Source organism: Eptesicus fuscus, chromosome 5 (assembly GCF_027574615.1).
Source record: "Eptesicus fuscus isolate TK198812 chromosome 5, DD_ASM_mEF_20220401, whole genome shotgun sequence".
Classification (NCBI taxonomy): Eukaryota; Metazoa; Chordata; class Mammalia; order Chiroptera; family Vespertilionidae; genus Eptesicus; species Eptesicus fuscus.
Window position 1 is genome coordinate 55,847,181 of NC_072477.1, and position 144,179 is coordinate 55,991,359.

At 45.6% G+C, this 144,179-nt stretch overlaps 1 protein-coding gene and 1 pseudogene across 1 annotated transcript; both read left to right on the top strand.

Moving 5' to 3' along the window:
* The window catches only part of LOC129149040 (40S ribosomal protein SA-like), a 2,782-nt pseudogene extending 2,101 nt beyond the window's left edge, over positions 1-681 (top strand).
* A 64,672-nt stretch (positions 682-65,353) lies between these two features.
* Positions 65,354-99,699, top strand: ONECUT1 (one cut homeobox 1). Its single transcript, XM_008143161.3, has 2 exons — positions 65,354-66,470; positions 99,410-99,699. Exons 1-2 carry the CDS (start codon positions 65,354-65,356, stop codon positions 99,697-99,699), a joined length of 1,407 nt encoding a protein of 468 aa, XP_008141383.1.
* The last annotated feature ends 44,480 nt before the right edge of the window (positions 99,700-144,179 follow it).

Sequence of the window (144,179 nt, forward strand, 5' to 3'; positions counted from 1 at the left end):
GGAGGGTGTCCTCCAATTCTTTGCAACAGAAACCCACTGAGCACCAACGTTGACTTCCACATAGAGCAGTTCACCTACAAAAGTAAGAGTGATGGCATCTACATCATTAATCCAAAGAGAACCTCAAAGAAGCTTCCACAGGCAGCTCGTGCCATTGTTACCGCTGAAAACCCCGCTGGTGTCAGTGTCCTATCCTCCAGGAATACCAGGCAGCCAGCTGTGCTGGAGCTATTGCTGCGCGAGAACCACTCCTATTGCAGGCCGGATGGTTCCTGGAAGCTTCCAGAAGCAGATCCAAGCAGCTTTCCGGGAGCCGCGACCTCCGTGGCTGCTGCTCCTAAGTGGCCACCAGCCCCTCGCAGAGGCGTCTTTCATTACCTGCCTACCCTAGTAACCGAGTCTGCTCTGGCCCGTGTGGACATTGCCATCCGGAGCAGCAACAACAAGGGAGCTCGCTCGCCGGGTCTGAGGTGGCGCACGCGGCCAATGTTCTGCGCTTGTGCGGCCCGCTCTCGCGAGAACACCCACGGGAGGTCCTGGCGCATCTCTCGGCTGCGGGGATGCGGAAGAGACTGAAAAGGAAGAGCAGGCCGCTGCCCGAATGGCTGTTCCCAAGAGGAAATTCCAGCGTGAGTGACTGCTCCGGCTCCCAAATTTACTGCTACTCCACTGAGGCCGTAGCTGGTCTGAGGCGCCAGGGTTCCCCACGGGAGACGGAGCCCGCGGCCTGTTCCGGAGCACTGGTCCTCGCCCCCTCCACACGGGCCACCAACCCGGTAGGAACAACTTCAGTGCTCTTTAGCTAGTCTTCCACAGACACTGACAGAAAAGGGAAGTAACGGTTGGTGGAAAAATAAACCGTTTTCAAAAATAAAAAGTAGCCCTAACCGGTTTGGCTCAGTGGATAGAGCATCGGCCTGCGGACTCAAGGGTCCCAGGTTGGATTCCGGTCAAGGGCATGTGCCAGTAGGGAGTGTGCAGGAGGCAGCTGATCGATGTTTCTCTCTCATCGATGTTTCTAACTCTCTATCCCTCTCCCTCCCTCTCTGTAAAAAATCAATAAAGTATATTTTTAAAATAAATAAGTAAATAAACAGAGCAAGGCCCAAACAGTGGGGGTTTCAGAAGACAAAACCTGGAGGAAGGAAGATGTCTCTGTGGCCCCCCTGCATTGAAAGGCGCTGCTGCAGGAAGCTGTGAGTTGCCTCCACTGGGAGGCTGAGTGCTTCGGTGATCTGCTCATCACATGTGGAGGTGAGTAAATTAGTGCTCAGGTCCCTTCCCACTCTCCTGTTCCATGGTCCTGGAATCTTCTCACTTACACGGCAATGCATTGCACATGAATGAAGGAACTTCAGACATTACATGCCCTGTCCATGGGCGAGGAATGAACTGCTGCGGTCAAGGAGGTAGGAAAGTTTGAGGTAAATAAGTAAATAAATAACCCAGTGGGCCACTTATAACGCCTCTCCAGGCCTCCTGGTGTTTGTTCTCCCTTTACCTTCAGAAAGGCTTCAAGTCAGAAGGTCCACTGGTTGAGGAAGGTCCGCTTTCTTCAGTCTGGCTGGATTTGGCTGTTTGATTGTTTTTCTCAGATATAGAAACTATCTACCTTCTAGGGGGTTGAGAGTGTGAGAGTCTGGCACATAGAAAGCAGCCATTTCTGTCCTGTTCCTCTGTTTAAAAAAAGGAGTCTCAAAGACAACTTGGTTGAATGCTTTTATTCTGAGACTCAGAAAGGTCAACTCGGTATCCCAGGGTTAAACTGATAATTACTATCACAGCTGGGCCTTGAGCATGAATCACCTTGTCCCCTATCCAGTGGTCCTTCTTCCACCAAAAACCATTTTTATCCACTAGGGGTACAAATACCAGTTTCTCCAACAAATCAATGGCATGGAAAGAGAATAGATTAAAAGATTTAAGAGAATCAACTAAATGCACTGGTTGGAACTTGTTTGAATTTTCACTGGGGAAAACAACTAAAAAGACATTTTGGAGACAATTAGCAAAACTGAATATAAACTAGGTATTAGGTAATATTATTTATTGGAATTTTATGGATGTATTAATGGCATCAGGTATATGTAACTTTTTTTAAGTTATTAGTTTGAATGCATTTGTTTGAAATGTTAATAAGTTACAAAAGTGTCTTGAATTTCCTTTAAAAAATACTCCAAAAAAAGGGGCAGGGGGGTAGTCAAGAATGAAATAAGATTGGCAAGTGTTGGTAATTGTTGAAGCCAATGGGTACATGAGGGCTTATTAAGCTACTTACTGTCTGACCTTTGTTTATACTAGAAAAATGTTCATTTTTAAAAGAAAACATACTAATCCATGCTTAAGGCTGAGGAGGTTGAAAATATAACCTTTCCTCTTATCTCCTGTGAAGCAGCTCTGGGGGTGGAGAGGTAGCCTGGAGAGGACCGGTCCTTCACTCACCACCACCACCCCAAATCTCTTCACTGAAGATACCAGGTGGGGGGAAGACCAGGAAATCACATTGTGCTTCATGCATATTTATCCATACATCTTTTAGTAATAGCAAACTGGAAACTTTCCAGCGAAATAAGCCTGTGCTGTGTTTTCCTTTGTTAAAATTTGTAAAATTAAAAAGCCCTTTCACTCTGCCCATGAACAATACTCTGTTTAATGAGATACAGTTTTAGAGCTCATCAGTAGTTTATAGGGCTCATCAGTAGTTTATTCATGTTACCAATTCTCACTCTCCCTTGGTGTTGTGTCTTCCTCTACACACACATACGCACACACACACATATATACACACAGACACACACACACCATGAACCATTAACTGTGCAGGCACTCAGTTTGTTTGCATATTAATCACAAGGAAGGAAACCTACCATTAGATCCAAATGGAAACTTGCTTACAATATGCATTCAGAGTGTGGTTTGGCTTTGAGCTTCAGCTCTTTCCCTGTTAATTCTCTCAAGGGACTTGAGTAAGTTTGGCTTCTATAATTAAAGAAATTGTGTATTTGTGGGAACATTTGAAATAACTTTGAACTTTTGAATCTACTTACCATTGGAGTCTCAATCTAATAGCTTGTAATAGTGAATCCAAGGGCATTCACAGGCCTCTACCCAGTGACTTAATGAAATAGATTAGAGATGGAAGAGAGCAGAGGAGGGGGGAAAAATCCATCAGCACAGTCTTAGAAAATGGCTTTAAATTATCAAGACTACATAAATTACTTTCAATCCAAAAAAAATTTACCTTGATTCCATCACATTAGCTCCTGCCTGGTCTTAACATCCCTGCCTCCTTTTACTGCTGTTATCTCTCATCCATAATTTCTTAACATCAGTGATGCTGTCAGCCATCACAGAGATTCCTTGAAAAGTTAGAAATTTAACAAATATTGTGGCCAATGCAATTGTGGAAGAAACAGGAAAAGAAGCATGACCCTCTGTACCAAGGTTTGGGTTATTTGAAAAAAAAAAACAAAAAAAACATGGAGACCTGAAGTCATGGGATTTGACTCTGGGCCCCCACATACTAAAAGAAAGCATTCATTAATAATTGCAAAGTAACATACCTTCAGCAACCTTATGCCCCTGGAATGCATACCCTATGTGAGTAGGAGTAGGGACCATATCTCGCCCCTTCTTTATGTCTCCCACAAAGCTCAGCACAGTGCTTTGCACCTTGAAGAAGCAATAGTGATTAATAGACATAGAAAAGGAGAGTTTCTCCTAGCAGACTCACACCAGGCACAAGACTCACTGTTGCTAGTACATATGGAAATAAATCCTATTCAAAATTCTATATAAATGCAATGATTTGTAGCCTTAACATTTCATTGATATGAAACTAAAGCATTGATATTTCCAATCTGAAGAAATAAAGGTATTTTAATCCCACTGAATCTTTCAGTTGAAGATAGTATATTAGACTAGAACAGAGACTTTTACTCAAGAGATAGCTCCTCTAGTCTCATTCCATTAGTTATAAAAAGGCTCCATCATTAAATATTTGACTCCCTTGCTAGGAGAGAATTGTAATGAGTGACTGGTTCACACAATTGGCTTAGGGAACCAGACTCATTCGTTGAATCAAAGAAAAAGGATGTCAAGTAAGAAAGAGAAAGTCAAAGAATAACTCTCTGGGTTCATTTTTTTTCTTTCCTTTAGTAGGGCCACTAGCATCTTTCTTTGAAATGAGCTAACACTCAAAAGGTCTACCTGAGTGTTCAAGTGACTTCAAATGGATCTGCAGCATTCATTAAGCACTGACTATATACAAATCCTTCAGCTGTGATTGAAGAACCCACTGTAGACCTGCCCAATGTGGGCTCTGCCTGAGAAGCTATTGTCTCATTAAGAAGACTTAAAACAGAAGAGGCATTTTTTTCAAACTAAAGAAAAAGCGGCATAAAAACTAGTGGAAAATAATAAAATGCAAATGAAATGCCCAAGGACCAGGGAGAGTTGGATTAAAGCCACAATTAAATCAACATAGGCAATAATAAATAATTCCTTCCATTTGTATAATACTCCACAGTTTTCTAAACATTCACACCCACTCCCTCTTTTAATTTTCAAACAATTTTATGAAGTAGGCTTTATCTTCCCCAATTTCTTAATGAGAAAACTGAGTCCCATGTAGTTGATGTGATGTATCCAAGGTCCCTGAGCTAGTAAGTGGCAGAGCTGAGCAGAAAATAATTCAGGGCTCTAATCTGCTGACTTCTGGCCATTGATGTTTCCACTTCACCACATTATCCACTCAACACTATATATCTGTGCAGAGCTTTACTTTACAAAAGTATTTTCACAGATATTTTATCATTTGGTCCTCTCGGCAACCCAGGGAGAGAGGCAGAGCATAAATTCCACAGGAGAGCAAACTAAGATCTTGGTGAGTTTTCCCGCCTCAAGTTACCCAACAGACACTGCCCATGCATCCTGACTCCCAGCACAGGGACTGTTCCCTTACACCTCACTGGGATTTCACCACAGGGGTGAGCAGGAGAAAGGACAAATGCCAACCAGACGTGTACTTTCATTTCTTACTGGATCTGTACCTGTCAGGTAGCATTTAAACCATGAGAGGCCTGAGATAAATATCATCCTGTTCTCTCAGCAGCTTCCTTGCTTTTCAGAGCATCAGGAATGGTGGGGGCTCCTCACATCCCCAAATCACCCTACATCCCTTTGCTTGGATCAAGGCATTGGAGTTGGATGGTGAATTTAAATCATGTCCCCAGTTCCCAGCACTAAGCTGTCTAGCCTGTCAATGGAACTGCCACAGCCTTCCCTATTTTGCATGCCCTCTGTGCGGGAGACTGAGAGAAAGATAACCCCAGGGTGAGCAGGAGAACCACTTTGGGAAATGTATTCCCGCAGCACCTGGGAAGGAGCGGGCTAATTGGCTCCAGAGGCAGCAGTGGCAGCACGGGCAGGTAGGATTGCTCGGTTCTTTATTGACTGGTGCAGTCACTCATTGGGAAACCATGTTCATTAGCTGCGTGTAAAGTTATATTAGAGGAGAGATGCTGGGTTCTGTGCTGAATGACTGAGCACACAATGCACACCTGATGGGAGGTGCATTATGTAAAAGCGTCCCTGAGAGTAATCGAGTTACTTAAGTGGATGTGTTGAGAGTATCTGAGTGGGTGCTGCTATGAGAATGCAAGATCAGGAGGCGTTGAAATGTGAAAGGCCACTCTACCTCAAATGAAGTAAGCCCTCAGCCTTTTGATACCCATTCTCCACATCTCTCTGTAGTTATCATCAGGAAGTAAAGGGTCTTCCCACTTACCCTGTGCTAACTCTTCGGGTACCAGGAGCAAAGGTGGGTAAGCAAGCTCCCAGGATCTGTTTGTCTAGCACACCGCAGAGGAAGGTAGAAAGACCAGCTCTTCTTCCTTCAAATCTTTCTTAGTCTTCTCTGTGACATGAGAAAGCTCATTGGCTAATCCCTAGGCTTTAAAAGATTCCAAGGAATAAATAAAAAAAATGTTTAAGCTACTAGACCAATGGTGCTGCTCACGTCAAAAGTAGCAAAGAAGTCACTGTACTTGCCCCCACGGCTCCCCACCACCACCTTTGGAGGCATAGAAAGGAAAGTCTTATTTAGCATGGATCTTGTGCTAAGACCAAATGAGTATAACAACCCCCACATTTCCATCATTATGGTTCCATAAAGTATTGGTCATCAATCCCCTTCCTTTCTAGTTCACTGCCCTCAGAATCCCCATCCTCTTTTCTTAACCACAGCTTTTCAGGGAGATAGAGACATTCAAACAAAAGCAATTCTCTGACCCTACCCCCACCTATTCTGCGGGACCTACAGACCCCTTCAGTTTCTCCCAAGTCATCCAATAAGCCCTAGAGGCATTTCCTAGGTGCTCCAAAATGAAATTTCTGGGCTACCAGTGTCCCCTACCCCTATCACACTAATAGGGTAATAGGAGTTGTCGCCCATCAGAGCTGGCACCAAAAGTAGCACCTGTGTGCCTCCTGAAGTCTAGGACTCTGGATCCTTCATCCAAATAGAACACAGTTGGGTCTACACTTCCCACTCTAGTCCTGCATATATTCTAGGGAGAACACAGTTTCAGCTCACACCAGGACCCAGCCCACTTTCCATGACTCACAACCACCTACACAATGCAGCCCAGATTCTTCAGCATGGCTTTCAAATCCCATGTCACTCTTCTTCCACGGTATCTCATCTTCTCCCACCCCCTCACACCCATCTCCTTACCCACCCACCCCAGACTATTTGCCTTTCACTAGACATATTTTGAATACTCCCTACCATGGGCCTTTATACTAAAGTTTTCCTGAAACTGACCTTCCCTTCCCTCCACTCACTGCTGCTTTTTGAAATCCAGCCTGTCAACCAGCAAAACCCAGCTCAACACAGTGGCTTTCCTCCTCTCCTGGCGACTAGTTTATATCACAGTCAGTGGTGTGTGTCCCTCCCTAAAGAGTGAGCTCTGGAGGGCAGGGACTACATTGTATTTATCTAAATCCCTGTTATCAATAACATAGTGCTTTGCACATAGTGGGTGATCAATAAGAGATCATTGAATGGAAGAGGTCATAGGCATCTGAAAATGATGTCTGGGGAAAATAAATCATTTACACTTAATTATGAAATCATTTATCCATTTTGTTTCTTTCGCATGGAAGTGCTCTGGGGGAATAGTGACCAGAACTGGCAAGGTTTGATGGACAAGTTTATGATTAGGAAATGCCGAAAGCATGGTCCATGGGACACCCACATGTAAGGGCCTTACCACGAGTGGGAACCATAGGAAATGGAATAAATGGAGAAATGGAGTGAGAGGAAAGAGACAGTCAAAACAAAGGACTCTCTCAGGTCTGACCGCAACCCCAACAACGCATGACAATTGGTATTCTCCAACTTGTTTATTTCAACTTTCTTTCACAGATTTAAGAGAATTGGGGATAATCAAATATTAGAATTACATTTTATAATCAGAAATGGAGGCTCAGATTGCTAAAATGGTTTTCCCAAAGTCACAGCCAATTAGTGGCAACTTCAGAACTAAAACCCAGTTCTCCTCAATTCATGTGCATATTTTTTACTAATATTACAATCTTTTCTTCTCTTCCCATCTTTTTTAAAATATATTTTAATAACTTTAGAGAGAGGAAGGGAGAGGGATAGAGAGATAGAAACATCGATGAAAGAGAAACATCGATCGGTTGCCTCCTGCATCCCTCCTCTCCCCCCGCCCCCACCCCCTAGGGATGGAGCCCACAACCTGGGCATGTGCCTTGACCGGGAATCAAACTGTGATCTCCTGGTTCATAGGCCAATATTCAACTACTGAGCCACACTGGCCTAAGTCTTCCCATTATTTTATCATTTATTTTCATAAGATAAATGGGAATTACATGAAAGGAATAGGAAGTAGCATGAGGAGGCAAAGAAAGAGGCACTAAAAAGGAATATTTATTCATAAATCTTTTTCCTATTTCCAATGGTCCCCGAACATAAGCAATAGAAGGCTTTTGTAAATGTCCTTGTTTTCATGAAAAGGGACAAGAAGACATGGAATTCACAAGTAACTGGGTGTCCAGATTCTGAATGCCAGGCTCCCCTGCTACATACAGGCCCCTAGCCCTCCTTGCTGGAATCTGGGTGGGCCGAGCATGAAAGTGGGAGGCCAGATTCTTGATGTTATTGTCTTTTGCACCTGTCCCCAATCCTGCCAGCTTTCCTCTCTGATTTATTAGCACAAACCCAGCACTCTAAAATTATAATTACTGCATTGAGAGTGTTTTTCCTATCTTTAGGCTGCAGGGGTTTAAGCAGCACATAAACTCTTCTGACACTGAATTATATCCTGCAAAACCAAAACTGTGTACTCTGCAAAACCAGCCTGACAGCTGGATGATCCGATGGGCTGCAGATGTGGGGTGATGCTCACCAGCAACTGTCATGTGAATGATGGCAGTAACCATTTTTAACATAAAGTGCACAATTTACAGCAAGGAAGGCAATCTCATAGATCTTTCTTGATCACCTTAATATGAACTATTTCCTAAGATTTTAAATAAATAAATAAACAAACAAACTAAAATACACCTCCAGATTCTCACCCTTGATCTAGAGAAAAACTACAATTTTTTTTGTGATGTACTAGTATAAAACAGACAAAAAAGGTGAGTTAGACATCATGTTTCTGAATGAAAGAAATGTCAGAGAAATACAGCCTTAAGCATAGGTCCCTCAAGCTCATCCTTCTACCACCCGTTTTTATCACCTTTAAAACCCCAAGTGGACTAATAGCTTCTACTCAGTCTCTGGGCCCCTCCAGGACTCTGAGAAGGCCTTGAGGTGTAGTGACTTAGGACTCATCCCATCTCTGCCCTGGGTTTGCTGAGCCATAATGAAAAATCTCTGTGCCTTGGTCACTACGACTAAAAGAGAGATAACAGACTTCCTGTATTAGTCTGCTAGGGGTACTATAACAAAATTCCGCAGACTGGGTGGCTTAAACATTTTTTTCCCTTCACAGTTCTGGAGGCTACAAGTTCGAGACCAAGGTGTCAGCAGAGTTGATTTCATTCTGACACCTCTCCCCCTGTGTCCTCTGTGTGTGTGTGCTTGCACATCCCTCTGTGTCCAAATTTCCTTTTCTTATAAGGGCACCAGTCAGATTGGATTAGGACCTACCCCAACAGCCTCATTTTAACTTAACCCCCTCTTTAAAGACCTTATCTCTAAATATGATTACATTCTAAGATTCTGGGGGTTAGGACTTCAACAAATAAATGTGGGGGGGGGGAGGACACAATTCATCCCACCACATGCCCACTATGATGTGATGGTAAGAATCAAATGCAATAATGAATACAAAGTAGCTTACATAGGGTCTCTTACACAGTAAATGCAACTAAATTTCATTTATTTCTATTACCTCTTTTTGTAGTATAATTTTGAGCTTTAAATAAAACTCAGTGATCATCATGTTTATTCCCCATTTAGAAAGTTTACAATGTCATTGAAAGCTTTTGGCCAGAATAAAGTTCTAAACACCTTCACATCACTTACAAAACTTTTTAGAACCTGGGTTTGACCTATCTTTCCTACCTGTCACTCCTTCACAAACCTGATGCTCTGTGTTATTCCATTGGTTCTCCAGACATGCTGGCTCCATCACACACATAGATACCTCTTCCCTCCACTACACAGTTAGTGAACTCCTACACATACTTCAAGACCCTCACTAAATTTCACTTCTTTTTAACTCTCACCCTAGGGTATCTTTTTATTGATTTTAGAGAGAGAGTAAAGGAGAGAGAGAAAAAAAAGAAATAAAGAAACATTGATGTGAGAGAAAAATATTGATCAGTTGCAAACCCGAGACCCTTTAGTGCATGGGAGGATGCTCCAACCAACTGAGCCACAACAGCCAGGGCTAAATTTCACTTCTTTTGTGAAATCTTTCTCCTAACCCTGGATCAAAGTCAGTTTCTCTTATAGTTTTGCAACTAAGTCACTTTGCATATACATTTATAATAGCATGTATTGCTTTGTATTTTAACTATTTGTATGACTGCTGTGGCTTATTTACCCTTTTTCACATAGTAGGTTAAATTAGGAAGGCAATATTCTTTACTCATTTTATCAATTCTAATATTAATCTCATCCAAAAATGCTCTCACAGACACACCCAGAAATAATGTTTGAGTAAATATCTGGGCATCCCGTGTTCCAGTCAAGGTACACATAAAATTAACCATTCCACACAGTATTTCCCAAAATTTCTCCTACTTCAAAATGCCTCCCTACAACAGTGTTTCTAAGACACTGGTGGTCCATGGGTCACCTGTCTGAGAATCACCTGAGCTGTTGTCTTAGAGATTCTTATTCAGAGGTCTGGGTTGGACTCAGGCATGAATCACAACTTTCAGGATCATACACCTAAACCTGTGGATAGATCTCAGTATTACTGAAAGTGGAACTCCTCCTGCTTTGACATCATGCATTCTTACCCCAAAAAATTGAACTGAATCAAAACAAGTCTCAAATCTAAGTGGCTATCCATGAATGAAAAATAGTGGTAAATTAATTAAAGTTCACTATAAGGATACAATCAGCCAAATCCAGAATATAGTACATTCTACAGAATGCATGATTTGTTTCTTCAACAAATCAAGGGTATTTTTTTAATTAGTGGAGACAGTCATAGATTAAAGGACACTTAAGAAATATAAAATCCATTGCAATGTATAATGTATAGAAACCACCTTTAAAGAACATTTAGGAGATAATCAGAATATGAATATGGGTTGAGTACTAGCTAATGTTAGGAAATTATTGATAATCTTGTTCTGTGTGATAAGGGCATTGTGAATGCACAGAAGGAATGTCATGTGGCAGAGATGCATATTGAAGTATATGCAGATGAAATTATATGATGACAGATTTTCTTTAAATTACTCCATTAAAAAATAGAAGAGATAGATGGAATAATGTTCTCAAGATATTGATAACTGTTGAAATTGGGTGTTAAGGAAATAGCTTTTGTATACAATTTTCTTGACTATTGTATTGTATTTAAAATTTTACATGATAAAAATATTTAAGAGAAAAGGAAAAAGCACCCCAGGTGATTATACGCATCCTAAATTTCTGCTTTCCAAATAGTGCTAGGGCAAATGTGTCATAAGGAAGCAGAAATCAACTCTAAATTTCAGAACCTTCTAACAATTGGACATATCTGACTCTGGGCATGTTCAGAGAAAGATCAGGAATAAAGAAAGCTGCAGACTTTCTGCCTTATTTTGGAGGCTAGGCAATGACCCATCCAGCCAACAGCTTGTGCCCTCCAATGCAGGTCCTCTAACCACTCCTGGCCACCCTGATCCCTAAGGAGCATAAAGGTTGCCAACTTCCAACCACTTGTCCTCACTCCACATAGTCACTACTGTCCATATTACAGAACCTCTAATCCCCAGCCCAGAGTATGACCAGGACTCTTGGTATCTTTGGTGTGACTTACCAACTACTTTAAATATATTTTATTGATTTTTTTTTTTTACAGAGAGGAAGGGAGAGTGATAGAGAGTTAGAAACATCGATGAGAGAAAAACATCGATCAGCTGCCTCCTGTACACTCTCTACTGGGTATGTGCCCACAACCAAGGTACATGCCCTTGACCGGAATCGAACCTGGGACCCTTCAGTCCACAGGCCCACTGAGCCAAACTAGTTAGGGCCTTACCAACTACTTTAAACTTTTAAAGTGGCTTGTGCCAAACAAAAGCAATGGATCGTTCACCTGAACATCTCTCCAGCTGGCAATTTAAAATATTTGACAGGCCCCTAGCTGGTTTGGCTCAGTGGATAGAGTGTCAGCCTGCAGATCCCATGTCAAGGGCACGTACCTCAGTTGCAAGTTCCTCCAAGGCCCGGGCCCTGGTCAGAGTGCCTGCAGGAGGCAACCAATCGATGTGTTTCTCTCACATAGATATTTCTCTCTGTCTTTCCTTGTCTCTTCCACTCTCTCTAAAAATCAGTGGAGCCCTCACCAGTTTGGCTCAGTGGATAGAGCATCGGCCTGCAGACTGAAGGGTCCCAGGTTTGATTCTGGCTAAGGGCACATGCCTAGGTTGTGGGCTCAATCCCCAGGGAGGGCATGCAGGAGGTGGTAGGAGGCGGCTGATTAGTGATTCTCTCTCATCATTGATGTTTCTATCTCTTTAACCCTCTCCTTTCCTCTCTGAAATCAATAAAAATATATTTTTTTAAAAGAAAAAAAATCAGGGCATATATGGGAGTGGGGTGGGGGGTGGCAATGGTAAGATATGTACACATATAATACCTTAATAAAAAAATTTGTAAAAAAATAAATAAATAAATAAAAATAAAAGAAAAAAATCAATGGAAAAATATCCTCAGGTGAAGATTAAAAAATAATAATAAAATAAAAAAACTTTAAAATAAATAAAAATAAAATATTTGACAGGTCTTACAAATAGCCACTTGCTCAGGTCAAGAAACTATTTATTAGGGTCACATAGAAAATGATATTAATTTCACTTACTGTGCTACATGAATGTATTTGTCCCTGGAGGGCAAGGAGAGGTCTAGGTTTGTTTTCTGGTTTGTTTGGGGGTTTTTTGTCTTTAAGAAAAAGAGAAAGCTATTGTGGGCTAAAAGGAATCTATAATTTTTTTAAGGATGCTATTTTAAGAATCTGTTCGATTTGAATTTGACAAAATCTGGTGTTTATTGTCTAGGTTCCCCATTTCCTAACAGAGAACCACTTGGAATTGTGAGAAATCTCAAATAATGACGAAAAACAAGTAATGTCCATTTGTCACTGTGGAGTTCATGCTGGAGACAAGCTAATGAAGTTGGCTTGCAAAGTGTCATTTATACTTTGCTCTTAAGGTTATCTGGAGCATTTATTTCCCTTCATTTTTTGCCCTTTAAAGATTTTCTAGTACTTCTCCTTGTACAAAAATCACCTTTGCAAGTAGTGGCACAATTGAACATAGAATTCTGCTCCCAGTTTCAACTCAGAATTTCACACACACAATCATTCAATGGCTTTTTCAATCAGCCATGTCCACGATAGCTGCATAGCAAAGGGTGCCACCCCACAACTATTTTTCTTCTGCAAATTAATGGTGTTGCATGTCTCTGTTAAGATAAGTGTGTTTGACTTTTCTATTAAGTTGTATTATCCCAAATGGGTTGTCAGTCAGATTGTCCTAATTAGGAATTCAAAACTCCATGTTCATCAGGGAATCCTATATAATAAAAGCCTAATATGCTAAGTGTCTGGTTGGCCAGTTGGCTGTTCAACCAATCAAAGCGTAATATGCTAATAATATGCTAAGGCTGCTCAACCGCTTGCTATGACATGCACTGACCACCAGGGGACAGATAGTCAATGGGTCGATCAGTTGCTAAGACATGCACTGACCACCAGGGGGAAGATGCTCCAACCAGTAGGTTAGCTTGGTGCTGGGGTCCAGCTGATCAAGACTGAGCGAGACCAGCCAGCACACCCTGGAGCCCTCTCGTGGTCCCTCCCTGGCCCAGTTCATGCACCTGTGGGGTCCCTCGGCCTGGCCTGCACCCTCTCGCAATCCAAGACCCCTCAGGGAATGTCAGAGAGCCAGTTTTGGCCCGATCCTGAAGGCCAAGCCAAGGGACCCCACTGGTATATGAATTCGTGCACCGGGCCTCTAGTAGATTTAGAATGGCTAATGATAATACAAAGCTGCCAACCCTTATTCATAAGAAAAATTAGCTCTGTGATGTCTCAGGAATTCATCTCTTCCTTTCTCCTCCCACAATACTTGCTTTAATGCAGGCCCTCCCTGCATCTGGACTATACAAAAGCCTTCCCTCCTCCATCTCCACTGACTCCTCTCCTCCCCTCTCCTCTCTTCTCTCTCCCAGCCACATACCACAATTACCAGGCCCTTTCTATTACTCCCTGCCTGGATGTCCTTATCCCATATCTGGGCCTTGTTAGAGATCCATCAATTATTTAATGCCTGTTTAAATCTTCCAAGTCTAGAAAACCTCTCACATCTCCCCCAAATAGAATTTATTCCTCCTATGTTCATTCTTTGAACTCTGCATACACCTCTTACAGCACACCTACAGCCTATCCTATCTAATAATAGAGTAACATGTAAATTACCATCACTCCGCTACTCCCACGATTGGGCAGTGGGAGGCTGGGGGGCGGGACTCGGGGTGGCCTATCCGGCCATTGAGAGGCATGGATCCACTGCCACTGAGGGGGGCCTCTCAATGGCCAGATCCGCGGCCGCTGAGGGGGCCTGCCGCGGACACCCAGCTGCGCCTCTCAACGGCAGGGTAGTCAGGTGTCCGCGGCAGCCCCCCTCAGCAGCTGTTGAGAGGCGCAGCAGGGTAGCCCCCCTCAGTGGCCCCTCTCAACAGCAGGGTAGCCCCCCTCAGTGGCCGTGGACCATCAAAAGCGTGGGAGCTGGGTGCCTGTCCACTCAGGCACCAGGCCTTTCAGAAGCCTCCGCCGAGCCTTGTACAGTGCGATTGAAACTTTGTGGCCCATGTACAGTGCATTGAAACTTTGTGGCCCATGCGCAGAAGTTGGACAGGCACCCAGCTCCACCACGAAAAGCGGAAGCGTGTAGGGGACCCTACACGTGCATGATTCAATCATGCACTGGGCCTCTAGTTTTTTTTATAATTGCCCAAGATATATACGTTCTCCTCTACCAGAACATGAGCTCTGGGAGACAGATGCTTGTCTTGTTCATCTTTGCTTCCCAGGCAACACCTATTACCTGGTAGGTACTCCATACATTTTGGGGTTACAGTGAAATGCTAGGCAGCCATTCAAAACAGATTTGAAACTATGAACAAGATACTGTATAGCATTAAGTAAAAAGCAAAGGCAGAAAAGTATTTATACCATGCTGTCATTTATTTAAAATAAAATTAGATATGCATAGAGATATATAGAGATATCTATTGATTCATTGATCTCAGATGATATATCTTTCACAGGACACACACACACACACACACACACACACACACACACACACTTTCTGATAATAGTGGTTGCCCCTGCAGAGGCCACAGATACATAAGTGATACATAAGTTATTGATGGTACAGAGCCTTACTTTCTCTGTGGGCCATTTTATACTATTTGAATTTTATAACCATTGCATATACCTTGTACATATATTACCCACATTACCTATTCAAAGATAATTCAATTAAATTGAAAGTAATAAAATAAATGTTTGATTTTAATTGAAGCTAAACTGAATAGCCCTGAAATTAATAATAGTACTGGCTGGCGTAGTCAAATTACCCACTCCCAACGAGTTCAGCATTCAGAAAGAGAATTTTATTTCTCTAATTATATGGTGATTCAAGGCCAAGTTGAATTCATTAGTTTTAGTAATGGTAATAATAATGAATATGCTTATAAAACTAATAGATCAGACACAATTTTTTATATTGAGAAATCTTATCCAAGAGTGTTTAAATTCTATTGGCTTAGATAATCAGTTTACAATGTGAGCTCTTAGCAATCTTCCCCCACCCCAGGATTATTTTTGGAAAATGTTGCCAAATAGCAAAAGCAGAAACTTTGCAATAAATATGTCATTAAATCTTATACTTATATAAATTATATTAGAGGCTCGGTGCATGAAATTCATGCACTGAGGGTGTCCCTCAGCCCAGCCTGCACCCTCTCCAATCTGGGACCCCTCGGGGGATGTCCGACTGCCGGTTTAGGCCCGATCCCATGGGATCGGCCATCCCTCTCACAATCTGGGACTGCTGGCTCCTAACCACTTGCCTGCCTGCCTGCCTGACAGCCTGACAGCCCCCTAACTGCTCCCCTGCTGGCATGATTGACAACTAACTGCTCCCCTGCCAGCCCGATCACCCCCAACTGCCCTCCCCTGCCAGCCATCTTGTGACAATGTGGGGGAGGCCATCTTGTGATGATGTGGGGGGTGGCCATCTTGTGGCAGCCATCTTGTTATGATGTGGGGTGGCCATCTTGTGACAACATTGGGGTGGCTGTCTTGTGACGATGTGGGGGCAGCCATCTTGTGGTGGCCATCTGTAATGACATGGGGGTGGCCATCTTGTGATGATGTGGGGCACCCGTCTTGTGGTGGCCATCTTGTGACGATGTGGGGGCGGGCATCTTGTGATGACATGGGGGCACCCATCTTGTGACGCGAGGGTATGAGGGTCCATTTGCATATTATCTCTTTATTATATAGGACAGTCGTCAGCAAACCGTGGCTCGCGAGCCACATGCGGCTCTTTGGCCCCTTGAGTGTGGCTCTTCCACAAAATACCACGTGTGGGTGCACACGTACAGTGCAATTGAAACTTTGTGGCCCATGCGCAGAAGTTGGTTTTCGGCCTGGGCGAGTCTATTTTGAAGAAGTGGCATTAGAACACTCAAAGGGCCAAAGAGCCGCATATGGCTCGCAAGCCGTGGTTTGCCGACCACTGATATAGGAGGATTGGTAGATCTTTTCTGGAAATGTATGCATAGGAAGAATAAAAACTGTCCTTAGAGTTCAAGGTATAGCTTTCTCAAGATAATAGCTTAAGAAAGTCCTCCCGGTGAAGAACTGAAACATGGTATTTGTAACTAACAGATTCCCAGACTGGGCTGTGTGGCCAGGTTCGCACAGGTCTGTGGAGAAGGTCATTCCTCTTCTAGTTTCCTCCAGACAGAGGAATTCACTCTATCGTACCAACTCAAAATACACAATTCCCTCTTTATCTACTTCTATTTCCTTTCTTCCCTCATGATCTATTAGCAAATACATGAACATTCAAAAAAGATCAAACAAATTAAAAGAAACCCTTCTACAGTGTGCAAGGATTGCCAGGTGCCTCCTTCAACCTACCTGGTGAAAAGACCCTGCTCTGGACCCCAGGGTTTCATGCTTTCATCATTAGCTTAGCCTCTGGAGCTACAAATGTTACATGTGACTATTAAATTATCCTGCCATCTCTAAGGTCCCTTTTCAAAGAGTCACCTATAATGTATAAGCAGCACTGAAATCTCACTCCTGGAGGCTCTCAGTGGAATGTTGGGGGCAGAACAGAGACCCAAGTGGCAGCGGCACATCCTAAGGGAGGTTAATCAGGGGCAGGGCCTGCGCCCAGAGAAGTACTACTTATTATTAACACATTAGCCCTGCAGGGCACTGTGCCAGTTTTAATAAGCAACCAATCTGGAAACCAACATGCTTACCTATTAAAGATATAGGAACTCTGGAAAAATATCTGCCTATACTCTTAACACCTTATTTCCAGGAGTGCCATTATGAAGAATAACACTTTTTCATAATGGCAAATTCTCAGGCACTGGTAGTCACTATAGTAATCTTAAGTATTATTGCTGATAATAGAATAACTTATTATTTTCCACAACCAGTGTGGTTATTACTAAGTTGTACTACCATAGAGTTTGTGCTAATAATAATAAACTATCACAATATATTTTGTTCATTATATCCCCAGAGATTAGCCTGGGATATGGGAGGTGCCTAATATTTGTTGAATCTAATTGAGTATTATACACAACATGATAGATAATATACTATCTTATTTCCAAGAAAAATAAAGACTTGATTTCTTGAAAAGTGATTTTTGGCCCTAACCAATATGACTCAGTGGTTAAAGCATCAGCCCGCATACCAAAGGGTCAGGAGTTTGATTCCCAGTCAAGGTCATATACCTGGGTTGCAGCTTTGATCCCTGGCCCCAGTAGGGGTGCATGCGGGAGGCAACCAATTGATGTGTCTCTCTCACATCCATGTTTCTCTCCCTCTCCTTCTTCCTCTTCCCCTCCCTCTCTCCTTTCCACTCTCTCTGAAAAGCAATGGAAAAAATATCCTCAGGTGAGAATTAACAACAATAAAGGAAGTGATTTCTGACTCCTGTATGTTTTTATCTGCAGAGATGGGCCACACCAGAAGAAAGATCCTGAGGAGAATGAGGAGGGCTTCTGAGCAGCTAGCTGTACAGGTTAGTGGCTCACCTGCCCCTTCATGCAGGCAGTCATTCCTGAAAAAGCAGGAGGAGCAGTCCTCTCCTTTACACCAGAAACTATAATAATATTTAAGCCTCTGATCCTTCTCTTGAGTGCCCATCTCTCCTCTGTCCTCTGGCCCAGGACAGGCTCTAAATTGCTTATAGAAAGTATTTGGAACCACTTTCCCCAGAATCAGGAAAAGACATTTGCAATACCTTTCAAATTCCAAGTTCAAATTGCATACTGCTAGTTGGCAAGAATATTGGTACAAGCCTTTTGAAGAGCAATTTGGCAATGTACATAGCAAGAACTCTAGAATCATGCATATCATTTGGCCCAATAATTCACCTCTGGAAAGCCAACCTAAGTAAATCATCCAAAATACATAAAATGCTTTCTAGTCAAAGTCATTCAGAGCCTCATCTATAACAGTGAAAATATGAATGCAACCTGAATTTCTAATAATAGCAAAATGTTTTCTTTCACTTATTTCACTCACATGTTGGAACAAAATATGGCCTTAAAAATTATTTATGAAGAGCATGTAACAAGAGGAAATACTTATATTTTGATTATAAGTGGGAAAATATACAAAAATATATGCATATAGGATGATATAAGAATCTATGCATAAAAATAGGGGCTCAATTTCTCTAGGGAAAATACAAATAAAAATTACAATGAGCCTGGCCAGAATGGCTCAGTGGTTGAGCATCAACCTATGAACCAGGAAGTCACAGTTCGATTACCGGTCAGGGTGCCTGCCCAGGTTGCCGACTCGATCCCCAGTGTAGGGCATGCAGGAGGCAGCCAATCAATGATTCTCTCTCATCATTGATGTTCCTATCTCTTTCTCCCTCTCCCTTCCTCTCTAAAATCAATAAAAATAAAATTTTTAATTACAATAAAATACCATTTCACCTCATCAGATCAGCAGAATTTAAAGTCTAATAATACCAAATGTTGGTGAGGCTGTAGAATAATGGAAAGTGTTGCCCTAAGTGTTGATATCTAGTAAAATTGAAGAATTTCTTCTTGGGTATATTTCTAAGATAAATTTTCTACATGTACATAAAGAGACAACCATTAAAAAGTTTACTGTTTATAAAAAATGAACTATGAAAACAACTTATAGTTAATTATTAACATATTCATAAGAGAATTAATGAATGAATGAATGAATGGTAGTCAAGTCACACAAAGAAATACTATATTTACAACAATGAAAATAGAGGAACTAGAACTACATCAACATAGCTAATATTATGTGCCAAATGCTATGCATATAAAAATAATTATGTAAATTTTAAAAACATGTAAAGCAATATTTTACATTACTTGATGGATGCATATAGATAAAAGATGCATCCATCAGGGGAAGAGGCGTGACAGGAAAAGGGCACAGAGAGAGCTTCAATAGTACAAATGCATATTTTCTTTCTTTAAGCAGGATGTTACATAACTGGACGTTAACTGTATTATTTCTTATACTGTTTGGTATATCTTAAATATTTCATAACAATTTAAATCTAATAAACAAAATAAACTGATGAACAAAATGGACCCATACACATAGAAGATGGAACAAACTGAAGAATCTTAGAGGGAAGGCGGGGTTGGAGATGGGGAGATTAACCCGGGAACTTATACGCATAGCCCATGGACACGGACAATAGTGTGGTAAAGTTCTGGGAGGGGTGGGTGTGGGATGGGGCCAGTAGGGAGGAAAGTGGGGAGACATCTTTCAACAATAAAGATAATTTTTTAAATATGATAATTAAATATATGGCACAAAAGAGAAGGGCATTAACTATATCCAAATCATACAATGGCTACCTCTCTGTGTTGGGATAGAGATGAGATTCTTCTTCTCTTCATTTTCAACTATTTTCTAAGCAAGTATAACCTGGCACAAATAAGGAGGCACCAGTCAGAGCCAGGAACTATAGAGATAATGGGCATATAGGAGAGTGTGACCAAAATGATGATGAGAGGGCATTCTTTGTAGATCCCAACTGTTGAGTCTTTCTTCTAAGTAAGCCCTGTGCTCAGTCAGCTCAAATTTACTGGGCCTAGAACACCACAGCCATTTACTGCAGCTCCCAGGAGCTCAATTAGTGGGTTATATATATATTTACTATAGACAGCCTACAATGTACTTGGCACAGTAGAGAAACCTTGTATGGTCTCTTCCCTGTGCCTATCCACCCTAAACTAAAGGCCCAGTACTGGTCACTACCAATCTAACCCAGGTGCCTTTCAAAACTAATCAGGTGGGTCCTGTCCTGAGATAGAACCTAGTAAATCGAGATGTACTTGACTCCACCTAGAGATGTAGTGCATGTAAAGATGCACAAAGGACTCCACCTCATATCACTCTACTCTGGACTCTTTTGCAAACCAAATATAAAGCTCTGGAGCACCAGCTGTTCATCTCCATTGTCATGCATGTTTAGACTTCATCAATTCTACTCAACTGCTTCTTGTCACTTAGGAGCTTACAGAGAGCTCTGAAAATAGCCAGAGAGCCTTTGAAGGACAGAAAGAAAAAATAAAGTGTGTACTTCCAAACTTGCTTGAAAATTAGCTCCCTTATCTATTTGAACAAGGCTTTATGCGGTGCTTACCATGTGTCAGGTACAGTTCTTAGCATTCCACAGATATTATGTGTAGTCCTCCTAACAATCCTATGAGGTGGGCTTGATTAATATTCCATGATATGGATGAGCAAACTGAGGCACAAGATCACATAGCTGCCAGGTAGTGGAACCAAGAATCAGACCTACACCTCCAGGGTCCCCAATCCAAGCTAGTCATCAGTGCTGCTACCGCATGCACACAAACTGTGGGGAATAGGAATAAAAAGCCATGTTCTCTCAACAACCAGAAAGAAGTCAGTCTCCATGGCCCACTGTTTATACTGGAGCCTCATTGCTTCTTATAAGTCCAGAGTTTGCCAACCTGAACCCAATAATATGGCCTGTCCTCACCTCCTATGGAGTGACCAAAGATCATGAGCCTTACCTGTCCTAAAACCATTTACTCACCCCTCCCAGGCACCAGACCCCCACCACTCCACCAATCACCAACATTGGATCAAGTGGTTTATTTGGGGGGAAGGTTGGGCAAGAAGACCAGTTCTCAGTTCAGGGGTTTCCAGTCAATCCCAGAGGAGGAAGGGACTTTTGCTGGGAGATGAAAGTGCTTAATGAATGCAGCTTTTAAGTTGAAAGTCAAAAGAGCAACAAAATACCTGTCTTTGAATTTTTGCCAAAATAGCAAAAGGTTTTTTTACTGAATATACACACATTTTTTATGATGGGTGGGAAACAAGCATTCTCATACACTGTTAGGTTAATCAAAATTTTGGGTAGGGAAGGACATTTTGGTAAATCTGTGTGTTTTTTTAATTTTTAATATGCACACTCTAACCCTGAAATTCAACTGCTAGTAATACACACACAGCATACACACAAGCACACACACACACACACACACACACACAGTTATGAGCTGCAGTGTTGCTTGCAATAGCAAACACAAATCAGAAAAAAAAATCTAAATTTCCATTATTTATTTTATAATTTATAAAATAAATTATAATTAAATAATTACAGCCTATCTATGTAATGGGATACTTCAAAGCCCTGACCCCAAAAAGAAAATTAGGTAGGTCAGGTTGAAATGAAATGAAAATATGTTTAAAATACATTGTCAGAAAAGATGGCGGCGGAGGTGAAAGGCTGATCTGTTGCCTCGCATGGCAGTTTCGGAAATACAACTGAAACATGGACTGGTGAGGGTGGCAACTGCTGCTCGCGTCTCCCCAGACCGGGCAGCTGCTCCTCTCAGTCAGTACTGCAGCCGGGGCCATGGACTCGTGGGCGCCGCAGCGGCTGCTGTGGCGGCGGCCGCGGACTCGGCGCAGCGGCTCTCGGTGAAGGAAGAGACCATCTTTCTACAGGAGGGGCTCACCCGCGCCACCGACCTGGCCGAGCTGCGCACTGAGATCCTCGGGGCCCCGGAGGCCGCCAACACCGATTTGGAGGATTCTTAGGAGTTCTCATCTTACATTCAAGTCCTCTAGCCATTTTGACGGAGGAGAATCAAGAGGACGGCTGGGCTAAACAAAGGAACTGCGAACTGTGCCGCGCGCAGCGGTTTCAGGGGCGCAACTGGAGGACAGAGCGTCTGCAGCCCAGAACTACAGGAGAGATGGCTAAATGGCAGATTTACAGCTAAGAGGGAAGAGGAAACCAGCGAAATCGGAGGGGATGAGGTACGGAGGCGCGTGGGTCGGGCCGGTGGCGGGGGAAAGGGGCTTTTGTTCCAAACCTAGGGGAGATTAGCTCTCCATCACCCTGAAATCCAGCTTCTGGGGACCCGCGGGAGACCCAGATGCCTGCGGGGAGAGGCGGGACTCTTGCGGAGGTGCGCCCAGCAATCAGTGTTTGCTGCGCTAGAGCGCGGAACGAAGGGACTTAGAAACTTGGAAGGCAGAAGGAGCAGACTCGCAGCCATTGCGGCTCGCCGCACCATGGCCTGTTGGCGCCCTGAGACCCCGCCCCACCCTGGGACCCGCCCCGCCCTGAGACCCGCCCTGCCCTGGGACCCGCCCCGCACGTTTTGAAGACCCGCCCCGCAAGTCTTGCAGGTGCACCTACGCTCCAAGCAACGGCTTATGCATGTGGGTGGCCTGCCCTCTGGCAGCGGACCAGATGAACTGCTGTTCTAGTCGGACTGCTCCAGGGCCACTCAGACAGGAGGAGGAAACTACAGTTTTTGCTGTAATCCCTGCTGAGTGCCTAAGGCAGTGGCTGATCTACGCCCCATTGGGGACCCAGAAACGAGGGCATCTGGTGGTCTGTGGGAAATGACACCAGACTTCAACCACGCGCATAAGGGTCACATCCAACAGGCAGATTCAGTGAGCGCCAAAGCCTTGCTGCACCAAGACCCGGCCCATAGGAGTGTCTCCTGCACAGCAACTCTTCCTTTATAGACAAAGAGAGCCCTCCCGGTGGCACCAGCAACAATCAAGACTTAACTATACAAGGGAGGACTGGGATGGAGGCATAGGGCGGAGGCCTCGATGTTGCCTGCCACAACAACTTTGAGGCTGCGACAGGAGAGCGGAGCAGACACCACCCAAGACCACCGTAGGGCTGGCTGAGTGGATGCTCTGCAGCTAGAATAAAAGAGGGGTATGCGGGATGATGCTGATGCAGATGACCCAAGGACCACACTTTGGGAACTGCGGCTCGGGCGACGCAGTGACGACCTGGAGCGTGCTCGGCGCGGTCCCCCCGGCGGTCTCCGGCTGAGGGGGCGGCTCCACTGGCTGCCGAGCAAGGACAGACGGGCCCCTGTGAGACGTGGGGTGGGGGACTCCGCGCTTGCTGGCCTCCGAGTCCTTCAGGAATCTCGGTGCCCCGGGGGCGGCCGGGTGCGCATGCTCGGCGACCGGCCGCCGCTGCGGACCCAGGGGCCGGCACGGCGACGCCGGACCGGCCCGCTGCCACGCACCGGGCGCACCGGAGCTTCGCAGAGCAGCCGCCCGACGAGTTCTGCGGCGGCCGTCCTGGAGCTCTGGCAGGATGGCCGGGGGGGTTGCTGGGGGGGGATTGACCGGCGGGAATTGGGATCGGAAGGACGGGGCCCCGCTGGGACCCGGGTGCGGGCGGGGTTGCACGCCTCTGGGCTCGGGAGTGGTCGCGCGCCTCCGGGTATGGGTGGGGCCTCGCGTCCCTGGGTCTGGGTGGGGCCGCGTGCCCCTGGGTCCAGGTGAGGCCGGATTCCGGGTCCGGGTGAGGCCAAGTGCCCCTGGACCCGGATGACGCTGGGTCCCGTGCCCGGGTGAGGCCAAGGGCCCCTGGGTCTGGGAGAGGCCAAGCGCCCCTGGGTCCGGGTGAGACCATGTGTCCCTGGATCCGGGGGAGGCCTCGTGCACCTAGGTCCAGGTGAGGCCACGTGCCCCTGGGCCTGGGAGAGGCCACGCACCCCTGGGTCCGGGCGAGACCATGTGTCCCTGGATCCGGGTGAGGCCTCGTGCGCCTAGGCCTGGGTGAGGCCACATGCCCCTGGGTCTGGGAGAGGCCAGGCGTCCCTGGATCCGGGTGAGACCATGTGTCCCTGGATCCGGGTGAGGCCTCGTGCACCTAGGCCCGGGTGAGGCCACGTGCCCCTGGGTCTGGGAGAGGCCAAGAGTCCCTGGGTCCGGGTGAGACCATATGTCCCTGGATCTGGGTGAGGCCTCATGCACCTAGGCCCGGGTGAGGCCACGTGCCCCTGGGTCTGGGGGAGGCCAAGCGCGCCTGGGTCCGGGTGAGACCATGTGTCCCTGGATCCGGGGGAGGCCTCGTGCACCTAGGTCCAGGTGAGGCCACGTGCCCCTGGGTCTGAGAGAGGCCACGCACCCCTGGGTCCGGGCGAGACCATGAGTCCCTGGATCCGGGTGAGGCCTCGTGCACCTAGGCCCGGGTGAGGCCACGTGCCCCTGGGTCTGGGAGAGGCCAAGCGTCCCTGGGTCCGGGTGAGACCATGTGTCCCTGGATCCGGGTGAGGCCTCGTACACCTAGGCCCGGGAGAGGCCACGTGACCCTGGGTCTGGGAGAGGCCAAGCATCCCTGGGTCCGGGTGAGACCATGTGTCCCTGGATCCGGGTGAGGCCTCGTGCACCTAGGCCCAGGTGAGGCCACGTGCCCCTGGGTCTGGGAGAGGCCAGGCGTCCCTGGGTCCGGGTGAGACCATGTGTCCCTGGATCCGGGTGAGGCCTCGTGCACCTAGGCCCGGGTGAGGCCACGTGCCCCTGGGGCTGAGAGAGGCCAAGCATCCCTGGGTCCGGGTGAGACCATGTGTCCCTGGATCTGGGTGAGGCCTTGTGCACCTAGGCCCGGGTGAGGCCACGTGCCCCTGGGTCTGGGAGAGGCCAAGCGTCCCTGGGTCCAGGTGAGACCATGTGTCCCTGGATCCGGGTGAGGCCTCATGCACCTAGGCCCGGGTGAGGCCACGTGCCCCTGGGTCTGGGGGAGGCCAAGCGCACCTGGGTCCAGGTGAGACCATGTGTCCCTGGATCCGGGTGAGGCCTCGTGCACCTAGGTCCAGGTGAGGCCACGTGCCCCTGGGTCTGAGAGAGGCCACGCACCCCTGGGTCCGGGCGAGACCATGTGTCCCTGGATCCGGGTGAGGCCTCGTGCACCGAGGCCCGGGTGAGGCCACGTGCCCCTGGGTCTGGGAGAGGCCAAGCGTCCCTGGGTTCGGGTGAGACCATGTGTCCCTGGATCCGGGTGAGGCCTCGTACACCTAGACCCGGGTGAGGCCACGTGCCCCTGGGTCTGGGAGAGGCCAAGCGTCCCTGGGTCCGGGTGTGACCATGTGTCCCTGGATCCGGGTGAGGCCTCGTGCACCTAGGCCCGGGTGAGGCCACGTGCCCCTGGGTCTGGGGGAGGCCAAGCGCACCTGGGTCCGGGTGAGACCATGTGTCCCTGGATCCGGGTGAGGCCTCGTGCACCTAGGCCCGGATGAGGCCACGTGCCCCTGGGTCTGGGAGAGCCCAAGCGTCCCTGGGTCCGGGTGAGACCATGTGTCCCTAGATCCGGGTGAAGCCGTGCCCCTGGGTCCGGCCGAGACCAGACCAGAGGGAGTCGGACCTCCGTTACCACCATTTGTCCACCATCCAGAGCTGAGGGGTCAGTGCTGACATGTACACATAAGGAACTGGTGGACATTGAAATTGGGTCTCAAAAGAACTGTTGGTCCAGAAAGAAACTCACTACAGACTGATCCATCTGCCTGTCAGCATAACTATTATTGCTCGTCTCACATTCAGTTCTCATAAGTATATATCTAGTGACATATGATCTCGCTCATCTAGGGGAAATGATGAACAACATAGACTGAGGAACAAGAACAGAACCAGAAGCAAGGAGGCATCGATCGGACTATCGGGCCTCAGAGGGAGGATAGGGGAGGGTGGGGGGAGAGGGAGAGTTCAACCAAAGGACTTGTATGCATGCATATGAGCCTATCCAACGGTTAAGTTCAACAGGGGGTTGGGGCATGCGTGGGGAGGGGGGGCGATGGGAATGGGGGGATGAGGACAAATATGTGACACCTTAATCAATAAAGAAAATAAAAAATAAAAATAAAATAAAATAAAATACATTGTCAAACAAAGGCTCAGAAGAGTAGGTGTAGTATGCTTCATTTCTGTAAATGTTTTCAAAGCCTTCCTACATAGGGGGAATTCAAAATTGTACAAAAGATCACATGAGAAATTGTTGACAGTGATTCCTAGTGGTGAGGGATATGTAGAGTTTTATTTTTACATTACATACCCTATTTGTTTTGAATTTTAACATATGTAAATATTAGCTTTACTGTTTTCATTTAAAATATATTTCTCTGATTTGTTTAGAAATAAGTAGCTATAATTACATTTTTCAAATACATATGTAGATATCCTATCTAATAAAAGAGTAATCTGCAAATTGACCATCACTCCAACATACAAGATGGCTGCCCCCATGTGGTCAAAGATGGCTGCTCCCAAGTGGACAGAAGATGGCTGCCACAAGATGGCCAGCAGGGGAGGGCAGTTGGGAGGGACCAGGCCTGCAAGGGAGAGCAGTTGAGGGCGATCAAGCCTGCAGGGGAGGGCAGTTAGGGGTGACCAGGCTGGCAGAGGAGGGAAGTTGGGGGCAACCAGGCCTGCAAGGGAGGGCAGTTGTGGGCGATCAACCCAGCAGGGGAGGGCAGTTGGGATGGACCAGGCCTGCAAGGGAGGGCAGTTGGGGGCTATCAAGCCTGCAGGGGATGGCAGTTAGGGGTGATCAGGCCAGCAGAGGAGGGAAGTTGGGGGCAACCAGGCCAGCAGGGAAGGGCAGTTGGGGGGAACCCATGCCTGCAGGGGAGAGCAGTTGGGGGGACCAGACCTGCAGGGGAGGGCAGTTGGGGGACACCAGGCCTGTAGTGGAGGGCAGTTAAGGGTGACCAGGCCTGCAGGGGAGGGAAGTTAGGGGCAATCGGGCTGGCAGGGGAGCAGTTAGGCATCAATCAGGTTGGCAGGGGAGTGGTTAGGGGGTGATCAGGCTGGCAGGCAGAAGCAGTTAGGGGCCATCAGGAAGGCAGGCAGACAAGCAGTTGGGAGCCAGCAGTCCTGGATTGGAGAGGGTGCAGGCTGGGCTGAGGGACACACCCCCCATGCACAAATTTCGTGCACCGGGCCTCTAGTATATGTATATGTATATGTATATGTATATATGCACATATGTAATGTATGCATATTTACTAGTACATATGTGTATGTATATATGTATGTATATAGTATATATTTTGTTACATATAATATATTTGTATATTTTATATTATTTCTATTTTATTATATACTAGCTTTCCCGTTGCAGGAAAATTCCTGCAATGGGATTTCCTGCTGCACTCTACCCCGCCTCCGTTCCTCCCTTGCCGCCCGCCTCGCCTTCTCCTCCGGCCCGCCCGCGTTTCCCTTCGCCCCCGGCCCCGCCTCCGCCCCGCCCTTGCCGCCCGCCTCGCCTTCTCCTCCAGCCCGCCCACGTTTCCCTTCGCCCCCGGCCCCGCCTCCGCCCCGCCCTTGCCGCCCGCCTCGCCTTCTCCTCCGGCCCGCCCGCGTTTCCCTTCGCCCCCGGCCCCGCCTCCGCCCCGCCCTTGCTGCCCGCCTCGCCTTCTCCTCCAGCCCACCCGCGTTTCCCTTCGCCCCCGGCCCCGCCTCCGCCCCGCCCTTGCCGCCCGCCTCGCCTTCTCCTCCGGCCCACCCGCGTTTCCCTTCGCCCCCGGCCCCGCCTCCGCCCCGCCCTTGCCGCCCGCCTCGCCTTCTCCTCCAGCCCGCTCGCATTTCCCTTCACCCCCGGCCCCGCCTCCGCCCCGCCCTTGTCACCGGCCCCGCCTTCTCCTCCAGCCCGCCCGCGTTTCCCTTCGGCCCCGGCCCCGCCTCTGCTCCGCCCTTGCCGCCGGCCCCGCCTTCTCCTCCAGCCCGCCTTCGTTTCCCTTCGCCCATGGCCCTGACTTCGCTCCTCCCTTCTCCTCCCCCCGCCCCCCTGGCTTGCTTGCTTCTTCGAAGCTTTACTCCCCTTTGCAGCTCTTGGCTTCTTTCGACACTGTCTTGATATGCAAATTAACCGCCATCTTTGTTGGGGCAATTTGCATACTCGTCCTGATTGGTTGGTGGGCGTGGCTTGGCTGGTGGGCGTGGCTTAGGTGTAGCGAAGGTGCGGTCAATTTGCATATTTGTCTATTATTAGATTAGATTATCATTTCATATATCATATACTTTACTATTTTTAAATATTATTTACATATATATTTAAACATAGACACACTGGATCTGCATTAATAGAGACATACAAATATTTCTTAGTTAAATTCATTTTATTAAAAATATTCTCAGGCCCTGACCAGTTTGGCTCAGTGGATAGAGCATCAGCCTGCGGACTCAAGGATCCCAGGTTCGATTCCGGTCAAGGGCATGTACCTTGGTTGCGGGCACATCCCCAGTAGGGTGTGTGCAGGAGGCAGCTGATTGATGTTTCTCTCTCATCGATGTTTCTACTCTCTATCCCTCTTCCTTCCTCTCTGTAAAAAATCAATAAAATATATATATTTTTAAATATATATTCTCAGATGTGTCAAAAAATAATGCCCAAAGACAGACTTCATTAATGCTGCTTTCCTATTATTTTTTTAGTATCAGACAAAATTAATTCCTCCCAGAAAGTATTAGATGGGGAAAAGATGGTCATTTTATTTCTAAAGAATAAAATTCACAATAGAAATATTATATCAATTTTTATGTTCTGAACACTATTTCATTGAAATAAGGCCCATAATGGTTAGAAATATAGAAGGAATGACCAACACTTCATAAACATATTTGTCTCCAAGGAGATAAGGGGCAAGTTGGGTATGAGCACCGGCTCAGTTTCCTTGTTAATTTTATTTTATATTGATTAGAGAATCTGGCCAATCTGATGAATAAGGCTAACATAATAGGTATCAAACTTTGCACCCCATAGAAAATAGATCTTTTTTTTTCTTTTTTTTTCCTTTTGAAAGTGTCGTTTTTATTGATTACATTATTACACGATGTCCCCCATTTTCCTCCCTTTGCCCACCTCCACCCAGCCCCTGCCACTCCTCCCCTGGCCTTCACCACACTGTTGTCTTTGTCCATGGCTATGTATATAGAGACATACAAATATTTAACTGCATTATTGTGGATATTAAATAACACTGGCTTTAAAAACTTGAAAATACATTCCTAGCTGACTTGACTCAGTGGATAGAGCATTGGCCTGCAGACCAAAGGGTCCCGGGTTCAATTCCGGTCAAGGGCATGTACCTTGGTTGCAGGCTCCTCCCTGGCCCGTGCCCTGGTCCGAGCTCGTGCAGGAGACAATTAATCGATGTGCTTCTCTCTGTCTTTCCCACTCTCTTCCACTCTCCCTAAAAATCAATGGAAAAATATCCTCTGGTGAGGATTAACAAAACAAAAAAAAAGAAAAGAAAAGAAACTTTGAAAATATAATTCTATTTCTTTTTTTTTAATATATTTTTATTGATTTCAGAGAGAAAGGGAGAGGGAGAGATAGAAACATCAACAATGAGAGCACATCCCCCATGGGGGATCGAACCTGCAATCAGTCATGTGCCCTTGACCGGAATCGAACCCAGGACACTTAAGTCCGCAGGCTGATGCTCTATCCATGAGCTAAACCAACTAGGGATATAATTCTATTTCTTAAACATTCTTTCTACTTCCCTTCTTTCTACCTCTATACATTTTGTTTGTGCTTTTAATTAGAATGATAAAATATTTCTAGTGGATAATATAAAACACAATCTAACTATTACAAATTACAAGTAAATAGTCCAAATTAATCACATCTTAGAATGTTCCCTTTGTCATCTCACAAGATACCTATTACTATGGAAGGCTCTTGAAGAACATGAGCATTCAAAACAACAACTGAACAAGTGGGAGGTCAGTCATAGGAGGAAGAGAGAATATTTAGGCGAGAAGGTGAAAAACTGAAAAGAAAAAGCTAGACAAGAAAACATTTCTGTGTCTGTTGAGAAGATTCATGAGAAGTAAATGTGATTACAAGGGAAGGGGTATTTTTTTGTAACTGATACTTGGCAGGAAGGACATTAAGATATGACAGAGTTTAAATAGACTGGATTTGGAAAGGTAAAATTATAAGGCTGTGAGAAACTCCAAGAGATTCTCCAGGGTCTTGAAAAGAACAGCAGTTATTTGATAATACAAAATACTAAAAACATGTGAGGCAAAATTAAATATAAAAATATAAATCTATACCCTGCATAGCTCAATAAAAGCAATCTTAGCTAAAAGTGGACAAATCAAATGCTTGTCTATTGTATTTCTAAAAATCTCTTGGAATAGGGATCATATGCTTATGCACAAACATATACTCAGAGTGGAGTGAACAATCATTTCAATTTTCCTGGGACTAATGGAATTCCTGGGATGCAGGACTTTCAGTGCTAAAATCAGGACAGTCCCAGGCAAACTGGAAACAAATTGGTCACCCTAACAGAGTTAGCCAAACATAAAATATAAATGACAGGTAGATAGATAGATAATGAATATAGATACCCTTTCCTACAGGTCTCTGAATATGTTGTGGACCATTACCAAATAAATAAATAAATAAATAAATAAATAAATAAATAAATAAATAAATAAGATATTGCTGTGGCTCCTACTAATTTTTTTCCGTTGGATCTAACAGAATTTTATTTCTCTCTTAATTTTTGGCCCAGAGGTTGGCAGAAGATTTGAGGCATGCTAGCTGAGGGGACACCTACCGTCTTCAACAACTGGCTTCCATTTCTTGATATAAAGTGGCTTGTCCAGTTGAATATTTCCTAGTAAGCAGGAAGGAGGAAAGATGAAAGTTAATGAGCTTTTTAAATTTTTTTTCCAAGATGTTACCTGTGTGTTGCACATATTCCTTTTATTCTCAATCTAATTGAGTCTGTGGCCACTTTGCCACAAGGGCAGCTGCAAGGTGCTTTATATTAGGGTTCACTTGACTCAAAATTAAAGGGAGGGGTGAGTTGAATGGAAATGGGCAAATGGAAACTAAGGGATGATTAGTAGTTTCTTTTCCTCTGGGCTCTCAGTATTAATGCATATCATTTCTTTTACACTTCTCTCCAAAAATACAATACAAAGTTGCATTCTGTACAAAGTCTACTGTCTTGGATAATATGCAGTACTCTTTATTGAGTCTGGATATTAGTCTTCAAGATCTGGTGACATATTCTTTATTTTTAAGATTAAGATTTTATTTTTTAGAGCAGTTTTAGCAAAATTGACAGGAAGGTATGGAGATTTCCCATATACTCTCTGTCCCCACACAAGCACAGAATCCCTCATTATCAACATCCCCAACCAGGGGATATATATTTGCTACAATTGACGAACCTACACTGATGCATCATCATCATCCAACATTCATAATTTATATTAGGGTTCACTCTTAGTGGTGCACATGTCATACATTTGTCGAAGCTCACAGAATGTGCACCACTAAGAGTGAACCCTAATATAAATTATGAATGTTGGATGATGATGATGCATCGGTGTATCATACGTAGTAGTTTCACTGCCCTGAAAACTCTGTACTTTGCCTTGTCATCTTTTTCTCCCCCTAACCCCCCATCTTTTTACTGTCCCCACAGTTTGCCTTTTCCAGAATGTCATATAGTTGTAATCATACAGTGCATAGCCTTTTTAAATTGAATTCTTCACTTGGTAATATGCATTTAAGTTTCCCCATGTTTTTTCATAAATAATATTTCATTGTCTGGATATACCATATTTTACTTATCAATTTACCTACTGAAACATATCTTGCTTCCAAATTTTGGGCATTATGAATAAAGCTGTTATAAACATCTGTGTGCAGGTTTTTGTGTGAATGTAAGCTTTCAACTCCTTTGGGTAAATACCAAGGAGCAAAATTGCTGGATCATATGGTAAGAGTATATTTGATTTTGTAAGAAACTGCCAAACTGTCTTCCAAAGTGGCTGTACCATTTTGCATTCCCACCAGCAATGAATGAGAGTTCCTGTTGCTCCACACCTTCGCCAGCATTTGGTTTAGTCAGTGTTCTAGATTTTGATTATTTTTAACTTAGAAGCCCAGTGCACTCGGGGAGAGGGGTCCCACAGCCCAGCCTGTGCCCTTTCACAGTCCAGGACCCCTCGGGGGATGTCTACTGCCAGGGAGCAGGCCTAAGCCGGCAGTTGGACATCCCTCTCGCAGTCTGGGACCCCTTGCTCCTTACTGCCCACCTGTTCACTGCTCCTTACTGCTCAGCTTGCTGCTCCTTAGCACTGCTGCGGGCTCCCACCACTGCGGCTGCGCTCACCAGCCGTGAGCCTGGCTTCTGGCTGAGTGGCACTTCCCCTGTTGGAGCGCTGACCACCAGGGGGCAGCTCCTGCATTGAGCGTCTGCCCCCTGGTGATCAGTGTGTGTCATAGCAACCAGTCATTTTGCTGTTTGGTCTATTTGCATATTAGGCTTTTATTATATAGGATGTATGTAAAGTTATTTTATTGTTGCTTTATTTTGCATTTCCCTAGTGACATATGATGTGGAGTGTATTTTCATATGTTTATTTTCTATTTGTATATCTTCTTTGGGGGAGTGTTTGTTAAAGTCGTTAGCACATTTTTTAAATCAGGTTATTTGTTTTCTTATTGTTGAGGTTTAAGAGTTCTTTATGTTTTTTGGATAACAGCCATTTATCAGATGTGCCTTTTACAAATATTTTCTCCCAGTCTGTGTCTTATCTTCTCGTTCTATTGACATTGCCATTTACAGAGCAGAAGTTTCTAAATGTTAATGAAGTTCAGCGTATCAATTATTTCTTTCATGAATCATGCCTTTGGTGTTATATCTAAAAAAGCATCACCACATGCAAGGTCATCTAGGTTTTTGCTTATGTCATCTTCTAGGAGTCTTATCGGTTTTTGCTTCACACTTATGTCGATGATCCAATTTTGAGTTAATTTTTGTGAAGGATATGAAATCTGAATTCATTTTTTTGCATGTGGGCATACAGTTCTTCCAGTACCATTTGTTGAAAAGACTGTCTTTGCTTCATTGTAATTTTTTTTTTTTTTTGCTTCTTTGCCATGTATCATTGAGTCTACTTATGGGATCTATTTCTGGACTCTATTCTGTTTCAGTGATCTAGTTGTCATTTTTTCACCAATATCACACTGTCTTTATAGTAGGTCTTGAAGTTGAGTACTGTAAATCCTCCAATTTTTTTTGTTGTTATTTTCCTTCAATATTATGTTTGCTATTCTGAGTCTTGTGCCTCTCCATATAGACTTTAAAATCAGTTTGCCATTACCCACAAAATAACTGTGGGATTTTGATTGGGAATTGCATTAACTCTATAGGTCAAGTTGGGAAGAGCTGGTATCTTAACAATATTGAATCGTTCTATCCATGAACATGGAATATCTCTCCATTCATTTAGGGTTTTATTTTATTTCATTCATCAGAGTAGTTTTTCTGCTATAGATCTTATCCATATATTGTTACAATTATATCTAAGTATTTCATTGGGATGGAGCTCCAGTTACTTTAAGAAAAGCAATATACATTCAACTCAGCCACTATTTAAGCCACTTTATATTCTGTTCCTGGAAATGGCATGGTTAGTGAAAATTCTGCATACTCTGCACCTAGAAGAAAACTCTAAGATGCCAGTCAAGGTTATTACAGTTAATTTAAGATCTGTTTCCCTCCAAGATGATAACAGGACAGAGCCGTTTAATTCTATCCTGTTAAACAAGCAAGGCAATTTCTGGGATACGAGAATTACCAGAGTTCATTCACCTATTCAACAAATATTTACTGATCATTTACTTTGTGCTACATTGTTAATATAATGCAACCAAAAAAAAAGTAATATAGGAGTGTCCAAAGCCTTTTCTCTAACTCCACCCTGCCAAAGAAAATACAGTACTATATTTTCCAGCCCAATTTCTCCTCCTCCCCATTCCATAAGTGGAAAGATTGATCTACATAGTGAAGATTTGGGAAGTAAGATGGGAGAGAAGAGCAGCACCAAACAAAACCTAGGAGGAGATTTGAAGTGAGCTATGGAACAAAATGCCCTATAGCAGCTGGGGATTATGAGAGAAGTGGGTGGGAAAGAAAAGATTTTAAGAAATATTTCAGTGGACTATTAAAATACATGTGAATCTCTTCCACATTTTTGCAAAATACAAGTAAAGTATTTGAGCTATCCTGAAATGGCTTTTGGTTACTCAAGGGTGTTTATTTGTCAGACTCCAAGAACGAGCCACATATGTGCTTGCTGTGTAAGGATTACATAATAAACAAATACAATGTGATTCTTATGGAAAACAGAGAAACTGAGTTGTGGACCTTTATTACCAGAGATAAAAATTTTCCCATTTGAAGACCTTGTACCCACTTAAGCGTTCACCTCCATGAGTTCGATAATAACCTCTGCCAAATTATTTCCGTGTTGTAAACAATGTGATCAAATAAAGCAAGTATTACTTGTTTGCATTTTATTGCTGCTTTATATAAAAGACATTCATTCTATCAGCTGATTGAAATCGAAATGTTCTTCAGACCACTGTGGACACATGTGTTTTAGGAGATTAGCTCATCAATTTAAGTACCAAGTCACAAGTACACAGGCATTTCAAATAAATGATTTCTACTCAAATCCAGGGGATGAAGAGAATGAAAATAAGATGATTTGGCTTAGTTAAAATGTAAACTGTGGGCTTTACTGATTTTGTATTGAATTGTCAAATTTTGTGAGAACAATAGACAACAAAAACATTAGCAATATAATGGTGTTTAGAACCACAGCTCACTTCAAATCTCCTCCTAGGTTTTGTTTGATGCTGCTCTTCTCTCTCACCTTACTTCCTAAATCTTTACTATGTAGATCAATCTCCTCTTTTGGAATGTTTCCTTCTAGGTGCAGGGTATGTAGAATTTCTAATTAGCAATATAATGGTGTTTAGAACTGGAAAATATGTGCTACAATGTTTAAAAAACTGTTTACACTTCTTCACATCAGCAAATTAAATACTGCATTGGAGAAAGGCAAGTATGCTCAAATTTTCTACACCATTTGTAATTGTAAGCATAAGAACTTAATAATATCTGCATAAATTCAAAGATGTGCAGGAAAAAAATAGAAATGTAGAGATTGTTTGGTACAAACCCTTCATTTTACAAAGGGAAAAAATTCAGGTCCAGCATAATTAACCTACTTTTTTAAAGCCACACAACTCCAGTACTTAAACCCAGGTCTTTTGACTCAAAATCTATGTCTCAAGATAATGTGCTATAGCTCTAACAATACTTGCAATATATTTTTCTAAATGATTATCTTCATTTGCCTAAGATGTTTTTATTATAAAGGTAATTTCTTCATGATGGAAATTAATTGCTTTTAAGCTGACAGAAAAAGATGGACATATCAAATGAAAGTGCATTTTGTCAAAAATATTTTAGCAGTGTCTAGGAAGACCAACTGATAAAGTGTTGACAGAGGTCTAAAAAGAAATTAAATATTAAGAGGATCTGATAACATGTAAAAAAAATTATAAAGTTAGAATAAGGAAAGCTTTTTGGAAATGCTATAAATCCAAAATGCATAATGAAAAAGATGAATTTGATTACATAAAAATGTAAAAAGACTAATAGTGAAATACTACTTTTTACATATCAGACTAATAAACACCATTAAGTTTAAATAAATATATATTGGAAAGAATATAGGGCAACATATTGTGAACCCTGGGGTGGGGGGCGGGGGGGCAGGTGGAGGGGGAGGAGTAGCACTTACTAAAAAGGGCTCCTAGTGGGGCTAACTGGGCTCAAATTTAAAAAAAAAAAAAAAGAGAGAGAAAAGAAAAGAAATACACAGAGCCTATCAGCTATTTCTGCACAGGGGCCTCTCACATGAACTGCACTTCGTGGAGAAGTCTACTCTGAACTGCCTGCCTTTGCATGGAACTCAAGCCTGTACTGTCTTTCTGCCATCTGAGCCAGACCTTATAAAGGTTTCCTGGAATCCTATTTCAACCAATTGGATAAGGCTTTCCCCGTCCAATCAGAGCTGAGCAGCTCTGACCAATCAGAGTGGCTCTATTCTGGCCAGTCAAAACAGTGTCTGATGGAACAAAGAAACTGTAAGGATTTGGAACACGTATCTGCATGAGGACAGACCAATCAGAGGCCAGGGGCAGAGACTTCTGACCAAAAAACTAAGCTCCCCTCTGGCTCCAGAAGTGCACTTTCTATTTCCATTAAAGACTGAAGACTGCTTCTCCCTGGCGGAGCTGAAACACCTAAGATGTCTCTCCAGAGCAGAGTGGAGCACGTGCTTGAGCAAAGAGGCAGGCCATCTGGAGTGGAGCCCAGGAGAGCTGCCTAGTTGAAGAGGGACCTGCACTCAGGGCCACCTCAGAGCCTTGCTGTTTACACAGCCACTCTGTAGCACTATTGAGCGGTTTGCACTGAATAAAGTTTTCTTCCTCACAACACCCCAAATTGGGGATTCCTGTTGAAGTTGAATTGCCGATGACCATCAACCATCATTTGACAATATTCAGTCATCATTGGTAGAAATATAAACTGAAACAACTTCTTTTCAGTCAAAATTGGAAATAATTCAAATTAAATATTTTCTAACAATACAACAAAACTTTTAACTTTGTAAAGAGCATCTACAGTAAACCTACAGCTAATATCATACTTAATGTTGAAGAACTACGGTAAATCCTTGTTCTCTAAGACCAAAACAAGGCAAAATACAAGTTTATTCATGTTATTATTTACTAATTATCATATTATTTTCCATACGAACAAATGTCTACCTACCTTTGCCCTACTCTGTATATACAATGGAATAATATTCAGTCATGAGGAAGCAGGGAATCCTGCTGTCTCTAACAACTTGGATGGCTCTTGAAGGCATTATGGTAAGTGAAACCAGATAGAAAAAGACAAATCCTGTATGGTATCACATATAGATGGAATCTTGGAGGAAAAAGTCAAACTCATAGAAACAGAGAGTAGGAAAGGGGTTGCAAGGGGCTGGGAGTGGGAGATGGGGAGAAGCTGGCAAAAGTACACAAACTTTCAGCTATAAGATGAATAAGGTCTAATGATCTAATGTATAAAATGGTGACTATAGTTGATAACATTGTGTTATATAATTGCAATTTGTTAAGAGAATTTAAACATCCTCACTAAAAAATATATTAATAAACTAGAGGCCCAGTGCACAAAATTCATGCACAGGTAGGGTCCCTCATCTGGCTGGTGATCAGGGCCGATTGGGCCTTCCAGCTGCTGGCCGGGCCTTCCCTTCTCCAGCTGCCAGCACGCCGCCCCCTGGTGGTCAGCTCATGTCATAGCGAGTGATCGAACTCCTGGTCTCCCAAACTCCCAAGGGGACACTTTGCATATTAGGCTTTTATATATATAGATGTGTGTGGGTGGTGATGAATGTGTCAACTAGATGGAAGGATCCTTTCACAATGTATACATATATCAAATCATCACAATGTGTACTTTATTTTTTTAACATATTTTTATTGATTTCAGAGAGAAAGGGAGAGAGAGAAATATCAATGATGAGAGCGAATCATTGATTGGCTGCCTTCTGCATGCCCCCTACAGTGGATTGAGCCTGCAACCCTGGCATGTACCCTTGACTGGAATCAAATCTGGGACCCTTCAGTCTGCAGGCTGACACTCTATCCACTGAGCCAAACCAGCCAGGGCCACAATGTGTACTTTAAATATCTTATAATTTTGTCAATTGTACCTCATTAAAGCCAGAAAAAATGCAATATTCATTATTTGGAAGACTCGACAAAGTAAAGAAGTCAATTCTTCCCAAGTTGATATACAGGTTTATATCCTTTCGTATGCATTTCCTATCAAAATCCCAGAAAGATCTTATAAGTAAAGACAAGCTTATCTAAAATTTATATGGAAAAACACAGGCCCTAAAATAGAGAAAAACATTCTTGACAAAGAACAATAACATAGGAGGAACTATTCTACCCAACATTAAGACTCCTCATATGGCTACAATACAGTAGGTCCTTGGGTTACATCAGACTCAACGTAAGTCATTTCATGGTTACGTCGCCATCTCCCATCCTATCTAATAAAGAGGGAATATGCTAATTGACCCTCACGTCATCGCAAAGATGGCGGCACCCATAGCCAATAAGGAGGGAATAGGCTAATTGACTGTCCTGCCCTCAAAGATGGTGGCACCCACAGCCAATGAGGGAATATGCTAATCGACTGCCCCGCCCTGAAAAATGGTGGCACCCACAGCCCATAAGGAAGGAATATGCTAATTGACTGCCACGCCCTCAAAGATGGCAGTGCCCACAGCCACAAGATGGCAGCACCCAGTTCACTCAGCCCCCCAGCAGCCCAGGGCCGGCCCAAGGCACAGGCAAGCCTCAGATGGCAGCTGCCCAGCCACCCAGAGCCACCCAAGGCTCAGGTAACGAGGGCCAGCCAAGGCTTGTGCTGCCGGTAGTGGCAGCAGCAGAGGTGTGATAGGGCGTCGCCTTCCCCTGATTACCAGGTCACCTTCCGCCCCTGAGGGCTCCCAGTCTGTGAGAGGGGGCAGGCTGGGCTGAGGGACCCCCTCCTCCAGTGCATGAATTTTCATGCACTGGGCCTCTAGTTTATTTATTAAAAAAAAAAAAAAAACAAGTTCTGTCATTTTGACGTATGTACATATGTGCTTTATGTTTTTTATTATTTATTTACCACAAATAAAGGTCAGGAATTGTTATCTTTCTTTTAATTTTTTTTTTTACTGTTTCACTTCATTACTGCTGTGTATGTGCTCCATGTGAGTGATGTAGGTGCTTATGTAAGTGGGTTCTGACTTACAGCGAAAATCGCTATGTCACGCCATAGGAACAGATCTCTGACGTAACCCGAGGACCTACTGTAATCAAAACAATATGGCATTAGCTGAGGGATAGACACATGGATCAAAGAAATAGAATAAAGAGCTCAGAAATAGACCCAAACAAAATATGACCAACTGTTGTTGTTTTTATTTCTATGTTTGGCATATTTAACTCTGTTTTTTATTTCATTTTGTTTTTAGAGAGAATAGAAGGGAAGAGGAGAGAGAGAGAGAGAGAGAAACATCGATATGGGAGAGACACCCATTAATTGCCTCCCACCTCCAGGGATCGAATCTGCAACCCAGGTACAACCCTTCAGTCCTCAGGCCAGTGCTCTAACCACTGAACAACCAGCCAGAGCTGATTCACTCTGTTTTTGTTGTTTCCAGACACAATATTTGTAGTGACTCTGAGTTTTAAATTTCTAAAATACAAAGGGGGAGGAAAATTATTGTTAGAGTAATAAATTTGACAGTAAAATAGTAGTCAAGTTTTCAGACAAATTTAAATTGGCTAGTTGAAACAAGTGAATATTCTAGAAAAAATAATTGTACTGGACAAAAAGGTGTTCCTAAAGTGTCAACTAAAATTTTTATTGGTACTTCATCTCACGATAAAATTGTGTACCATATAATGAACCTAAAACAGTAATATTATAGTGCAAAAAATTAAAATTTAAAAGCCATCAAGACTACATTATAAAATTTTCAAAAACCTCCTAACATTTAAATCAAAAAAGGAGGGGATAGTAGAGGAATATCATGTAAGGAAAAATATCCTGTAAGTAAATTACATCTAGAAAATTAATACTTTAGAAAATTAATTGTAAGGCTAAAAGCAAGACACCCATGAAAAACACACAAGGTGACAAAACAAGCCAGAGGAAAATCATTTGGGCAAAAATTGAAAAAGGATCCCCAGTAAAATTCATAGAAAATATTCCTTTATTAACTTTTGGTCGAGAATATGTTTGTATATTTTCAGAAAACAACTCCGAGACCATGTGGATTCTAGCAAGAGAGGAATCGACAGGACTACTCCAGCCATGAAGACAGAAGAGAAGCAGTCCAGAGACAGAAGACGCTGATGTGCCTTCCCATACTAGCAGTTAGCAGCTGTGCATCACTGCAGATTGCCCAGGACCAAACCAGACAGAGTCGGACCTGCATTACCACCATTTGTCCACCATCCAGAACTGAAATGTCAGTGCTGACATGTACACATAAGGAACTGTTGGACATTGAAATTGGGTCTCAAAAGAACTGTTGGCCCAGAAAGAAACTCACTATAGACCGATTCATTTGCCTGTCACCATAACCATTATTGCTTGTCTCATTTTCGGTTCTTATAAGTGTATTTCTAATAGCACATGATCTCACTCATCTAGGGGAAATAATGAACAACATAGACTCATGAACAAGAACAGACCCAGAAACAAGGAGGCATGGATCAGACTGTTGGGCCTCGGGGGGAGGGTAGGGAAGGGTGGGGATAAAGGGGGAGATCAACCAAAGGACTTGTGTGCAGACATATGACCCGAATCGGCGGTTAAGGACAACAGGGAGGTGGGGGCATGTGTGGGGAGGGGACGAGGACAAATATGTGATACCTTAATCAATAAAGAAATTAAAAAAAAAATAGATTCAGCATTTTCATGCTTCAGTATTTTGTTTTAGGAGTTTTAGATCAAGTGAGCCTTAAGACACTGGCCATTATAATGTGTACTAGGCACCATGCTCTGTCATAACAATAAAAGTCAGTAGTTTGAAGCCAAATGCTCCAGTGCTAAAATCCTATCTAATAAAAGAGCAATATGCAAATTAACCATCACTCTGCTACACCTACCAGCCACGCCCACCAGCCAATCAAGAGCGAGTATGCAAATTAACCCCAACCAAGATGGCTGCGGCCACTGAGCAAGCAGGAGGGAGGCTTGGGTTTCCCTGGCCATGGAGGAAGCCAAGCTTTCCGCACACCCTGGCCGGCCCAGGCCTCCACGTAAAGCTACAAAGTTTCAATTATAGAAGATAAATAAATAGCAACAGAAATGGCTGCCGCCATGGAGCAAGCAGGAGGCTTGGCTTCACTCCAGGCTACAAAGTTTCAATTATAGAAGATAAATTCCAGATACCAGGGCCTCTGCTTAAGTCACGGCGGGGGGGAGGGGTGTGCCTGGCCTGCAAACCACCACAGGCCCCTCACCCAGGCTGCCCCATGCCCCAAGGGAACCCCAACCCTGATCTGGGACACCCTTTATGGCAAACCAGCCAGCCCCCACCTGTGCACCAGGCCTCTATCCTATCTAATAAAAGAGTAATATGCAAATTGACCATCACTCTAACACACAAGATGGTTGCCCCCATGTGGTCAAAGATCCTGTCCCCATGTGGACACAAAATGGCCACCACAAGATAGCCAGCAAGGGAGGGCAGTTGGGAGGGACCAGGCCTGCAAGGGAGGGCAGTTGTGGGCGATCAGGCCAGCAGCAGAGGGCAATTGGGTGGGACCAGGCCTGCAAGGGAGGGCAGTTGGGGGCGATCAAGCCTGCAGGGGAGGGCAGTTAGGGGTGACCAGGCCTGCAGGGGAGGGCAGTTAGGGGCAAACAGGCTGGCAGGGGAGCAGTTAGGCATCAATCAGGCTGTCAGGGGAGTGGTTAGGGGGTGATCTGGCTGGCAGGCAGAAGCAGTTAGGGGCAATCAGGAAGGCAGGCAGGTGAGCAGTTGAGAGCCAGCAGTCCTGGATTGTGAGAGGGATATCCAACTGCCCATTTAGGCCTGATCCTAGGATCAGGCCTGCAAGGGAGGGCAGTTGCTTAAATTTTATTTCTTATTTACATCATATTGTAAAGTGATGTAAATAAGAAATAAAATTTCTTAGGATCAGGCCTAAACGGGCAGTCGGACATCCTTCGAGGGGTTCCAGATTGGAGAGGGTGCAGGCTGGGCCCCCATGCACGAATTTCATGCACCGGGCCTCTAGTAAAAACAATAACATAAAAAGGCATATGAACACGGACTTCTGCAGATTTGGGGATTTTGCTATTTGTATCAATAAATCTGAATGGAAGAGTGTATATCCCAACAGGGAAAAAAAAATGCTATAAGTTTCAAAGGAGACAGGAATAAATAAATCAAACTCAAGCACAAGAGAAGCCTTTAATTGCATGTCTTGTGGACAAGGTCATTTAGGACAGCTTTTTTTTTTTTTTTTTTTTCAGTAGATGAATAAAACTATCTCCATCACTTTAAGCCCCACCTGGATGCAGGCCTGCCTCGAGAACCAGCCTATGTCCACCTGGGTAAGCAGGCATTTGTGTAGCATGGGTCTGGAAGAGCATTGCTCAAGCCAATCAGAGCCAATACCCCCTTTATTTACAAATATTTTGTTATGTCTCCTTTACTGTTCTAAAGCAAAATTAATAATATAACATACTAGCACATATATTTGATAAGGCTCCAATAGTGATGTAAATAAGAAATAAAATTTAAGCAATTCATCATTTAAAAATAAACATTTCAAAATGTAAATGCTCAAGCATAAGTTCACTAAAGACCTAAGAAAGTAATTGAAATCTTATAACTATCAATAATGAATAAGTTTGGAGTAAGAAATATAAGAAAATCCAAAGCCATTTCATATGAGAGAGATAAATAAGAGGACATATGAATGGGAGGATATAAAATAAAAACTAACGTTAGGATAAATAACAAGAAATCAAAATGTACCTGTATGCCACAAGACAAAAAGTGAACTGACCAATATGTCTTGACAAGTTACAAATGGTCAAAGTGAAGAAAATGAGGAAATTGCTATGATATTTTTTGGATTGATTAATAATGTCAGTACACCCCTGCCAGGATAGCCAGATTTTAGAATCTCCTTTCTTTTTTTAAAAGAAAAATATTTTTATTAATTTCAGAGAGGAAGGGAGAGAGAGATAGAAACATCAGTGATGAGAGAGAATAATTGATCATCTGCCTCCTGCACGTCCCACACGGGGGATTGAGCCACCCAAGCATGTGCCCTGACTGGGAATTGAACTGTGACCTCCTGGTTCATAGGTCGATCAACCACTGAGTCGAAACCGGTTTGGCTCAGTGGATAGAGCGTCAGTCTGCGGACTGAAAGGTCCAGGTTCGATTCCGGTCAAGGGCATGTACATTGTTGCGGGCACATCCCCCGATGGGGGATGTGCAGGAGGCAGCTGGTCAATGTCTCTCTCTCATCGATGTTTCTATCTCTATCCCTTTCCCTTCCTCTCTGTGAAAAATCAATAAAATATATTTTTTTTTTAAAAATGGTGGGACTAGAATCTCCTTTCAAAGTATGTGCAGGTTGTATCACTTAGAAATACATTCAGCTTCTAGTAACACATCTGAAATAAACTTGACTTAAATATGATAAAGGCCTCTTTCTCTTTTATTAAAAAAAAAAAAAATCCAAAGGTACACACTTAAGTGCTGACATCATGGCACCATTATCATCAGGAACCAGGCTCCTTCTACCTTTCTGCTTGCTACACCATCTTTAAAACATAGCTTTTATTCTCAAAAGTCCCTCATAGTTACAAGATGATCACTGCAGCTTCAACCATCACGTCCATGATCCTGACGTCAGGAAAAATAAATGGACAAGGACCAAAGCTTGTACATCCCAACTGATTCAGCCTCCTTTACTTTTCTGGAAGTCTCACCACAACACACCTGCTTACCTCTCTTAGACCACGACCCTTCCTGCATGAGAGATTGGGAGACACAGTTGCATACCTTATTGCTACACCAAAAATATAGCAGTTTAATTACTAAGGAAGAAGGAGTGGAACTTGAGGGGGGATTGAGAGATGTCTAAAGGTGAACTTTTTAGGAAATGTAACATGTGGATTGCTGTATAAGAAAGTGCAGGTTTTAAGTCACTGTCAAAAAGAGACTGAAGCTCCACTTCATTCTTGAAGGCTTTTTGAGTTCCTTTGTGTTTTGTTTGAATGTGATCAACTCACACTGCCACTGAAGACAAGTCCGGGGACAGTGGTTGTCCACCCAAAACGTGCAAATCAACACAGAACAAGAACATAGTCAAAGGCAAAGCTAATGGGGTACTTACTGTAACAGAAGGGAAAATTAACCAAAAGTAATCGTGAACAGAAAAAAAATCACACTTATTCTCCTCAGATAAATTTGATACTATGATTTCTCTGTGATTGAATTAAAAAATTGAGATTTGGAAAATCATTTAATGAATTAGGGTTTATATACACCAAGCATATCAAACTCTCGGCCCACGGGCTGCATGCAGCCTACAATGAATATTTTTGCAGCCCAACCAAAATAACAGTATGTAAGAAACGTTTTTAATAAAAATTTTGTAACTTAATTTTTACAATATCCTGTTATACATAATTATTAATAACGAACTACAACATTCGCTAATGACTGATTACTATCATCGTGTTGCATTCATTTCCTTTACACTCCTTGGGCAGGGGCACCATTTCTCTCCACTAATACTAGCAGTGAATATTTTAACAGCCAATTGCCACATCATTAATCTTGGACTGACTTGTTTGGTGTGTGCAACAGGAAATATTTCGCTTTCGGAGAACAAGAAAAATAGGTTTATTTGCATTATGCTTATTAATTTGTGCAGTTATTCAGTGTCTGGTAAGTTTATGTTCAAGAAAAAATATTAATTTTTATTAAAATATTCTATTATTTTATGTTAATGATTACTCATTTATTTCAGCCCTTTGTATTCAGCATGTCTCTATCAAAACAAACCTATGTTTCTATGAAAATTGAAGCTTGTGTTTTTTTTGTGGCTCTCATAAACTTAAACCTTGTCTATTTGACCCATGTTAGCCTTTGAGTTTGACATGCTTGATATACACCAATAGTATGAATACCAATTTTATTTTTGCTTGCTGTTTTTCTCCTTTTTATACTGGCCTTCCTGTCTCCAATCTCCTCATTCTACCACCAGTTAATTTTCCTTAAGCAATAAATCTGATCATCTCACTCACCTGCTTAAAAACTCCTGTTACTTCCCTGTTGAGTAAATAATAAAATCCAAACCCAACTTGGCAACAAAAGCCCTTTATAGGCCCTAGCTGACTTTCTTCTTGAGCTATATACCCTCACACCTGCTACGATGAACATTCAGACTGTAATACCCTTGCACATATTATTCATTGTCTTTGCTTCTATGTTCTTCCCCCATCCTAATCTTTGTCCGCCCATTCCTATCTACCCTGAGTTTGAGAGGTTGCCTCCTTGGGTAAAGCTTTCAGTGACAAACTCGCTGCCCTGGGCAGCTACCCACACTCTCACAGCTTTCTTCAGATCTCTAAATATCTGTCACTTCCCTCAGATTAGGAACAGGGACCACTTTTTATTTCCTCTTAACTCCAGTGCCCAACAAGGTGCCTGACACACAGTGGGCAGTAGATGGCTAAGCAAACATGAGGTTTTTCATGCTGTAAATCACTTTCCACCATGTTTCTAAGAGCTTCAGGGCAACTCCCCATAGCTTAACGCCAAGAGGCCCATTGTCCTCACTCAGGAGGACCAAGAAGTAGAAAATCAGAGTTTAAGACCACACCAAGCATTTCCATAGAACAAGTTGGTATCTTTAGGAGGTAACACTCTGGGATACATCCCTAGGAGCCATTTGTCAAAAATATTCCCCATGGATGTCTCAAAGCAAAACGATGAGGGCAAGGGGCGCAAAAATGTTTCCCTTCCTCTTCCATGGATCATCACAGATTAGAGGGAGAGAATGAGAGAGGAAGAGCAGAGCAAACAACTGGCATCTGCCCAGACCTCCTACTACTCCCTGCTACGTAGGAAACCATCCAGCCAATTCTTTGCCTCTTTCACATTAATCTTGCTATCTGAGTCTTTCTACTGCTAACCAAAAATAGAAAGGAAAATTTGGTTTGTGCCAAAAGTAAAAATGATGTGATTTTACTAGGATATTTACTTTATCTAGATAAACATCTATCTTGTCAATATTAATGCCTTTATTACAGTAAGTATCCTATATAATAAAAGGCTAATATGCAAATCGACTGAACAGCAGAACGACTGGTTGCTATGACATGCACTGACCACCAGGGGGCAGATGCTCAATGCAGGAGCTGTCCCCTGGTGGTCAGTGCTCCCACAGGGGGAGCACCACTCAGCCAGAAGCCGGACTCATGGCTGGCTAGCGCAGCAGCGGTGGTGGGAGCCTCTCCCGCCTCCGTGGCAATGCTAAGGATGTCCAACTGATGGCTTAGGCCCACTCCAGCAGGCCTAAGCCATCAGTTGGACATCCCCTAAGGGCTCCCAGACTGCGAGAGGGTGCAGTCCAGGCTGAGGGATCCCCCCCACACTCCGAGTGCACAAATTTCGTGCACCAGGCCTCTAGTTATTTATGTTGTGCTTGCAACTAAGAATAATTCAGGGTTCCTACTGTCTCTGTAACCAGAAACATCCAACAAGTCAATTCAGTTTTTTCCTCAAATTTTTTAAAAATATTCTCAGAATAAGATGGCTTATCTTTCCAATGTTATAAATTTAAATTATCTGGAGTTTATTTTCCTTTCTTCAGCTTTTACTCTAATGTTTAGTATCTGAAGATTCTAGCCCCAGAGTTAGATCAGCCTGGAATATTTCCAATTTCTTGAACTCTCAGTTCTGGCCTGATTCCTGCCCCCCTGGGAAATATAATGCTGCTTCTGGAATCTTTCTAAACCACACAAGGACTGTTGTGTAAGGACATTTCAGTGATCTGAGATTATGACTCAGAGCTTTTGAAAGTCAGTTCCAGTATCTGTTCTTACATTGCCTCTTAGTCAGGGTTTAGGCTCCCCAGTTTTCCCCCACTTCCAACAATTGATGAGAAAATAACATTTGCAAATATAATGCTAGATTATAACAAGATAATTTTATAGAAGACTATATATATCCTATATAATAAAGAGCTAATATGCTAATTAGACCAGATGGCAAACTGACCTTCCAGAATGACCAGTGGGCGGGGCCATGGGGCTGCAAGGCAGCTGGGGCCATGAGGCAGCAGGGGCTGTGAGGGCCGAGCCCCTTGCATGAATTTCATGCATCGGGCCTCTAATATATATATATATTTGGGGAAATGAGGGTTAATGAATATTTGGCAGTCATTTGGGATCTAACCCAATATTAACTGAGTATATGCCAAGCAATTTCACATATATTCTCCCATTTAATCTTTAAAGTAACCCTGTGGCATCGACATTAATTATATCCACATTAAAAGAGAAAACTGAGGCTCTGAAGGAGTTAATCCACTCCAAGGATCCCACTGATAGTGAGTGCCACAGAATTTGAACTGAGGTCCTTTGACTCCTGGTTCAGAATTCTTTTCACTGCACCACTCTGTTGAAAAGACTAGTACATCCCATGGTTGAAAACTTGTCACCCATTATCTATGAATCGCTTTTTAAAAATAATTCTTACTAAAATATATTTTATTTTAGTACAATCCCAAAAGATTACTGTGTCTAGAGAAATGGAACTGAGAGGCTACCCCTATTCTTAGGATAGCCTCACTTGAGCAGGAACTGAAAAAGGTGGAATTTGTAGAGACTTCCTAGGCTCCTTTACAAACAGGAATAAACCCCTATCTAATGCAGACTACTCAATGCCCCCCTCCTTTTGGACTAAATGGGGCCCTTTTACAGAGGAAGCTGCTAATATGGCATCAAGCTATTAATGGGAAAAGCATTTACTTTAGATTAAGAACAGTGTAAAGTAGAGAGGGGGCTCTCTATGACTGGCTATTAGGGATGTTAATTAAATATTTATAATGTCTAAATTAGCATAGTGAAAGCTCAATTCATCAATTTGTTCTGGTCTGTTTGTGAGGGGGAAAAATAACTCCAAATGCCCCTGAAGAAAGATGCTTATGTGAGTCAATAGGAAGATGACTGAACAATTTATTATGATTGTGGTAAACTTTTTATTTTGATTTTATTTAAAGGTACTTGTTGCAGCACCTTACTTTAAAGATCATTTACCACAGTCAATATACTAGAGGTCTATGCATTATTCATTGTTATCCAATGAAAAATTTGCTAAGGTGCTTCAATTCTGAATGTCTGATTGATTCATTGATTTGATAGTTACTTCCAAAAAGTAGGGACTAGGTTTAACGTTGAGAACTGGGGCTGGAAGCCAGAAGCCCTGGGTCCTTCTATTACTCACTAGCCTGCTGAAGGACCTAGTTGTCCATGCCTTGAAATGATATCTTGCTTTCAAGCTTCATGGTTAATAATTGAGAGGAATAGTTGGATCTTCTACTGAAAACTGCTATGTGACTGCTTCTCCCTCTGTCTAGTATAGGGAAGCCAAAACTACTACCAACTAAATGTCCACAGCCTGTGGATGCTCAATGAATGTATTTTATGAATTCCATTGGTTAAGAAAAATGTGTTACCTCATTTTATTATGGGAAAATCCCAGAAGGGAAAGACCAACTCTCCAACCTATCTTCAACTGCAGATGAGGCTGACTGCAATGTGACTTTTCATCACCAACACATTTAATGGAGTTGTCTGTAGCTGGATACTCATCACCTCTCATACACATTTGGGCAAATTTAATTATGGGAGGAAAATCTGGAATTTTTTTACAAACCCACTCTTCCCACATTGGCCCATTAGTTCCATAATCATATTTAGTAATGTACTCTTCCCCAAAACTAAAAATGTTTTAAATAAAACTTTTGGTGGGTGGGAAGAGCTCAACCAAAGAATTTGTATGCATATATGCATAACCCACGGAAAGACATTAGGATGGTGAAGACCTAGGGGTGGGGATGGGCTAGAAGAGGTCATGGGGTGGGGGGAAAGAGGGACATGTTATACTTTCAACAATAAAGATTTTTTAAAATATCAAAATAAAACTTTTGCCCTGACCATGTTGCTCAGTGGTTGGAGCACCAGCCATCCACCGAAGGGTCGTGGGTTCAATTTCTGGTCAAAGGCTGATACCTGGGTTGCAGGTTTGATCAGGCCTGGTCAGGCACCTATGGGAAGCAATCCATCAATGTGTCTCTCTCACATCAATATCTCTCTCTCTCTCTCTCTCTCTCTTCTCTCTCTTTTTCTATCTTTCTCTCCCCATCCCTTCCTCCCTTCCATTCTCTGTAAAAATCAATGGGAAAAAATATCCTAGGCTGAGGTTTAACAAAAACAACAACAACAACAATAATAATAATAATAATAAAACTTTTTAAAGACCTTTTTGTTTAGTCTATAATTAACTGTTCTTCTCTTGTTAAGTTTTCTCCTACGGAGAAGTGAACAGAAATATAGTTTTATCCCTCATTATATGGGTACATCTGATCTCCCTTCTCTATCTTTCCTCCTTCCCTAGAGGGAGGGCTGGTATGAAAGGGTTAAAGGTTCTCTGGTCAAAATGACCCAACAGAAGGAGCCCGGCCCTGAGCTGAAATCTAAGTGCTAATGACCGCTGCCCTTCACCCCGCTGCTGTCCACCGGCCAGACCTGCGGCCGGGCGGGGGCCGGGACTGGGAGAGGGCACAATGTTCTGCATTTAACATTTGAACTTCTCCTATCCGAGGCAGCAGGCCGTTTTGTCCTGGGGTCGCTGACCCTGGCTCCCCCATCAGCTGCCCTGAAACCTTAATTGAATGACAGATGGTCATCTTCGGGGGGCGCCAGAAGCTGCTGGCTGCCCGCCGCGCGGGGGGCTGCGGCCCCAGGCCCCAGCGGTCCTGCCCCGGCTCTGCCAGCGAGGGGCGGCGGCGGGGTCTGTGGGCCTCGGCCACGCGCGCAGCCCGCACTGCGAGAGGAAACCAGATCCCAGCGCCTCTGCCAGCCTCCCGGGTCCAGCGCCCGACGCAGGCCTGTGGCTCCGTGTCCCCTGGGCATCCACGAGCCCAGACCGGCCTCGGGCCCTGGTAGGCGGCTGAAGACGGACAAAGCTTCTCGCCTTCTACGCCGGAAGGTCCAGGGTCCAGCATCCTCGGCCCCCGAGCGTCGAGGTCTGAGGCCTGCACGGCCCCCATTTGCCCATCCCCGCCGCACGTCGCCTGCCCCGAGTAGCCCAGAGCGCCTTCGCGGGACCGCCGTTCCCGGCGGGAAGCCTTGGGAGCCTCGTGGTCCCCAGGCTAATGCACGCGCTCTGCGGTCGCAAAAACACCCCACTGTGGGGAGACTTCTGGAGGGTAAAAGGCGCCCCAAAAGGCGCCCGGAGGCATCGCTGCCTCAGCCGCCCGCCAGCACTCTAGCGTCCTATTCTTTAACATAAAAGCTGCGAGCCCTACAATTACTGGGATTACAGAGAGCGGGTATTGATCTGCAGCCCGCATTGTAGAATCATCAAGCAGGCGGGCGAAGGCAGACATCGCCGCCCCCGCCCTTCGCCGCAGCCTAGTCCTGCAAAGCGCTAAAAAAAAAAAAAAAAAAATACCGTTTCTAAATGTTTTATTTCAGACGCACCACCAACACCTGCTGCAAAGAATGACACACACCCCGCCCGAGAGGCCGTACCTCCTCCCCTCCGCCCGTGGGCCTCAGGCCCGAGTCAGCTACGCCGCCACCTTCGACCTTTTGTGTGTGTGTGCGTGTTGGTGGTGGTGGTTTTTTTTTTTTTTCCTTTTTTTTTTTTAATTACTGAGGGAAAATATACACATAAGCAAAAGAAAAAAAGAAAAGCCTCCCGGGCAGGCGCGAGCAGGGGTGAGGAGGGAGGCGAAGGCGGTAATGCAACCCTAATGCACAGATAGCTGACATCAACTTCCGTCAGGCAGCTCCTAGAGATCGAACCTTTCGATTGTAACTGGGACAATTTGCATAGTGATTCCCTTTCAGAGCTTTCCCGGGTCCATAACGAGCCCAGGCAGCTATTCAAATGCAAGTTGCAACCCCAAATGCAAGGCTGGCCTGACCAAAAAGAGCCGTCCGGCGCCGGCGCCTGGGCCAGCGAGACCCACGCTCCGGCTCTCGTCTTTCCCTTTCTCCTTTCTTCTCTTTTTCTTCTCTCGTTCCTGATTTAGCCGGGAGCTGTTTATTTATGGCTGCAAATGTGTGCGAGCAAGAGAGAGGGAGCATTGATCTTTGCTTGGACTTAAAGATGGAGCCGAAGGCGCTGAAGGGAATTTGGGTCTGTGCGTCTGGCTCAGACCCTGGGCGCCGAAGGGGGCTGCTTGGCACAGAGCCCGAGATCGCTCTTCCCTGCGCCCCTCACCTCGCGACCTTGCAGGAATCCGCGGGCCCGGAGGGGCCTGGCTGACCCACCTGCCCCGGGCTGCCGAGAAAGGCTTCACGGAGGGGGCCATCCCGTCCCTGTCTTTAGAATGAGCGCCATAAAAGGTATCACCCGCGACGTGTGCGGATTACTTTCTCTTACTGCGCCTTGAGCGTGGGGGGTCAGGGGCTACAGGTTAGGAGGGGGGAGGGGGCATGAGGGCTTTTGAAATTAGGGTCCCCGTTTGCGGTTTATTTCTCATTTGAAATCATGCAGATTGACTCTCCTTTTCCCTCCCTCCTAGGGGGCAAATCCTCAAACGGAAACCTGACCGCTTGTCACCGATGCAACTTGCCATGAAATCCGCTAATGCGCTGCGACTCGCCCACTGGGGTAAGCCCGTCTCGCAGGCGCAGGCCGGGAGTGGGGGGAGGTGGTCAGCCAGGGCAGGGGCCCCACCAGCCCGGCCACGCTGGCCCACGGCTGAGCTCGTTCCACGCAAACGGGGAGGGAGCAGAGGGCGGAGGGCAGCGGCGGCGTCACAGCCCGAGAGCCCAGCGGGGGCGCCACCCTCCCAGCCTGCATCCCAGCCAGGGCCACTAACAGATCCTCCTTGTCGAGTTCAAAGTAGCAAATGAGGGCAGGGAGGAGGCCTCCCCAACGGGGTGTAAATATCCGGGTGCGCCCAGCGCAGCGGCCGTGGCGAGAACGGGCCCGCGGTTTGCGCGCGGCTCTCCCGCTAAAGCAGCGTGCGGCGCCGCACACACACCTGCGCTCGCGCGAGTTGTACCAGTGGAGCCGGCCACACTCCCTCACCCGGGAAATCCCCCCATTGGAACTTGTCTACACTTTCCTGGGCTGGTTCCCGCTCTCTAAATCTCCCAGGTTGCTGGCTGTCTCTCCGGATCCGCCCAAACATGCTAAAGATGACCACAGTCCGCTGTCCGTGCAGCACTGACCGGTATCGGTGGCACAACCAGATCCTCTGGTCAGACTGACAGAAAGCGGCGGGTGGATTAATGCGTGTCTTTTTTGTTGTTGTTTTTTTAAGTGGTGAGAAAATGTAGGCTTCTTAAGCCTACAGAAACACCCAAACATATTTCCCAATGTTCTTTGCTTATTTGGTTCGGTGCCAGAAGCTATCTGGCTGTAAGCTATTTCGCTGCTCCTGTTTTATGCAGAGCACTCGGGATATTTTCTCATTTTTTAAAGTCTCGGTATCAAAATAAATATGTATAGAATGCTTCTCTGGTGGTTTTACACTCGGTTTCTTAGGGACCAGATCTGTAGGGGAGGGTTTGGGGATTGAATGATGAGGAAAGCAGTACAAATAAACCCAATGCAAATTGGGGGAAAAAATTTGAACTGACTAAATGATTATGAAAGAAGATGAGAGAATTAACTAATCTGGAAAGAGCACGTTTAAGGTCTGAATTTTCTAATGTACTGGCCACACATAACAGATCAAAAGGAATTAAATCTATTTCTTTGCCTGTGTATGCATAACCAAAGAGCACAGGCCCTCCTGAGTGTCTCAGCCAAGTGTACATTTAGAGGCGTTCAAAGGACAATTCAGCTTTAGGATGTTTCCCTTTTTTGTAAACGACAACCAACTAGATGACCTTTAGTTCTGATGAAAAACAATTTAAAATTTATTTATGGCTGTAGGGAAAAAAAAAGAAGAAATTAAAAACCCTGATAGTTAAATTGTCACTGGTTTCTAATGGGTTAATGTTGATGTAAATAACCTACTTGCCTTTGAGCTGGGAGGGAGGCAGGTAGAGGCCTGGTGGCCAGAAGCTGCAGTCTGAGAGTGACAGAGCTTTGTGGGTTTGAGGGGGCACGGGGAGGCTCTGAATCTAGCTTTGGGTTTGTTGCATCCCTCTTGCTCTTAAAACAGTAACTCAAGATGTAAGTAAAAGTGTTTTCATTTTTTATTGATCCTGCTAACATCTTTCATTATCCAGCATGTAGCCACAGCAAATTATTGCTCATTTGATACCGAGAGTTCTATTGACCATCACATTCATTCGAGAGAGAATTCTAACTACTTGGCTGCTCTGTAGTCTGTCAGAGCTGAGGCTGAGGATATTCTCAGCTAAAAACAAAACAAATTGAACCCTCTGCCTCCAGGAATTGATGGAGATGTGTTCATTACATTGGGCCACGTGAACATGCATAGAAATCTGCTTTTTACTCCGCTGGCCTTGCCCCCATTCACGTGAAAGGTCGACCCCTTTGGAAGAGATCTGCCTACTTGGAGAGCTGGGCTTCGTTTGTCTCTTCTAGATTGCTTCTGGCAACTTCTTTCCAGCTCTGGCCTGGGTTTGGGCAACAGAAATGATAACTACACCAGTTTGATAACCACATCAGGTCATTTCTGTAATGATACTTACAGAAATCATTAGACACCCCTTCCCCCATCTCAAATAACCACAAATGATTTTATACTCTCAACATAATTTCCTAAATTAACCCGCCCCCCACCCGAGTCCCCGGGTCATCAGAGAGGGCTACATAGAGGAGGAGGGAGCTCTGAGATCTGCTTCTGTTCTCTCTTGGGTGGGCAATGGGCGGTCAGCGGGAAAGGAGAGACTAGGCGACTCAGGGACTCAGGACCGACCGAGCCAGCAGCAGTGCTGGGAAGAGGCCGGGCCTAGTGAAGCCCTGACCTTTGACCCTCGGACTGAGCTGCTTGGGGCGAAAGGCTAGAGAGGGAGGCCGGTAGGGGGAAGAGGCTGGAGAGAGGGACCGGAGAGGAAGGGAGAGGCCGGGTTTGTTCCCCAGAAAGCTGGTGGCTGGATCTGCCTTTATGCAGAAAGGAGCCTGAGCTGCCCCCTCCCAGAAGCGGGGCCACCCAACGCCCCAGCCCACAGGCTGCCTTCCTCCACCCCAAGGCGACCTCCTCCAGCCGGCCTGTCCGGAACCGCGCGCCCTCGCCGCCTCCCGTCGGCGTCCGGGCAGGTTGCACCGACGCGAGGGTGCTCTGGCCCGGCACCGGCACCGCAAAGACGTGGAGCCGAACGTGGGCGGCTGAGCTGGCGTGGAGGCCTGTCCGATTTTCAAGTAATAAGGGCATCCACGCCCGCTTCTCCTGAAAGTCCTCGGCCCAAGAGAAGGCGTCGGAGGAGCCGTGCCCCGGGGACTCCGTGGAGGAGATGGTTTGTTTGGATTCATTTTCGCAACCACCAGGAGATAAGCCCCCTCCGGTCCAGCATAAAAGGAGGACCCATTCACGTCTTTAACAAGCGAGTCTGAGGCGCGTGAACGGGCGAAATGGCGCCGGTTCCCAACGGGAAGGCGCGCGTAGGGGTTCCGAGGGACCCGGCCCGCTAGTTGTTCCCCTAACGATGCGCGCGAAGCTGTTGGCGCTCGCTCGTGGGCCGCGCGCCGCGAACCCTCGAGCGTTTGGGAGCTACCGTGTTCTAGAACGAGGCGGTGAACGGCGGGGAGCGCGTCCTGCGTTCGCTGGGCTCTCACCGAAGAGCAGCAGTGGAGATGGAGGGTAGACTCTAACTCGGCTTTGGGGGGTGAGGGGGTGCGGGAGGGTAGTTTAAGACGAGATTCACACGGTGCCTGTTTGTTTGGTTTGGTTGGTTGGTTTTCCTTTTTGTTTTTAACATAGATACATAACCCCTGCGTTGGTGTCACCAGCGCGTGCCCCTATACAGCCTTATCCACCGGCCGTCACATTTGGAGAATCCAGCCCACGGAGGTTTCGGAGCCCCTTGATCCCGGTCAAGCATCCGACACGCGCTCAAACGAGGCAGTGCTTCGGAGGATCGAAGACCCAGGGTGGCTGAATGGGGGCCCAGGGGGCCACACCTGCGTGAGCCAGGAAGGCACCCACTAAAGCAGAGTCATCCTGAGAATTCCTTTTGAGAACAAGACCTGCGAGCTGGGAACGTTAAAGATGGGGCTCGGGACAGGCAGCCAGCATTTCTCTGGAAGCAGCAGAACCGAGAACCACCCAGCTGGACCGCGTGGCTGAAGACTGGGGATTAGGAAATGTATTCTGCAACACGCAACAGCGCGCATCTCCTCCCACGGTGGGACGAACTGGGGGGGGGGGGGGGGTAGTGGGGGCATGGAGTGGCCACTGCTTTCCAGCTGCCCTTTCGGCCTCCTCCAGGTTTTGCCAGGCAAATGAAACGAGCAGAACTCGATAGTAAATTATTTTGTTCAGCCTCCTGTCTTTTTATGAAAATAAAAGGCAACACTTTGTCATTTTTAATCATATAAACAGACAATAAACCTAATTTCGATATTGATTTTTTCCCCAGAATCAAGTGATTGTGTACCGTGTCTGTTGTGTCTCCTCTCGGAGGAAGGGCCTCTGCTGGCACATTGTGTAGCTTTATGGCTGTGTCTACATCGGCGCTCCCCTGAAACAGGCACTGTAGTTGATTGTAGACTTTAAAGCTGGGTAGCTGACAGGGGGCTCTTGCTGGGTGGCAGGAGATTTTATTTCTGCCAACTTGTCTAGATAATGGTTTCAACTGGGCCACCTCTGGTGCCCTAGAATAGATGTAAGGCTCGGCAGGTGCTTTTAGGAACTGTGGCCTCAGCGATTCACTTGGTTTAATTTTTTTTTCAGAATAAAGTCAAATAAAAATAAGCCAACTCAAAAATCTTGGTGATGTTGGGTGGGGGGCTGATGGGGAGCCTCAGCGAGAGGGGGACACTCTCGGACACTCTCCCGGTTTCCCCCAACCTGAGCCCCAGGCTCCAGAAAGGGGCCAGACCCTGAGCGGTGGGACGCCCACCGCGGCAAAGGCCCAACAGAGTGGTGTTGGTTACAGTGAAAGGGCCCAGAGGCACCCGTCTCCCTCCACATTCTGGTGTTCATTTGCCTCTTTTTCAAAAGTAAAATCATTTTATATCAATGCCAAATGGAGTTTGCACTTTTTATATGCTACGTCTCAAGGAGCAGAGAGGTCGGCCAGGCCTCCACCTACCTATAGAAGGAAGAGAAGGAGGGAGGGAATGGGGGAGGAGATGTTAGGGGGAAGGGGGAGAGAAGAAGTGGAGAGAAAGAACGGGAGGGAGGAGAAGAGGAAAGAGAAAATAAGAAATGAGAGGGGGAAGAACAAATGGAAGGAGGAAAAGAAAAGGGAAAGGAGAAGTGAAAAGAATGATGAAAGAGATGAAGGGAAAGAAGGAGGAAAAGCAGATTTTAATAAAGAAAATATGTAATATTACCCATCCTTTGGAGGAAAACTGTGATTGATGGCCCTGGTAGACTACCTGGGCCTTTTACTGTGGCTGCAGGCGCCTTCTCCTCCCCCTGAAATGCAGAACAAATGGCAGTCCTAAGCATAAATTAAAAGCCCCCCAACTTCCTACTCCAATCCAAAAGACTAGACTCGGCGACCTGACCTGGAAGTCCCGCGGGCACCCACCCGCTAACCTAGCATCACCTGGCCTCAACTCCTCGCCTGCCTCCTGGGGCCAAGGGTCCTGGCTGCGGGGAGGGGATCAAGCTACTCAGCGCCTGGCGGTGACCCTGGGGCTCTGACCTTTCCGGCTGTCCTCTAGGGTCAGTATTTAACCTTTTGTTCCTCCACCCTACTCCCCCGCCACTCAGTGGCCCTCGGCAAGTGAGAAAAGGAGAGTGGGTCGATATTTGAGACCATCAGGGGAGGGGGTGCGCCTGGGCGGAATTGCAAGTGGGTGCAGCCCAAACCAGCGCGCTCATTTTCTCCGCAGGCGGGGAAACTGAGTCTCAAGGATCCCACACTTGCCAGGCGCTGGCAGGCAAAGCCCAATTAAACCCTGGTAAAGTCCTAACTAAGGCACGAAGGAGAAAAGTGAGCATCTTTCCCAGTTTTTCTGTCCTGCTTAGAGCAGTTTTTCTTCATCCAAAACCCCACCTCCAAAAACCAGCTACCCGTTTACATTTTGGGGCTCCCGAGAACCTGGGCCAGATGGGTGGGAGGCAACAGTGCAGAGCCAGATCTGTGTCCCGCTCAAGCCCCAAGCATTTGACTCCTCTCGGGAGCGGGTGCCAAGAGCATTAGGGAAGCGATGGAGCCAAAGGCTGCAGGGACCGCTGACGGACTCACTCCTCCGCACAGCAAGGACTAGCCTCCAGCTGCCCCATTCCACCAACGTCCAAAAGCCCCACCGCGTCGCCCCCAGGGGCTCTCCCGCAGGGGACTGGGGAAGGCGGCAGCAAACCGGAGGCTGCCCGGGCTGGGGGGAGCGCCCCCCCTCCCTGCCCCCCAGCTCCCAGCCGCTTGGGGTTTTCGCGGTCTCCCCAGCTGGAGCCAGGGCCGCCAGGAGCCGAGCGTTAGGTTCAAATGCATCAAGGCTCTGAAGTCATTTATCCGGTTTCATAAATAATTTTCTTATTACACTTAAGCCCGTGTCCTGCCCCCTTCCCGTTTTTATTGCGGGGTTTCAGCGGCAAAAAGTTTCTAAGTCGGGTGGGCCCTTGTTTTCCTTTCTCCATCATTAACATCATTAATATAAGCTATCAATAACCCTGTCGTTCGAAGCCGAGTTTCACGGTATTGATCCACGCGGCTATTCATCTCTGCCATGCAAGACACGGAATAATTTTCGCATTACAGTAGCTTGGATTTGCTTTTAATTCATATTTAAAGCTGCAACCGGCTCAGTGGAGCGCTCTGCGAAAGACTAGAGGCGCCTAATTAATAATAAGTTAGAAACGAAGGAAGGCACCAGCGAATAAATAATTAATACAGACATCTATGTCTCTTTGAATATTGCTCCTTTAAAAATTTAGACTTACCAGGACCATACTGTAAGTCTGCAATTTATATTGCGGGGATGATTTAAGAAAGCTATTTTTTTTCCTTGAAATACAATACTAAATTATTTACAGTGTTTTGCAAACCTAACTTCCTTCATTAGCCAGCCCCTCTGGTTTGTTTTTTCCAGGTGGAAAACACCAATTTTAAAAAAATAAGAAGAAGAATCATAATAAATTCCCTACAAGAACCGAGGGCTGCAATTAGCTTCAGGCGGCGAAGGTGAGGAGGATTGGCAGGGAGGGTTCCCCAGCTCTGGGCGGGGCTGGGGGCTGCCATATAGGGGTTTTATTGGAGAGGGAACACAAAATCCAAAGTCGCTGAGCAGTGACTTTGGGTACCCACTGGTGCATAAAGGGACAGAATTTAAGGTAAATCCTTGGAATCCTCAAAGGGCTTTGGGGAGAGAGGAGGCTTGGATTTTAAGGGTTCCAGGTTCCCCCCAATGGCAAAAAAAAAATTAAATCAAGATTTTTAGAGAAGGCTATTGAAAGTCAGGACTGAATTCCAGGCGAGCCAGGAGCTCCAGTGGGATAGGAGAAATAACAAAATTCAAGTGGGTAGAAGTGACTGAAAATCTGACGAGGTTTTTGTATGAGAGAGACTAGGATTTGTTTGCAATATTGTTAGCAATATTGATTTTTTTGTTACTTTGGATTAATGTATGTTAAACAGGAAAATACAGACGTTAGTCAAGTACATTGTAATCATCTATTGTTGAGAGCCAAGTCTCTCAGGTGAGTGCCTGAGACCTGGCGCTGGGAGGCAGTTCCAGGGGCCTTTGAGACCCTCCAGGCTCAGGTTGGGGCCCCCGGAGCTCCCCGTGTCCGGCAGTGGTGAAGGGGGAGGGCTTCACCTCCAGCTCATTCTCTCTCCCCGCCTTTAGAGTTGCAGCTGGTATGTATCCAACCCACTACCCAGATGTGTCAGGCTCGGCCTCTCTGCTGGGTTAAATGATGGAAGAAATTGAGGAGTGGAGGTGTTCTTGGCCAAAATTCTCACTGCGCCCACCCATCGTCCCCACAGCCTCCCAGCCCTGCTTCCAGGTCTCTTGGGTCTGACCGCCATCCCTACAACCCTCTTGGGGCTCCCACATCCCAGTCCTGGTGGCCTGAGACCCCGAGGGTGCACAACTAGCGCCTCTACACAAATACGTGCACACACGTAGAGGTGCACCCCCCGCAGCCTGAAAAAAAGGCACGAGGTGGGGAGGGAGACACAGGAGCATCTACTCACGAGCTCCTGGGGCCCTCCCGACCCCTAGATCTTGGGCGCGGGCCCTGGCCCAGAGAAGTGTGCCTCAGAGGTAACACAATCCTCAAACATCGGTCTCCAGGGATTCCACCTTCCGCGGCGAGGCGCGGACTCCTGGCCCAGGCTTCAGGGGTTGGGGGCCAAGGCCACACTCAGCTTTCATCTCAGCCCCAATCCGCGCGCCACGTCACCACACAAATGGGGCAAGACCCTGTGAGGCACGCAGCCCACCGCGCTGGTAAAGGTCTTTTCCCAGCGGAGCGGCACCGAGGCTAAAGGGCAGCACGGGCCACTGAGGTCTTGGGTGGTTCAGGAGGGTGCGAGGGGGTGAGCATCAGACTTAGAGGGCGAGGGTCCCGGGGAAAAGGCTTCTGGGCGCTCGAGGACTCCATGGTCCTGCGTCCTGCGCGGGGAAGGCGCTGGGGCCAAAGGGCAGGCAGGCGCGCTCGCACAGAGCCCCAAGGGTCTCCCCGACCCCCGGAGGCTGTCAGCCACGCGAGTGAAGGGATGAAGAGGCCGAGACAAGCACCGCGGACAGGGCAGGGTGGGCAAGGAAACAAGGGAAAGTGTACTAAGTGTAAAGAGGAAAGGAAAGACGGAAGGAAGGAAGGAGGAGGCGAGGCCCGAAGGAAACAAAAGGCCAGCGGGCCGCGCAGGCCTGGAGGGAGGCGCAGGCAAGGGGTGGGGAGCCCAGAACACCGGCGTTTCATTTTTAAATCATCTAGGTGTCCGCGTGTCAAATAAAGACAAGGGCGGTAACGATTATTCTGTTAAATCTATGGTACTTGACTGCGCAAACACTAATTGATTAGACACCAAAATGATTTGTTTAAAGAGTTTTCCTTCCCAAGTGCAGCTGCTCTCGTCATCCTGCGGGGCTGTGGAGGAGTTTGCGCCGCTGGGCCGCAGAGCCCCAGTGGGCCCCGGGGTGGGGTGGGTGGTGCAACTGGTCCTGTCCGCCGCCGCCGGAGGCTCGGGGCTGGGCTGCAACCCGTGACTTGCGTCCTTCCTTCCTGTCCTACAAGGCCCGGGATGGTGCATCTGGAGACCATCATGAGCCCACTTTGGTCTCCCACCGCCCTCTTTGCTCTGAGTTTCCCCACCTCGGAGTAGACCTGCACCAGCAAGAGGGCCCCTTGCCCTGTCCTCCTAGCCCCGAACCCTGGCACTCTACCCTTGCACCTCCTAACCTACATTCTAGGCACCAGAAGAGGATCCTTAACCACCGCCTCAAACCTGGAAAATCCGTCACTTACCCCACCCCTGGGAGTCCCGACAGACCTCCTTTGCAATGTACTTCAACGATATAAAGATCAAAGAAAGAAAAATCCACTGAAAGTTTTTTTGAGAAAGGCCAACTCCCCCAGAATCCAACTGGCTGAGGAAAGCAGCGTGGGGTTCTGCAGCTGGAGCATCACCAGGGAGCCGTGGACCCCTCCACAATATTAGGACACTCCTCCCTTCAGCGCCTTGAAAAGTCCTCATTGAAATTGGGACCACAAGATCAGATTTAAACCCAAGAGAGCTACTTCTAGTTTATCCGATGGCCCAAGAGGTAAAGTAGCTGGAGATGCTCACAAGGGGTCGGAGTTCCTGGCGGCGTGGTCCAAATCGCAGCGTCAACTGGAGATGGCACCAGCTGTGAAGAGCCCTTCACCAGAGCACCTTCTCTTTGGATTTGGAGAGGGTGTGTAGGCGATAAAACAAAGGAGAGTGCAAAAACACAGTATAAATTATACATATTGTCATGGGCAAAACCCTTAATTTAGGTTAAAGAAGGGAAAAAACTGAACTGATGAATTAAAAACTATATGCTAAATAGAAGATCAAAGATTGATGAAGAGGGCTAAAAATAATTGGTTACCCTTTCCTTGGCCTCCAGAGAGTACGGAGAAGTCATTGATTAGTTTTTTAAATGGTTTTCAATGTGAATCACCAGACCACCCCCTTCTGAATTTCTCGGTGTTCTATTCTAAGCCAACAGCAATTTTCTGAATTAAATTTCTCCAGAGGTGGGAGGAAGACAAGAGAGCCTGGCAGAAAACACCACCAAATCCTTCACTCCGTAGTTATCAAGTTGTGGCCAGTATACTGTTGCCAGACACCAAAGAAATGGTTCCTCGCCAGGAGTTTAATTCTAGACTTGCTTCAAGCATCAGAAACACTGGTGAGTTACCTTCTGAAACTCTGGCCTTGGAGTCAGCCTCTTACTGGAACTTGGCTGGGGGGACCTGCCCTGACTCCCAGGCTTGCTGTTTATGTGGTCAACAAATGGGAAGTAAACATTTGATGTCTCAGAGGGGCTAGAAAACTGGGACGGGGCCATCTGGTAGCTCTCTACTACTCACAAAGAAAGCTAAAGCAGGAGCTTGAAACTGAAGGAAGTTTTCAGAAAAGCTTGTGTGGCCAGCATTTGGAGGAATGGACTTATATTCATTCTCTTTTCTAAGTTTAATGGGGTCACCTGGCAAACTCTAGCCTCCACATGGGAAAGATTTTACCTGTCCAATCACCATCATCACCACCACCCCAATATTTACAAAATAAGCAGTCTGAAATCCTTGTTTCCACACTGAAAATATTACCAGCAACAAGCATCTAGTTAATAGTCTTATTTCCCTTTTTCTTAAATATATACATGCATGTAATTTTGTGATGATGATTGACACTATTTATTTTTATTTTTATTTTTTTAGTTCTCTGTAACTACTCAAAATCTAACCAGTTGCCAATAAGCCCTCCTCTCAAACTTCTTGGCTGTCATAAAGAATCCTGTAGCATACTATACTACACTTGACCAACCAAGTAGTTTCAAGGAACTTCTCCTTGGGTTTTAATTGTTTCATTCCCCCATAGTGCACCTGATGGGTGCCAGGTATTCTGCTGAGCACTGGAAGGGGGAAGGGAGGAGAGAGACAAAATGACAAAAAGCTTTCTCAGCAGTTGGCAATCTGTCTAGCCTCTCTCTCTCTCTCTCTCATCTTAATCTGGCCTAAGGGAATCCACCCCTTTCCTTAATAGAGGAAATTTTCCCAAGAAGTCAAACAGGAAAACCATGGTTAAATATAATGGCATGAAAATAGCCAAGAAAGATTAGGGAGATTTTCAAACCAAAGTAAGTCCTGCACACATATTAGCTCAACATATATAATGCTTGTCTAAATCTTTCCTTTGACTTCTCCTCTAGGGACCAGCACTGAACCAGTCCCCCTTTTCACAAAGGGAGTAGGGGAGTTTTGCTCGCCTGATCTCAGCCCTCTTCAGGTAGCCTCTAGGGGCTCAGCCAGACGCTTCCTGAGAAGGAGCGTTTCCAGGATCAAGTCCCTAATTAGATACACAAAGAGAAAACCATGAACAATTTGTGCACTTGGTGGTGTTTACTTCTTTCTTTTAACAAACTGCCTTTTGGGAAAAGACTTGTCATACAGTCAAGTCAATAATTTCCAATGGATTAAAATATGGGGGCATGGGGAGACAATAGTTGACTAGTAGCTCAAAAGCTGCCTGCTACTTTAACCCATTGTCTGCTCTCATATGAGACCCACACACTCTATGCTATGACAAAAAAGAACAGAAGCAATAAGGAAACAAGAATGCAGCTTCCCACTAACATATTATGAGCCACTAGGCAGAAAATATACTTTATGCTTGTTTCTCTGAATAGATAAATCTAGATAAAAGTTTAAATAGAGTAATTTTGTTTTCTGAGTTCCTTTATGTCAGTGTATTTTCCCCAAAGGTCTTTTTCTCTCTGGGACCTTAAATTCCTAAATGTTCACTGTGCAAGTAGATGCTAAATCCATTGAAGTAGATTCCCATTTCCAGGGCCTCCAAAGGCATTGTTTGGACAAGATAGGAGTGTCTCTGGTGACCAAATCAGCCAGATTAACCAATTCCAGGACATGACCACTTTCAAGGAAGTCAGGTTGACTGACTGTACCCACCAGTCTTGACCTACCTGGATCATGATGTCCTGGTGGTGGCAGGAACTTAGGCAAACAGATGGGCCTGCTCATGCCTTAGCTGGTGGAAAATTCCCCCAAGGGTGGTCCTGCCCCAGCTTTTGCCTAAGGGAACCAGTCACCTCTGCTACTTCCATCCCAGCCCTGATGTCTCCTGGGGTCTGGGAGCATTTTCAGTAGAAACACCCCTGGTGGGCTCTGACCGGGTATCCCAGTAAAGGGAAGTACAATCTGAGTTTGGACCAGTGCCGGCCACACACACTTTATTCCATATCCGGGCCCAGATACCCAAGGCTTTGAGAGGCAGGCCCCCATTGTGACCACCCTTCGCCCCGGGCTGAGGCTTGGCGCTGACCCGGCCGTAACTGCCAAGAGCCTGACAATGGGCACATCTGTCCTTTCTCTGAGGGATGAAAGCACCTAAGCGGACACGGCTCTGCCTTTTGTTACAGATTTTTTTTTTTCCCTTTCCTTTGTAAATGAAAGAAAGCCGCGGCATGTGGCGGCCGGGTGTACATCCCACACTGGGGGCCTCCCCACGCGTCCCCACCAGGCCCAAGGACCAAGTTCGTTTCCAGATCGGAGCGTGATTGTGAGGAGCGGACAATTACGCCCCGAAGCTGAATTGATTTTCAAATCTGGAGGCTTCTCACGCGGACGGGAAGAGGGCGTCCCTACGGGCCAAGCAGAGACCGGAGCGCCGGGTGCACCCTGCGGGTATCAGTCCTCCCCGCAAGCAGTGGCTTCTGGGTGCCTTCCCGGGAGGGCCAAGAAGAAGTCACAGGAACGGCCTAAGCCTCGGCGGCCCACCAGCACCCAGAGGTTAACATGGGAACCCAGCAGGGCACTCCCCGCCCCCAACACACACACACACACACACACACACACACACACACACACACACACACACACGTGTCTTCGGAAGCAGACGCGCCGACTTAATTGTCCGCTGAGCCAGAGAAGGAACCAGCCGGCAGGAGACAGCCAGGTATGGCCCGGGCTGGGACTCTGGGCACCGAGCGCTCCTCTCCCACATCGTGGAAGAGGAGAGAGGGGTGGGCAGAGGATTATCAAGGAGGTCCGAGATTTCGGGGTCAACCGCCACAGAGCTGACCGAGGCCTTTAAGATATTTGTTCCCTGCGGATGGGGAAAACGTGGACTCCCAGAAGCCCTCCGGAAAGTACACCTTAGTGGGCCAGGGTGGAAGGAGTGGTGACGGCCTCAGCGTCCCGGGCAAACTGCGCCGGGAGGCAGCAGCTGGAGAGAGCGCCCGCGGCTCTTCAGCGCACCCCCCGGTAGGAAAGCCCAGCAAGTGCAGCCGGGGGCGGGGAGGGGAGCCCACCGGAGCCTGGGAGCCGAGAGGGGCGCGAGTCTCCCAGGGTTGTGGTGGCGGCCCAGGTCGCCCTGTATACTGGGCCTTCCCACGTGCGCGCCGCAAATCCGGCCACTCGGCGCCACCGGTGAGGCGCAGGACCCCCTCCGACATTTGTAAGGGGACGTCACGGGCCGCGCGCGCCGGGGCCCAGGGGGCGGGGCCGAGCCGCGCGCCTGCGCGCTGCGCCCAGCGGGCGTGAGGGCGGGCCGCGGCGGTGGCGGCGGCGGCGGCGGCGGCACCGCGGCCACAGAGTCTGCAACAGTAACCCAGCCATGGCTCGAGCTGGCCAGCGGCGCGGGCAGGCAGCAGCCGCGGAAGGCGCGCGGGCTGCGTCAGGGGAGCCGGGGACCTCACAATTCTAAGAAAGAGAGGGGCGAGAGGGGGCCAGGGGCGAGGGGGCTGGGGACACAGCGCTCACCCAACGGTGAAGATCCTTTTTGAAAATTAATATTAAAAAAAAGAGAGAGAGAGAGAGAACGCAGAGGAAAAGGTGGGGGCAAGAGGGAAGGCGATACATACAGAGAGGTAGACAGAGCCCCACAGCGAGAGGAAAAGGAAGGAAGCAAGGAAGGCAACAGTCGCCGGCAGCCGATGTGAAGACCGGACTCCGTGCGCCCTTCGCCGCCGCTGTCCGGCCTCATCGATGTTGTGTCCGCCGCCCGCTCGCCCGGATCACGATGAATGCGCAGCTGACCATGGAGGCGATCGGCGAGCTGCACGGGGTGAGCCATGAGCCAGTGCCCGCCCCTGCCGACCTGCTGGGTGGCAGTCCCCACGCGCGAAGCTCCGTGGCGCACCGCGGTAGCCACCTGCCCCCCGCGCACCCGCGCTCCATGGGCATGGCGTCCCTGCTGGACGGCGGCGGCGGCGGCGGCGGCAGCGATTACCACCACCACCACCGGGCCCCTGAGCACAGCCTGGCCGGCCCCCTGCACCCCACGATGACCATGGCCTGCGAGACTCCCCCAGGTATGAGCATGCCCACCACCTACACCACCCTAACCCCTCTGCAGCCGCTGCCGCCCATCTCCACCGTCTCGGACAAGTTTCCCCACCATCACCACCACCACCACCACCATCACCACCACCACCCGCACCACCACCAGCGCCTGGCGGGCAACGTGAGCGGTAGCTTCACGCTCATGCGGGACGAGCGAGGGCTGGCCTCCATGAATAACCTCTATACCCCCTACCACAAGGACGTGGCCGGCATGGGCCAGAGCCTCTCGCCCCTCTCTGGTTCCGGTCTGGGCAGCATCCACAACTCCCAGCAAGGGCTCCCCCACTATGCTCACCCTGGCGCCGCCATGCCCACCGACAAGATGCTCACCCCCAACGGCTTCGAAGCCCACCACCCGGCCATGCTCGGCCGTCACGGGGAGCAGCACCTCACGCCCACCTCGGCCGGCATGGTCCCCATCAACGGCCTCCCTCCGCACCACCCCCACGCCCACCTGAACGCCCAGGGCCACGGGCAGCTCCTGGGCACAGCTCGGGAGCCCAACCCTTCCGTGACCGGTGCGCAGGTCAGCAATGGAAGTAATTCAGGACAAATGGAAGAGATCAATACCAAAGAGGTGGCACAGCGTATCACCACCGAGCTCAAGCGCTACAGCATCCCACAGGCCATCTTCGCTCAGAGGGTGCTCTGCCGCTCCCAGGGGACCCTCTCGGACCTGCTGCGCAACCCCAAACCTTGGAGCAAACTCAAGTCTGGCCGGGAGACATTCCGGAGGATGTGGAAGTGGCTGCAGGAGCCGGAGTTCCAACGCATGTCTGCGCTCCGCTTAGCAGGTGAGCGGGTCGAGGAGTTGGGCGAGCGGGGGGATCGAAGGAATGGGGACGCCTAGGGACCGAAGGAGGGTGGGAAGAAGAGAGGACTGGGCCTCTTCACCCCTCCTCCTCTTCCCGAGGTGGGGTCCTTGGGCCTGGAAGAGCCAGTACGGGGCTCCGGGCAGCAGACCGCCTCCTCCAGGACTCAGTGCGTTGGGCTGTGGAAGGCTCTGAGAGCTGAGCGGCGCGGTCTCTGCGACTGCGGGGCGCATTTGTGCTGGGAGACAGCGCGGGAAACCCGCACTGCCCGCGGCGGAGAAAAATCCCCACACCTGGGGAGACCCCGTCTGTGCGTCGCTTGTCGGTTGAACACTGGGGCTGGGGCTGCCTGCCAATGTTGATCTGAACTCGCTGCGGTAACCCCCCTTCCCGCACTAACTCTGTCGGGGCGGGAGGGGGCCGCAGTCAGAGTTAGGGCAAAAGGTTCCAAAGCCGCGAGCCGGTGGCTGTAGGGCGCGGAGTCAAGGGTTGGCGCGCGCTTGCCGCGGGCCGTGGAAGGAAGAGGGAGACCCACGGCGCGGGGGTCCTGGTCAGCCCAGAGACAGCTTCGCTGCTTACTCGCTTAGGGACTCCTCGTTTTCATTTTATTCCTTTGCATGATTTTTTCGTCTAAATCCCAATGCAGGGAAGGGTGGGGGTGTGGAAATGGCCCCCCGAGTCTGCGAGCAAAGGTCTCCCGGACCCGAAACCCCGAAGCTTTTCGGAGTTGAGCGGGAAGGTCTCGGCGGCGCGGCACAGACGCGGTGCCTCGCTCCCCTCGCCTCTTTCGGCCAAGGTGAGGACGCGGCTCTGGCGGGCGGACAGCCGAGGGGACGGTGAACCCAGCCTGAATGGCACAGAGGGTTCCGTGCGGCTTCTGAGACCTCCGAGGGCGGAGGACACGAGGGGAAGTAGAGCCAGGGGTAGCCGTGGGCGGACTCGGTTTGATGAGACCCGGGCTGAGCTGAGTAACTCCTGGGTTCATCTCCCCCAACCCCCCCAATTTTAGCCCCGGCGCCATGGCCTGAGCCCTGGCGAAGGGAAAGGTAAAAGCCGATATGCGGGTTTGTTAATTAACTGATCGTTCTCCATTAATTCGTCCCTGGAGAACGAGAGACAGTCAATCCGCTCAAAGCCGAGGGCACTGAGCAGTTTCACGGACTAAAATCAAAGCCGGAGGCCAGAGCCCCCTCCCCCACCCCGTGCGGGCCAATGGGAAGCTAGAGGGAGGCAGGTGCTGGCGCGCCCGCGAGCCCGCGACTCCAGCCGGCGGGCGACCCAAGGCAATCTTCGGGTCTGGGCGCTTCTGGCCTCCCCTCCCCAGCGACGCGCTGGCCGAGCCTCAGCCCCGCGCTCGTTCGCTCCAAGCAAAGACCCCACGCAGGGAAGGCAGGGGTGGGGAGACAGGAAGGAAGAGGTTGAGTGGGTGCCCTCTAGGCTTCCGCGATTCCGCTCGCTAGCCTCGTGTGCTGCCGCCGTATCGCCCTCTCCCGCCCCTCCACTACCCCTGCGGGCCGACTGAGACCCGAGAGCCGCTGAAGTTGCAGAGAGGGTGGGGAAACGGCTACTCCTCCCCCGGCCTGCTCCACGAATGCGGGCGCCTAAGGTGATCAGAGCCTGTTCACACGCCTGCGCCAGACTCCAGCCGGGCTTCGAGACCTTTTACGCGGGCAGTACCCGCACAGGCCGGCGGAGGTGGGGGTGGAGGGTTGGAGGAAACGGAGGGGTGCCCCCAGGGAACCCGTCCCCCGCCCGCCACCCCGTGTAGGCGCTTGCTCGGGGACTTCAATGACCCTTTCTCCCTCATTGCCTCCTGTTGCCACCTGGAAGGACAGACTCTCAGGTTCTGTTCAGAGACGACCCCCCTAGCCCTGGAAACCGGGTCTTGGGCCCTGCCCTGCGTGAGCGCCCTCTGAGCTCCATGCCTGAGCGCCCCAGAGCTGTGTAGGGGAAGCCCGAATACTGCGACCCGCACATGGGAGGCGCGGGCAGCGCGCTGGCTGAGGCTCATGGAACCGAGGAGGCTATCGAGTGGGCGCCTGCCTGGTATCCAGCAGCCTGTGCCGCGTCATTCTCCGCGCCAGGCATATGGTCTTTTGGGGGGGGGGGCGGGGGTGGAGACTCTGGTAGGACACACGTTTGAACCCCTAATCCCAAACGGACTCGGCATCCTAAGACCCGCATGGAACGTTGACCCTTTCATTTCCCTTTCTTTAGCTTAATTAAAGGGGTGGGGAGGGCTGGGGTAAGGTCTGGTGCGGAGGGAACCGGGAGCAATACCATTTTGCTGCAAAAGCCACGATCTACTTTTAAGTCACTGAAGAATTATGAGGCGTTCTGTTAGCGTTGTTATTTATAAGAAATAAAAGGCCGTTTCCTGAACCCTCTCCATGAGTTCGACTGGGCTTTGCAGGAGACTTAAAACGGATTTCAAGGCATGTCGGTTGCAGCTGTGCAACATTGTTGCCTCCTCCCCACCACCACTTCCCAGGCACCCAGAAGCTCCTTGCAGCTGTGCTCGCTGTTGCACTCAAAGACCTGTCAACCTAGTCCCTACCCCACGCGAGGCTGGGGCCCACCGTGATCGGTTCCAACGGTGGCAGGAGAGTGGTTTCTCTGTGCCCCTCCCTGCACCCTAGGCTCCGCGCAGTTGGTGAGAGTCAAGCCCTCCACACGTGGCAACGTGTTTGGGGAGGTGCCTTCTCCTTAGGAAATTACATCTGCTGGTGGAAGACGGGAGGCAGACAGGAGGAAATTCTCACCAAATTAACTACCTTTTAAAAATCAATATATGTTCCCTCAATGCAATACTTGCTGCTGCCCCATTAAAGTGCAGCACAACCAGATTCGCGCCGCTCCTCGTCCCAGGTGGGGGTGGGAGGTCTTGGCTGCGCGGGTGGGTGGGTGCCCCGCCTCTGACGTGGGCGCCTATTAAGATGCGAGGAGATTAGTTTCCAATTAAAGATTCCAGAAGGCGTCCACCACACTAGGGGAGCTGCCAGCGCAGGAAGAGGCTGCAAAGCGCACCCGCCAGCTGGCGCAGCACCTGGGACTGGGAGGCGAGGCCTGCGGGCCCAGGGTTCCGGCAGGGGTGTGTGCTGGGCCACTCGCGGACCCTTTGGTACCTGGAGGCAAGGAAACCTCCCAATGCCACGGAGCCGGCTGGGTCTCCGGAACCCGGACTGCGCCCCCTTCCTGTCCAGAATTTGTTCCAGAGTGACTTAGAAAAGGGCCTGGGGGTAGGGGGTGGAGGGGGGGGCGGCGGTCAGGCCAGGAGGTGGCCATGAGAAAGTCTGGCCCGGGCCAACCTGGACTGTGTTTGCCGTAAGTGGCCTTGCGGCCTGGTTGATTGATAACAGGCCCCTGCGCAAGTTCATTTGTTTTTTGTTAATATTTATCCCGGTGGGTGACATTTCAACTGTCCTCGTGCTTCCTGGGGCCACGGGAGCCAAGCAGGAGTGCGGTGCTGGCTCTGGGATCCCCACTTCCCCAGTCCTCAAAGGCTCCGGCCGGCCCGAGCCGGGAGAAAAGCCGGGACTGGGTGTGGGGACGCTGGAACTGGAAGAACGCCTGAGTCCTGAGTCGTAGGGTGGGAAGAGAAGGCGCCCAGTGGATTGGTTCCCTCGCGCCCCAGGTCTCGCTCGCAGTGCAGCTGCTCCCAGCAAGCTGCTGCTCGAACAAAGGGCTGGCGGGGTGCGGCCGGTGGCGGCTGGGCTCGAATCCCGTGAGGAGTGCCTCTTCCGAAGGCCTGGGAGCGCCTCCTCCCAGAGTGGCTGGGGACTGAGCCAGTAGTCAGACGGAGATTACCCCCACCCCACCCCCAGGCCCAATGGTGGCCGGAGACCCCACACAGACCAGCTCAGCAGGAAACCAAAAGGCCTCGCTCTTGGGGACAGTTAGCGGAGGGTTCTAAGTGAGCCTTTCTTGCAGCCCATGTCTGAACCCTCGAGGATATGAGACAAGAGTTTCCTCTTGCTGTCCCCACCAGGGAGCACAAACACCCCGGTGAGGAGAGAAAGGAGTGCGTGGGGTTAGAAAGTGTGCATGTGGTTTGACTAGGGAGTGGGGGGGGGGGACCTGCTTTGGGGGCTTGAGGAGGCCTGACGGTTATTGTGTGGCCACTCAGGTGTCAGCTTATCGAGGATGGCCACCGGAGACAAGTAAACACCGCGGCCTGTTCAAAGGGTGGCCGGCTGTCCTGCCAGCGGTGCAGCCCCGAGCCCCTTGGAAGCACCGGGAGGGTGATTGGGGGGGTTGGCCTGGCCCAGGGCTGCTGTGGTCACTAGAGACCCAGCCCTGCCGTTGCTGCTTTTCAGTCGGCAATTGGGACGGACTGTGCCATCCCATCGCAGGTTGTGTTGTAGCCTCAGAGTGACTAAAAACCCAGGGCGCGACTTTATCTTCAAGCTTCCAGCCGTGGGCGCGCCGCGGGGAGCTGGACTCCCGCGCTCCCTTTGGGCTCACCTCCCCTGGGTAGCGGCCGGGCTGTGCTGCGATAGCGGCGCGCGCCCCCTGCGGGCGGCGGGCCTGGCGCCCAGCAATCCTCCGTGGTTCAACCTGCTACGGAGCTGTCCCAGGAATTTCAAAAACGGTAACTATTTTGAGAGGAAGAGGATGTGGAGGAGGAAGAAAAGAATAGCTAGTGGATCTGTCTTGGTCCCCAGCAATGCTTTACTATTACCCCAGTGATGACACAGAATTGCCACCCCATCCCCCAAAGTACACTAACCTATCCAAACAAGACTCGAGTTTGGATTTTCTAGCGGAATGATACTTTTGCTGGCATGTTTTTATCAGAGAAATTCAGGATCAGAGTAGAGAGGGTGACTCTGGCTGTCGGAAGGAGGTTGGGGCTGAGGGCTGTAGGACCTGGAGGGCGGGTTAGCGGTTCCTTTGTTTTGTTGTTTCCCCTTCCAGCTAACTGATGGAAGTTGGGAGGCTGCTCGGAGGCCTTGAGCTTGAAGGTCTTTGTTTGGTCCCTTGTTGAGTGGGTGAAAGGGCGTCCGCAGGCCCACCGGCTTGGAGCCTTGGTGCAGCGTCAGGACCCTGGACAGGGCCCTGCTGGCATGCTGCCTGGTGGATCCAGTTTCTCATCGCCCTGGAAGGTGGCTGGGATGTCTTTGAAGAGATACAGTGAGAAAAGGAAAACTAACGGCTATTATTCAGACGTTTGTGAGAGATCGTAAGAGCCCGCCAGAAATATACACCATCACAATCAAGTAATCGAAAAGATCAAACCTATTCTCGTCGATCAGGTGGTTGATCTTTACCTCCCTCTCTGGCAGCTTTCTGTGTGCGTCTGAGTGCACACCTGCTTATAAAATCGGAATTCGAGTCCCTATGGGTGTGACAGGGGTTGGATCATTAGGCTAAAACGTTCAATTCAGTCCCTTTGATCCATGCTGGGGAAAATCTATAGTCATCTCTAATCTACGAGGTCTTTAAGGAGGTTGTTACACGGGCTGTTTTGATGTCATCATTTCCACATTTGTGGTGAGTTCAGCTAATCAAACAGACACTGCTACCCAAAGTTCCTAAAAGAAACAGTTCTTACAGAGTATATCGGTAGAATTTATTGTTGATTTCCTTGAAGGAAAGAAAATCCTGAAATCTGATGAAGGTAGGTAATTAGCAGGGAGGATCTTGGTGTCTTGCTCCTCGGAATCCATAGTTAGAAGCCTTGCCCTTCAAGTAACAGTGCTCAGTGGTTTTTGTAAACTACACATATCAGAATAAACACCAACTTAATGTTTAAATTAACCAAGAAGCCTTGTTGGATTGGGTGAGAAATGACTAGTTTCATTGCAGACCCTGTTAAAACAGTAGAATTTCCACTCTTTTAGTAAAATTGAAAAATCCCTTAAGGTAGCAACAGAAAGAGGGTCTTAGTGGAATCATGGTAGTTAGAAGGTAGATTTCGTATAATTCTGGCTAAAAGCATTCAACAAGTATTCATTAAATACTATTTCATTATGTATCTATTTGAATAAGATGAATAAGCACATGTGCGAGGAGAAAAGCTGTATTATTTCCACATGGAAAGAGTTCAGTAACAAGAAAAAGACTTATTTGTAATATGAATAAATTTAGTGAACAATCATAAATTCCTGCCTTCTATCAATATATTTGTACAGGTTTTTACTTTCAACACGCACATGTTAATACCAATGAAGCTTTATTTCCTCCTGAAATGATAGGATTGGGTTAGATGAGCAATCACAAGACAATCTGATTATTTTGATATGAACAAAGATTTGTGTTTTATCACAGGGTCTTGCTATAAAGTGATCACATTATACTCCCCCCAGGAGATATTATATTATCATAAAGTTGGAACAAATTAGCTCCTAGAAATTTTCTTCTCATTTAGGTGAGACAATTTGATAAGACAACAGCTGAACAGAACCAGACCCTGAAGTAAAACCCATCAGATTTTCGTGGCAATTGATAAGGAAGGAGCTTATGTCTGCTGTGCAACTTTCTGTTTGCCAGATATATATGCTAGGCACATAGATGTTCTCATTGAATATTCACTGTCTATTCCAGTGGCCCCCAAATTGTGCTAAGTATTGGAATCACTTAGTGATCTTTAAAAAAAATGATTCCTGGCTACAACCTTAGATAGTCTGTTATAATTGCTATAGGGCATGATCTGGGCATTGGGATTTTTAAGAGTTTGAGGTGATTTCAATGTGCAGCAAAATTTGGGGACCACTAGTTTATGTGCTAGTTACCACAGTCACCCTGTTTCTCTGTACAATGAGATTCAGTAACTTATCTGAGGTAGCACAGCTGGAAATCACTGATGCATGGAACTCAGGTTTCCCAGCCATGGCCCAGAACCCTCTTATCCTCCTCCTTGTGCCTCTATTACTAGTACAAGTCTTCCAGGTCAATGGGCCCAAGTGCAGAAATGTCTGATTCTCTGTCATAAACACCCAATCTAGAAAGTCTCTGCATAATAAAGGTCTTGGAGTTAAAGGGTGTGTCTTCTCTCTGGGACTCTCAAAGAGAGTTACTTATGGAAACTTATTTCCTTTTTACTCAAGACTTATCAGAGAGACTTTCTGTTGCTCTCCTTTGAAGAAGCAGCCAGAGGGAATGTAAGGCAGTAACAGAGCTAGATGTGGAACCCAAGTCTCCCTGTCCATTTGTTCACTTAAACAATTATTGATGGGCAAGACCCATCTCATTAGATGTGTTCTGTGGGTAGGACTGGCCCATTGGGACCCATGCCTGGAGGAGGGCCCAAATGCCCAAACCTCCCATACTTTCAGGCATTGGTCTTCTGATCTGCACTTGCACAGCAATTACATTTCTTGGCTTCACATCAACGCCAGCCTTGCTATTCCAAAGCTTGCCTATTATTCGTATTTTAGGACTCTGCACTAAAAAATAATAAATTGACTAAAACTCTGTATATATGTTGGCAATCATCCAGAGGGCAACTTACAATTTGCATCAAATACTGTATGTTTCCAGTTATCCACGTGTTTCTCATCTCCTTTTGCATATGCCATAGGGCACTCAGAATCGAGTTGCTGAAATCACTGCTTTCGTTTTCACATCTGGTGATGAGCTCATAGTCCCAAAGAGGGATTATCAAAGAAACACAATAAACTATGTGCTTTTCTCTTTCTTTCCTGTTGTCTTCTAAAACAGATCAGTGGGGGGAAATCAAATAAATAAACCAGCGAAGCGCGCCACCTAGTGGCCCCCGTGCTCACTTCAGGTAAAGTGCGTGAGAGGAGTGGCTAACGCGATTCAAGTATTGATGGAGTCACAAAAATCGTTCATTAAGGCAATTTAATCTTTGCTATTAAATGTCCCTTCAATTCATTTGGGGTAATTAAGATGCAGTTAAAGTGATTACATTCTAATTACTTATGCTAGACAAAGACATATTTGTCACACTAATGCGGTTAACTAAGGACTCAGAAAGAAAGTTAACATTTACTTCAAATGATGCAACTGGAAAAATCAGTTCCTCTTTTCATCATTAATCTAGTGAGCTGGGTGATTATGTAATGGCACTACGAGCTCATTAAATAGGGGAAGTGCTGATTAAAATGACTGCTAGGAGGAAAACCTGAACCAGGAGTACCTCCGCACCGTTTGCTCAGCATTCCTCGCCAAGTTACTCGGTGCTCTTTCCCACCCCACAGCAATAAACAGCTCCTGAGATTTTTCCTGATGCTAAAAGAGGGATGGGCTCACAGAAATCTTTTATTGCCAGCCTATAGACATTGTTAAACCAAAAGATATTTTAAAATGGTAAATAAATTCTTGGGGTAGAGATGAGTTAAGGGAAGTGAGTCTGTCTGTCTGCATTGGTGGGTGTGTGGTTCCTGAGTTAAAATGCCCACTGCAGGCTTCCGAACCACATTCCTTCATGCAAACACCCTTGCTATTAAGCAGTCCTTCTCCCCCTCCCTAGTTCCACTTTACTGCTTTTGATGCCTGGAGACAGATTCCTTTGCACAGGATCATGCTCTGTTTAATTATTAGGTGCACTCAGCTGCAAACTGGTCCCTTTTCAGTGTTTTTCTACATTCACATGTAAAGCCATGTGAGATGAGACTAGAAGCCATAATGTGTACATAGTTCCCAGCTTCTTGTGATAGCTTAATTATGGGTGCTCATTAGAGTAGGATGAATTGAAACTTATTTAATTTGACGTTTGCCTTCCTTACAAAATGGCTTCTTAAGTCAGTGCCTAGCATTTCCCTGGGGTGGGGGTAGGGATGGGGGGAGATGATCTAGAAACAAAAATGGTCAGTCAGAAAATTGGGGATTCTTTTCCCCAGGAGATAGGTGTCTTTTAACACTGTTAAATTTGCATATTGAAAACCATAATTGTGGATCTTGCCTTTATCTCATTGAAATTCAGTATTACCCTGTTGACTTCATAAGCAAAGAAGCTAATGTTATCAAATGTATCAGTCAATTAAGTCAAACCACCACCTTTTAAAAATAAATGGGAAGTTATTTGAATATTTAGAGTCATTATTAATTTAATAGAACATGTTATGCCACCTTAGATTACTAAAACAAACAAACATTTTTAAACCCTGGAGTAAAAATCAAGAGCCCTGAAGACAGGTTCTTGCACTAATTAGCTCTGAGAACTTGTCAAGTCCTTGAACCTTTCTGGGCCTCAGTCCCCTTAAATATAGAATGAAGGATTTGGCCTTAGGGTGCTTCCAGGTCTCACATTCTATGATCGATTGCCTTCTATGGTGACTGCACATCCACAGCAAAGTCTGTTTTCTCAGTTCAGTGCTCTGTCCCAAAGTCAGGATTCAACAGGATGTAAGGCCCAGGGCCCATCTCTTGGGCAGAGTCTCAGGACTAGGCTCTCCTGTCAGATGGCCAGGAGGAAACAGTCCATCCCGTCAGGAGAGCTGCCTTCTAGCACAAAAATGCTGCAGTTTGAGATTGCAGTTCCTGTATCCTAATAGTACAAGCTGTTGGCAAGGATATGGATCACCAGGAAGTCATACACTGCTGGTGGGAATGTAAGTTGGCACTGTTACTTCAAAAGATAGTTGTGACATTATCTTATAAACCTGAATCTACCCCTATCCAGAAATTCCAACTCTTTGGTATAGACTCAAAATAAATTTACAGATGTTCCTGGAAATGCGTGCAACACTGTTAGCAACATTGTTCATAAGAAGAAAAAAGGAAAAAAAAAAAGCCCAAATGTTCACTGACAAGAAATGCATAAATAAATTGTGATGGCCCTGGCTGGGTGGCTCAGTTGGTTAGAGCATCATCCCATGCACCATTGTTAGTTCAATTCCTGATCAGGGCACATACCCAGGTTCAAACCTCCATCCAGGGGAGTACAGGAAGGCAACCGATTGATGTTTCTCTTGCACAGCAATGTTTCTCTCCTCCTCTCTCTCTAAAATCAATAAACATAACCTCGGGTGAGGAAAATAAATAAACAAACAGACAAAAATGTCACAAGATATTTAAATAAATAAATAGATAGATAAAATCCTATCTAATAAAGAGGGAATATGCTAATTGACTGCCATGCCCTCACAAGATGGCAGCACCCACAGCCACAAGATGGCAGCATCCAGTCCCCTCAGCCCCGCCTCATCCAGCCTCAGTCCCCAGTCCCCTCAGCCTCGCCTCATCCAGCCTGAGTCCCCCAGTCCCCTCAACCCAGCAGGGGAGGGCAGTTGGGGACAATCATGCCAGCAGGGGAGCAGTTAGGCGTCAATCAGGCCAGCAGGGGAGTGGTTAGGGGGCTATCAGGCTAGCAGGCAAAGTGGTTAGGGGCTATCAGGCAGGCAGGTAGGTGAGCGGTTAGGAGCCAGCAGTCCCGGATTGTGAGAGGGATGTCTGACTGCCAGTTTAGGCCTGATCCGGCCTAAACAACTGTAAACCTACTTTTGCCCATCCCTGTATTTAAGCTATGGAACAATAGGTTATTTCAGAAAAAAGGGTAAAATAAATGATAAAGGGGCAAAAATAAAAGTAATTTTCTCTTAAATTCCCTCAGGGATCAGGCCTAAACTGGCAGTTGGGCATCCCCCAAGGGGTCCCAGATTGGAGAGGGTGCACCAGGCCTCTAGTAAAAAATAAATTGTGATGTATTTATATAATGTAGTAGTATCCTGTGATGAAAATGAATGAGCCACAGTTACACACAACAGCACAGTTGAGTCTTAAGAACAATGTTGCTTTAAAAAAAAAAAAAGACAAGATGAAGATCATACCAGAATAATACCATTTTTACAAACATCAAAAGCAAGCAATGCCAAATAAGTTATTGTTGGGAGATACATAAGTATTGTTTAAAAAACCAAACAAATGAATAATGAATACAAATTCAGGAGCGTGGTTACATCTGGTAGGAGAAAGCCAGGTGATCGGAGGAGAGAACATCCTTATAGGTTCACATGGCAGCTGATGTTCTAGTTCTTTTGTTGAGTGCCGCCGTCACAGATATTTATTTTGTTATTATGCTTCCTATCTTAAGTATATGATGCATATTGTTTTGTAGGCAATACAATAGGTTACTTAATTTTAACACTGGGGAGGAGAAAGATTATTTTTGTCTGGTTCCCCAACCCAAACAAACCCCACAATTATATTCGGCCTATTTTGTACAAATTGAAAGAGGAAATGTCATTAGATATGGAAAGAGGGGACATTCTTTATTCGTCTGAGCAGCTGTTATAGCAGCACTGTGCTTAGTCCTGGGGATGGTGTGTACAGTGGACTAGTCCCTTGCAACTCACAGTCTAGTAGGGAAGAGAGAGAAATCACAATTCATATCCTTCTTCTTGGTCGTTTCTTTGTACTGAGAAGAGGTTCAGGGGATGACGAAGTGACATTTTTGGAGATCTGGAAGATGAGTAGGACTTGGATCAGAAACAAAGCAAGAGGCTTCCAGGCAGAGGGAACAATAGCATGTGTGGAAGCCCTGCCTGAAATCCCTTTGCAGAGTTCTTGGATCTGAATTATCACAGATCTGGAGGCCTGTTCCTTCCCTGGCACAGCTGAGTGGCACAATCCCCTTCCGTCAATAGCAGAAGCCTTCTCCGAGTCTGTGGCTTTCAGTAGTGGTCAAGGGTGGACAGAGGTTTTCATATCCTTCTAGGGGAGCAAATCCGATTGGTGGAGGAGAGGTCAGGGAGAATACATGTTGGTTAAAAAGCCTCCCATATGATTCTAATATAACTCCAAGTTGAGAATTAGAATATTGACATTGGGAATTTAAGAGAAAATGACTTTTATTTTTGCCCCTTTATCATTTATTTTACCCTTTTTTTCTAAAATAACCTATTGTTCCATAGCTTAAATACAGGGATGGGCAAAAGTAGGTTTACAGTTGTTCATAGGGAAAATAATACCATAATTAAATAATAAAACAAGAATAAACTCTTATTCTTTTTTTATTATTTATTAAACCTACTTTTGCCCCACCCTGTATAATATTGTTATTACATAATATATAATGTTATATATCATTATATAATATTTCACTTCTTTTTATCTCTTTTGAGATATAAATTTACTCAAAAATTCAAGATTCCTGTAGGAATAATTGTTTCCATACTCTCCTCAATCTAAAAAATTATCACTGTTCTTTCGGTCCTCCCCACTGAAAGTGTGGTTCCCACACAATAGCACTGGCCTTCTCAGGGAGCTTGCAGAGAAATGCAGACTCTCGGGTTCCATCCCAGACCTACTGAATCTGAATCTGCACCTTGACAAGATCCCCAGGAGATTCATGTGCAAATTCAAGTCTGAGATGCTCCATGGAGGGTCTTATCACATCATCCAAAAGTTCTATTTCCCTTCACTCACCAAAACATTGGCTGGGTGTCTCCTATGGGCCTGGCCTTGGGTGCCTTCTATGTGCCGGATTTTGGTGCCTTCTATGTGCCGGGATTTGGGCTAAGTGCTGGAGCTGAAAAGAGGAACGATGTGTCAAATCCTGGAGGAGATGGCAGGGAGGATGTCGGTTAATAAATATTTACAATGTCTTTGATGAGTGCTATGATTCTGGTAGGAATCAAGTTCTGTGGGAGAAGGAAAGGAAAGTGGAAAGAAGACTTAAAAAGAGACTACAAAGAACCTAGTATGTCAGTGTGGTCTAAAGGATTTGGGCCTATAAGAGTAGGAGCTAAAAGAAGTTGTTTTTCTCGTGGAATGAAGTTTTGAGATTTGTCCTCTTGAAAGCAAGCTTCTGTAGGAGATAATAGGAGAAGAGGCAGTAGCAGGGGACTAGCTGTGAGGGTCTGATTATATGCCATTGCCAACACAAGTGGAGAAAATGAGTGGGCAGAATTTGAGGGACATTTCTAAAGTAAAATCCAGAAGACGTTGTGGAGAGTGAAAAAGAAAGAGGAACTGACCCCTGTGGTTCTTTCTTGGGAAGCTGGGTGCTTGGGTACATCTTTAGCCATAGAATGGCTGTGGTAATGTAAATATAAAGTTATAACATTCCAGAATAGTCCACACTCTCAATCTGTCACCTCTGCACAGATTCGATATGTAAATTCAATTGTCTATGCCTCACAGAATATGTTACTTAATGATGTTAGTATGATGCTAATGAGGTAAAGATTGTAGACTCAGCTCTTGAGGTCTGGTTTTCACTGCCCAGTGCTGGTGGGCAGTGATGGACCCTCTGATTCTAGCCAACTGCCTGCTGTTGGGCATACAATAACCATGAAGAACCAGGGTAAAGGTTAGTCCCAATCCATTCCTGCTGGTAGAGAAACAGAAGTAGTCTCCAGTAACTGTGGGTCAGGAGTCTTCTGTCTATAAGTGAAGACAACAGGAGAGAAGATATAAGCACAGGCATGTTGGAGGGACAGACAAGTGTTGGCAAGTCTTGGTTTTCGTCACTTTCAGGTCACTTTGGGATGGCCCAAAGTCAAGCATCTTCTCATACAAAAGAAAATTTTGCTTTATTCTAGTTGTTTTCATAGTTGTTCACAAACCTCAATTTTTAAAAATTGTTTTTAATTGAAAGATATTTATTTTGGGGCACTCCATTTTTTTAAAGTTAAACAGCATAAAAAGGTATACAGAGAGAAAAATGTATTCCTCCAAACCAATTCCCTAGTTATGCAGTCCCCTTCCCTAGAAACAATTCCTGTTAGCATTTTCTTTTGTATTCTTCAGAGATAGGGCTTTTCAAGTGTGTAAGCATGTGTGTGTGTGTGTGTGTGTGTGTGTGTGTGTGTCCATATTAAAAAAAAAAATTAAGGGCCTCTTCCATCTCCCAGACAATAACACTCTGGGGAAAATAGTGAATGCCTCTTGCTTCCTCTTGCAAAATTTTGCTCTTTTGACTGACAGTTGCCTTCCTGGAAATATGTATACATGCCTGACAAGGTGCTACTCACTGCTTAACTGAGCATTGAAATGAAAGGATTAGCACAGGGTGAACACCCTTCTGGGTATGTTGAAAATTGTCTCATAAAAGAGCTTAATCCAGCTCTTTTATGAAAGTCAACTCAATATACCAAAGTGGTCCAAAACTTAAGCTTATAAAAATATTAGAGGCCTGGTGCACGAATTCATGTACCAGTGGGGTCCCTCGGCCTGGCCTGTGGGATCACTGAAACTGGCTCTCTGACATCCTCTGAGGGGTCCTGGATTGCAAGAGAGTGCAGGCCAGGCCAAGGGACCCCACTGGTGCATGATCGGGGCCAGGGAGGGATGTGAGAGGTTGGCCAGCCAGGGAGGGACTGCGGAGGGCTCCAGGATGTGTCTGGCCCATCTTGCTCAGTCCCGATCCGCATCGGCCAGACCCCAGCAGCAAGCTAACCTACCAGTCAGAGTCTGCCCCCTGGTGGTCAGTGCATGTCATAGCAAGCGATTGAGCAGCCTTAGCATAACATTAGCATATTACACTTTGATTGGTTGAACAGACGACTGGACACTTAGCATATTAGGCTTTTATTATATAGGATATTCTATCTACAACCCAGCTTCCCTATTTTAAAGTAATTCAATACCCAGACACAACTACTATGTCACTTTAGGGCCTTCAACACAAGGGTGAAGGTTTTTTCCAATGAGTGAATTATTGTACTGTGTATATATAATGTTGGATGCTGCTTTTGTCATGACATAGCCCTTCTAAATTTTTTTACCATTTTTGCACACTTACCATGTCCAATATCTTGTATCTTAATTTTAAATTTTACTTCAATGCTTTTTAAAAAGTAACTTATTCGTGTAACAGTATAATATACTAATCAAGAAAAAAGAAGACAAGCCCTAGCTGGCTTGGCTCAGTGGATAGAGTGTCGGCCTGTGGACTGAAGGGTGCCAGGTTTGATTTCAGTCATGGCACATGCCCAGGTTGTGGGCTTGATCCCCCAATGATCTCTCATCATTGATGTTTCTCTCTCTCTCTTCTTCTCTCTAAAATCAATAAAAATATATATTTTTTAAAAAGAGAAAAAGAAAACAAGAATCACTCATAACACCCCCACATCCCCCTTTTGTTGTGAATATCCTTCTAATCTTTCTTCAATGAGATGATGCATACATATTATTTTGTAACATTTAAATTAAAAAATTCCATGTTATTAAATTTATGGTGGAATATTTGAAAATACATAAAAGAATAATGGAGCCCCTGGCTGGTTTTGCTCAGTGGTTGGAGCATTGGCCTGCAGACTGAAGGGTCACATGTTAGAGTCATGGTCAAGGTCACGTGCCTCGGTTGCAGGCTCAATCCGTGGCCCTGGCTGGGCCAGTGCAGTAGGCAACCAATTGATGTGTCTCTCACATCGATGTTTCTCTCTTCTCTCCCCCTCCCTCCCATTTTCTCCAAAAAAGGAAGACGAAGAAGAAGAATGGAGATAATAAAAATCCCTGGTAATTCCACCATCCCTGCCCACTCCCAAATACCTAATAAGTAGCATCCATTAATTCAACATATATGTAGAGATAGAGTTTCACAATTTGGAAGACAGCAGAGCGCTCCATGTCAGAAAATCTGTCCATTTTCTGTTTTATAGCTATGCTATAATTTAATCAATCCCTTATTTTGGGCTCTTAGGTTGGCCCATAAATTGATTGGGTAAACATAAATTTGTATGACTTTATAGTATTTTAGTATCATGATTTACACAATCTCTCCAACAACTTTCCCCATCATTGGAGATTTCAGTGATTTCAGGATTTTGGTTTTGTTTTGTTTTTGCTCTTACTAATGTCAGCAATATTATACATAAAACTTTACTGAAATATTACTTTCCTCTTTGAAAGCTAATTTTTCTCTAATTATTGAAGTAATATGTGCTCAGTGTAGAACTTTGGAAGATATGAAACATTATAAACACTACAACAGAATCAATTTCATAACCCAAAGATCATGCCTGCTTATATGTTGGTTTGTTTCCTTTCAGCTTTTTAAAAGTACGTAAATAAATTACATTTTTTAATTTTCACAAAATTGAGCTCATAGAGAATTTACAACTGAACATATCTTGATGTCATTAAAATTTTAAAATTTTTTAATTGATTTAGAGAGAGAGAGAGAGAGGAAGGGAGAGAGAAATATCGATGTGTTTTTCCACTTATTTATGCAGTCATTGGTTGACTCTTGTATGTGCCCTGATGGGAATCAAACACACAACCTTTGGTGTATCAGGATGACGCTCTAATCAACTGAGCTACCCAGCCAGGTCAATGTCATTAAATATTATTTAAAAACATGATTTTAAATAATTTTATTTGAAAATTATTCCAAAGTTTTCAATGGTATAAAAATAAAATAGTAAAAGAACATCCACATATTCTTTGACCAATTGTTAACATTTTGCCCTATTTGCTTTATCATTGGCTTGTTCACATTCTCTCTCTCTCTCTCTCTCTCTCTCTCTCTCTCTCTCTCTCTCTCTTCCTGAATTTCTATAGGCACCAGTGGAGGGTAAATTACAAACATCATGCCCCTTATTCTTAAGTACTTGAGTCTATTTCCAAGGATAGGGACATTCCCTTCGGTAACCACTGTTTACTTTTGTCAGTGGACCCTGTAAAGTCTTCCATGGCATTGTTATCCTCCATTCAGTGAAATATTAGTTTGTCATAGATCTTCCTTTTTCTTTAATCTGAAACATTTCCACAGCCTTTCTTTACCTTTTATAGCATTGACATGTTTGAAGAATACAATCTCTACTTTTTAAAAAAAGATACTTCTCATTTTGTGTTTATCTGATGTTTCCTCAGTTAGATTGAGGTGTTTCTTACCCAGAAAGCTGCATGGTGAGGTGTGTCCTTCCCCAGGGATCTCATTTGGAGGCCCATGAAGTCTGTCTATTCCTTATTTACTGGAGAGTTCATTTTGATCATCCAGTCATGGTGTTGTCTACTTTCTCTGCTGTATAATCACTGGGGCTTCCCCCACCCTCTGCCCCCCGTCCCTTACAACTAATAAGCAATCTTTGGGGATACTCTTTAAAACCATGCAAATCTCCTCCTCATCATCAAAATTCCCCATTGGTTTAGCATCTATTGATTCTTGCCTGATCTAGTCTTTATCAGAATGGTTTCAAAATGATTTTCCATCTCCAATACTCCTGCCCATTTAACAGTCAGCTCTCATCTTTCTACTGTGAGCAAGAGTCCCCTCCCTTCTCATTTACATATCCATTTATCATTGGTGTAGACTCATGCATTCCTTTTCCCCCAGTGGTTTATAATTCATTACTATACTTCACTATTTCAGTGCTCTAGTTGTCCCAGATTTAATCCAGCTTCTGTGTTTTTCCAACTTTTTTTTTTTTTTTTTTTACTTTCTGGCATTATAACAAGATATTTCAAGCTCATCTGTTGCACCAGCCCTAGAATTTGCCCCTTCTTTGATGAGCCCTGGTTTATTTTGGTGGGATATGGTATTAGAGACAAGAAGATCAGGACCACTAGGTGTGCACAGGGCTTCTAGTGTGACTTTGTTTTTTGGCCCTCTCAGACAAATCAGGAAAAATAAGCATGTATATGTACACACACACACACACACACACACACATGTTCATACACACTGATACATACATAATGCACATGTGCACATAAATATGCTTATGCACATATTTTATTTTTTAATTTTTTATATTTTTATTGATTTTAGAGAGGGAGGAAGGGAGAGAGAGATAGAAACATCAATGATAAGAGAGAATAATTGATTGGCTGCCTCCTGCATGCCCCCTACTGGGGATTGAGCCCAAAACCTGGTCATATGCCCTTGACCGGAATCGAACCTGGGACCTTTCAGTCTGCAGGCTGACGCTCTATCCACTGAGCCAAACTGGCTAGGGCTTATGCATGTATTTTAAAAATCATGAGTTCACACCAGTACCTCCACATTCCATTGCTATATATCCCCATAGGATTTTTTCTTGCCTTCCCCCATTCCATATTTATATGCTGCTTCCTCCATAATGAGAATCTGGCACCCAATAACATCTCTCTCTCTCTCTCTCTCTCTCTCTCTCTCTCTCTCTCTCTCTCTCTCTCTCTCTCTCTCTCTCTTTCTCTGTGTGTGTTATAACATGCATTTACTCATTTACTCAATTAAATAATACATCTAAAATACTTTCAAAATTGCTTAGCCCATACCCATAAAATAAACAAACCTGCTAAAATATTTTTAGATAGAACTCATCTGCAGTTCTTCCCACACATATACATCCAGGCCTCACTTGGGGCTTTGTTAGAAATCCTACTGACTCAGAGACTCTGGCATAGAACCCAGGAATCTGTTTTCACAAGCCCTTGAAGTGATTCTAATGCAGGCTAAAGTTTGAGAAGCACAGCCTGAAATATGCAGCATGGCTTTATGATATAGATATATGCGTGTACCCATGTGCCCACGTATTACTATGTAACATAATACTTTCAACATATTCGAAATTTAACACACAAAACAGGGCCAGTGCAGATTAATAGGGGTTCTGTAGTCACAGCATGGGTGCAAGGGTGTAGATGTGAAAGTAAACAGACCCTCCAGTCTTTGTTTCTCCTCCAGGTGCCAGCCAAGAGGAAGGGGGAGGGGGTGGGGGAGGAAGTGCTCTTACTGGGATCGGGGTGCTCTCCTGTTCCACAGCCCCCACACCTCCCTGTAGACATGTGCAGCAAACTGTAGATGGAGGAAGCTCTGTTAGTGTTGAAAAACTCACAGCCATTAATCTGACCCTTTCCCCCTGTTCTCACCCAACTTCCTCTCTCCTCAGAATCAGAACAAAACCCTCTGCCTCCAGCATTGAACCCCATGGACTCTTCCGCTTGCGGGCCCACCCCAGCCCCCACACATCCACTTTTGCTCTGCAGGCTGTCTATGACAGTCACTGGAGCTGCGTTTGACAGGGAACGTTTCATTGTGGAGAGAGGGCGGAGAGTTACCTGGACCTTCCCCAACTCCACCAAGCAGCCTTTTGTAGGCCTGAAATCAGAGCCATTACCTGGTAGATTCCCTGGCCATTCCTAAAATTCTGATTCAATCCATCTGCATTTTTGACAAGTGTGGGGCGTGATTCTTTGGATCTTGGCAAGTTTTGAAATATTAGCCTAGGAGCAAATGGCTCTCCAACTTTATCGGCCCTCTAAATGGCCTGAGTGGGAAGCTTGTTAAAGTGAGTGTGTGTTTGGGAATCCCACTATCTGGGAGTCTAATTCAGTAGCAATGCGAGGGTGTTCTGTGCATTTTGACCTCTGGACCCTGGTTACTCAGAGGGGGGTGCTGGACCAGCAGCTGGGCAATACTTGGGAGCCCTACCCAGACCTGCTGAATCAGAATCTTCATCTTAACAAGATCCCCAAGGGGTTCCAGTTTTTGAAAGTTCAAGTTTGAGAAGCACTGATTTAGAGTTGAGGTTCTCAGCTTTGAATATGTGTTTGGATCAATTGGGGAGCTTTAAAAAATCTCAGAGGATTCCAATTCATAGACACGGATGAGAACTGTGAGGGTCCCTCCAGCCTCTCCCACTGCAGATTTCAGGCCAGCCGTGAAGTCCGGGGGAAGGAATGACACCCTCACCCATGGATCCAGGGCACCAATTCAAAAATTCCAATGACATGACAGTCACTAAAAGAAGAAGAAACAAATGGTATGTCATTTCATCTTATCTATACTAGTAAAGCATTCTTTACCTATGTCCTTCATCCCTTAAACTTAAATTTCCCCAAAACTATTTCCCTGAGGGTCATCTTATTAATTTATTGTATGGTTTCCACCACACAGCCTCTGTGTGGTTATTTGCTGACATTATCCATAAGTTGGATCCTTATCAATTCTATATTTGACTAAGGTATATATATGGACCAATCACCACCCAGAGTTAGCAAGGACAGACACAGATAGCATCCACCTGCCTCCTGGGACCCAGTGACCCCCGACCTGGGCACCTCATCTGGGAGGAGCTGGTGGCCCTTATTCCAAGCTCATTTAAATGCCCCAGCCCAAATTCAGCCCCTCTGAACCTTCAGCTTTCTTTATACGGTCTCAGCCCCTTTCACTGCCTTGTCAATAACAATTCAGAAATATCCCCCAGAGTGCCATAAAATAACTTCAAAATAATTATCCAAAATAATAAGGATTAAGGAAAACGTGTACTGCATTCTATATATACATTTTCAAAATATACTATAAAGACTTGTGTCTTGGGTGTCTCCATTTTCTATGGGGCCACATCCAGCTTCTTTATGCAGCAAGGATGCTGAATATGCCAAAGAAATAATCCATGGAATACTCTTATGGATCTTACGGTCTAGTGAGAGAGATGGGTAGGTAAGTAACTAATTATCCAGGGGCTCTATGAGCACAGGAGAGAGCAGCTCTGGATGGGAGAGGAGATAGAGAAGGCTTAGCAGAAAATGAGATGCTTAAGCTGGGTCTTGATTACATAGGGAACTTTTCACGTGGAAAAGAAAGAGAAGGAAGGACATCTCAGTGGGGGTGAACAACTTGAGCAAAGGAAGGGGGTCGTGAAAGTTCACATGTATTAAGGCCTGACTTCTGAGTGGTGTGGATCGCTGGGGTAGTGGCTGGGCAGTAGTGGGAAATGAGATGGGGAAGGTTGTTGGAGTCAGTGTCAAGATCCTTGAAGATCATGGTTTTCCTCTCAAGGGCTGTCCTCTCAAGCTCCTGGGAGACCCTTGTAAGGCTAGTTGTGTAATACATGTCATTGGGAGAATAGCATTTACAATTGGACTCTACAGACAACTTCCCAGAAATGCAAACCGCTAATCTGAAATTACTTGTGGAAAATGTCTGCTGAGAGTGCAAAATCAAAATGGTAGGTTATTTTGGAAGGAATTCCATTTTATAACTTTTAATTGCCTATTATAAGGTATTCTACACAGCTATTAATTAAACAAGTTGGATCATGAAACTAAGACTTACAATTCATAGTAGGCTTATATGAGAAAATAGTGCACAATAAGCATGTAATTCATCGGGTGTGTCATTTGTTTTGTCTTCTAGAATCAACATCATAACTAGGGCATCAATATCATATATTTCTAATTATTGGGGTCCAAACTGTTGAGGGTCTCTTCAAGATGAGGGATACTGATGTAATAAAATTCCAATGGATCAGTCATTAACTGGAGTTTAGGAATTTAAAAATCAGAATGTTTTGCCCTAGCTGGTTTGGATCAGTGGATAGAGCTTCAGCCCATGGATTGAAGGGTCCCAGTTCTGATTTGAGCAAGCGCATATACCTCAGTTGCAGGTTCGATTCCTGGCACTGGTCGGGGTGCATGTGGAAGGCAACCAATCGATGTGTCTCTCTCACATGGATGTTTCTCTCTGTCTCTCCCCCTCCCTTCTACTCTTTCTAAAAATCAATGAAAAAATATCCTTGGGTGAGGACAACAACAACAAAAAATCAGAATTTCTGAGCTAATCTTTCAGAAAAGTCACATGACCTTTTGTTACTGACTAGACAAGCAGGTGCAAGACAGCAGCTTCTCTTCACACTGGTTCCTTTGAAGCTGCAGTGCAGGGAAAGAGCTTTGTGGAGGGAAGGGTCAGGTGGTGGGTGTCTCTTCCTGTCAGCATCAAAAAACTTGAACCTGTGCTGCGGAGAATGTATGCATGCGAGCATGAATGGCCAGCAAGACAACAATACAAGTATCATAGGAGCATGAAAATGCATTCATTCATTGAGGAGTTCCGACTCACCTATCTGTCTCAGGAGTAGCCTGTACACTGAACAAAAGAGAGAAGACCGCCCTGGTCAGTGTGGCTCAGTGGTTGGAGCTTAGGCCTGGAGCACTGAAGGGCCGCAGGTTCCATTCCAGATCAAGGGCATGTACCTACCTGGGTTGCAGGTTCTGTTCTTGGTCCTGGTCTGAGTGCTTGCAGCAGGCAACCAGTCAGTGTGTCTCTCTCACCTCTCCCTTTCTCTCTCTCACCTCTCTCTCCCTTTCTCTCCCTCTCCCTCCCTCTCTCTCTCTCTCTCTCTCTCTCTCTCTCTCTCTCTCTCTCTCTCTCTCCCCCCCCCCTCCTCTTTCCCTCCCTCTTGCTTTCCCTCCCTTGTACTCTATCTAAAAATCAATGGAAAAAATATCCTCAGGTGAGGATTAACAAAACAAAAGAGAAAGAAGACAAGGTTTGTGAGAACTAAAATATCTGGAATCACAGGAAAAGGGCTGTTTGAGGGGCCACACAAAGTGAAAGCTGATACTGCAAGTCCTCCAATAAAGTAGTTTCATTATGATGTCGATGAGATGCTAGGAACCTAACTCCTATTTATAGCAATTATATTATGGTAAAATTGGCTTCATTATAAGTCGTTTCACTTAAAGTCAAAGAACCTGTGGGTGAAGTTCAGTGAGGACTTATGTATGACTCTCTGATTTCCCCCCAACCTGTGCTGAGGAACATCTGGGCCACACCTGGTCTCCTCCAATACCATCCCTAGGCCCCACCCACACTGGCTGTAATCCCAGCTCCACCACTTACTGTAAGGGTAACCTTGGACCAGTCTCTTCATCTCTGAGCCTCATTTGTGAACTAGAGATAATGGGTTCGGACCTCCCATAGTTGCTGTGAGGCTCGGGAAGGTACTAACATCACACATGGCCTTAGCGCAGGGAAAGCAGCCTTAAGTTTTGGTTGATCGTGTTCCACCGTCCCAGGCCCGGCAGCCTCTGCCCTCCTGTGATCACAGGTGCCAATGGATTCCCCTCTCCTGGGCTCCAGCTATGGAGCTTTACCTGGAGAAGAGAGGCTGATGGAACTATTTTATTTGCTGACTCTAGAAGGACTCCAGGCAGCAGACGCTTGGGGAGACAGGACTCTGTTCTGGACAGCTAGCTCTGTTAAAAAAGCAAATAGGTGGCCCGGCGGGTGTGGCTCCGCGATTGAGCATCAACCTCTGAACCAGGAGGTCACTGATTCGATTCCTGGTCAGGGTACATGCCCGGGTTGCAGGCTGTCATCATTGATGTTTTTGTCCCTCTCTCCTTCTCCCTCCCTCTCTCTGAAATCAATAAAAACACATTTGGAGCGGGGGGTGGGGGGGGAGGATCAAATAGCTGGAGTGGTGACAGGTTTGGGTGACTTTTCCCGCCTGAATTTGATGGAGCAGACATGTCCTGGCTTTAGCCTGCTCCCCACCACCTTTCCTTCTCCTTTGAGGCAGCAGTTCCTTCAGCTTCCTCCCAAAGCCGATATCCATATGGGGACAGCTGTCCATGCTCCTCTGCTGTCCTACTGAAACTGGACTCACTCCCGCCCCTTTCCCGGGCCAGCGTGAGTGAGCCGTCCCCTACACTGTCCGACCGACTTCCCTCTCAGCTCCGTGCAGCCCGCTTTCCTGGATGGGCGACTGCAGAGACGCAGGTCTGACTGACAAGCATCCTGTGCCTGCAGGCCACCTGCTCCTGCTCTGCACACCGTGGCTGTGGGTTCCCTGGACTCCCTTCACCTGCTGCCCCTGCCCTCTTCCCCGTCCTGCGCAAAGGTTGCACGATGCATCCACCATGCCGACATTTCCTCCAGGGCACAGTGGATTTGGAGGTCCCCCACTAACCAGCTGTGTTCCCATAGGCAAGGGACCTGCCCTCTCTTATATGGTTTCTTCATCTATAGAAAAAGAAATAACACCCATTTCTACCTCACTTGAGGGGTAGGTTTAACAGAAGAGTTTTAAGTAAAGCAAGATTCAGGGATGGGTTACTGTGCTCATTCCTGACTGTGAATGTCTGCTCTTTTCGGGTTTTGTTAGGCCTTTCGTGTGCATGCCCAGAAGAATTTCCGTCGGTGCTTTGGCTGCCCACACACTCACAGACGTGAGCAAAGCCAGCATGCGGCCAGCAGGCGGTGTTGGCTTTGTCTCCTCTGCTGGCATCTCAGCCTCCAGACAATCTGCACAGAGTCTGCTTCCCGTGCAGGGGCCGCCCTCGCCATATCCATTAGTCTTGCTGGAGTTGCTTTTCAAATTGTACATTGTGCTGTGCCCTCTGAATTGGCCACTTAATAGCTCCCTCATTCCCAAAACTATTAGGAGCCCAATCTTATAAAATTATGCCCAGTACAGCAAAATAACTCAAGGTAGATCAGATAACATTATGACCCTGGACTCCCGGAGTCCGAGCTCTAATCCTGCAGCTGTCCTGGCCCACCCTCTGGCTCTGTGTTCCCCACCGGGTGTGTACTGGCCTGGGAGATGGGCTCAGGGGCAGACCGGCCACGCTCACTTCCACTGTTCCCCCTTTACGTCTCTTTCGACCCCTACCTGACTTACTGAAATCTGTCTTATTTGCATGCTTGCTCCTCCATATATATTGTCCTGTAGAGTTTACTTTGAAAAGCAGCTTCAAGAGAGGGTGTTTGGGGACTCAACAGACATGCCATTCATTTGGCTCCATTTCCATCTTATTCTATCAGATACCACAGCTTCTAGAAGCGTGCTGACCACTGATTGTCCCTTGTCTGGATGTGCATCCACATCCCTCCCTCGTGTAACTAACATACGCTAGAGTTCTCTAAAGGACCTTTATAAATTATGTCTAAGAATAACTCAATTTACGAAGTCCAATTTCCTGATTATACTGCTTACTAAGCACAGAGGTCTTGTCCCCCACTCGACCTCATCTGAAGGTGCTCTGCCCCACAGGCCTCTGCGCCCAGTCCCAACCCATCTCTGCCCGCCAGGAGGGAGATAGCGTCAGTGGTACCTGGATCATCTGACAAAAGAGGGGCGTGGACTGGAAGGGTGGCCCAGCCATCCCTAGAATGGATAGTGCACCCCTCACACTTCAGGGGCCCGTTTAGGACACAAAACCAATAGTCCCGGGGAGTCTGCACCACCTGCTACTTCCCTTGGAGTTGGAAGTGTTTACACACATCTGGTCATATTGAGTCCAATCCCTTCATTCACAAGGAAGGAAGCTGGACTCCGTTTGGTTAAGGGGTTTAATCTAGTCCTTCAGCTAATTAATGACAGAGCCAGAACCCAGAGTATCTGACAACCAGCGCAGAAGCTTCCTCCCTCAGAGACCGGGAGTGTGGGGAGTGCTCCGACCACGCCCGGACCCTCAGTGCACTTGTCGTGAGTGCATGCGGAAGCATCACAGCTCCGCTGCCCCAAGGAGACAGCCGCCCTCTGAGCCACGGCTCCATCCTCTGTGAGGCAGCCAGCGCAGGGACAAACACGTTAAAGAAATTGTCCTACAATTTTAATAAAGCAGTAGAAACTCGCCAAACATACAAATTAACTATTGTTTAATGGCTCAGAGGCCTGTGGGGCAGAGCACTGCTTCACTGTTTGCAGGGTCTGTTTGCGTGGACTTGTAAATGTTTTCATCTATAAAGCTCAAAAGCTCAGAAAGCGAAAGCAACTGTGAGGAGTGTGAGTTTATGTTTTATCACCGTCATGCAGATGGAGGTGGATCTGGATTCTTTGCAGGACTGGCTGATGTCCCTGCAGAGCCAGTACCTGCTCTTTTTGAGAAGCCGTAAGGATGGAGAAGATGCAGTGGAAACGTAAACGTTGTGGGTATATTTTTTAAAGACAGACTACAGTTACCTTGGAAATTTTTTTAAAATCCTCACCCGAGGATATGTTTATTGATTTTAGAGAGGGGACGGGAGAGAGAAACATGGATCGGTTGCCTGCTTACTGTATGTGCCTGACCAGGGGTCAAACCCGCAACCTAGGTATGTGCCCTGCTCAGGAATGGAATCCACAGCCAACTGAGCCACCTGGTCAGGGCTACCTAGGAAACTTTTTAATAGACTTTGGAAACCAGGAGACACTGCAACCATGCATTCATCGACTCACAGGGCTTTCATGCCTGCAGGGGACTTAGAGCACAGCCTGTTCGTTTAAAGGATGCCAAGAAAGAGACCAAGTGATGCATCCAAGTTCATGCCACAGGCCGGAGACAAAGCAAAGGTGCCAGCCTACTGTGTCAATTCATTAGGTATACTTGCGCCTTGACTAAAGAAGGAAGAAAGCACCTTGCCGGTGTGGCTTGAGCATCCACCCATGCACCAAGAGGTCCCTGGTTCCATTCTCAGTCAGGACACATGCCTGGGTTGTGTGCTTGATTCCCCACTAGGTGAAGGAGGCAGCTGATCATTGATGTTTCTATCTCTCCCTCTTCCTTCCATTCTAAAAATCAATAAAAATATATATTTTTAAAAAAAGAAGAAGGAAAAAAGCATCAGAAAATTAATTTGCAAACAACTAGATTACTCCTCAAGGGTTCAGAGTTTTAAAAATTACTTCAACATATGTTCTCTTGCTTAATGCATATTATAATCCTGTGAGGAAAGAAGGCCATTCCCTCTGTTTGCAGCTGAGTGAACTAACGCTCCCAGAAGATGAGGGACTTGCCCAATACCACCCATCTCCCAGTGCCTGCAGAGCTGGGACTCGAGCTTGTGTCTTCTGAGTCCAGGCTCATCTGAGAAGTTGTATTATAAATCTATCTGGCTTTATATAAATGTCTTCCAGGCCGATATGTCTGTGCCCACATATTCCTGGACACGTTCTTGGCAGACTTTTGTATAGCGCGATCAGCACTTTAGATGTTGTAAAGTCTTTTATGTCATTAAATTGGGGAAATGGATATAAGTTGGTTACACAAACGCTTGGCTGAGAGCTGAGTCTAGGATGTTATTGTATACCATGTTTCATAAAATGTGTTCTAAGGCCAGGCTTCTTATGCTCTATCTAGTGAAGGACTAGTTTGTTTCTAATTTCCATCTGCCCTGGACCAATAATTTTGATAATACAATAAAAAATGTATTACTAGAACAACAATCACATACTTGAATGTTGCAGTAATGTCAAACTGCCACAAAATTTTCTAATTGCTAATTCTCAGTTTTCTGTACTGATCTTGCTTCAGGTTAGTAACAGTTCCCAGACCAGCAGGGGTTCTGCCAACCTGTTCTCAGCAACGCCATTCCTGAGAGGAATTCTCTGAATAAAGAGTTCCTTAGTCAAATAAGTTTGAGAGACTTCATAAACTAGAAAGTGTCCATGCACAGTAGCATATTGAAGATTCTGAGAAGTCCTACACTAAAGAAGCTTGTTTAATCATCAATTACTTAAGCCTTTCTCAAACTCACTGACCTCAAAAACTCATTGTTCATGAAATAAAATATCTTTCAACATCCTGCAGAATTCATATTTCGTGAAATACCCTTGGCTCTGTCTTGCCAACTATGGATAAAGCCCAGATCCCAGGTATGCCTGAAATGAAAGCCTCTGTCCTTTGCCCTCACCCTCATGTGTTTCCTTTTGAACATTTTAAAAAATATATATTTTTATTGATTTCAGAGAGGAAAGGAGAAGGAGACACAGACATCAATGATGAGAGAATCATTAATAGGCTGCCTGTGGCATGCCCCCCATCGGTGATAGAACCTGCAACTCGGGCATGTGCCCTGACCGAGAATCAAACAGGAATATTCTGGTTCATAGGTCCATGCTCAACCACTGAGCAACACTGGCTGGGCTCATGTGTTACCTTCTTTTTTAAATTTAAATTCTTTATTCTTTAAAGTATTACATATGTCTCCTTTTCCCCCCATTGACCTCTCCTTGTCCGCAACCTCCCCCTAGCACATGCCCTCAGCCCCCTACTGTCTTTGTCCATGGGTTATGCTTATATGCATGCATACAAGTCCTTTGGTTGATCTCTTACCCCACCACCACCACCTTCCCTCTGAGGTTTGATAGTCCGCCCGATGCTTCTGTGTCTCTGGATCTATTTTTGTTCATCAGTTTATGTTGTTCATTATATTCCACAAATGAGTGAGATCATGTGATATTTATCTTTCTCCAACTGGCTTATTTTGCTTAGCATAATGCTCTCCAGTTCCATCCATGCTGTTGCAAATGGTAAGAGTTCTTTCTTCTTTCTTTTTTACAGCAGCGTAGTATTCCATTGTGTAGATGCACCACAGTTTTCTAATCCACTCGTCTGCTGATGGGCACTTAGGCTGTTTCCAAATCTTAGCTATTATAAATTGTGCTGCTATGAACATAGGAGTGCATATACCCTTTCTGATTGGTGTTTCTAGTTTCTTAGGATATATTTCTAGAAGTGGGATTACTGGGTCAAATGGGAGTTTCATTTTTAATTTTTTTGAGGAAACTCCATACTGTTTTCCACAGTGGCTGCACCAGTCTGCATTCCCACCAGCAGTGCATGAGGGTTCCTTTTTCTCCACATCCTCTCCAGCACTTGTCATTTGTTGATTTGTTGATGATAGCCATTCTGACAGGTGTGAGACAGTACCTCATTGTTGTTTTGATTTGCATCTCTCGAATGATTAGTGACTTTGAGCATGTTTTCATATGTCCCTTGGGCTTCTGTATGTCCTCTTTTGAAAAATGTCTATTTAAGTCCTTTGCCCATTTTTGATTGGATTGTTTATCTTCCTTATGTTAAGTTGTATGAGTTCCTTATAAATTTTGAAGATTAAATCCTTATCAGATATAACATTGGCAAATATGTTCTCCCATGCAGTGGGCTTTCTTGTTGTTTTGTTGATGGTTTCATGTGTTACCTTTAAAAAAAATTCTTTATACTCTTTTGTTTATAGTGCACATAGTCATACTCTGCCTTCTACCAACTTCCATGCCTACTTCTGCTTCCCACAGAGGACTTGCTACGGGTGATGTCACCCACAGAGAAGGTCACAGTAATCTGTCTGAGACAGCTCCCACCACACTTTGCCACTGCATCTTGAAAATATATTTGCTTGCCCACCTTCACGGAGGTGACTCATGATAGTTCATCTTCCTCTTCAGTATTACCTTTCACAAACAAGAGGAATCCTCTTCCTGTAAATCCAGCTCTATGGGAAATGCTTGTCTATTTTTCATCCAAACTTTATACCCACACAAAAAGTGTAACTTTTCCCTAAAACACATATTGTTGTTCCCTAAGCAGCAGTACCTCTTGTCATGTTCCACTCAAACTTCTCTCTCCCTCTCTTTCTCTCAGACTCTTCTGACGCCCAGTTGGTGCTTTCCTACCTTATAACATGTAATTTTCTATGGAAATTCCAAATCATTGCTCTCATTCATATTCTCTTAACAGTCCTAACAACTATAGCTCTGTAAAGCTTCTAGAAGTATGATTTTATTTCTGAGGGTAATTCCTCCTAGCCTCCTTGTTGATATCATTCAGGGACTCTCAACAAGCTTTAGTCCACTCTCTATTCTACCGATATCTCTGCTTTCTTGTTCAGTGACTCCAACTTCCACACAGAGTTCTTTCCAGGTATACCACATGCATTTAGTCACAGGCACCCCCTCCGGTCCCCACATGGTGCTGAGCTCCCCTTAGATCCAGGCACTATGCCAGGAGGCCCTGGAATATAGAACAAGTCAGCCAGGCTCTCTGCGCTGGGGGAATTTTACTCCCAGGTTCTTTATATATATATTTTATTGATTTCAGAGAGGGAGGGAGAGGGAGAGAGAGATAGAAACATCAATGATGAGAGAGGATCATCGCTGGGCTGCCTCCTGCACGCCCGCCACTGGGGATTGAGCCCACAAGCCCGGCATGTGCCCTTGACCAGAATCGAACCCAGGACCTTTCAGTCCACAGGCTGACACTCTATCCACTGAGCCATACCAGCTAGGGCTACTCCCAACTTCTGATATTGTGATGTCTGCAATGCTTGAGAGCTCAAGGCAGGAACTTCCAAACTGTTTGCCCAACATTAGTGTTGTGTGAGACATTAATAAACAGTCCCCACCAAAAAGAATTCTGGTTAAGAAAATTTGGGAAACAGAATTACATGTGCTAACATATATTAGGAATTTTGAGGAGGTTTTTGTAAGTGAACTTGACCTGCAAACCGTCTTTTCAAGGAAGCCCTGTTTGAGATATTCCTGTGATGCCCTTGGAGAAATGCTGGCTCAGCAGTAGCTTCAGCCTGCTCAGTCCTTCCAAGTGCAAGGACCACATAGAAGTCATTCAAGCATACATCCTGGTTAGGTGGGAAATGGATATCTACGTGATTTCCCTTCACTCTGCCTTTTGAATGACAAGTAAACTGAGTCTGCATCCAACACTCAGTTATTTACTTTTCCCCAGGTATGTGTTGTGTATAATTTACCATCTCAGTCTATATTCCTAGCCCAGACCTCTCCCCTTAGCTACACAGCACATATATCCTCCTGTCCTGTGCCAGCGGTCGCCAATCTTTCGGACCTCACGGACCACCAGTTGGCGACCACTGCCAGGACAACCACCTAGTGGAGATCTTTAACAAAATGTCCAGTAAGCACTTCAAATTTGTCCCACAAAGAAGTGATTACTGTCTTTGTAAAAAGTATTTCCCCATCTGCATCGCCTAATGGCCTCCTTACTACCATCCAACCAGAAACCTGGAAGGTGTTCTGAATACCATCCTCTCAGCCAAGTTGTCATTAAGTCCCCTTGGATTTTCTCCCTATTATCTATTTGCTCCCTCAACTGCATTATCTAATTTGGGGTCCTCAATACAGTGGTTCTCTAATGGCTTCCATCTTAGGCTAGGTTTTCTGGGGGAAAGATCTGGTTTTCTGCAACGTGCATGCAGGAAGGCTATTGGAGAGAGCTATAGGGAGCCACCCTGTGGGGGTGGGGGTGGCAGATGTAAGACCAAACAGAGGGAGAAGTTGAATGTCAATGTAGTTATAAGAGTAGCCTCAATCAGTCCTACAGGGTGCTCTGGAACTGGCTGACCCTTCACAGTTGTCCCAACTTGATTCAAGGGGCTGAGGTTGTATGACCTTAAACCAACACATTTCCACTCTTTTCAACCTCTACCATCCACACCAACCCTTCTTCCTCCACACCCTCACTGGATGTGGGCAGCCCCCTACCCCACCCCAGGGTGACATAACCTTTGGCCAGAATGGACCTCAACTAAGAGCAGCCAGCCACCAACTCTCCCGGAAGGCGGAAGATTGAGTGCCTTAGCTCTGAGGGGATCGGGGTGGCATACCACAGCATCCCTATCCCTAATCTTGCTGCTTTTCAACCCCCCATGACACCACCAGAGGAGTTTTACTAAACCCAAGTTTAATCACACTACACCCTTACTCGTAACCTTTCAATAGCTCCTCCTTACCTACAAGATAATTCAATTCTGATCTCTGTCTACCTGTGAAGCCTTGTCTCCCACAGCTTTCCTCCTGCGTGCACTCTTGCCCCACGAATACCAGTCTCCTAATACTTATCAATCCTTCACGGATGCTGCTGCCCCTGCTGAGTATGAGTTTGTCCCACTTCTCTCACTAGCAAACTCCTATTCATCCTTTAGGGCCCAGTACTCACACCCACTCCTCTGTGATGCCTTCCTTAATATCCTCAAGCAGAGCTAATCTCCTGTGTACTCTTTTTCTACTCTTGCAGTTATTTGCTTATGTGACTGACCTCCTTAAGAGCAAAGCCTGTGTTACATTCACTTTTGAATGTGAATGAATCAGCCATGTGCATCAGTGTTGTATACAGCTGTGCCTACATGGGCTGACTCAAACTAACTAGAATTTTTGGTCTAGGCAGCTGTTTTTTCAGGGACTTAATCCACTTGTCCAATGAGGGCTATAGGCCTGTGGGGGGAGGGACTCTGTTTGCGGAAATGCAGCTGGCTTGGTATATATATAGCTCTATGCAGTTAATAAATACTTCCCATTGTGTTGATGCTGTTCTCTCATGTTGGGAAAGGGATGTAGCCAGTGACCTACGGGGTATGTCATGAAAGGTACCATGTGGCCTGACTTGCCCCAAAATCTATCTCTTATGACTGAAGTCTCCCCCTCATGTTCATTCTGAAATTCTGGCCAGGTCAGTGGTTCCTTCAGTGGAATGCTCTCTAAGGCATGAGCGGGCTGATGCATCTGTAGAAGAGAATTCCTATGTCTCCTTATGCTTATTTTACCTCTTTAAAATTTATATTTCATATATGCTTTATAATGCACATAACATAGTATACACATGTATATATACATGCATATAATTTATAAATAAATAGTATTAGGGAGTCTACACTCAAATCATTTTTTTTACTAAGTAGCATATGGTTAAAAAAAATACTTGGATACCCCTAGATTGGACTCCAAAGACTGGAAGCTTCTTCAGCCTTCTCCCAGTAGCTTCCCAGCTGATCTGATTGCTGAGCTAATGTGTGCTAATGGGCACTTAAGGTCTTAGGGGAACTCTGAAATCCGGGATCTGGAGCAGTTAGGAACGAAAGGTAGGGGCAGGCAGAGGAGCAGGGCTACCTGGGGAGAGCACAGAGGCTGCATCTAGTCAGAGATGGTGAGCCATCTCGTAAGGAATTGAGAACCTAGACTACATAGAGCCAGGAGGTGGAGCGGGAGATAGCACTCGGCCGGGCAGCCAACTTCAGGGTTGAGGGGATGTGAAAGGACAACAGTCCCTACCTCCACGAGGAAGATGCCCACCTGGCTGTCACTGCGGCTGGAGTTCATATCAGTGTATAGCGAGTCAGATGCCACATTGCCTTTAAAATTATTCACAGTGTGGGTATACATTTTTTGGGAACACCCTATATACTATTTCCTACATCCTTACCACAACCCAACCAGGTAGGTATTCTTATATCCATTTTGCAGATGGTGATAAAAAATTCACACAATAAGTTTGTTTAGCCCAAACCCTATATTCTCCAGATGAAGACTGTGAGGCCCAGGTAGGGTTAACTGATTTACCACAGAAAAAATGCAGATACTGTCAAAGCCTCAAAGCCAGAACTCCACCTCCTCCTCATTCTCCATCATTTTGTTACACTTCCCTGCCAGCCCACCACGGTGCTAAAATCAGAGGTCAGCAGGCAGAAAGCAGGCGTGTGGAGTGGCTAACACCTCTTCTTGGCTGTGCCTTTCCACTCCGGCTCTTCCCAGGCAGTGTGTTCTAACGGCCTCTGTGTTTCTTTGCAGCGTGCAAAAGAAAAGAGCAAGAGCACGGGAAGGATAGAGGCAACACCCCCAAAAAGCCCAGGCTGGTCTTCACAGACGTCCAGCGTCGAACTCTACATGCAATATTCAAGGAAAACAAGCGTCCATCCAAAGAATTGCAGATCACCATTTCCCAGCAGCTGGGGTTGGAGCTGAGCACCGTCAGCAACTTCTTCATGAACGCGCGGAGGAGGAGCCTGGACAAATGGCAGGACGAGGGCAGCTCCAATTCAGGCAACTCATCTTCATCAAGCACTTGTACCAAAGCATGAAGGAATAACCACAAACTAAAACCTCGGTGGAAAAGCTTTAAATAAAAGAAATTTTTAAAAGACCAGGACCTCAACATAGCAGGTTTATACTTAGAAATATTTGAAGAAGGAAAAAAAAAAAAGTGTTATTTATAGTCCAAAGAAACCAAAGACTTAGTTCACCTGCATTCTGACTTTGTTCGGAGACACACACTTCAGCAGGGCGACGACTTGGCAAGAAAAGTTATGAGCAGGAAAACACCACTGGATCTCACACCTTCGACCCATGATCCTTCTCGCTGTGCTTGGCTGTTTCGTGGTTTGGAGCAGTGATTTTGAGCCATGGAGTGGACATCTTTTAAGATCAGACTTTCTCATCTGTTCCAACTGCGCCACGAAGGTGTATGGTGTCTCAGTACTGCGTGTGGGTGCGTGTACACACACACACACACACACACACACACACCCACCACCACCACCACCACCACCACCAGTGGTCAGGGACGTAGGCAGGGCGGGCCTTCAGGAAGGGTTGTACTGTAGGAGAGCAACCATCAGTGTGGGGTTGTCTGAGTTCATTGGATTAGGATGTGATGTCGCTCATCTAGCCTATTGTTTGAACCTGCCAGGCCTGCAACCTAAATGCAGATTCAAACCCAGCAAAGAAAATTTGAATGACACCTAAACTCGTGCATTCTCTTTGTTTGTTAAGGAATGTTCAGATATTTTTTAAGAAATGAAATAAGAGTCCATCCATTAAAAAAAAAAAATCACCTAGGTACCAAAGAACACACTTAATATTATAGTGCAGGTATTTTATTGCAATGATTTTAATAACCAAAGCTATTTTTACACAAGATACTATGTAAAGTTATACATAAGAACTGATCTAGCTGTAATACACATGCCACGTAGAATCATGACTATTATTTATGACTCTTGAAGCATTTGAAATATTTGTTTTCAGAACTGGCAAGAAAGAATGTCGCTTCAGGGAAGCAATTGCTACCATAACAGAGAGGTCGATGCAGTATGCATGTACGCCCAGGTGGCACACTCCCTTTCGGGACCCATAAATGTCACTTAGGTAGACATATGACATGAGTCCAGAATCTGTTTAGAGCTGGGAAAACCTGGGGATGCTGCCAAAATAGGATCCCATTTGTAAACTAGAAAACTAAGTTTACACAGGGCAGGTAACTAAATTAGAAACTTTGTTTAAAGTAATGCTTTTCAGTAAAAAGACCATGGAACTAAAGGACTCCATACTTAGATTGATTTGACAAATTTGCTTCATGCCTTTGACACCAAATACCTTTTAAAAACACAAACACTCAAAGGGAGCTGACCAACTTTATTATTAAAATGAACTATCTAATATTTGAATAATCCTAAAAATATAATCAAACTTATTTTATTGCTAATCCCAAACATTTTATGACTTGGACATGAATAAAAATAGCAGGTCCAACCAAGAAATGGTGGGACATAGAAAAAGCCGGAGTTCTACAGGTCTTCAGCTGTTCACTTCATTCAGCATAGCCTCTGGAGCGTACCGCATTCTTTCCTGCTGCTGCATTAAGCTGGAAATTTTATAACATAGATTCCACTCTCTAACAGGGACATATAAAAACTAGACCTGAACCTCCAAATGTAAACATTTAAATTCCTATTTTCCCAAATCACTTAACCAGGCCTATAGAAATCAAGGCAAAAAGGAAAAAACAAAACAAAAACGAAAGATAATACAGTTGTACTAGTAGTACCCAAGTGAATCATTTGATTCCTCCCTCCCCCCAAAATTCTCTCTGAATTCCATTGAATTATTACTCATATAAGTGGATGTCTTTTGTACTATTGGGTAAAGAACTGCAAAGTCTTGGTTAATTAGCACATCTAACTAGAAATATAAAATTAAACGTTATCTCAACAATAAGTTGTTTATTGAGAGTCATTAAGATGCTTTAAAAAATTAAACCATCTTGTCTGGGTCTAGAAGAGGCAGGCACTGGAGAGAGGAGGCCACCAGCCTGTCTCCTCTGTGTCTGCTGGAGGAGGAAAGGAAGCCGGCACCCATACTCCCCCTTTCATGAAAGAACATGACACATGTTGTTTATTTTCTTTCTCTCACCCCAAATTCCAGCTTAAAAATTTCCCTTCTAAACATGGCACAATTACAATTCAGCTATTAAAAGATACCATTTAAATGGCCACCCTCCAAGATTTGCTAAAAATTTAATCTTGTCAATGACATAAACTAAAAGGAAAAAAATTGATTAACGTTTTCTCTTTCCATGAATAGAGGGGACCATGGGTACAGCTACATAATCTAATTTAGGAGGGAGGAAAGCCTTATTTATTTAAAACATGAGAATGCTAAAAGCAGGGAAGTTCAAGCTGTGTCTACACCCAATCTTACCAAAGTCAATGCCCCAGGAAAAACAAAAGTAGAATTCAGATGACCACTTTTTTTTTTTTTTTTTTTTTTTGCTTTGATTTTACTACATGACCTTGCCCAGTTAATCTAACTGCATTTTAAGGTTTCAACCAATTCTTTTGGTACTGTGTAGACACAGTCTCAAAGAATATTACTACATTTTTAATATTCTCACCATGCTTTTTTGAAAAATAACCAGTGATTCTATTTGCTAACACCAAAGATAATTTTCATACCAGCATTGAATGTGCACCCATTATGCAATTTCAGGGCCTAGAGATATATTTTCTCACAAACAGATGCACAAATCCAATGTTTTTACTTGACTGTTTAAGCATCTTCACAACCTCTGCTTCTGAGAAATCACAATGGACAAACTCAGCTTCTCACAGCAATACACTTATCCCATCAAGTATGGCTGGTTCTGTTCTGCTTCTGACTTGTCACAGAGAGAGGGAATGCTTCCGTTCCTGTCTCACTAATTTACGGCTCAGGTTCTAAACCCAACATAACCAAGCAGGTCACATGCTTTTGTTCACCCATCATTTCCCAGTCCGTGAACAAAATTCACCTAAAAACTCACTCTTTTGTTTGTATATATATTTATTCCAAAACTGCACTTCAAATAACACATTTTGGGGGGTTTTCACAGAATGGAAATTAGACTGGTTTTGGCCAAAAATCATTTATGTCCTCTCATGACCAAACGCTTCCCTGAAAGGGAGCCAAGAGAAAGAGTAGGAGGTCTGGACACCCCAAAAGCCCAGACTTCAGTAAATGTTCAGGTAAAAGAATTCTGGGTGCCAAGAACTGAGTGTTCCGGTCCCTGGATGCAGCTGGAATAGGACCCCAAAACCAAAGAAAATGTGTGGGGAAGTTCTAACTGAACATGTCACTCACTCTGCCTCCTTCCCTCAAAAAACCATCATTAATTTTCCAGGAACAAAAGTAAAAGCACTATGCTATGTTTGGACTCATGCCCTGCCACTTCCCACTCCCCACCCCCCCACCCCCCCCACACACACGCATCTTTGCAGGTTAAATGCAAACTTTACTATACCAAAGAGTCCTAGGACATTTTCACATGAGCTATAAAGGCATTTTCCCTCAAAAAGATCCTCCCTTCTTTGTACATAAAGGATGAAAACTATGCATTTAGCAAACAAAGAGAAAGCACTTCTCCCTTTCCTATCTAGCTGTTTAGGGTGCATTCAAACACCAGAGGCCGTTTTGAGATGCGATTGGCCTTCTGGATTATTCTTGTGGTGTGGTTAGCTTTACAGTGCATTGGGTAACTATTTCCTAAATAGGAAGGACAAAGAAGCAGAAGGTAAGAAATAGCTACTTCCACGTGTAAAAAAAGAAAAAAAAAAAGAAAAGAAAAAAGAAAAAAAGAAAAAAAAAGTGTAAAGATCTACTATTTATAGTGTGAACCAAAGACGCTACCTCACTCGATTTCCATTGGTGATTTTAATCACATTGATATGATACCAAAGAATACCAAAGATATTTTCATGCACGGCCTCCGTCTGCAGAGGGAACTCCACCCCGACCCTTCTCCCACCTCCTCGCCCCTCCTCACTCTTCACTCAGTGTGTAAACTTGTCTTCATTCTTAATAATAATGATACCACAACAACGACAACATTAGGAAATACTACTCTTATGACTGCTAGTTCTACTTGTAAATCTCTAGGCAAACATGTTGCAAACTTTGTAAACTCCTAGGACGAGTGCCTTGCTTGAACCAAAGTGTTAAACCGCTGTTGACCTCTCTCACCTTATACTCTTTGAATACCTCAGCCTCTTAGAAAGGCCACTAATGGAAAGAAAAGGAAAAAAAAAAAAAAGGAATAATTATTCACCGTGGTGCTTTTTCCGTGCAACCATGCAATGAAACTTTCTTTGATACCAAAGGATGACTTTTCCCCCCAATTTCTTGCTGAGAAACCAAAGCTCCTCCTCCTCATTCCCTCTTGAGGTCCCCCCACCTCACCGAGTCCCTTCACCAGGCAGGCCGTGCATCACTTTTACCAATTGCTCCAAATACCTCATAGTAATAAAGTTTTAGGGTTACGTTGTATAGAGAGTCTATGTGATAAGGCAGAACTTACTAGTTTGATAATTGTTAAGGTTACTTTGAAAAAAAAACAAACACCTTTATAATTCTTATTTATTTTGTAGTTTGTATGTTTGGGATGTCCGCCCCCTCCTTGCTTCGGTTTGGGGTTGATTTTCTTGGCAGAACTGCTCTGTTGCTCAAGGAAGACTTAATTTCTGGATATGTTCCCCCACGTGGGTTAAGGGTTGTGTAAAAAATGCAAGAATGGAATAAGAAATGCTTTTCATTTTGATGGTTACTTAGAAAGTTTTGTGTTTCGTAGTAAAATTTGTTTCCACAGGGTAAAAAATATATATATATAAATATATATATAATCTCTTTTTTTGTGAAACTGGTTTCTATTTTCTCTAGAATGTGCTGTGATTTTTTTTAATTTAAGTACATTTTATATGAGCTTATTTAATCACTGCTTTAATTTATGACTGTGTAGTTTTTAAAATGTATATAGTAGAACCCAAACGGCCAAAGCTTTGTGTTACAATCTTTTTGTTCTTGATGCTAAGATGAGCTGAAGGCAAGAGCTTCTCTTCACTGCAGGGTGTAGCTTTAGCTTTTCTTAGCAGGCACTTCCATGTGTGTTGTGAACACTGCCAGGTCCCCCCTCAGAAAACCTGTACATGCCCAAGTGAGTGTTTCAAGGTAGACCTTTTTGTCACTTAGAAAGAAGAAAGGCATTATTCGTGATCCTCCTTTAACTTATTAAATTTTTTTAAAAGAAAAGATTACCTTGCAGGTTAGACCTGAAATTCCAAAGAATTTAAGACTTGTTTAATGTTCCAAAGCACTGGCATTTGTGAGATACTTTGCTACTTTTTTTTTTTTTTGCCATTCGCACGGGTCTGAGAAGTAGAGTATAAAAACTCAAAGAGACAAGCTAACTTGAATTTGGAAATCCTCTTCAGTTTCACCAAGTTTCTGAAAGGCTTCAAGGCAGGGGCAGGGCATGAACACCTGTTCCTTTGGCAGAGCTGAGAGGAGTGTACAATGGCTTCACGCCCTTACAGAGAAAGTCCAGGCTGCGGGCAGGGGCCTGGCCCTGACTCATGAAAGAAGCAAAACATGATTGCTCGGCCCCAATTACTAGTCCAGTTTAAGGGAAATGTGTCACAGTTACATATTCCAAGCCCACATCTGTTTCTTGGAATCTGCTACTCCCAATTCCTAACCAATTCTCCTCAAGTGTCAGAGTCCCCCGGCGAATGTACCCAGGCCTACTTGAGTTTGTCTCTTCTCACTCTTCATCTTGCCACTAGTTTTGGTTTCCACACACTAGAGGGGGCCCCTGCCTCGGGCCCCTTCGCCCAGGCTGTTCAGATACTTGGCCCCGATTTAATTTAGATCAGCACACGCAGACTTCTCAGCCAATTCGTGGCATCCTCAGCAGACCCAGTGCCCACCCGCTATTTTGCTGAAGTAAGTTGCTTCAGCTACATGGCACACATCCATAGATGTAAATACTTTTCCTCTCAATACAAGAAATTTACATTCTTTTTTTTTTTTTTGCAGGGGTGTTTGGGGTGGGGAAGGAAAGGGAGGGCTTAGATTTTGGGTCAAATGTTACACTTTCTTACAAGCATTTTTGTACTCGTTATGTATTTTAATAGGGCAATACGTCTGCTCTGAGTCGCAGGATCATTCAGTGCTCTGTTGGTCAGCATTGACTAATCATGTGTTTTTCATGCAAACACGGTGCAGTGAGTTACAGAAAGCCAGGAGAGTGGTGGCGGGAGAAGACTTGGACCCTCAGCGGTGAAACGCTGAACAGAGTGGTATGCACAAGGCCATGTTTCCTGTTTCTGTGTTAGTCTCGATTTTTTTGGTGGATGTTCTGCATTTATTACATAATCATTGTGGGCTCATTTTAGATATGCCTTTGGAACCACGTGATGAGTATTTTTTAACAAAATAAACTTTAAAACATTGTCTTCCACTTGCTTCGGTGATCGTCTTCATATCTCCCTGTGTTTTCTCATCCCTTCTGAAGTCAGCCCACCTGCTACTCCCTTAGGTCCTCCCTTCCCGCTCTTCTCTTTTCAATACACCTTTGATGTCAGCTATTGTTTGAGTGTGACTCATTTTCCCTGTTCAAGTTAGCTTGATGGTTTATTATGTAAGGAGGGTGCCTAAGACAATCATCAGGTAAAAAAATATATATAAATAAATGGGGGGAAGAAAAAAAAGGTCAATAAAGTAGAAAATCTTCCAAGAGCAGAGGGAGTTCTTCCTTAGCAATGGGGAGGGAGGGAGGGAGAAAAAGTAAATAAATAATTAAATTAATTTAACAACCTAACCATGAGGGGCTTAGATTTTTGATAAAAAACAAATGTTGCTGTCATTTTCTTTGTCAATTAGAAAGCAGTGGTAGTTTCTACGTTGCATCTACATTTCAGATGAAATGATTATTGTACCCAGTTATGGTTGTTTGCTAATATTTTGTCTCTCCCTTTCTCTCTGTCCAATGCTTCTTCTGTATTTTTGTGTGTAGCAACAAAAGGTGTAATGCATTAGGCGTTATTCTGGTTTGTTTATGAGTATTTCCTGTACTGCATTAAGGTTCCTTTTTTTTTTTTAAGCTTCGCTACTGTTCTCCCTTTATGCCGTGCAATATCATCTGCTGTGTTTGCTAAGCAAAAAAAGAGAAAAAAAAAAAAAAAGAAAAAAAAGCAAGTGATGATGCCATCATGCTTTTCAGTGTTAAAATGTTTCAGCATTTATGTAGTCACCAAAATGTAGTAAATAAAATGTTGGATTTTCCAGCACTTTAAATTTAGACAATTCTTGTCTTCTTTTGTTTCATTCTCTTTGTAAACCTCAGGAGTGACTAATGGACTTTCTTTGGAGGAAGGGTGAAGCTGAGAGGGCAACATGCTTGCAAACTAAAGCCAGGGCCATGTTTTAAAGAGATAATACTAGTAACTGCCTGGCCTGCATGGCTCAGAAGTTGAGCATCTACCTATGAACCAGGAGGTCACAGTTTGATTCCCGGTTGGGGCATATGCCTGGGTTGCAGGCTCGATCCCCAGTGTGGGGCGTGCAGGAGGTGGCTGATCAATGATTCTCTCTCATCATTGATGTTTCTCTCTCTCCCTCTCTTTTCCTCTCTGAAATCAATAAAAATATTTTTAAAGAAATAAAATAAAGAAAGATTAACTAAGTGGTGGGGGGGAGGGGAGAAGGAGGTGTTCTCTAGTGGAACTGGAGGAAGTTTTTAAATGGAAATGTGGTGTTCTATTTGTAGATGTTAGCCATTTATATTAACCTGATTGACTCTCAGAAGAAAGAAAATTATTAGAGAAGATAACCTTAAGAAGTCCCCTCCAGTAAAATAATGGTTTGTGTGTTGGGGGCGGGTGTCTGTCTGTCAGTCTGCCTTAGGCAATGGGGTGTTGGGGGTGTTACAGGCAACCAGCACACCAGGAAAGGTGTTATCAGACAGCCCCCTGCCTGAGTCAGAGGGAGAGAGCTGTCCCTTCCTCGGTTCTTGTCTTCTCCTATGAATGAATTCAAATGAGTGACTCCAGATGATTGCGTTGTGATAAAGTGAATTTATTAAAAAGTAAAGCATGTTATAGAGCATTGGCCTGTGCATCGAAGGGTGGTGGGTTCAATTCCGGGTCAAGGGCACGTACCTGGGTTGCAGGTTCCATCCCCATCCTGGTTGGGGCTCATGCGCATTGATCTATGAACCAAGAGGTCAGGGTTTGATTCCTGGTCAGGGCACATGCTCAGGTTGTGGACTCGATCCCCAGTGTGGGGCATTCAGGAGGCAGCTGATCAATGATTCTCTCTCATCATTGATGTTTCTATCTCTCACTCCCTCTCCCTTTCTCTCTGAAATCAATAAAAAATATTTTTAAAAAATAAAAATATATTTTAATAAAGAAAGTAAAGCATACAAATTTATTAAAGAAGCAAGGCAAACAAATCTATCATCCGGCATAAAGCATGGATCTGCTCACTAACTAATTGGAAGAGCAAGTGGGGTGGGGAGTTTCTACCTTATATACTTTTCTGTCTATAGATTTTTAAATTCCTCTGCTGAATATCTTGGTACAGATTAATCTTCAAGGTCCCCCTTTTACTTTGTTGCGGCCTTCCCAGAATTTGTGAGAAGCACCTAGCAATTTTATCTTGCCAAACCCCGAGACTGCTGGCTTTTCTGTTTAGGGAGTGAAATAAAACTGCCCTTTTTTCCTTTCCTCTCCCCCGCCTCTTTTCCTGCATTCTCTCCTTAACAAGGCTTTTCTCACCATTTGTTTTCAAGTGTCCTTGGTTTGGGGACGATAATGGCTTGGTATTACAAACCAGCGGCAAGCTGTCCAAACTGCTTGGCTTTGTTTAATTTTCTTGTCTCCCTTTCCCTATTCCTCCTGCCCTGGAATTTTTCTAGCTTCTTGCTATCCTGTAATAGGGGGGGCTGGGAAATTAGATCTTCTTCTATTTAGTAGAGGGCAGTGATTGATCAAGAGACCTGGTTTAAGGAAGAGAGAAACAAGGTTTGGAATTCCTGATGTGCTGATTGCTAGCTGTGTAACCTACCAGAGGGTTATTCAGCTCTGCCCCAAGGAGGATTAATACCAACGTTATTTTAATAGTGCATAGACACCTTGCTCCTCTATAGTTCGGTTCTCTCCGGATATGGTCAGTTTCATGTGTCAACCTGGCTAGTCTCTAGTTCCCAGTTATTCAACCGAACGCTAATCTAGGTGTTGTGATGGTATTCTGTGCATGTTATTATTGTGCATAATAAGTTGACTTTGAGTAAAGGAGATTATCCCACACAGGTGCATAAAGATGTTCCGATTCCCAGAAATATGTTAGAGCTCATCAAAGTTCTTTATGGGCATCTCATTCCCAGCTTTGCCTTTTAAGATTTATAGTGAGTTTCTTGTTTCCCCCCACTGTGGCCAGGGTCTCAGGCAGCTGCAGATTAGGCAATTGTTACTGATTGTTCTTGTCCAGAGACAAGGTTTTGGGAATCCAGCAAGCTCCAAGTTAGGTTAAATTTAAAAAAAAAAAAAAGAAAAGGCACTGTAAATGGAGGTTTTGAGGGAACCTCCAGATGGATCAAATAATAATTCTGAGCCCTAGCCAGTTGCCCAGTGGTTAGTGTGTCAGCCCATGGACTGAAGGATCTCGGGTTCAATTCCTGTCAAGGGCACATACCTCGGTTGCAGGCTCAGTACCGGGCCATGGTCAGGGTGTGTGTGGGAGGCAACCAATCAGATGTGTCTCTCTCACATTGATGTTTCTCTCTGTCTCTCCCCCTCCCTTTCACTCTCTCTAAAAAAATAAATAAATAATTCTGAGAACAGTGTTTAGGGAGAACTCCAATCCCATCTATTGGTTTTCACTCTGATTCTAGGGCTGTTCCTTTTCAAGGCCACCGCAGAACCAAGAGGGGGACACAGCTGGGACGAGCACCGATGAAAATAACACAAAGCTAACGCTACTCACTAAGATTCAGCTATTTTTTCTTAACTAAACATTCCTCAGACTGTTGCAAGCCTGTGGTTAATTCCAGAGTTCTGCAAAAGTTGGTTTTGATGATTTTGCCCATGTTGCCATTGCTTTTATGTAGGAGTGGCTTTTTGGAGGTCCTTTCTCTGCCATCCCCCCCATCCCCCAACCCCCCCCCCAACCCCCAAGCCCCCACCCCCACCCCCGCCCTAAAGCTGAAGCTGCAGAGCTGAGGGCCAGGAGCCCTCTCAGGAAGGCAGCCACAACCACACGGCAGTGCTAACAACCTTTAGAAAGCCTAGGTTTTTTCCAGCCTTTGTAACATCTCCGCGGTTATTTTTATCATGCCAAGTCTGTTTCTCCACAGGGTAAAATAGGTCCTGAGGGCCTGGACTGGGTACAGTGAACTGTGATCAGGGAAGAGGGTTCACGTGCCCTCTTCTGAGTTCACACATTGAGAACATCCTGGGATGTTATCTGAGATTCCAGAGAAGGCCAACCGACATTTCCACTCTGCAATTGTCTTTAGGTCAGTTCACTGGAGATGTAAAATAGATAGTTGCAAACATAAAACAGGAAGATGCAGTGATGGGCAGATATTTTGTAAGGAATAATCTCAGAGGGTATGTGCTGTGGAATATAATGAACAAAATAAACTGATGAACAAAAGAGATCCAGAGACATAGAAGCATAGAACAGACTTCGGAATCTCAGAGGGAAGGCAGGGGAGGTGGGTGGGTGGGAAGAGATCAACCAAAGAACTTGTATGCCTATATGCATAACCCATGGACACAGACAATAGGGTGGTGAAGGCCTGGGGTGGGGGGTGAGGGCAGAGTAGAAGGGGTCAATGGGGGAAATAGAGGGACATATGTAATACTTTCAACAATAAAAATTTAATTAAAAAGAAAAAAGAAACAACAGACACAAAATGGAATCCCTTTTGTTAAATCCTACCAAGACTTAATCCCTAACCTCATTGCAGTTTCAGCCTCTCCCAGGAGTGGAATTTTAAGCCAATCAGTCTAGAGTTTCCTGGTCAGTACTAGCAAGGTAATCTGCCTGATAAACCCCCCCAGCACTCCCGTTAGGAAAGCTGTCCTCGCCTGAAATAATCCACTCATCCTAAAATGCAAGGTTGGTTTAACATCTGAATGTCATTTAATGTAAGATACCATGTTAATACAACAAGGAACAAAATCCACATATCATCATAAAAGATGTAGAAAAAGCATTTGACAAAGTTCAGTGTTTTTTCACGATAAAAACTCTCAACAAACCAGAAATAAAAGGGAACTTCCTCAACTTGATAAAAACACATCTATGAAAAGTCCACAGTTAAAAAGGGGACATACGTAATACTTCCAACATTAAAGATTTAAAGAATAAAGTTCAGAGCTAACATCATACTTAATGGCCAAAGACTGCTTTCCCCCTAAAACTGGGGACAAGTCCAGTATCACCACTTCTATTCAAAATTGCACTGCAAGTTCTAGCCAGGACTATTAGGTAAGAAAAAGAAATAAAAAGTCATCCAGACTGGAAAGGAAGAAGTAAAACCATCTCTATTCACAGATAGCATGATCTTGTATATAGAAAATTCTGAGGGATCTACGAAAAACTAAGAAATTCAGCAATGTTGGAGGACACAAGATCATTATTCAAAAATCAAGTTTATTTCTATATACTAGCAATGAACAATCTGAAAAAAAGAAAGAAAAAAAAAAATTCTGCCCTGGGTTGGAGCATCATCCGGTACACCAGAAAATGGCAAGTTTGATTCCCAGTCAGGGCATGTACCCAGGTTGCAGGTCCCATCCTCAGTCAGGGTGCATGCGGGAGGCAACTGATCAATGTTTCTCTTTCTCTCTCTCTGAGATTAATTTTTTTTTTAAAAAAAAGAGAAAGAGGAAAACTTTCATTCACATTAGCATCAAAGAGAATAAAATAGGAATAAATTTAACAAGAGAAGTGGAAGATTTGTACAGTGAAAACTCTAACACATTATTGTGTTGTAGGCGGTGAGAATGACACCAGGTGTTAGACCCATGGGGTCAGACCAGACCTGGGTTCAGCAACCTCAGGACTTGAGTTCTGGCCTGGAAAGAATTCCCCAAGACTCAAACTGGAAGAGAACATCCTAATATATAAAAACCCAGGGTCTGTAACATCCAAAACCACCAAAGGCTCAACCAACCAGAAGTCAGTGCTGGGTTGCCGTGGTGACCCAGCACTGACTGCCACCACTGCGGGCGCCCCAACCCAGCACTGACTGCTGAGAGGGCTGCGGATCAGGCCTGAAGAGAGGCCTGAAGAGAGAAGTAGGGTCTGATCTGTAGCCTTGTGGCAGCTGTTGATCAGCACTTGCCTCTCTCTTTTGCTCGGGGCCTGGCCAGCAGCAGCGCCTCTCTTTCTCTCGGGCCTCCCTGGGGCTGCTGATCAGCTCCGCCTCTCTGATCAGGCCCATTGATAGGCCCAGAGACGCTGACTGGCATAGAAACCGACCAATCAGAACCAAATCTGGGTGAAGTGTGAGGAGCCAATGGCTGCCTAGGAGGTGGAGCTTTTGACACTGACTGGCATAGAAACCGACCAATCAGAACCAAATATGGGTGAACTGCGAAGGCAGAACCTAAGGTAGGGGCTGAGGAGGGGTTTTAAGGACAACAGCTGTTTGGTGTGAGGTGTAAGAAAGCAGTTCATTTTTTTAATGACCAGTTTGGCAGTATAGTGTATATGGCTGGCTATCAGTCCAGATATAGGGATTATGTATTTTTGTCTGCCAAGAGCATCTCCTCCTGCTGAACAAGGCTTTCCCCCCTCATTTAAGCAATCCTATCCTATATAATCTATCTATACTACTAAAAGGGTAATATGCTAATTAGACCGGGTCGACTGGCCATCTTCTGGACGTCCGACTTCCTTCCGGACAAAGCCATGGTGGTGGGGGCCGATGCAGAGGCTGTTAGGGGCAATCAGGCCGGCAGAGGATGGCAGTTTGGGGCAAGATCAGGCCAGCAGGGGAGGGCAGTTGGGGTAACCAGGCCGGCAGGGGAGGTCAGTTGGGGGCAAGATCAGGTTGGCAGGGGAGGGCAGTTGGGGGCGAGATCAGGCTGGCAGGGGAGGGCAGTTAGGGGCTATCAGGCAGGCAGAGGCAGTTAGGGGTGATCAGGCTGGCAGGGGAGGGCCATTGGGGGTGAGATCAGGCCAGCAGGGGAGGCAGTTGGGGGCAACCAGGCCAGCAGGGGAGGACAGTTAGGGGCAATCAGGCAGGTAGAGGCAGTTAGGGGCAATCAGGCCGGCAGGGGAGAGGAGTTGGGGGCAAGATCAGGCCGGCAGGGGAGGGCAGTTAGGGGTGACCAGGCCTGCAGGGGAGGGCAGTTGGAAGCGACCAGGCCTGCAGGGGAGGGCAATTGCGGGGGACCAGGCCAGCAGGGGAGGGCAGTTAGTGGTGACTGGGCGAGCAGGGGAGGGCAGTTAGGGGCAACCAGGCCTGCAGGGGAGAGCAGTTGGGGGGGGACTAGGCCTGGAGGGGAGGGCAGTTAGGGGCAATTGGGCTGGCAGGGGAGCAGTTAGGAGCAATCGGGATGGCAGGGGAGTGGTTAGGGGGTGATCAGGCTGGCAAGCAGAAGCAGTAAGGGGCAATCAGGCAGGCTGGCAGGTGAGCAGTTAGGAGCCAGCAGTCCTGGATTGTGAGTGGGATGTCTGACTGCCCGTTTAGGCCTGATCCCTCGAGGGGTCCCAGATTGGAGAGGGTGCAGGCTGGGCTGAGGGGCACTCCCCCATGCACGAATTTCGTGCACTGGGCCTCTAGTCCTAATATATAAAAAGCCATGGGCTGTCACAACCAATACAACCGGACAGATGACCAAACAGTAGGCTGCATGGGGCGACCAGTCCGGCAGGGGGGTTAGTGAGGGATGACCAAATGACTGAACAGCAGGCTGCATGGGGTGAACAGGCCGGCAGGGGGGTTAGTGAGGGACAACCAAATGACTAAACAGCAGGCTGTGTGGGGTGACCAGGCTGGCAGGGGGGGCATTAGGGGCAATCAGGCCAGCAGGTAGAGGGGTGATCAGGCTGGCAGTGGGGCAGTTAGGGGTGATCAGGCTGGAAGGGGGGGGGCAGTTAGGGGCAATCAGGCAGGCAGGCAGGTGAGCAATTAGGAGTCAGTGGTCCTGGATTGTGAGAGGGATGTCCAACTGCCGGTTTAGGCCTGATCCCAGGGATTGGGCCTAAACTGGCAATCGGACATCCCCCAAGGGGTCACAAATTGGAGAGGATGCTCCCCCCATGCATGAATTTCATGCACCGGGCCTCTAGTCCTATATAATAAAAGCTCAGTGACTGAAAATGCAGAACAACCAGAACGACCAGAGACCAGAATGACCGCGGCCCCTTGCCCCAGCCAGCCCTGCCCCCCAGTGGGTCGCCCACCCCAATCTGGGGCCCCCATCAGGGCAGTCCAGCCAGCCCCCACCCGTACACCAGGCCTCTATCCTATATAATAAAAGAGTAATATGCAAATTGACCCTAATGGCAGAAAGATCAGAACAACCGCTGGACCAGTCACGGGGAGGCGCACTAACCACCTCTTGGTCACTTTCCCCAGCCAGCAGGCTCCGATCGCCTGATGGCAAATGGGTAACTGGGGGTGGGTGGTGGGGGATGCGGGTGGTGCCAGGCCAAGGACCACACCCCACCGGTCACCCCACACACAGATGGTGACCCACGATGGGGGCGGGACTGGCAAGCAGGCAGGAACAACCAACCTCTCAATCCCTTCCCCAGGCCATCAGGCACCAATCACCCGATGGTGAACAGTGTACTGGAGGTGGGTGGTGGCAGGGGGCAGGACTGGCTGCAGGCATCTGGGGAAGATGACCCTGGTAATAGGGCAGGCCTAGGGACCGTACCCATGCACAAATTTTGGGCACCAGGCCTCTAGTTTAAAAATAAACGTTGACTCAGGCATGCTCTACATATAAAGCTCTCTCTGGTGCCAATCGCATGCGTGTGTTTCGATCTGTCATTGTCAATCATGAATTTGGTTGTCTTTGTTGACATTCTGAATATACTTGATGGAGATTTTCACACCTATTTGAGTGATGATTCCATCAATTCAACAGATGATGCTGCAAAGGAAAATTTTCCCATCAAATTTCTTAACAGTATTACTCCTTTGCGAAGGCTTTGTCATAAATTAAAATTGAAAGTAGGTGCAATCATCATGCTACTGAGAAATCTTAAAAGTAAATGGGGTGTTTGTAAACTAGATTTATTATAAAAATATTGTGACCTAACATAATTAAAGCTGAAATATTAACAGGATCTGCGGAAGGAGAGGTTGTTCTGATTCCAAGAATTGATTTGTCCCTGTCTGACACTGGCCACCCATTTAAATTAATTCGAAGACAGTTTCCCGTGATGCCAGCATATGCAATGACTATTAATAAATCACAAGAACAAAGAATATCCTTGCATGATATTATTCTACACTATCATTAAAATTTATCCCCAGATTTGGATCACCCCCAATACTTATAATAGTTCCTCGCACCCTTGGGAATAAAAAAAAAAAAAAGTCATCTGTTTGGTGCTTGGAGACAAACTTAACACATCTCTTGATACTTTAGAATTACTACAGCATAATATATAATTATCCCAAGCAAACGTACAAACTAATTCTTGGAATGTCTGGCAGCAATTTAAAAAGGACATGTAAGGATTTAACCCTTTTCGTTGTGTGGAGGGCCTCCTGGGAGGGCACCTGAGCACTCTATATTGGTCCCTCTTACCCTTTAGGCCAAGAGAGACCCTCTTGACACAATTCAATTGCTCACAGCTGTTGCACGAGCTCTCTGTTCATGTTGAGGTTGAAGTCTCGTTATGGCTGGTGCCATGGATCTGTCTCTCACCCAGTAGGGCGAACTGAGCCCCCCCTGGAGAAGAAACCCGGGTTCCAAAAGATATGTGATCAGGGCTGGGGCCCCGCCAGCAGGCGAGGGGATCCCAAGACAGGAGCTGGGCATGGAGGCCACGGGGGCATAGGCTACCAAGGAGACAAAACTGAACCTCACGTCACCCTGCTTGGCCCCGGAGGATGGCTGGTTAGCCAGAGACGGGTAAGATTCCTCAAGGAAGGAACAACCTAAGACAGGCACAGTCTCAGAGGGGCCATCAGGAGAGAATTTGGGGATCAACAGAGGTGGGGCACAGACCCTCACCCCCCCAACATTGCAGGGGCCTGAATCCTAGCCCCTTCTGAGGGAGGTCTCCTGCCCCCATGGCTGCTTCGTGCTTCCCATGCCCAGCTCAGATCAGGACCCAGGTGACCGACAGAGACTTGGCCGACAGCAGCTGCCCTCTCACTCCAACAAGAATTGTTTGAGTTGTCTTGTACCCATGTTGTGGGGAAGGGGGTTTATGATATCTAAATCCAGCCTACCACCAGGAATGCTCAGGACCTACTCAAGAAGGCAAATAATCCCTTCCACCAATATTTACAGGGTAAAACAAGATTATTGTTAGAGTAATAAATTTGACAGTAAAATAGTAGTCAAGTTTTCAGGCAAATTTAAATTGGCCAGTTGAAACAAGTGAATATTCTAGAAAAATAACTGTACTGGACAAAAAGGTGTTCCTAAAGTATCAACTAAAATCTTTATTGGTACTTCATCTCACGATAAAATTGTGCACCATGTAATGATCCTAAAACAGTAATATTATAGTACAAAAAATTAAAATTTAAAAGCCATCAAGACTACATTATAAAATTTTCAAAAGCCTCCTAACATTCAAATCAAAAAAGGAGGGGATAGTAGAGAAATATCATGTAAGGAAAAATATCCTGTAAGTAAATTACATCTAGAAAATTAATACTTTAGAAAATTAATTGTAAGGCTAAAAGCAAGACACCCATGAAAAACACACAAGGTGATAAAACAAGCCAGAGGAAAATCATTTGGGCAAAAATTGAAAAAGGATCCCCAGTCAAATTTATAGAAAATATTCCTTTATTAACTTTTGGTCGAGAATATGTTTGTATATTTTCAGAAAACAACTCCGAGACCATGTGGATTCTAGCAAGAGAAGAATCGACAGGACTACTCCAGCCATGAATACAGAAGAGAAGCAGTCCAGAGACAGAAGACGCTGATGTGGCCTTCCCATAATAGCAGTTAGCAGCTGTGCATCACTGCAGATTGCCCAGGACCAAACCAGACAGAGTCGGACCTGCATTACCACCAGTTGTCCACCATCCAGAACTGAAATGTCAGTGCTGACATGTACACATAAGGAACTGTTGGACATTGAAATTGGGTCTCAAAAGAACTGTTGGCCCAGAAAGAAACTCACTACAGACTGATTCATTTGCCTGTCACCATAACCATTATTGCTTGTCTCATTTTCGGTTCTTATAAGTGTATTTCTAAGAGCACATGATCTCACTCATCTAGGGGAAATAATGAACAACATAGACTGATGAACAAGAACAGACCCAGAAACAAGGAGGCATGGATCAGACTGTCGGGCCTCGGGGGGAGGGTAGGGAAGGGTGGGGATAAAGGGAGAGATCAACCAAAGGACTTGTGTGCAGACATATGAGCCCAACCAGTGGTTAAGGACAACAGGGGGGTGGGGGCATGTGTGGGGAGGGGGGTGGGATGGAAATGGGGGGACGAGGACAAATATGTGATACCTTAATCAATAAAGAAATTTAAAAAATAAATAAATAAATAAATCACAAGGACAAACTCTAGACAGAGTAGGAATATTCCTACCTGAACTCTTTTTCAGACAATGTCAGTTATATGTTGCTTTCTCTCGAGTTCGAAGAGCTTGTGACATTAAAGTTAAAGTTGTAAATACTTCATCACAAGGGAATTTAGGCAAGCACTCTGAAAGTGTTTTTACTCTTAATGTGGTATACAGGGAGATATTAGAATAAGTTTTATCAATTTATCAGTCATTGTTTTTATCAATGTTGTTTTTATATCATATTTTTGTTGTTTTTATATCATATTTTTGTTTTTACATCATGCCTTTGTTGTTGTTATATCATGTTGTTATTGTTTATTTATTAATCAATTTCTATATTATTTTCATATACATTTTATTAATTTTCTTTCATCTCTGACACTTTTATTATAGAAAAAGGGTGAATAGCGATATTAAAGTATTTCTTCTAATTAATTTCCTTTCAATGTGCACAAATCCATGCACCAGGCCACTAGTTTATTTATAAAATTACAGAGGTGGAAGGAGTCATTCGTAGAAGAAATGAGCTTAGGAAACAAATTATAGGGGAAAAGGAAGAGCTTCAGGAGACTGGGAGTGAGGAAGGTAACGGTAAGGAGCTGGGGGTAGGGGTAGAGCGGGGGGGCGGGGGGGGGAGGGAAGGCATAGACATGCTCTCTGGAGGGAGAGTTGTGGGTCCTCAGTCCTAAGGGTTTTAAGGGTGGAGATTTTAGAGAAGGTCTCAGGGAAAAATTGCAGTAGAATATTCAGTAGTTTCCAGGTGTGTCCTTTCAGGGCCTAGGTTTCCACTGATTGATTGGTCAGCGCCAGGGCAAAGGGTCATTATCCAATGCAGCTGGACCTGAGGTCAGTCGTGGGATCACTTGTCTGGTTTTGATACTTTTCTGGGCCGGGAGCTGAAATGCAACTGAGACCTACTAGTAGATGTTATCTCTAGGGAAGAAAAGGTCACCCTGGGGGCAAGGTCCGACCCTACAATTGTCCTTTGCTAGGCACCCAGGACTTCACCCTAGTGACCTTCTGTACCTGGTCCATGCCCTTGCTCTGCTCATGTCTGTCTAACTGCCTACCACAATTGCAAGAAATTCAAGATAAAGTATACAAATGGCAGATAAGCACGTGAAAAGATGATCAGCATCATTAGCATTTGGGAAATGCAAACCTAAACCACAAGGAAATATTACTCCATACCCACTAGGATAGCTATAAAAAAAAAAATAGCTCTAGCCGGTTTGGCTCAGTGGATAGAGCATCAGCCCTTGGACTAAAAAGTCCCAGGTTTGATTCCTGTCAAGGGCATGTACTAGTACCTCTGTTGCAGGCTACAGCTCTGGCCCAGGTCGGGCTAGTACCAATTTACGTGTCTCTCACATCAATGTTTCTCTCTCAGTCTCTCCCCATCCCTTCCACTCTAAAAATCAATGGAAAAATATCCTCAGGTGAAGATTAGCATCCTTGTCAGCACTTGTTATCTTTTATTTGTCAGTGATGTAGAGAACTTGGAATATTCAAACATTGCTGATGGGAATATAAAAAGGTTCAGCTGGCCCTGGATAGTTTGGCTGAGTGCCAGCCCGCAGACTGAAGCGTCTCAGGTTCAATTCCCAGTCAAGGGCATGTACCTCAGTTGCAGGTTCCCCAGCCTCTCTCTCTCTCTCTCTCTCTCTCTCTCTCTCTCTCTCTCTCTCTCTCTCTCTCCCCCCTCCTCCCTCCCTTCCTCCCTTTCACTCTCTCTAGAAATCAATGGGAAAAATATTCTCTGGTGAGGATTTAAAAAAAGGTTCAGCTGTTTTAGAAAACAATCTGGCAGTTCCTCAGAAAGTTAGTCATGAATTACCATTTGATCCAGCGATGCTACTTGTAGGTATATAACCAAAATAACTAAAGACATATGCTCATACAAAAACCTGCACACAGATGTTCTTAGCATCATTGGTTGCTATAGCCAAAAAAAATGGGAACAAGTCAAATGTTCATTAACTAGTTAATGAACAAACAAAATGTGGTATGTCCATATACTGGACTATTATTCAGGTATAAAAAGAATTGACACATGCTACAACACGAATGAACCTTAATGAATTATGCTAAGTGTCCAGCCAGTGTGGCTTAGTGGCTGAGCATCAACCTATGAATGAGAAGGTCACGGTTCGATTCGCAATCAGGGCACATACCCGGTTACAGGCTTGATCCCTGATGGGGGCATGCAGAAGGCAGCTGATCAATGATTCTCTCCCATCATTGACGTTTCTCTCTCTCTCTCTCTCCCTCTTCTGTCCTTTCTGAAATCTATGAAAATATATTTTTTAAAAATAATTTTAAAAAGTGATGGGGCCCTAGCTGGTTTGGTTCAGTGGAGAGAGTGTTGGACTGTGGACTGAAGGGTCCCATGTTTGATTCTAGTCAAGGGCTCATGCCCGAGTCACCCTGTCTTCCCTGGGCATCACGGCAGTGCATCAGGAATTGCCACACAGGGTTTAAAGACGATGTCACTCCCACAAGGACGCCTGGCGAGAGGCAAAAATATATTTCTTCAATCTAATCATGAGAAAGTATCAGACATACTGAGGGACTATACAAAAATAACTGACCAGTGTTAGTGTCAAGAAAGACTGGGAAAGCCAGGCCAGTATTGCTCAGTGGTTGAGCATGCCCTATGAACCAGGAGGTCACAGTTCAGATTCCCAGTCAGGGCTGCATCTGTCCCCAGTGGGGGATGTGCAGGAGGCAGCTGATCAGTGATTCTCTCTCATCATTGATGTTTCTCTCTCTCTTTCCCTCTCCCTTCCTCTCTGAAATCAATACAAAAATATATTAAAAGAAAGGAAGGAAGGAAGGAAGGAAGGAAGGAAGGAAGGAAGGAAGGAAGGAAGCCTGGGAAGTTGTCACTTTTGGAAGAGACTATGGAGACAAGGCAATATGAGATCCTGGACCAGATCCTGGACAAGAAAAAGGCCATTAGTGGGAAAACAGTCAAAAGTCAAATAAGTGTGTAGAGTAGGAGAAGCTCGGATCAGACATTTTGTACTGTTTGTAGTGTATTGTATCAATGTTAGCTTCCTGATTTCAACAATTGCACTATGATTATGTAAGATGTTAATATTAGGGGGGCTGGGCAAAGGGTAAATGGAACTCCCTATACTATTTGTTCAACTTTTCTGCCTAAAATTATTTCAACACAAAAAAGTTTTAAATCTTTGATTTAAACAACTATGTTCAGATTCATTTTTTCCTGAAAATACAGGTGTGGACCCCTTCTTTGCTTCATAGGTTGGTTGCTAACAGAGTAATGTGAAAAGAAGCAACACAGCAGGTTGTCTCAGAAACCTGTTTTAACATTTTCCATAGCTCGGCTCCTTGGTTATATATAACCTAGACCAGTAGGTGGCAGCACTTGACCAGTTTCTCATCAGAAAAACCCTAGAAGAAAAACAGCTGAGATTGAACAGTGGGAGGGAGGTAAAACAATGACACTTCCCCCGCCTACAGGGAGATGCCATTTTTATGGGCACTTCAGCGATGAAGCATGGAGAAAAGAACTTGTAAACAGTGATGTAAGGCTTTTAGGCAAAATTGTCCACCCCTCCCCGGCCCCACCCCAGCCTGGGGCGTCAGGAAGGAGCGTGAGGCATCACCTCCGCTGAGATGCTGATGCCCCACTGTTCCAGAATAACAAAGGTGACCTGCAAATTCTACATTTCAAAGAATGAATTACAAAGAAACAATAAATCATGCATAGTATAAGAACTTCAATAATTTTTAAATGAGACTATTGCCAATTATTTGTTGTTGGTGGTTTTTTCTTAGAATTGTGGGCCTGGAAGGAACGCCGCTCAATTCTTTTTCTCCTTTGTCTTCTCTCTCAAACCCCAGAACTGCTCCCATCAAAGTCTAAGACCTGAGTTATCTCAGCTATCTTTAGTATTTGCTGGGCCCCTGGCGGGGCTAGAGACTTGTTTAAAATACCACAGCCATCAAGTGCCAGAGGTAGGATTTAAAACCAGACTTTGGATGAGTCCAGTCCTCCCTCAACTCCCTCCACAGAGCTGAAGCCCAGGCTAAGCTCCTGCCTTTTATCTGTGAAGGACTGGGCTCAAAGGGGCAGGAATCCAGGTTGATTTCTGGTGGGGGCACCAAGGTCCGCCTGATGGAGTTGAGTCGCAGTAACTAAGCTGAACCTTCCCTGCAGTGGTTAAGACTATAAAACATGTATTTTAATGATGTACTATATTCTGATTTTCCTAGACTGAGAATTTTTGCTCCTCATTCTACAACCCCACCCGGCGAACCTTTTCTTTTCCCCCTGGAAGTGGGAGGGTATGGTCATAGACTGTAAAACCCAAAGCTTCTGACCAGGGCTTCCTGCTGCTCCTGCCGCTTCTCCCAGAGTGACCTCAATCACTAGGCCTGAAACCAAACAAACAAAAAAATCTATTTAAAGATACCCTTTCTGCCACTCCTAATCCATAGCCTTCTGCTAATGGACAGATGGGCATGGTGGTGCCAGCTCGGAGAGCTCCCCACCAGTATTAAAATACTCAGTTAACAGCCCTCGCCTGGCATCCCGAAACTCCCCCACCCCCACCCTCACGGCTCATTCTGCAAAGCAGCAGGCTGGAAGGCTGTGTGCAAGGACGTGGCCTTCAGAACCAGCCAGGAGCAGCAGGGATCCCTGGGGCCTAGGCTTGAGAGATATTAGGACTGACAGGGATGCGCAAGAGAATCCGTTCCAACAGGAGCTGTTCTTGAGTTTCTGGTCCAGGCCCAGGTTGGGGCCACTGAGGGAAGCCATCGCTGTGGGAGTCTTAGGAAGCGGGAGGGCCCAGATCATAGGTGGTTCTTCTCAATGGTTCCTCCTGAAAAAGGACGCCTTAGAATATAGAGGCACGGGCATGATTCTGAAGTCTGGATGCTGGAGAGGACCCTGAAGGCCCATGTGACTCACATCTGCCTTCCCTCCCAACCTGAGTGCATGCAATTCACTTTGACCCACAATGTGCTGAGGCCCAGAGCACAGGTAGCAGTGTTGGGGGCAGGCCGATTGCATTGCTTTGGGGCTTCTTGCCACCTCTGCAGCTGAATGGGACAGGATGTGAGTAAGAGGGCTTGAATACTGTGATGCAAAACTTCATGGCTTTAGATAACACATGGCCAGAGTGCTGACAGTGCACAATGTAAGACAAGAACTCAATACCCACACACAGAGGCAACTCAAGAAAGGCAGCCATGCAGGGCTGCAAACATTTTGAGTCACTGTTATTTCCTCCCTACACACCCCACCCCCAGTTGTCAATGATGATGCTTGCTTTTAACCACAATGAAAATGAAAGCATAGCACAGCCCTAAGACCCTACCCTAATTTTGTAAACCTTCTTTTTAAGGACTCAAAAAGTTCTTGGGGATGGGGAAGGGGAGAGCTGGCTGTTTATTTTTTAGCTTCCGTGTACGTCTTTTTGTTGTTGTTGTTAATCCTCATCAGAGGATATTTTTCTCCATTGATTGGTTGCCTCCGGCATGCACCCTGACCAGAGCTGGGGATCAAACCAGCAACCCAAGGACATGCCCTTGACCAGGAATCGAACCCAATACCCTTCAGTGCCCAGGCTGATACTTTAACCACTGAGCCATGCCAGCCAAGGCTTCAATGTACATCTTTTTAAAATAAGAACTTGGGGGTTTTTTTTAGTCAAAGTAACATTTCATATTTAACCAAGATAAATTATATAATTATATTATTTTTAAATATGTATTAAAGAATATAATTAGCTGGCCAGGGCTAATTATAGTCTTTAATATATATAATTTTCAGTTCAAATTCAAATTCTCCCAAATTGTCCATGCCCTGGCCAATTTGGCTCAGTGGATAGAGCATCAGCCTGCAGACTGAAGGGTTCCAGGTTAGATTCCGGCTAAGGGCACGTACCTAGGTTGCAGGTTCCTCCCCGGCCTGGGCCCTGGTCAGGGCTCGTGCAGGAGGCAACCAATTGATGTGTTTCTCTCACATCGGTGTTTCTCTCTGTCTTTCCCTCTCTCTGAAAATCAATGAAAAAAAAAATATATATATATATATTGTTGTGTGAGGATTAAAAAATAAATGTCTGTTATAGTTGGTTTGTCTAAAATAGGATCTAGGGAGCGGGCTGGAAGAGATTAATGGGGGGGAAAGGAGGACCTATGTAATGCTTCCAACAATAAAGATTAAAAATAATAATAACTAAAATAGGATCTAATAACAGGTCCATACATTGTATCTGTTCTTTATATCCCTATCATCTCGTACTCTACAACAGTGACCTTTTTTCATGCTATTGACTCCCTGTAGACATGGGTCAGTTGACTTGTAAAGTGTGTGGGTGTGTCTGACTGCTACTTCCAGATGTGGGTTAGCTGGTTTCTCTATCCCTTACATTCCCTATAACCTAGAATTAGGTCTAAAAGTTAGATGCAGCCCTAGCTGGTGTGGCTCAGTTGGTGTACCAAAAGGTTGCTGGTTTGATTCCCAGTCAGGGCACATGCCCAGGTTGTGGGCTCATTCCCCAGTAGGGAGCATGCAGGAGGCAGCTGATCAATGTTTCTCTCTCAAATCAATGTTTCCCTCTCTCTCCCTTTCCCTTTCTCTCTCTCTCTCAAATCAATAAAAACATATGTTTTAATAAATAAATAAAAGTTAGGTGTAAGCCAAACATTTTTTAAAATATATATATATTTTATTGAATTTTTCACAGAGAGGAAGAGAGAGGAATAGAGAGCCAGAAAATCGATGAGAAAGAAACATCGATCAGCCGCCTCCTGCCCACCTCCTACTGGGGATGTGCCCGCAACCAAAGTACATGCCCTTGACCGGAATTGAACCTGGGACCTTTCAGTCCATAGGCTGATGCTCTATCCACTGAGCCAAACCAATCAGAGCAAGCCAAACATTTTTAATGTGCCAAAATTCTCAGTATCCTACCTAATAATAGACAAATATGCAAATTGACCGCACCATCGCTATGACCAAGCCACGCCCACCAGCCAAGCCATGCCCACCAGCCAATCAGGACAAGTATGCAAATTACACCAACCAAGATGGCGGCTAATTTGCATATCAAGACAGCGTAGAAAGAAGCCAAGAGCTGCAGAAGGAAGCAAAGCTGCGGAGAAGCAAGCAAGCCGGGGGGGGGGGGTGGGAGGGAGGAGAAAGGAGGAGCGGAGGCGGGGTCGGGGGAGAAGGAAGGAGAGCAGGCAGGCTGGCGGAGAAGGGAGAAAAGCAGGCGGGCTGGCGGAGAAGGCGGGGCGGGGGAGAAGGGAGGAGAGCAGGCGGGGCGGGGTAGAGTGCAACAGGAAACCCTATTGCAGGATTTTTCCTGCAACGGGAATGCTAGTACTTTATAAAATGGAGAAAGTATCCCACAGGAAAGCTGAATGAGATAAATAACAATGACCTACACTACATAAAATCTCACACATGTATCAACTGGTACTGCTCAATTAGATCACATTTATCTTAACCTCATGAAACACAAAATCTACTTATATGCTGATCACATGAATGGGAGTCTCCTTAAATTCTATCTCTAGACTCTCATAAGTCACAAACATGTGGTCTGAGGGGCTTGGAAAAAAATTGGCATAAAAGAAATCAGAATATTTAAAACTTCTACAGGAAACACCCCTGTTTCCTCTTAGGAAATGGATCTAATTCCATTTTTTGACTCACACCCTACCCTGGCCCTGCTGGTTCTGGTCTGAGTCCAGTCCATTTACTTCCCACGTGTTCTGTCTGGTCCCTACCTCAGCCCTGTCCCATGGTGACAAATCAAGAGTAGCAACAACAAATCAAGGTGAAGAGGTTGGACCTTTGAAGTTCTACCATGCTTTCAAAGTTTATGTAAGAGCTTCAAATTTCAAAACTTTACCCCAACATCTAACTATTTTACCATGTTTTATTGAATAAATAATTTGTTCTATGAGCTTGGGTCTGACTCAAAGAAGCCACCATAAGTGATTTTGGCCATTTCTTCTGTTCAAGGAAATGCAGAGTTTTGGGACCATTCTTGGACCGGTCAGCGCTGCCCTCTGTATGGCAATCATGCAACCCTGGGCAGTGGCCCAGAGGATGCGCTCCGTCTCCGAGTGCTAGGTTGCCATCTGTGTAAATCACTCTGTGAAAAGGCCAGTTAGCTCAGTTGGTTGGAGAGTCCTCCCGACGTGCCAGGGTTGCAGGGTCCATCCCTGGTCAGGGCACCATTTTAAAAAAACAATAAGAAAAGCGCTGGCTGGTGTGGCTCAGTTGGTTGGGCATCGCCCCATGCCAGGTCCATTCCAGTTTCTGGTTCGATTCTGGTCAAGGCACATGCCCAGGTTTCAGGCTCAACCCCTGTCAGGGGAGTTGTGCAGGAGTCAGCTGATTGATGGTCAATCTCACATGGATGTTTCTCTCTCTCTCTCTCTCTCTCTCTCTCTCTCTCTCTCTCTCTCTCTCCCTCCCTTTCTTTCTTTCTTTCTAAATGATCAATTAAAATTACATATATAAAGAAAACTAGAAAGAAAAAAGAAAAGTTGGGAGGAAAGGTTGGGGTGGAGGTGGGGGAGCAAAGAGCCACAACTGTCTCCTCACCTGTAGGTAAAAAACAAGGAGGGGACCACAGGGACATCTACCTTACAGGTGCCAGAATATGTATAGGATGTTTCTGGAAGGGTATGTAAGTTTTGTTGTTGTTGTCTAATACAATGATCTATAATGTTACCCTTCTTGGGAAGAAATGCCCTTTCACGTGTCTTCAGCTAAAGGCATCTGTCAGTAAGAGAATTCCAGGTGTCTGGTTATCGGGGTAGGGAAGACATTTTACCCGGAGAAAGCTTTTCCCAAGTCTTCTGAAATTGTGATGATAGCTCAAGACTCCCCGCCGTGCTTCTGGGGAAGCGTGTGGTGGGCTGCAGCAGGATGCCCTGGTCAAGCAGGCGTGGCTTGTGGCCTTAGTGCCCTCTCCGCAGTGGAGCCCTGATCTCCCCCAGCCAGAACAGAGAGAGGTATTTTTAACCTTGGTGTTGACTTACACAGAGCTTCAGGTATTCTCTGGGGTGTACTATGAGACAGGAAAGCTGAGATCTGACGCTTAGACTCATTTGCCCTACCTCAATGTGCTGGTTTTATGCACCTTGGAGGATTGGACCATAAAAGCTGTAATAAGGGAAAACGATTATACTTCCCTAGAAACCCTTTGGATATCATCTTTCTTTAGTTTCTGACACAGAAGTGCAGTGCAGGCATGGGCAGCTAACCCCACTGCCTACCTACTCCCCTGGGGAAGGGGATAGAACAGCAATTTTCAACCTTTTTCATCTGTGGCACACATAAACTAATTACTAAAATTCTGTGGCACATCAAAAAATATATTTTTTGCCAGTCTGACAAAAAGGTAGGTATAATTTTGATTCATTCTCATCAGATGGCTATTGTTGTGTTGGCTGTTGTCATTTTTTTTTTTTTTAACAACCTAAGGGGAAAGAGGTCAGTGCCTCTGACTAAATGGTTAAGTATTTACAGGTCTTAAAAATTCTTTTGGCACACTGGTTGAAAATCGCTGGGATAGAAAAATGACCTCCGTATCACCTGCCTCAACCAGACCAGGAAGAGAAACCATATGTGGGTCTATTACAAAAGAACTAGAATTACAGGTAGGTTATATAGGTCCTCTTCAGAAGGTGGTGTGCATTAGTCAGAAGACCTAATGGCACATGCATGGCACAAATGAAGTCAACAGGAAACTGATCATGTTGCCTGGGAGACAGGGCAAAGTTGAAGTCTGTGTGCTACACAGAAAGATTCTTAGGGGATTGGGGGAATCATGGACTTTATTTTATTTTATTTTTATCACCAAAGGATAGAATGAAGGAATACTGATTTACAGATTTGTTGACAAAAGAGGGATATGAGCAGTTCATTTAAGTAAATACATATCCTTCAAGGCACCAGGGACACAGAGCTGGGCTGGAAGGTAACCAGTCTGGGCCCATTTGGGGAGATTGTCCCTTCCCTTAAGCGACAAGAAGGCAAACATAATCAGGCAGTGAATTTGTTTCAAAAAAGAAACACAATAGGAAAATAAGTCTATAGAGACATCAAAAATTCTGATTAGGAGAATATGTAATTCTTTTTTCTTTTCTTTTTTTTGTTTGTTAATTTTCACTAGAGGATACTTTTTCCATTGCTTTTTAGAGAGAGTGGAAGGGAGGGAGAGATGGAGGGAGAAGGAGAGAGAAAGAGAGAGAAACATCAATATGAGAGAGACACATCGACTGGCTGCCTCCCTCACATGCCCCGACTGGGGTGGGGATCAAACCCGCAACCCAGCCAGGTAGGTGCCCTTGACCAGGAATCAAACCCGTGACCCTTCGGTGCGCAGGACAACACTCTAATCACTTAGCAACACCAGCCAGGGCAAGGCTATGTAATTCCTAATCCCATGGCCCTTCATGAAATAGAGCCCACTGAAGACTATAAATCACACTCAGTCCAAGCTTTAGGGTTCACACTGGTCTAAGCATAAGCTTGTTCCTCGCAGTCTCTCCTCACGGTAAACGAAGACCTGGCTCCTCCTCTTGTACCACTGACATAGAACGCGGCTGTGCAAGGCAGGATGGGGTAATGCCTAGTGTTAGTATAGCCGTCTGTCTTGTTCCAGATCCCAAACGCCTCAAGGCAGGAAAGGAGGAGGCCCCTTCCAGCTGCCTGAGTCATCTCAGAAAGGAAGCCTTGGTACCGCACTCCCCTCACATCTCCACCCCTCCTGCCCAAATGTGCCTCCCTCTTCTTCAAACCCTAAAGAAACTCTGACCATGGGCTCTCTAACTCTTCAACCTTTATTTTTTACTTAATTATCATTTCTTTAGCCCTATCAAATGCCATGATGGGAGAAATCTGAAGTCTCGGTAATTTTCAAAATCAGAATTCATTTACAGACCAAGTCCCCATACTGAAGGGGACTCCGTGTCGTTTTGGTCTAACATCCCTTGCCACACAGACCGAACTAAGCAGCCTCGGTTCCTCCGTCTTGCTTCTTACTGGAAGAAGAACCTGGAAATCATTGCCAACTAGACTGCGTGAGTCACAGCAGGTGACTGTATTTTCCTCTCTGGTGCGAGGCAGGGCAAGATAAATTTAGTTTCATTATTTTTGCTGTTTCTCAGGAAGAACAGGGCTTGCAAAATAAACTGGGATTGCTGCTCTGATTCATTTCAGTCTTCGTGTCCCTCGGGGGTGTTTCTGGGCCAATAATGGAAGGTCTCTTCATGAGCTCCTCCCAGGCTCTCTGTGAATCAGGCCTCAGACGTGATCTTCGTGTTGCTAAAACACATCTGGACCACTTACCACCCACAGCCGCGCGGCCTGCTCGGTGCGGCACTGACAGCTGACAGTGGGAGCCCCTTGTGTTCCGTTTCACACGCACTCCCTTCGCAGACAAGGAGTCCGCACCTGCCGCGTGGAGGATTGCCTGTGGCGCTGTGGGAGAGAGGGCGGTGTAAGATGTGGCCTCTGTTCTCAAGAAAACACGAATTCTGAGGCAGCCTAGATGGCAACACATAATGTCTGTGCACGTGCGAAGTTTCAGGAGAGGAAAGGTCACCCTGGGGGATTACTCAGGAAGATGCGGGAGGAAGCGGAGTGAAATGGCAGGTAAGACAGCAGTGGAATCGGAGGCGCTTTGGAAGCATCTGAAGAGATGCCCCAACAAAACCGCTAGGTCTTCAATGCAACGTGCTGCCCTGTGCATCAGTGAGCTCTCAGGAAGGGACGTTTCCCAGAGGAAGAGATTAAATGCGAGGTGGAACCAGGATGGTGGAAGGAGCACGCAGGAGGAAAGCGGCAGGTGCCGAGGGCCAGCCCTGGCCACAGCCCTGCAGAGCCTGTGCTGGTTCGCTGGGGCTGCCATGACGCAGTATCCCAAACCGGGTGCGCTAATGACAAGCTTGCTTTCTCACAACTCTAGAGGCGAGAAGTCCGAGATCAGGGTGCCAACAGGGTTGGGTTCCTCAGAGACCTCTCTCCTCAGCCGGCAGATCCTCTCCCTCCATCCCCTCCTCACCCGGTCATCCCTGTGCTCCAGCCTCTGTGGTCTCTTCTTCCTTTTATAAGAACACGGTCATAGTGGGTTAGGGCCCCACCCTAACAGTCTCATTTTAACTTGATCACCTCTTTCAAAACCTTATCATCTAACAGGCTACATTCTGAGGTACTGGGCATTGGGACTTGAACATATAAATTAAGGGGAGGGGTGGACACAATTCAGCCCGTAACGGGGCCTAAACCCTGGGTCAGCAGCAACAGGAGGGAGCTGCACCTTCGCCTCCAGGTTAAGCCAAGGGCCCTGGAAGGGGCCCAAAGTTCCCAGTAGGGAGTGCCCCGCGTTTGCAGATGCAAATGAAAATTTCCTCTGAAGGAAAGCAACCCCAGTTTAGGCCCTGAGGGTGTGACAGAGTGAAATGCCTGGTCTCTTGGACTCCAGGTTCAGCCTGTTTTGTTCCCCTGGCCTTCAGACTAATTAACCTTGGCTTCATCTTCCATAAGCACGTGCTAATCATTAGAGGAATTCTGCTTGCAGCTTGAATTTTACAAAAACAGCCCCTCCCCCTCAACACAAAAGAGACCTGAACTCTGTACTTCCTTAAGATGAATTTGAGGTACCACTAAGGCTCCATCTTCTTGGATGGTGTCTTCTCCATCAATAAACCTTTCCTTACTCCAAATTGATGTTTTGAGTTTTGGCCTTTTAACGCAGTGGGCTCAAGGACTTTGGACCTGTAACAAAGGTTCCTGCGGATTAAAATCAAACAAATAGACTGTATGTTCAGCAAAACTATTTTCCAAAAGTAGGAATAAATGAAGATGTTTTCTGATAAATAAAACTGAATTGGCCACCAATCAGTGGTTCTCAACCTTTTTAATGCCACAACGCTTTAATACAGTTCCTCATGTTGTGGTGACCCCCAACCATAAAATTATTTTCGTTGCTACTTCATAACTGTAATTTTGCTCTTAGGCTCTACAGCAGCGGTTCTCAACCTGTGGGTCGCCCAAGACCATCAGAAAACACAGATATTTACATTACAATTCATAACAGTAGCAAAATTACAGTTATGAAGTAGCAACGAAAATAATTTTATGGTTGGGGGTCACCACAACATGAGGAACTGTATTAAAGGGTCGCGGCATTAGGAAGGTTGAGAACCACTGCTCTAAAGGATCTTGTCTTGGTTTGCTTTCCCTTAAAAGTATACCCTTGACTGGCCCTTGACCCAAGTGGGAGTTAGGGGTGCTTTTGACTCTACATTGGGCCCTTCGCATTCATGATTCAAGAACAGCATATACAATCCGGGCTCGGGAAGCTGTGACTGGGAAATTGCGGATGGGAATGTGGGAATACTGGTTTCAGTCTGCTGGTGGTCGAATCTATGGATAGGATGGGCTGACTGCATTGACTGAAAGAAATTTGCATGTAGAGGGACCCTGCAGTCCAAACCCCAGTCGTTCCAGGATGAACAGCTGTTTATGTGAGAAGTAATTTCAAGAAACACCTTGTGGGGTCCTGGGGAAGTGAGAAAGGAAAGGAAGGGATGCCAGAAAAGGCACATAACCAAGCAAGCCACCGCCATGGGCAACCGGAGCTTCACCCCACTGAGGAACCCACTGGGCCAGGGCAGAAAATGTCTCCGTTTTCCTGCCTGAAAGGCAAGACAGCTGGGTATCCCCCAATTCCCTTCAACTGCTCCCAGGAGGCATTCCTCCCCTACATTTCGTGCCTGTACCTGGCAGGAGCAAGGGTCTGGGCAGCCATCAGATAACTCAGGTCGAATTGCAGGTGCTGAGGTGGAGATTGGCTGGCTGAGCTTGGAAACAATAACTGTTGATGGGACATGGAAGGCCCCTGGCAAAGTCTACTACCGTGTACTACAGGAAACCTGCAAAACGACTGTGGAAAGGGAAGGTACCAAAAGCAATAATGAGTCAATACATTGGCCACAAATATATATATATTGGCCACTATGTAAGTGCATCTAAACAAACATTGTTAGCATAAAAATATAATATTAGTGCCCAGCCAGTGTGGCTCAGTGGTTGAACAAGAAGGTCATGGTTCAATTCCCAGTCAGGGCACATGCCTGATTTGCGGGCTTGATTCTAACTCCCTCAGTGCAGGAGGCAGCTGATCAATGATTCTCATCATTGATGTTTCTATCTCTCTCCCTCTCCCTTCCTCTCTGAATTTTTTTTTTTTAAAGAAAAGTGTAATGTTAGTATCTAATTTGTAGTCCAACACAAATCAAAACAGAACATAACTATACTATTGGATACTAGCATATTTTAAGTCAGAGTCTGCATCACTATTATGGGGAAGAAATTAAAAGTTAGGAACCATATGACCGTTTAGATTGGTAGAGGAAGATATAGGTATGCCACCTATAGGTTACCTGATGGAAGAGAAGCTTGGAGGGGAGCATGGAGTAGCACAAGCTTCCAGAAATGGCCAGCTTGATTGGAGGGGAGGAGCTGTGGTGGGAATGGCTGGAGAGGTACGGCAAGGGGGGGGGGGCGGAGTTGGGGCAGGGGGTGCTGGAGAAAAACCTTGAAGACAGCATTTTATCCTAGAGGCCAGGGATCCCCAATGTTTTTGTCCAGTTTTATTGAAAATAATTAGCAGACATTACTGTATAAGTTGAAGGCATACAGCATGATGGTTTGACTTACATATAGTATGAAATGATACCCACAATAGATTTGTTTAACATCCATCATCTCATATAGACACAATAAAAAGAAAAGAAAAAAATGCTCTCCATGGGTTGAGAACTCTTAGCCCAATTTTTAAAATTACACACCTCATCTTGCAGGCTCCTCCCTGGCCTGGCCCCTGGTCGGGGCTCATGCAGGAGGCAACCAATCGATGTGTTTCTCTCACATCAATATTTCTGTCTTTCCCTCTCTCTTCCACTCTCTCTAAAAATCAATGAAAAAATATCCTCGAGTGAGGATGTAAAAAAGAAAATTACACACTTCATCCATTAATACTTCGAGCTTGTACCCTTATGTGTAATACTTGTACTATATTACTAATGTGTACAGTATAAAACATATACTCAAAAATAATTTTTAAAGTGAGATTGATTAGTTATAATAAGTACTTTAATATTTGTTCTTCCTAAAGACAATATGAATAATTTAAGTGTGAGGATTAAGCTTGACTATAGTTCATTATTTTGGAAATCTTGACTTATGGAAGATGGGAAAATTTGACATTGGGTGTTAGTGGCTGTCATGGCCGATAAAAGATACCTTACCAAAGTAAAGCAGACCCAAAGGAAGAAGTGTACTTATAAAACATGATAATTTTTTGAGACCATCTTTTAATTTTATTGATTTTCTCTATTTTTTTTCTTTTTTTTATTGTCTAAAGTTTTACATATGTCTCCTTTTCCCCCAATTGACCCCCTCCACCCCCTCCCCCCCCCCACAGCCATTCCCACCCTGGGCAAGCCCCCATTGCCCCAGTGTCTGTGTCCATTGGTTATGCTAATATGCATGCATACAAGTCCTTTGGTTGCTCTCTAACCCCCCGCCTCCCCTACCATTTGTCTCTGGATCTATTCTTGTTCATCAAATTATAAAACATGGTAATTTTTATTTTGTTAGTCCCACATACCCATTATGCAAGCATTTTTGTTGAAATTCATCTAGGAAATTTCCACGTTCTCTGATTTCAATCAGTGGTAATAGCATAGTAATCAGAGGGGGCTAATTTACACTTTTTAAAACAAACAAGTCCAACCCATTAAAATTCTTCATCAGAAGAATTTTTAAACAAATTAGAAAATTATGTTTCTGCATTTTTTCAGCAGGCCCTGCTAGGAGGCCACTGCAGCTACGAAGATTAGGACCTCCAGTCAAGAGGTGGATGGAGAAAGGGGGGGTCTCAGTACAGTTTTGGCAGAATGTGGTAATGGCCTATGCGAGAAGGAGAAGGCAAAGGCTCTAAGTTCCTGGGTTACTCCATTTTTTCAGGTTGCAAGATGCAAAAATATATTCAAAATACCTCTATGGCCCTAACCGGTTTGGCTCAGTGGATAGAGCGTCGGCCTGCAGACTGAAAGGTCCCAGGTTCGATTCCGGACAAGGGCATGTACCTTGGTTGCGGGCACATCCCCAATTTGTAGGTGTGCAGGAGGCAGCTGATGGATGTTTCTAACTCTCTTTCCCTCTCCCTTCCTCTCTGTAAAAAAATCAATAAAATATATATATATTTTAAAAAATACCTCTATGAATGGGAGAGTATTATAAGGATCCATGCAAACCTAGAGGTGACAAGGAACTATCTTCATAATTGCATTGCTGGCTCCATGAAAATGTCCCTGATGCGGTTTCAAATTCATGTGGCTCTGGTAACCCAGTTTAACTCAGGGCTTGACTATAATCCCCGTCCATGGCTGAGTATGTGATTCGGTTCCTTGGATCCTGCTCTTCTCTGTTTTTTTTTTCTCACAACTCCTACTTAATCATGGTTTCTACTGCTTCATGACTCCTCTGTTGCTTTTCTTGTGTCTCAACCCCAATTCACTCATTCAGCATCCCCTCTCTGTCTCACATTAAAAGTCTCAAAGGGAGAGAGTCTAATTGGTCCAGGCACCACATTGTTGGCCAAAGGTCTTGAGTGAGGCCAGTCCATTCACTGGCCAAACTTTACATGGCTGCCTTTGGAGTATGTGTTCTGCCTGGGGTGGTGGGTCATGTCTCCATGGCACAAATTAGAGCAACCTATGTACAAGGAACTCTTCAGAATGGACTGTGAGTTTAAAAACAACTTGAACCTTGAATAAGTGAGCTGGGTAATGAGCAGGTTGCCTAATAGAGTCTGTCCACTGTAGTTGGGGAGATAGGAAGATGGGATATTCTGAATGTGGCTTATTTTACAACCAAAGCCAATGTCATGCATGCATGTATTTCACTTACTATCTAAAGCTTTACTTTGGTTATTAACATAGGAAATTATAACTTAAAAGTTATTATTATACTACTAGCAGAAGGATTATAAGATGCCAAGTGGTTAAGATCGCAGACTTTAGAACTAGACCCCCTGTGGTCATGTCCCAGCACTCTCATTTACTGGCTGTGTGACCTTGGGCAAATCACTTAACTGGTCTGTGTCATAGTTTCCTCATCTGTAAAATGAGCATGATATAGACCTATCTCATTGGGTTGTTATAAGAATTAAATAGTTAATATGCTTAAATTGCTTAGAACAATGCTGGGCATGAAATTAGCACTATATGAATATTTGCTATTTTACTTTCAATCATGAGTTAAACTCCAACTATAAACCAACATTCATGCATTATAGCTTCCACTTTAGTCCCTCTTATTTAAGTTTTTGAATTATTTTCTCATGCAGTCTTGGCTCTTTAATAAGATTTGTACTTTCATCTGTATAAAATAAATATTTTCTGACTCAGAATTTTAAAACTACTTTCTTTGTTTTTATTTTATAGCCAATTCTTGGAAATAATTCTTATCAAAATAAATATTCTTTTTATTTCCCCTGCTCTTATGTTTGTTTTAGGATGTTATTTTGTCATAGTTTTATTGATTTCCCTCTGGAGAAGGTCAATTTCCCGGCAACATTTGATGTCATTATTCAGAGATGAAGGAGGTGTTACATGTTTATTAAAAATGATCCACAAGAGTGATTCAGAAACCAGGGTACATTGATATTTTTGCCTCAGTAATTTTGCTGGTCTACTTACATGCTTGAATTTGAATGCTGGTTTAAATTAATCTTTTGTAAATGATCAATAGTTGGTAGGATTTGCTCCAAGTATTGCAACTGTAATATTGCACTATATTTACAGATGTAACAAAGCAAATCTTCATGATGTCATTATATTTTGAGATTTCACACCCTAACTGTGGGACATAAATCTACTCTTTCTAGACTTCACTTTTCTTGCTGATTTTTGTTTTGTTTTTAGGTAGGAATATTAATCCCTTACTATCTTTTGAATAATCCTGTGATGCACAAATGTAACAAAATATGTGCCAGCACTTTGAAAAATTCTTAGCACTATTCAAATGTATGGCATTATTATTATTGCTCTGATCATTGCCATGGTTATTATTAATATGACTAGAGGCCCGGTGCACAAAATTCGTGTGCAGGTTAAGGTGCCTAGGCCTGGCCTGCGATCAGGGCCATCTTCCCCGGCTGCTGGCAACCGGCCCCACCCCCCACCGCCACCCACCCGGTTCCCTGTTCGCCATTGGGCAATCGGAGTCTGCTGGCCGGGAGGGGGACCCCCCCCTGCTGCAGGTCACCTTCTGTGTGTGGGGACACTGACGGGTTGGGGGCCTTGGCCTGGCACTGCCCGTGGTCCCCTGCCACCCACCCCTGGTTCCACATTCGCCATCAGGCGATCAGAGCCTGCTGGCTGGTGGGGGAAGGGACCAAGAGGTGGTTAGTGACTGGTTGAGTGGTCGTTCTGCCATTAGGGTCAATTTGCATATTACCATTTTATTATTTAGGATGATATTATATCAGGGATCCTGGTACTCAGGGAAGTCTGCCCAGAGAAGGAAGTATTAGAAAATCTGAGCCAGAGTTGGAAGATGTGAGGGTTTCAGAGGAGCAGGAACAGCCCAGAGAAGGACAGAGCAGAGGCAAGGACGGGTGTGTGAAGAATGAGGTATAGCCCCACCCGCATGGCTCAGTGGGTGAGCATTGACCTATGAACCAGGAGGTCCACAGTTTAATTCCCGGTCAGGGCACATGCCTGGGTTTCGGCTCAATCCCCAGTAGGGGCGTGCAGGAGGCAGCTGATCAATGAATGACTCTCTCTCATCAGTGATGTTTCTATCTCTCTCTCTCCCTCTCCCTTCCTCTCTGAAATCATAACTAAAAAGGAAACGCCAGCTTTTTCCTTTCTAGCTGCAGGACGCATGCACAGGTGGTACCTTGATGGTGGGGTCTGCCCTGGGTCAGTCTCCTTATCCATATAAATGTGTTCTCTTCCTCCCCTGGCAACCCCTCTGCTCAGCCAACGGCATCCCACTTAGACAAGGTATAAATATATATATATTTAAAAAGAAGATAAGGTATAAGTGGGATGCCCTTGGCTGAGCAGAGGGATTGCCAGGGGAGGAAGAGAACACATTTATATGGATAAGGAGACTGACCCAGGGCAGATCCCACCATCAAGGTACCACCTGTGCATGCGTCCTGCAGCTAGAAAGGAAGAAGCTGGCGTTTCCTTTTTAGTTTTTCTCTCGATAAGTCTGTGCTTTTTATTGGATGAAGCAGGAGGCGTAGGCAGCCCGACGCCGTGCAGGCAGGGCTTCACCGCCTTGTAGGTGATGGAGAACTCGCCCAGGTAGTGGCCAGTCGTCTCAGGCTTGATTCCACCTGGTTGTCGGTCTTGCCACTGTTCACGCCCACCGTGCCGCCCACCATCCCCGGCAGGATGACCAGTCCCTGTCCCGCAGGTGCGTCTTCACCACGGAGGGCTGCTCCGTGGGCGGCTCCTCTTTGGCCTTGCGAGGCGGGTCAGCATCCAGTGCTGCTTCCTCCGCAGGCGCAGGCGCTGGTCAGAGGCCGCTGCCTCACTGCTCCCAGGACGCGTGGAGCCGCTGGTGGAGATCCACGCGTGCCCGGTGAGCTTGCGGGAAGTCGCTTCTGCTCCGCGTCTGCCATCTCGTCGGTTCTTCGAAGGCCGTTGGCGCTTCCCTTGTCCAGGATCAGGGCTGTGCCCGGCGGTGTGCTCAGTGGTTGAGTGTGGACCTGTGAACCAGGAGGTCACGGTTGGAGTCACGGCGGGGGCAGCCAGGGTTGGGGCTCCATCCCTAAGCAGGAGGCAGCCAGGGGATAATTCTCTCTTATCACTGATGTTTCTCTTTCTCCCTCTCCCTTCCTCTCTGAAATCAATAAAAATATATTTACAAAAAAACGAAAACAAACAAACAAACGACTAGGGTTTGCTTAGAAAAAGCCAACTAAGCAGTTCAGATGTCCAGGGAATTACAGCTGACCCATGAACAACACGGGTTTGAATGCGCGGGCCCACTTACAGGATTTGTTTTTTTTTCAATAAATGCATTCTGCCGGTCATATCCGTAGGTTTTGCGTCTGTGGATTCAACCAACCACAGATGGAAAGCAGTATTTTCACATTCCCAATGGTGGATTCCCAACCACAAATGAAAAATACTGTTTTGGATCTGTGGTTAGTTGGATCAGAGGATAGAAAGAGCCAACTGTAAAGACAAAAGTTATTCATGGATTTTGAATCTCGCAGAGATGGCATGGGGGTGGGGGTAGGTGCCGCTACCACCCCCTACCCCCAAACCCCTCACTCCGCATTGTTCCAGGGTCAACTGTAAGATGTCTCATTCTGCTACACTTCCCAAGCATGGCCCCATTATTCCCAGTGAAAATATTCTTTTCCTGTGACTTTTTTTTAAAACATATTTTTATTGATTTCAGAGAGGAAGGGAGAGGGAGAGAGAGATAGAATCATCAGTGATGAGAGAGAATCACTGGTCAGCTGCCTCCTGCAAGCCTTACACTGGGGATTGAGCCGGAAACCCAGGCCAGGGAATCAAATCGTGACCTCCTGGTTCATAGGTCGACACTCAACCACCGAGCTACTGGCCTGGCTCCTGTGACTTTTGGGCTGGAGGCAACAAAGCGCCCTGAAACCGCTGGCTGAATTGAGTCCACACCCCCTTGTATTATCTCCCATCATCACGCTGCTGTTGCTCCCCGTTCCTTTAAGTTACCAATGACCTCCTGCTGTGCCAATCACCGGTCACTTCTTTGTCTTCATCGTTCTTGACCTCTGCTGACGCTGCGCCTGGCCCACTCACAACATGTCTTCACAGAAGGCTGTGTTGTCTGCTCCGCACCGGGAACAGTGCCATCCCCGATTCCCAGGCAAACAGCTCCAGAATTCTGCCTGAAATTTAAACCACTGAGATATTTATACCTGTGAACCCGTGTTTTCTTTTAAAATACAAATGCATCCAAGGTGGCTAAAGAGGGCTAAGGTTCGCACGTTGTTGTTTAATTTATTTTCCTGCTGCCACCTACCTATAAATGGCACTTGAAGGAACGAAGACATGCTTGTTTTGACACGTTTAGATGGAGCGAAGGTCATCTGCGGATGAGGGACACAGGCGGGAGGGAGGGCTTAGGTCAGGTGAAGAGCAGGCTGAGTGAGGGTACCAGAGATAAACTAATTTTCAGACTTTTTCAGAACTCAATGTTGCCCGTGTGCACGTATCTAGGTTTCCCCTTCAAGCTTCTCACCGCACTCTGGGCCTCTCTCCCCCTGACAGACTCAGAAGGGAGACGCCTTTCATTCCTCGGGGCAGCTTCAAATCAAAATAAATATAAATTACTCTCTTCCCTCCAGACAAGTCCTGTGTGGGGAGAGGGAGGTCTCAGGAGGGAATCCTCGGTTCCTTCCCAGGATTGATCTCAGAGTTTCCGTTGCAAATGCTCCAACTGCAAATTACACCTGCCTTCCCCTGCTCGCCCACCGAGAACAAGAGGGCGTGAATGTTACCCAGCGCTGCTCTGATGAAAACATGGCCTCATTAGAAAAATTTCACTTCCCAGGACCCACCAGGTCTGGAATGTTCCCCTGAGAGGATAAGACAACTAAGGAGCACTTCTCCCCTTATTCTCATGTTCCATCATTGACCCCTGAAATAGTTACTTCTGCCCACATTTTGTCCTCTTAGAGTAGCAAGAAAGCTGCGCCCAGCTCTGCCCTTTAGGGAGGGGAGACTGATATGACCAGGCAGATGGGGGTAAAGGTCGCACTGCCTGCTCACTCTCTCTGGCTAAGACCTGCCGGTACATGCCCGTGCAGCAAGCAGAGCTGGGAGGGGACTCGGGGCCTGCCATCTGGAGTGGGGTTCCTCTAGAAACCCCACAGGGACTGCGGGTCTTTGCTGCAGAGGCAGGTCAAGTGTGCTCTGCAGAACAGCTCTCCCCATCCACGGGTAGAACTGAAGAGCCCACCTTGGCCACAGGTGCAAGCCGTGTCCTCTAATCCAGCCTTACCATTGATAAAGATGTGGTTTTATTCCCAAGAGTCTTGTATGCCCATTTCTCAACTAATTCAGAACCAGAAGGGAGGAGCATGTGGTTGACCAGCATCCCTAAGATTCAACCAGGGCTTGAGAAAAATTGCTTAGCAAAGAATTCTACTCCTGCCCAGCAGGCGTGGCTCAGTGGTGGAGTGTCAACCTATGAACCAGGACGTCACAGTCCTATTCCTGGTCAGGGCATATGACCAGCTTGAGGGCTCGATTTTCCAGTGTGGGGAATGTAGGAGGCAGCTGATCAATGATTGTCTCTCATCATTGATGTTCCTATCTCTCTCTCCCTTTCCCTACCTCTCTGAAATCAGTAAAAATATATATTTTTTAAAAAGAATTCTACTCCCTTGCTTCTTGGTATCCTCTGAAGAACAAGAATCAATTCTGATATATTTTCTTAGAGATCTTTCCCCTACCCTCACCTCCCCGCCCAGCCTTCACCTACCCTAGCCCCATGTGAGACCTGGAGTTTGTCAGGTATATTCTGTGGGTTAGGGAACAGCTAAAGTTGAAGACGAGGACCTAGCCATTCACAAATTATATCCTTTTATTTTTTTTTTACACCTTTTCCGTGTCCCCTCAGGCTCTGGTTTGGGGCACACTGTGGATTACCAGGGTATTTGGAGTTCTCTAAGGAAAACAAGGTACACTTAAGTGTATGGTTTTTCTGCACAGTTATCAGTATTACAAGAAAGAATGGAACATTTTTAAAATTGTTACTATTTATTAAAAAAACACCTTGTGGGAACACTGTAATCTATTATTTCTCAGTTGGACCTTTCATAAGACTAAATATTTTTATCTTTCAAGCAACCATTTGATGTGTTACTTTTAAATAAAGATACATTTTTGTTTCTCAAGAGGGTTTAAACAATAACTCTAGAATTCAATTACAGTACTACATTGTCAGAGTTATCTGGCACAAACCGTTATTGCAATGTCCCATAAAAAACAAAGAAATAAGAAACAAAACATTGTTTTTATGTCTGGAATGTTGGCTGACTGGCTGTCATGGCCATATTCTGATTGGAATAATTATATTTCATCTATATATTTTTCATCTGCAATTGAGCTGGATTGGCCTGTAACAGGAAATGTCATGTATCAGACATTTGAGGACTCAGGCTTAGAAAATCTCACCCCGTTCTACTCTAGAAGTGGGCTTTCAAAATTAGTGCTAAAGCAATTTTAATAGCCCCATTTTGTAGCCAGTTAAATTCTTAGCCATAAAGGCTACAGAATGAAGTTTTATTTGCATGGCTTGAGGTAACAAAATATTTAAATAGAAATCACACATTTTCCTATCAGATATCGCTGTTAATATACATTTCTAAGCAGAAGTGTTCTTATATCTAACTAGAGGCCCGGTACACGAATTTGTGCATGTGTGGGGTCCAGCCAGCCAGCCCCAAAGGGCGCAGATTGGGCAGGGCCAGCAGGAGAGAGGGGACGTGGGGGGGCCTGATCGAGGTGAGACTGGCCAGGGGGAGGAGCTGCAGCCAGGGGGAGGGGCCGCGGGTGGTTGGCCGGCCGGCCCCACCCCTGATCAGGGGTCGGGGGTGATCAGGGGCTGGGATGGGGGGAGGGGTCATGGGAGGTTGGGGAGGAGCCAATCGGGGCCCCGATTTGGCTGGTTGGCCGCCGCAGTGCGCGTCATAGCAACCGGTCATTCTGGTCATTCTGGTCATTCTGTCGTTCCAGTCACTTGGCTTTTATATATATACTAGAGGCCTGATGCACAAAGATTCGTGCAAGAATGGGCCTTCCTTCCCCTGGCTGCCAGCACCACCTTCTCTCAGGCCCAGAGCCGCCTTTCCGCCTTCCCATGCTACCCAGAGGCCCGGAGCAGCCAGGGGCGGGGCAGAATGCCATCTTTGTTGGATTAATTTGCATACTCATTCCTGATTGGCTGGTGGGTGCCGCAAAGGTACAATCAATTTGCATCTTACTCTTTTATTAGTGTAGATAGATGCTTGGAGCAAATGGTTAAATAGCTGCATTATCCTGAACACATATGAATGGGGGGGCAATTCTGTTGGAAATATTTGAGAAACGGTGTTGCTCAGTCGTGAAAAGTCAATACGTGCTACAGAAATCTGAGATTTCCTATGTCAGAGGCTTATCCTGACCCTACCAATAACCCAGGATTGAAAATTTGGCATCTTCTGTTGTCTCTTTTCTTTCTTGTTCCCCACATGTTGGTCACGCACAATCTTCCCTGTGTGGCCTTCCCAACTGCTCTCTCCTTTTCATTCCTTTGGTCACAGCCTTGTCACCACCCTTCACTGGGGCTTTTGCAAGAGCCTTCTAACTGCAGTCCTGTTCTTAGCCCAGGTGAGGGGCCCTGCCCTGGCCCTCTTCTGGCTGAGCCCTTCCCCACAAAAGGATACTGCAGAGCTGAGGGACATGCCACTGGGAGTCCAAGCCCTGGCTTTTACACCACTACCGGGATACTATTATCCAGACACTGGAATTTCTTGTCCAAATAGTCCTGAGCCTGCTTCCAGAGACTGTGCAGGCTTCTTCCTGGGGTCCATCCTCCCAGCAGTGACGGTTAGGTCCCTGCATCTAGGGTAGCCTAGCCCAGCAGGCATGGCTCAGTGGTTGAGCGTCGACCTATGAACCAGGACATCAGGGTTCAATTCCTGGTCAGAGCCCATGCCTGGGTTGCGGCCGATCGATGATTCTCTCGTCATTGATATTTCTATCTCTCCCTCCCTCTCCCTCTCCCTCCCTCTCTGAAGTCAATAAAAAAATGAAAGGGTGGCCTAGGGAAGGCTGTTTGCAGGGGGTATGGATGTGTAGTCTGGATGTAGGGTAGGCCTTCACAGAGCTAGATGGTGGTAGGGGAAGGAAGGGGTGGGCCCCAGTGCAGGGGCTGGCAGCCAGGCTCAACTCACTCTGTGATGCCACATTTTTATATGAATTTCTGAAAATGTAAAAGGTTGTTTTGAAGGTAGGAGGATAAAACGTATTTTATTTAGCAATTGGCCGTCTTTATTTACAACTTTTAAATATTTAGACGTCTGGTGTGTGGGCTTCTGTTTGTACTCTTGCCGGAGCCCTGCTAGTGTTAGCAGAAGGCCCGCCTACCCGGCCTCCCTACACCCAGAATTTTTCCAGGTGAACAGGAGCTCCTCCAGCTCATAAGCACAACGAGGAGACATCAGTGGTACCTTAGGTTTTATCTCTAAGAATCTTTGGAAATGGGTTTGAGGTTTTGCCTTCAATTATTCATTTTGTGTCATTTACAACGAGTTAAAAAATACAAAGCAAGCAGCTTGTTTAAATGACTAACTGCATTGGTGAGTCCATCAACATCTCCAACCAATCAAACTATTAAGGTGCCCAGAGTCACATTTCCATGAAATGAGAGAACTACATACTAGCAGAGAGCAAGCAAACCAATCAACGCCTACGTTTGCAGAAGCCTCATTTGACCCTTATAATTACCCCTGCAAGGCAGCTAGGGAGCAAGCTGATTCCCGTGCATAGACAAGAAAACAGGCTTGGAGAGTTTAAATGAGTTAGTAAGTTGCCTAAAATTATACAGCTAATAAATGGCAGAGCCTCCTAAGGCCAGATTTCAACTTCTTGCTTCTAAGGGGTGTAGAATCCAAACTTACTCTAAGACACACAGGTGCTCTGTTTATATTAGGAAAGTACTAGTATATTTGGCTTCCAGTTCTGATTTGCCACTGACTAAGGTTTCTTGGGGAAGGTGTCCAACAGAGGTAGGCCTCAGTTTCCATCTTCAAGATAAAGGAGCCAGAGTAGATAATCGCTAAGGTTTCTTCCAGCTCTGTGGTTCTTTTACAGTCTATACCCCAGATTGCTTTTCACATTTGTGAAAGTGGCTTTGAAACCCAGGCAACATTGGCTGTGTTATATTAATGAGTCTTTATCAAATGGCCCCAGGTGTCCTCCATCCCCCCTGGTTAATCAGATCAACTGGCACCAGTTTAATCAGAAGTTAAAAATAAACTTTGGGGACAAAATGGCAAACCAACAGTACATATTTTGTTGCTATTTCCAGACATTTTTAGGGACAAGACCACAGGGCAGTATTTTCCACAGTAAAGCAGTTCCAAGGTATATTAATAGGATCTCCTTGAAAAGGGAGTTTTTGGTCACTGGGTTAAACAATGTCAAACAGGTATTTCTTGTGTGTGGACATCCTTTAATACTTATATGGATTATTAATTATTAATCTCCAGGAGGAAGATTTATGAAGTTCAAGAACATAGTTTGGAAAACACAATTAAAAAGTGTTTGGACCAGACCAGGTGGCTCAGTGGTTGAGGGTCGACCTATGAACCAGGAGATCACAGTTCGATTCTCAGTCAGGGCACATGCCCCGGTTGTGGGCTCCATCCCCAGGAGGGGGCATGCAGGAGGCAGTCCATCAATGATTCTCTAACATCAATGATGTTTCTATCTCTATCTCTTCCTTCCTCTCTGAATTCAATAAAAATATATATATTTTAAATGTTTGGAGTCTACTGATTGTTTCCAGCTCCTCAGAATTTATCTCAAAAGCAAAGTGTAGCTTTTGGTGATGGCTGTGATATAAGATATGATATAGGAGTTCAGG

What these genes read in the sequence shown, in the direction of transcription:
- ONECUT1 (XM_008143161.3), top strand. Translation starts at nt 65,354, where the DNA reads ATGAATGCGCAGCTGACCATGGAGGCGATCGGCGAGCTGCACGGGGTG. An exon ending in GTCTGCGCTCCGCTTAGCAG is followed by an intron (nt 66,471 to 99,409) that starts GTGAGCGGGTCG and finishes GTTTCTTTGCAG; the next exon opens with CGTGCAAAAGAAAAGAGCAA.